The sequence below is a fragment of the Coloeus monedula genome (genome assembly GCF_965178545.1).
Source record: "Coloeus monedula genome assembly, chromosome: 10".
Lineage (NCBI taxonomy): Eukaryota > Metazoa > Chordata > Aves > Passeriformes > Corvidae > Coloeus > Coloeus monedula.
Window position 1 is genome coordinate 2,270,916 of NC_138790.1, and position 118,202 is coordinate 2,389,117.

A 118,202-nucleotide genomic window follows, 5' to 3' on the forward strand; every position below is an offset into this window, starting at 1 on the left:
TGCACATGACAGCCATCCCCCCACTGGAAGGCTCTGGCTGAGAGCTGAACCTGTCCCTGTCTGGCTCTTCACTGCTTTTCCAGCTGCCAGATGTCTCCTGATTCATGGAGCACCAGACCCTGGTCCTGGTCCAGCTGGGTCTCCACCAGCCACCTCAGCAACCTCACCCTGAAGACCTCAGTGCACAGAGCCACACGAGGCACTGAAGGCAGGTTGGAGCTCTCACCATCTGGAGGAACCTGAATGAGTTGCAGATTAGATACTGGGGAGAAATTGTTCTCTGTGATGGAGGTGAGGCCCTGGCACAGGGTGCTCAGAGCAGCTGTGGCTGCCCCTGGATCCTTGGAAGTGTCCCAGGCCAGGTTGGATGGGGCTTGGAGCAGCCTGGGACAGTGGGAGGTGTCCCTCCCCTAGAAGAGGGTGGAAATGGGATGGTTTTTAAGGTCCCTTCCAACCCAAACCATTCTGGGTTTCTATCAATCTCAAAGAGGAAACTGCCAAATGGTGAATATCTGCAAAGAATGAAATCCTCCCAGCCCTCTGTCCCTGTCCCAGCACCTTCCATTTGTCCTGGGCTCCAACCCCACAACCATTTTATTGGTTTCCACTGGTCTTGCTCCAGTTTGGCAGCATCTTTTGTACTGGGGTCCCCAAACTGCCCACAGTATTCCAGATGTGGAATACTCACACTGTTGAAGAAATATCCCTTCTCTTGACCTGCTGACCATGGCAACGTCCTGGGACCAACAGCTTTTGTGCCTTACAAACTAAATTATGGCCAAGGGCCAGATTGGCCTCCAGACAAGGCTAGAATACAACTCTATCCTGCTCAGGTTCCTAATTTTACCACTACATCAGTGTTAAAAAACAAACAAAACAAAACAAAACAAAAACAAAACAGAAACAAAACAAAAACAAAACAGAAACAAAACCAAAAACAATAACAATAACAAACCAAAACAAAACAAAAAAAACCACAAAGAGAAAGTCTTTGATAACTGTAAAAACATTCATAACTAACTCACATTCAGAACACAGTGAGAAGGAAAGACTATGCTTTGAAAATCTACTTTTTGAGATTACAAAATAGCTCCTCTATGCCTTCCCTGGTTAGAAACCAGCCAGGCAATAACAAAGTTTTTCCATGGTTAACAATTCCCTGTTCAAAACGGAGCTTTTCCTTTCAAAAGTATCCTATTCTCACTTGAATTTGGCTTTTCCCTTGAGGCACGAGGATTCATATTCTTTCCAAAGGGTATTTATGCTGGGATTTAATCCTGTCCCTTGCCATTTGAGTGGCTCTTATAATTTAGACTAACACCCAGCACCCTGCCCTCCCAGCTCTGGGATGGCCCTGGCACAAGGGAATGTGTTATGAGATGTCTGAAATCAAGTTATTATCTCTTCCATGAATTGAAACCTTCTCAGAGACAATGTTTTACAGATAAACCTTATTTCTAGGTTTCAGCTAATATCCTAATACTATTTTAAACCCAAACATTCTTAATTCTCCCTTTTCTTGTAGATATTAGCAACTCCTTTGTCCTTAATGCCACTTTAATAACACCCTTGTTTTAGAATTTCCATGGGGTTTAAATATTGTCTTTAGCATTTTAAGCCAGTCTCCAACACTTGCCAGTGTTTCACAGCTCCTGGCAAACCTCCTGGGAATCTTGTAGAGTCAGAAAAGAGGGTGTGATTGTCACTCCCTCACCCTCCCCATCCATCCCTACTGGACACAGGTGTCCCATTGCTCAGTCCAGGCAAGTTTGTGGCACCACTTACAGAGGGTTTTTTGGCCAAGGCAGGAACCGGTATGATTTGGGTACAAATTGGCCAAGCCAACCTGCAACTGCCTGTCCTGCTCATTTGGACCTGGATGCCCCCAGAACTGCCCACCTCAGGAGTTGGCAAAGGCAGCTCAGCTTCTCTGCCCATAGGCAGGACTGAGGGGTGGTGTCCTTTTTGGGAGACTGGACCAGGATGTGGGAGGGCAAAGGAGGTGTCCAAAGGATAGAATCCTTTAGGTTGGAAAAGACTTCCAGGATCAGAGTCCAACCATTCCCCCAGCACTGCCAAGGCCCCACTGACCAATGTCCCCAAGTGCCACATCCACACGGCTTTTCAATCCCTCCAGGGACGGGGGACTCCACCAAGGCCTTGGACAATGTTCCCAGGGGAGGTGTCATGGGATGCCCAGGAGAGCTCAGCACATGGACACAGCGTGTCTTTTCTTCTTCCTGGGAAGGGTGTGAGCAGTTCTCCCCACCCATGAACCTGCAGGAGACCCAGAGGTGCCCTTTGATGCTCAGGTGAAGCCACAGTCACTGCAACTCAATTTCTTCATCTCTAATTAAGGGCCTCGAAGCTTCCAACCCCCCTCCCACCATCCTGGTGCCTGGTGATGTATCAGAGGTGTCAGAGCAGGACAAAGCTCTCTGGAGCCTCCTGAGCCTGCAATGCAGGCTCCTTGTCAGCCTGGTCCCATTTTGCATGATGCTGTGATATGTAAATCAAACAAAAGCAGCCCTGGTTTGCAGGCGCACTTTAAATTTAGTATCTCAAGAGCATTGCATTTAGGCTTAATAAAAGTTATGATACGTTGATTAAATACCAGCTGAGGGCTGAAAGAGCACTTCCTGAGCTTTAGAGGGCTGCAGGCAATAAATTGAGTTGCCACCTAATTATTCTGGCTGACTGGGATCTCCACAATGGATCACAAGGCATATTTGTCACAATGCTGGGGAAGGAGGGCGCCGGCCCTTTTAAACTTTAAATTTTTGGGGCCTGGGCTCAATCCTACTTCTGCCCAGGCCATAAAGCACAGAGACCTGCCTGCTCTGCCAGGTTTCCAGCATATGCACTGCAGAGCCACCACATCTTGCATGAGTTCCCTGGGAGATTTATGCAGCCCATGAATTTCCCACCCTGAGCCAAAAACAGGACAAATTTTGTCCGTAACAGGACAAATTTGAGCCCTGTGTGTGACAGAGACCAGTGAGATGTGTGTATCATCCACCAGCTTCCTGAGAGGAGACAATAAACCTTCTCCACTGCAGAGAAGGGGTGGAGCAAACATCTCCCAAAGCCCTAACTCAGGGGTGGGCAAGGACGAGCATCCCCACACACTGACATCACACAACACAACCAGGAGCTCTCTTGGGAACAGGGAAGTTCTGCAGAAGGAAAAGCCTATAATCCATCTGGCTTATCCAAACAGCTTTCTGTGATCACTCACAATCCAAATCCATCTGCCTCAGACTCCGAGGAGAACATTTCTTTGTGGGATGGACCATGTTCAGCAGGGATAGGAAAGCATCTTGGAATAAAAGTTTAAGACGTTGGAAACAGATTCCAGGCACAACTCAGACTCACTTTTGCCCTTGGGAAGTCATTTATTCTTCTGAGTCCAAACTTTCCCCAATAAACCTGGTTTTATTCCTTAATATATTCACGGGATAGAATTCCTCAATATATTCAATGTCAGAGTTGGAGTTTTTCCGCATGTGCAGCCCCTGGGACAACAGGGACCCAACCTGTTATCCTTGTCATCGGGGAAACAATTTATCCTGGGCATGCAAGATGATAGAAAGAGCTCTTTAAACAGGGATACAAAGGGTTGATTCATCCTGAATGAACCAATCCTTTCTTTATTTGGATACAGCTGTGAGCCACTCGTTCCATGTAAGAAATCTGCAGCACACAGGTGAGTGCCAGCATCAGCTCTCAAAGTACTCGACACTTTTAGACTCTCCATGGGGAATGTGCCTCCAGATACATGGATCCAGCCTCTTTTCCACACAGAGCAACCCATTAATGCCCAGCAAGAGACGACTCAGCATCCTGCTTGGGAAGCTTTTGGGATTAGCCCATGACCAATGAGCCAACAGTTACGATGGATCTTCTTCCCTTCTCATTTATTCAGGGCTGGGAGCAGCCAGAGGGAAGAAGGGAATTGGTTTGGGTTTTTAACACCCTGCAATAACTTCCACATTCCATGTGTCATTTCCAGGTTCAGGTAAGTGGGAGTCTTTTTCCATCGACTGGCAAATCATTCAATCCCTGAAATGCTGAATTAAAACAATGCCACAAAATACCATGCTGGAATCACACATAACATTATCCTGGATTTTCAAGTGCACTCTAGCAAGGGTGAAAAGTGTAAGGTGATCCAGAGCTGGGTGTCAAGCTCTGCCACAATAGAATTCAAAATAATTGTGCTGTTGTTTGACAGGCAGTAAAATTCATGGTGGTCTATTAAATCAATGGCAATGTAATGTGGAACACTGCAGATTAAAAAGAAAAAAAAGGCAGAGTTCACAAAGGGAGGCCATTGGAAAGAATCCCTTTGGAGCTTCTAATGGGGTTGATTTGTAGCAGGAAAGGCTGATACATGCGAGACAGAATAGAGAGAAGGGAAAACAAGACTGGGAGAGAGAAGCAGGAAGAGAAAAAGCAAAATAAATGTAAAAGAGGAGACGAGAGAGGGCGAAATGGGAATGAAATAATTGTAAAGAAAGTACTAACAAGTAGTTATCGTATATAGACACCTCGTTCTTAGCACCTTTCACACCTTGTGCCTGTTTTGTTCTGCCAGCTCCTGGATACAGCCTGCTCCAGCTGCCAGGAAGAGACCGATGGATTAAGGTCAGAAAGTGGCATCTGCTTTTATTATCTTCAGCAGAATTCATCCCAAAGGCAGGAAACCCCTCCAATTTTAGAAAAGGAACTTAAAACACTTGTCTCAAAGCCAGGCTGGGGCACAGTGAGTGTAGAAGTGGTGTTGGAAGAGTATGATTTCCCATGGCTGGATGTATCTTCTCCTGGCTGGAGATAAGTTTCCAATCCTGATAAGAAACCCAGAGTGTTCACACTCCCAGGGCCAGTCAGGCATTACAGCCCACTTGTGTCATAACCTATTCTAAAATGCAACAGGGGCATCTTGCACCCAGGAATTCTGGTGGCTCTAGGACCTGGGAAACCCCTTTGCATTAAACCACAGTGGCATCATGAGGTTTTCCTTCCCGGTTCCAGGCAAGCAGCTGTGCCAAAGGCATTTGTGAAGAGGAGCGTGGGTTTGTGCCTGGATGCATTCATTACCTGGAGTGAGTGGGAGCCAAGCCTGGAGAAGGCTGTGCTGGCCATGAGGAGTTCCAACTCCCAAGCGTAGCAGTAGAAGGATTTCCATTTCCTTCAGACACTTGGAGCCTGTTCCACAGCAGTGGCTGAACAGGAGGGAAGCTTTCAGAGAGCCCTTTCGTTGTGAATTAAGAGGCAAACAGTCGTGAGGGATTCAGGAGAGGCCGCTCCAGCAGTTAATTGCTCTCACTGTCAGCATCTTATTTTCCTTGGGAATTTATCACACTTCAGCCCAATCAAGAGCTCCCGTTAGGAGCTCTCAGTTCTAAGAGTTCAGTGGGAAGTGCTGGGTCTATTAGAGCAAAGATCCCTCTAGTACCTGGTGCGGGTGCTTAGAACATCCCACTCCGTCATTCCTGCTTAGAATATCCCACCCCATCATTCCTGCTTAGAATATCCCACCTCATCATTCCTGCTTAGAATATCCCACCCCATCATTCCTGCTTAGAACATCCCACCCCATCATTCCTGCTCAGAACATCCCACCCCATCATTCCTGCTTAGAATATCCCACCCCATCATTCCTGCTCAGAACATCCCACCCTATCATTCCTGCTCAGAACATCCCACCCCATCATTCCTGCTTAGAATATCCCACCCCATCATTCCTGCTCAGAACTTTCCAAACCATCATTCCTGCTTAGAACATCCCACCCCATCATTCCTGCTCAGAACATCCCACCCCATCATTCCTGCTCAGAACATCCCACTCCATCATTCCTGCTTAGAATATCCCACCCCATCATTCCTGCTCAGAACTTCCCAAACCATCATTCCTGCTTAGAACATCCCACCCCATCATTCCTGCTCAGAACATCCCACCCCATCATAGCTGCACAGAACATCCCAAACCATCATTCCTGCTTAGAATATCCCACCCCATCATTCCTGCTCAGAACTTCCCAAACCATCATTCCTGCTCAGAGCATCCCACCCCATCATTCCTGCTCAGAACATCCCACTCCATTGTTCCCGCTTAGAACATCCCACCCCATCATTGCTGCTTAGAACATCCCACCCCATCATTGCTGCTTAGAACATCCCACTCCATCGTTCCTGCATAGAACATCCCACCCCATCATTCCCACTTATCCAAGACTCTTCATCTCAAGGGTGTTTTAGTCTCTGAGTTCATCCACTTGACACAAACTGTGCCAGCTCTCACATTTCCCTTGGTCAGAGAGAATCCAGAACATGACGACATAAAAGAGTCACTTTCCCAAAGGAATAAGCCTCACCATGGGGTAATTACAGCATCATTTAGGAATTAGTGAATTCTACCATGGTTCCTGATGGGACACAGCACCGTTGCTGGGAGCACTGGGAGACAAGAGGGAGAAGAGATGGAGAGAAAAATCCCACTCCTGACACAGCAGAGCCAAGACCAACCAACACTTCGGGTCATGTCCCCAGTGTAAAAACTGAGCAATAATTATAAATCCCACCCAGTTTTAATAATCCCAGCAAAATGCAAATCCTTCCTTTCTCACCACAGGATCACTGAGGTTGGAAAAGACCTCCAAGATCATCGAGTCCAACCTGTGTCCGATCCCCACCTTCCCACCAGCCCAGAGCACTGAGTGCCGTGTGCAGGCATTCCTTGGACACTTCCAGGATTGGGGACTCCCTGAGCAGCCTCTTCCAATGCCTGATAAGTTTTTCCACACAGAAACTCCTTCTGAAGTGGGGGCCTAACCCAGAAGACTGGGACAACCATGGTTTGTCCCCTTTTCTGGGACAAACAGTCAAGGCAACAAAAATGAGATTTCTACAGCCTCTCTCAAAGTCTTAAAACCCTGAGCTGAAAGAGAAAGGCACCAGCTGGAGCTGCACAATGGTGTGAGCAAACCCTTCTTTGAACAGACCCCACTGCGCTCTCATCTCCAGTCTTGAAATAAAACCAGGTGAAAGGCTGCGAGAGCTGGGATTGTTCCGCCTGGAGAAGAGAAGCTTCAGGATGACCGAATTGTGGCCTTCCAGTGCCTGAAGGAGCTGACAAGAAGTAAGGAGAGAGATTATTTCCAAGGGCCTGGAGTGGTAGGACAAGGGGGAATGGCTCTCCACTGCCAGAGGGCAGGGATAGATGGGATATTGGGAAGGAATCCTTCCCTGTGAGGGAGGTGAGGCTCTGGCACAGGGTGCCCAGAGAAGCTGTGGCTGCTCCTGGATCCCTGGCAGTGTCCAAGGCCAGGTTGGACGGGGCTTGGAGCAACCTGGGCTAGTGGGAGGTGTCCCTGCCCATGGCAGGGGGTGGAATGGGATGGGCTTAAGAGCCCTTCCAACCCAAACCCGTAATTCTATGACTCATTAGACTTTCAGCACAGGACCTCCGAAGAAACAGTTTGCTTTTGATTGTTACATCCCATGATTTCTGAGAAAATTTGGTTTGCAAGACTTTCTTTTCGACTTCCGTTTAGACCTCTGCTGAAAGCAACCACCATGCTTCAAATCTGTATGGCCCTTTTACTGAATTCCCTACAGATGAACCTTAAATCCTCCCAAAACTGTCATTAACTTACCTGTGGGGACACATCCAAAGAGGTCTCAACACAGAAGATGCTTTGTCCTTCCACAAACCTCCAACTCATAGGTTCCAAACAATCAGGATTCCTATCAAATCCACATTCTGCCTCTGCCTAAAGGCTCTCAGGATCTGATGGTTCATTCAACTACTAATTCACTTCTTCACCTCTTATTTCTTCTCACTCTGAAGGACACAGCTCAAAGTTGTTCAGGCGAGTTTCCTCATTTTTACAGATGTGTTACATAAAAATTTATGTAAGACTCAACATTACTCCCAAATAGACATATTTGGAATAAATACACTTGAAATACATTATCTGACTGCTGCTATTTCCTTTGACCACCAATGAAAATGGAAATCTGGAGCTTCCAACTTGTCAAAAAAAAAAAAATTTAGGAGCAGTTCAAGGAAGGATTTTTTTTCTTCTGCAATTGTTCAATTAGGACATCATGGACAAGGAAATACAGCTGGGTAGAAAAAAAAAAAGACGTCAAACACTTTTAGGATTAATAAATAGGTGTAGAATGAGGATTTGCCTATTTTGTAGACTTGAAAATCAGTGGAATAACCCACCTGGCAAAGCTTACAGGATATGTATGGATCAAGGTATTAAAGATAACCAGATAGGAACCAAACAGCTCTGGTAACTGTGTGAGTCACTGTGTGAAGAGTCACTTGGGATTATGTATTAGGACTGTGCTGTGTCACCCCCGAGTAAAGCAGCAGTGTAACTATCCAAGGAATGTTGAAGAGACTTAACACTGTGGATTATAAAGTACTCCTACTTTTGTCTCTCTGGGTTTTTTTTAAATGCATTTTCAGGCGTGCTTAATTATATCATGTTTAAAAGTCAGCCAAGTCTTGAAGTTACATTCCACAACAAAAAAAATTAGGAGTTTAGCAAATGAATGTGCTGTCCTTTGGATCCCACTGTAAAGAATTCCTTTGGTTTGAACAGCGCTGTTGTCAGCTGAGAATCTGTCACTCGCTGGCGGTGTGCTTTCACCACCTATAAAACACAATTCATACAATAAACCCAGGTATTGCAGTGGTAATTAAAATCCAAAAGCAATTAGCCTTTTGTTTATTTCACTTGGGAATCTGACTAAAACCTAAATGAGAAAACCAAAATAAAAAAATCTCCAGCTTAGGCATAGTCCCAGATGCCTGAGTGATGTCCTAATTAAGCTGTATTACAGCATCACAACATAAGCCTGCCCACGTATGAATGTATAGATGTACGTGTGTGCACTTCATTATGTGCTGCGCAGCCCTGACAGCCTCAACAACTCATTCTCACCATCCCAGCAAGTGGCAATTGAGGATTGAAGCACCAGAGGGGAAAAAAAACCAACCAAGTAACCTGCCTAAGGCTTTCCTAGAAGGACTTGGGAATGTGCACGTTCATCTGTGAGGATGCAAAGGCTCTGGAAGCTCCTCTTGAGGGAGATTCCTGTAGGATTGCAGGTGTTGATGTTAGAGGCACCCAGGTTGTGCAGAATGAGGGGATGATGTGTCCGAGCTTGAGCAGGGAATTGCCCACACAACCTTCATCGATTCAGAAGGGTCTCTCGTGGCCTGAGATTTGCCCCTCCTGACCCACAAAGGGAGGTGGAAAATCCTTTCTTCAGACCCTCAGAGGCGACCCCTTCAAAGAAATTTCCATCCTAGAATGGTTTGGGTTGGAAGGGACCTTAAAGCTCATCTCACGCCACCCCCTGCCATGGGCAGGGACACCTTCCACTAGCCCAGGTTGCTCCAAGCCCTGTCCAGCCCAGTCTTGGACACTTCCAGGGATGGGGCAACACCAGCTTCTGTGGGCACCCTGTGCCAGGGCCTCCCCACCTTCTCAGGGAAGTGGGTTCAAAAGTCCTTGGACATCATCATATGAATGAACTCCAGTATTGTGGAGTCAACTCCCACAGATTGCTGGTTTCACCCTTCCAGAACCTTTTAAAGTTGGAGCAGACCAGGCTCTCGGCAGGAGTTGGAGACATCCAGGATGAGGTTCTGGCCATGGGTGCAACGCCTAAATGGAATCAAGATAGGAGAAGGACTGTTTTCCAACTGCAGCTGTGCAGAAGTACAGGCCTGGGAGCAGAAAAAAAGGGAAATTAATTATTTCTGAAGGACACCAGGCCCAAAAACCCCTCTGGAAATGCTGTACCCAGCCTCAGACTAAATAATACATCGATGACATCAACTGCTTGACTGTGGATTTCAAAGTCACACACAGGAATATTCCTATGCATAAAAATAACACCCAACCTCTTCCTTGTGCATTATTAATATCAACCCCCTTGATTTGCATAACTGCATCGTCCACATGTGTGCGTCCACAAATTCACCTGCAAATGTCTCCGGGAAAAATGGCAGGATCAGTGTTTGCTGTCAGTCTGGAGTGAGGAGCAGCACCCAACTCCAGCAGTCAAAGGAGGAATAAAACTCGGGACTGTTAAACCCAAACAGAAGCATTCAGGGTTTGTATTTGTTTGTACACTGTTTAAATAGTTAAACTGCAGTTTATAAGGCACAAGTAAAGGGAACACCTTCACCTTTACATCATTCTTTCATGACTTTCACAGATGCCAAGCAAGGAAGGCACCAGTGATAAACCATGGGAGAAGTGGGAAGTTCTCGGTCTGTCGTGTTATGGCTGGAAAATAAAGGGACAGGGATGAAGTGTTGGATGTGGGCAGCTGGGAAGAGTTGGACTCGCCTGATTAACCCCCCAAATAGCCACTAAGGACCCTTTTTAAGGAGCTGCCTCCCCACATAGCAGTTTGGTGACAGATTTTTTGTGTGCTGGATCTACCCAACCCCACGGGAGAACGCCCCCAGCCCAGTGCCACGTGTGGCACACTGGTGACACCTCCAACACTCCACTTGGGTGCCACTTTGCAGAGCAGACACTGCTGGCAAAAGCACATTGTGTTATCAGCTCGAAGCCACTCTCAGACCCCCCAGCCAGGAGTTTGGCCCTCGTGCTCCAGCCTTTCCATTCCCCACCACCCTCTACCTGTGGCAGGCATCCAAAACTGGCAGCAGCATTCCAGAGGGGGAGCGTCCGCCTGGCTTTTCTGAGGGGTTTAATCTGTTCAGATGCTTTCCAAGAAGTCTTTAGCAGCCCAGACAAGCTTGACTCTCTGGTTTTTCTAGATGTGCCCCAGCTACAATTCCCACTTCCAGCCATTTTTCCCTCTCTGGGGGTACTGAAGGAGCCTTCTTCATAACTCGATTCTCATACGGTTACGTTGATGCTCATAATTTGTGTTGAAACCAATCGATTCTTTGTCCTATTTGTTATAATCCCTCCTGACACATCCTTCCACCTCTTTCCCTGTCTTCTTCCTGAGTTGCCCTTGAGCTGAGAGGTTTGGGATGCAGAAGCCTGCCCAGCTCTGAGCATGGACCCACGTACAGCCCCACAGAAGTCCCTTGCACCCTGAATTATTTTATGACTGGTATTAAATAAATCTCAATCTCCGTGTAGCACCATCCAATGAGAAAAAATAAAGTCATTTTCCCTGCAAGGCCAGAGACTCTGTGTTTTCCCTTCCTCTCCTGGATGATCAATCCCACTTTTTTAATGCTGGGAGCATTTCAAGGCACAGGAGAAGCCACCAGCTATAACAAGAACATGCCTGGTGAAGCCTCCCCACCTCCCAGCCAGCTGGGAGCCCATGCAGCAGCTAAGCCCTATCCAGGGGTTTATGTGGAGCCTTTGTGCTCCATTTAGCTCACAGTGAACCTCCCAAAGGACATTTTCAGGGAGTAAATGCACCGAGAGGTTCGTGTTTGCAATTCCATGAAGCCCAGGCTCAGGGATCTCACAGCACTACCTGCTACTCCCCATCCAGAGCTTTATTTTCACGCCCTCTAAAATGTCAAAAAATTAGCATGAGCTTCCACTGCCCATGAAAGAGTTAATCCAAATCACCTGGATGTGAGCAAAAAAATCCCCCAAACTCCAAAAAGATCCCAGACATTACTGCAGCTTTTCCCTTTTCTGTTTCTTCCATCTTCCTCCACCTCCAAAACATTCATTTTGCTCTTCTCTTTGATGGAAGAACGAGCTCAAGCTGAGAAAGGGATAAAATAAACCCAAATAAAAAAAAAATAAAGAAAATAAAAATAAATCCATAACAAACCCCTCTCAAATACTCACCCTTCAAAAGGATAAAATGGTTTCAATTTTGGGCTGTCTCATTCACTTCCCTCCCCCCTCCCTCCCTAGGTGTGTATCCATATCTGCAGATTTAGAGAGGGGTTTTTTTTTAGTATTATTATTTAGTTAATATGAATTACAGGCCTCAAGCTGCCTCCCCTCTAAACCCAAAATGAAGCAGCTCTCTTTTTTCTTTTTTTTTTTTCCCCCTCTTCTTTCCCCCTCACCAACACGATTTACATTCTCAATGTAATGTATTAAAAAGTTGACAGGGCCGAAAGGATTCACATGATGTCGGCTAAGAAACCCAATTTCCATGATGAATTGCCCGGAGCCCCTGAATCACAAACCATTTTTTCCGCTGCTCAGAAGTTGATTTTTTTTTTTTTTAAATCTTCTTAAAGCTTCTCTCCTAATCTTCGGCTAGAAGAGATGGGTGAAAGGATTTTTTTTTCTAAACTAAGGAAAGTATTAGCATCTTGGTTGTTGTGCATCAAATTTGAAAATGCAAGGTTAGTAATATTTCAAATCGGCTACGGTCCAAGCCACTTGATAAGTGTGCTTGCTGTCTCTGCCTGGCTCTCCCCCCTTCCCAAGTTTCTCTTGGCAGGAGCACGGCGCTACGGCAGCGGCCGCGTGTGCGAGTGTGCGCCGGGCGTGGGGTGGGGTGCTGGGAAAGGACGGTCACCCCCCACTCCACCTCTCCCTCCTCTTGTTTTCCACGATTTCCAGCACAGGAGACCCATCCCCCATGATTTGAGACACGGCAAATCAAGCGGCACCCAAAAAACAGCCAAATGCGCCTAATGAGGTTTTCCTTTCGGAAACGAGCGCTGAGCTCTTCCCTGGGTGCTGGGATTGAATCCCGTGCTGGAGCAGCGTGTCCTGCAGGCACGCTGCTGTGAATATTTGTTTTTAAATGAACTCCTTCCCTCCATGGAGTTCCTGGGAAAAAAAAACCTGCAGAGAGGAAACGAGTCATTTTGCCCACTCTAATGAGCTATCCAGCCATTCCCAACAGCAAGGTCTTTAATGAGATTTCCCTCCCTGCTCCCTGCCTTCCCCAGCATATGAAAAACAGGAGGTGATCAAGGATTGACTCTGTGGATGAAGGGAAGGACAGTTTCTTCCCTCAGTGCTGCCGCTTCCAAACTGCAGCGTTCCTGTCTCCGTCATTTCTAGAGTGCTCCTGCTGCTCCCCCAGGCAGGAGGAAAACCTTGGCAGCCAGAAGATGGAAATGCTGCCCAAATGCTTGAGGGTCTCAGGAAATGGCTCACGCCCCTCGTGCCAGATCCAAACCCCGGGAAGATGAAGCAGCACAAACATTAAGGACTCCCAGCAGCAAGTTCTGCATACAAAGAGCAGGGTCAGGGACAGGGCTGGCACAGCAAGGCTTTCCCAGGGAATGCATTGCTCTTTCCCCTTTATGGTCCAAGACAAAAGGGGTTTGAGGGACACTAAGAATACTTTTGGGATCTAGTAAAGGCCATCCCCTCACGCCTGGCTTAGCAGAACAGTAGCTCACAAAGGTAGCCCAGGAAATTATCCAGAAGACCCAGCACAGACCTGGGCTGACCATCCAGGGCCATCAGAACCAGCAGCTTAAATACACACAAAGGAACATGTCCTGCTCTCCATTGTCAACCTGCTCCCTTCCTAGAGTCTTCTTGCATCAGAAGAGACCCCAAATTCCCCTACCTTTGGGATACAAAGGTGGTGCAAACCTGCTCCTGCAGTGCTGTCTCACTTTGGCCACAGCTCTCCGCACCTTCCTCCCGCTGCATTCTCAACCTCTTTTAGCTCTTCCCCTACATGCCTAAAGGCAAGGAGTCAATTGTAATCCATCATTTTGCATATAAATTTCTCCCCCTGTGGAATAAACAACACCTCTGCTGTGCCAGAAAAGCAGCTGCCTCAAATGCCAGGTTTTTCTTACTGGGAGTGGTTCTGTTATGGTGTTATTGGCAGGGAGGTGCTGGAATGGGGTGAGGCTCATGACCTTGGTAGAGCTGCCACACGAGCCTCCCCTACCTCTGGGTCACAATTAGTCTTTCTCAGAACTGATTGCACCAGCCTATTTAATTTTTACTCATAAAATCCCTCCCTGGTCACCTCCAAGTCGGGATCAGCTCTGGGAGCAAAGCCAGAATCTCAGGCGGTCGCCATCCATGCACAGAGACCTCAGGGCATCACAGATTTGCTGCAGGTATTGGAAACAAGTCTGAGGACATGAGAGAGGCCACGGTGGCCTCTGGGATCCATCTGCAGTTGAGCAGGAGGGATCGGAATCGATGACCTTGGACACCTCTGCTCATCACATGGGACCTGTGAGTTGAGGAGCTGGAGAAGGAATGTGCAGCCATTCCTGTGTGCTGAGAGCACGGCCTCAGACCCTGCAGCTCCTTATCAGCTGTTCTCCCACTTGCCCTGTGGATTCCAAGACGCTCCTCTCCCTTCAAATACCAGCCTTCCTCATGAGGAAAAACATCTCCTTTTCTCCCAAATCCAGCCTCTGTATTTCAGCACCCATTTCGCCCTTCAGCACCCGAATGCCCGAGTTTTGGAGGTTGATTCCTAGAGTATGTTGACAAGATTCTGGACTGAGGCACCCTGGAGCTTCAAGCAAGCCTGGTTTTCTTTGCCAGAGCCAATGGTTGGACTCGGCGATCTTAGAGGGGGTTTCCAGTCTCTGTCTGCTGGTCTCATGCAGAGCTGCAGGATCTGTGCCCAGCAATTGACTCAGCTTCTTTCCCTGGTGCCATCATTACAGGGAGGTGATCCTGAGGATTAGGTCCCAAACATAACCCTGATATTCCTTTCTTGCAGGGTCAGAAGCTGGTTTTAATGCACAGCTGCCCAGATATTGGGCAGGTCTTCAACTCAGGAGTGTCACGAACAATTCCAGCCCTTACAGGTTTAGGAAAACACAGGAATTCAGCAACCAGGCTTAGGAACTGATCAAGCTGAGCTCCACTCCTGCAATCATGACACTTCCCTGGATTTAGCACCAGGAACATGTTTATGAAGCAGCAGCAGGAGAGCTATGACCCCCTAAGCATCTCCAGGAGCTAATCCAGTCTCCTCGGGCTGATGAAGACTCCCTCCTGTGCCCTGAGCTCTCAATCCTGCATGGTTCTGCCTCACAGAGGGTTTGGGTGACACTCCATATCCCACTGCCCCCTCCTGCTCACAGCCACCCCCACACCCAGACAAGGGCATGAAAGAGCTGATGCACATCACGCCAAGACGATGCAGAGGCTGAGCTTGAGAGGACTGTCAGGACACCTAGAGAAGGTGAGAAAATTCACCTGTGATTGCTGGAGCACGGCAGACCCCACACATTGAAAGCATTTTATTGGGAGCCATGAGACCTGTGTAACTTAAGGAGTTTTCCTGTGTATTCCAAGGGCTTGAGCAAATTATAACAGGCAAAAAAAGCCCAGAGAACTGATTCAAATGAAGTCACCAAAACTCCAGTTATAGCAGGGAGAAGTATGGAAGCATTTTTCTTAAATGTAGTGTGTGCTGCCATCTTTCAGGGAAGCTGTGCCTCCCACTATCCCAAGAGCCAAGCAGGTAAATGCACATTCCCAGCACCCTGACAAGCTACAGAACCTTCTCAGGACATTTTTTCCTCTATGGCTGAAACATGTTCTGGGATTTTTATCATTTGCCTGCTCTGCATTCACCAAATCCATGGAAGCTCTTAAAAAACAGCACATCATTCCCTTCCTCCTTCTCCAGACAACACCACAGAACTCAAATGGCCTCTGCTCCCTGTGGGATGTCACCAGAAGCATCACACTTCGCAGCCAAAAAGCAGCCACATCATGAAAGCACCAGTGAAGCCATGTCCATGGGAGAAGTCAGGTCTCTCCATGTTTTAAACTAAATAAGAGATATTTGGATTGGATATTAGGAAGGAATTCCTCCCTGTGAGGGTGGGGAGGCCCTGGCACAGGGTGTCCAGAGAAACTGTGGCTGCCCCTGGATCCCTGGCAGTGTCCAAGGCCAGGTTGGATGGGGCTTGGAGCAGCCTGGGCTACTGGAAGGTGTCCCTGCCCATGGCAGGGGGGGTGGAACGGGATGGGATGATTTTTAAGGTCCCTTCCAACCCAAACCATTCCATGATTTTATGGCTGGATGTCCAGCTCAGAATTTGCTTCACACCCAAGCTTTAAATTTAGTTGCTTTCAGAGCATGCTCCATCTGGATTATGTTTTTCATCCATGAATTTCAAAGTAGCAGAAAGGCTGACGACCAGCAAGTCACACACAGCAGGGTCATTGCAGTGAGGTTGCCTCTGTACCACACAGCAGGAAGCTCCACTGCTGTCCAAGGTGGGATGAGCTGAGAGCCAAGGACAATACCAGCACAAGCAGTGCCCTCACCAACCATGGCACAGCCCCTCAGCACCACAGAGCCCACCCAGTGCTGGCACGGGCTCCACCAGCAGCCCCTGATGCGAGGAGCTGGACCAGCCCAAGGCCCATCCTAAGAGACCCCTCAAAAGATGGGGCAAAGACAAGCTAAACACAACAGATGTTCCAGGCCTACCCAGGAGAAAGGCAAGACTGGAGACAAACAAGGCTGCAGCAGGGCCTATGCCAGGAGCAAATACCCAGATTTGGGCTTCAGTGGAGCTCCTGAGCCCATGGGCATCTGGGTGTGTGTGGGGCGGGTTCCCAGGTGAACCTGCTCAGGGCAGTCCAGAGGCATCAGCACACTCAGGGCTCTGCCTTTATGCCAGGGCTGTCCACAATACCAGCGCTGACTCCCTTTTAAACAGTTTCTAAATCTATAAAAATGCACAGAGAGCATTGAAAAGTCTGTATTTCTTATAAAAAACACGTCTGGGCACTGAGAAGTTGGAAGACCCTCCTGCTTCAAAGTGTGGCACAGAAATGCCTCTTCCTCCCCAGGAGACCAGGATCCCTCCCCAGCTTCTTGCCCTCCTTTCTATGAAGGACAGAAAGACAAGGCAGGAGGATGTTTCCCAGCTCAGCCTCGGGCTGCTGGAGGAGAAGCAGGAGCCTCAGCCTCCTGTCCAGCCATGCTGGCCAGGCAGAGCTCCCTGGCTGCTCTGGGTCCGCAGGCAGCTGCCAGTGACTACAAAGACAGCAGCAGCCTCCAGTGGCCAGCTGGCAAACGACACCAGCGTGGCCAGTGTTCCACACAAATGCCAGTGTGGCCTGGTGGTCAGTGTCCCATGGTCAGCACCAGTGTGGTTTCATCCCCAGTGTCCCATGGCCACCACTGTGGCCTGGTGGCCAATGTCCCATGGTCAGCACCAGTGTGGTTTCATCCCCAGTGTCCCATGGCCACCACTGTGGCCTGGTGGCCAATGTCCCATGGTCAGCACCAGTGTGGTTTCATCCCCAGTGTCCCATGGCCGCCACTGTGGCCTTGTGTCCAGTGTCCCACAGCCAGCACCAGTGTGGCCTTATGGCCAGTGTGGTTTCATCCTCAGCGCCCCACAGCCAACACCAATGTGGTCTTGTGTCCAGTTGTCTCACAGCAAACACCGCTGTGGCCTCACACCCAACTCTCGAGTCCAAGGTCCCATGGCCAACACCGATGTGGCCTTGTGTCCAATGTGCTATGGCCAGCGTCAGCGTGCTTTCATCCTCAATGTCCCACTGCCAGCACCACTGTGCCTTCATGTCCAATGTCCCGTGGCCAACACCAGCGTGGTCTCATGTCCAGCATCCCATGAAAATGCCAGTGTGGCCTCATGTCTGATCACCCACAGCCAGCATCAGTGTGGCCTCACACATGGCATCACACAACACCAGTGTGGTTTCATGCCCAGGGTCCCACGGTGAATTGCAGTTTGGCCTCATATCCAATGCCCCAAGGCCACTCTCAGTGTGGCCTCATGTCCAACATTCCCTGGTGAACACCAGCGTGGCCCCATTCCTGACATCCCACAGCAAACACCGACACGGCCTCACACCCCAAGTCCCACGGCGAACACAAGTGTGGCTGTGCACCCCGTGTCCTCCATGCGGCACGTCCCCACCATCCCCTCCTCTAGATCCAAGCCCACAGGGGGTCACAGCTGGCCCAAAGCCAGGAAGATATCAATCATTGAATCATGGAATCACTAAAGTTGGAAAAGCCCTCTGAGATCATCGTTTCCAACTGTTCCTTCAGCGCTGCCAAAGCCACCGCTGACCCCTGTCCCCAAGTGCCACATCCACACGGCTTTTAAATCCCTCCAGGACTGGTGGGAAGTCCACCACTGCCCTGGGCTAGTATGCCAGGGCTGGACAACACTTCTGGTGACGAGTTTTTCCCAACTAACCTATCCAAACCTCCCCTGGTGCAACCTGAGGCCTATTCCTCTTGTCGTGTCACTTTTCTCTGGGAGAAGAGACCAACACCCTGATGAAACCTTTTCTACCAAAAAGGCAGCTTTTTATGATGAAAGATGACTCCCAGTCCTCAGTGCCACCGTGTCACCAAGGCCCTCAGTGATCTCATGACACTGCTGTCCCTGCTCTGGGTCCCCAGGTCCTCATCCTGGTTTTCCTTCTCTGCTGCACAGGGAACATCTTGCAGAGGAGGAGCCCACCCAGGTGCCTGGACAAGCTGCAAAAGAGGAGTGGATGAGCTGTTTTCTTGTTGTCTGCTTTCCCTGAGTCCTTTGAAATAATCACAAACACAGCAATTATTGCAAAGATAAAATGCCAAGGATTACAGAATCCTCACAGGCAAAGCTCCCCATCAATTAACTAAACCAAGACTTGCTGTAAAATATAATCCGCTACAGGAAGCCAGAGCAAGAGACAATTAAAAATTTTTTTAAAAGGCACAACAAATAAATATTTGTGGAAGAAACAGATGGGAAGGAGAGAGGAGAGATTGTTTTCAGAGATCAGTATCATTTTGGGTGGTTGTATGTCACATGCAAGCACCAAAAATATCTCACCGTGGGGCAAGCCGAGTCACAGCGTGAGGTTTCAGATGTGGGACTTGGGGGTGCTGTGAGTTTTGGGGTAGCACACACAAAAAAGATGGGTCAGGGTTTTTAAAAGTAGTGTATAGAATTGGGGTACTCAGTCCAGTTTAGGGACTCATCCTGGGGTTTTATCCTCTCCTCAGTCCCCATGCCAGCGCAAACTGTGCTCCTCTCCAGGGAGGGCTGAGTCTGGGGCATGGTGGAGGGGCTCTTCCCCAGCCCCCCTGTTCTGCCATCATGAACTGATTACTGCAGCCAGCTGAAGTTTCTCCCAGTTCAGCCCCATTTCTCTCAGTGTCATCATCCCCTTGGAACCAAATGAGCTGCCAACCTCTCCAGTGCACTCCGTCTGGGAGCAGAGGAAGCACCACCCAAGCCTCCTGCAGCAACCACAGGTTGAGTGATTAATTCCTATTTTAATTAAAGTTTTGCCTTGTGACTCTAGCCAGGAATCAAACATCGATATCATGGAATCAGAGAATCACGGAATGGTTTGGGTTGGAAGGGACATCAAAGCCCACCTCACCCCCTCCTGCCATGGGCAGGGACACCTCCCACTATCCCAGGTTGCTCCAAGCCCAGTCCAACCTGGCCTTGGACACTTCCAGGGGGAGATGCCGACATGAAGTGAACACGTGTCCTTCTGGGGAGCCCAAAACCAACACACCTGGCAGTGGTGGGCACTAGTGAACACCATGAGGCTTTGGAGACACGTCCATCAAAAGCTGTGGGCTCCCGTGACTTTTGGGATTGCACCTGGATAGAAGCCAGCTCGGGTGGATGTGCCACACAGCCTCAGCACCAGGTTGGCACCTGGAACAAGGATAACTGGCCCATGTGTGACCAGATTTGGGGTTATGGCTCAGATGAGCCTCTCGTTTCTCTTTCTCCTCCATTCCTCTGTCCTCTGCCAGGTGTTGCACCACGCCTGCATTCTTCCTACACCCACGTACAACGCCGAGCACAAAAACCCTCAGTGCTGGGAGAACCAGGAGAGCCCTGGACTCTCCAGCCAGTTACAGCCACATCCCAAACCTCCTCCTCTTCTTTGCCTTCCTTTGGAAACCCCAAGCTCTGCTGCTGCAGCAGAGACAAACCATAAGGGACCATGAAAAAGGTGAACAAAAAAGTTGGAAACGCTCTTAAATGACGGCTCAGGCTGGAAATGGGAGTCTTCTGTTTGTTTTTCTTTGTAGCCCACCCTGAATATCCCTGCTAATTTTCTGACTATTGCTGGAGTGTACAGAAGAATTGCTGAAGACACATTTTCCTAACACACGCATTACACAAAAGGAGATTATATTTTAGCCTCTTTCAGAGACTATCAAATCAGATTCATCCTAACGAAAGAGCAAATAAAAAGGGGTTTCCCTTTTCTTCCTCAATCTCTTGGCATTTCTCCTCCTGTGGTTTTATTCCTCTCCTTCCCCCCCCCTTCTTTCTCCCCGTTATCTGTGTTTCTTGCTCATTCCAACTTGATGACATGTTGCAGGGACAACTAAGTCTTGTAACCTTCTTAACTTTGCCATTGTTACTGCCTGGAGTGTATTTAGGAGGAGTGTTTTAATTTCTTTTCGAATGCGCAGCTCCTGCCCCGTTGGAAGATATTAGAAATGGGAAAAGGGGGGGTCGGGGGGGGTGGAAAAGCTTTTCTTCTCTAAATGTCTGCTATTCAAATCACCTCTTTTTTTATTTCCTTTAAACCCATCATTTGTATGCTGTAGGTCGCTGCTTTAAAACCCGGCTCGCTGTTGCTGAAAGGATCACCCGTATAATGATGTCATCCATATTCAGCTGGAATCTTGGCGCCGCTGGAGCCCAGCGCTTCCCTCCTCTCCCGCTGGAAGCTCAGCCGCGGGCTCCCCACCGCTCCTCGCTCTCCCAAAATTTCGCCGTGGGAATGAGCGGGCTTGGATGGGGATCGGGGAGGAAGGGGGTCCTGGCGGGAGGTGCACAGGGAAAGATGCCGTGATGGACAGATTATAGAGCAGCAAACAGCACAAACTCCTGGTTTGGAGACTGCTCTGGTGGAAGGTCCTTCCTTGGGGTCCTGGAGGGTCCATCCCACGCTGTCACTGACACTGCAGGAGAGAAAGCTGGGGGGGTTCACCTGGAGAAGACAAGGCTCCAGGGAGACCTCAGAGTCCCTTCCAGGGCCTGAAGGGGCTCCAGGGGAGCTGGAGAGGGACTTTGGAGAAGGGCCTGGAGTGACAGGACACAGGGAATGGCTTCCTACTGCCAGAGGGTAGGGATGGATGGGATTTTGGGAAGGAATTCCTGGCTGTTAGGGTGGAGAGGACCTGGAAATAGTTTCCCAGAGCAGCGGTGGCTGCCCCATCCCTGGAAGTGTTCCAGGCCAGGTTGGACAGGGCTTGGTGCAACCTGGGTTAGTGGAAGATGTCCCTGCCCATGGGAGGGCGTGGAATGGGATGAGTTTTAAGGTCCCAACCCAAATCATTCTGAGATTCTACGATTCTGGGTCTGTCCTGGCTGTCCCAGCCCTGCCAGCCTGGGAAGAGCCAGGTGTCACACATGGAGCAATATCCCAAACCCACCTGGATGCCCCCTGCCCACTCCAGCTTGTCTTTATTAAAATCCTAATTGTACACATGTCATGCACAAAATCCCCCAGCCCCTTCCATGTCAGCCCTGATGTTTCCCTGACACACTCATTGTACCTGGATCAATGCTCTGTTAGCAACTAATTGATCTTTTATTAACATATAATAACTTACTTATTAAATAGAAATTAAAGACTTAATTGCGACACTTAATCTAGAGCGGCTCGGTACATCACCCTCATAAGCATAATGTATAATTTAATTAATTGGCAGAGCTGATAATAGCATGTCATCTGTCACCAGCTCTCCTGACCTGGGAGCTCTTTGCAGCCCGAGGTGTTTGCCACGGACGCAAATACGGGACTCTCGCAGGAATGGTGCCGTGGGATTTGGGATATTCTGGCACAGACACCTGCAGGTGATCCCCATCCTGCCAAAATGCACTCAGAGAATGTGGCCACTGGCCAGGATTGATCACAAATCCATTCTGAAGTTTATCTGTGGAGAAGGAGAAGGCTGATGGGATGGACCAGCTCATCCCAGTGCTCTCCAGTGCTGGCGGAGGAGGATGCAGGGACGTGGTTGTGCTGCCTCTCTCCTCCCTCCTAGCAGAGATTTCTCTCCAAAACCAGGATTCAGGCAGCATCCCCCAGGTGGGGAGGTGGCCCCACATTCCTTGGACCAACCAAACAGGGATTGATTTTCCCACTGGTCACTGTTCCTTCTGTGCCTGCTCAAATTTGGGTCCATGCACCATTTTTCACAGCCAGGCACTCACATCCTGCCCCCCCTTCCCTATCACCGTCTCCCAGCAATAAAGAATTTCATTTTAAAAACTGAAAGATTTAATTTAAAAATACAAAATGGCAAAGGGAGGGTTTTTTAAATAAAAAAATAAAGGTAAAGAGATGATGGTTGGAACAAAATGTTCTAGAAGAAAGCTGTTCCCTTGGGGTTTCTTTTCTTTAAGCTTTGCATATTACAATTTGAAATTTTTGTAAAGAGATCCCCATTTTATATTCACACTGGTAGCCTGAATTTAAATATCTCTCTCACCTGAGATTAATACAGGCTTCACCCTGAATTACTTCCCAGCTCTGAAGTACAGCTCTGGAGAGCTCAACTCTCCACAAATTCACTTCTCTTTTAGAAGCATAAAAGCTTATGAAATATATGAAATATTAAAATAACATGTGTGCCAGGGCAGAGAGGGGGAAGGGAAGGCTGGGTCAGTGCAGGGGGGCTCCTTTGATATGAAAACACACTTTTCCCTCAAATGAAACCACGGATCTGTGAGCGCAGGACAAGAGCCCCATGAAACACTGGAGGCGAAGATTCCAGCCCACAGGATGATGCTTCTCTTTATTTTATTTAATTATAAAGCCCTGCAATCCACGTTGTGTGGGGCAGAAATCATCATTCCCCTCTGCAATAGAAAATATCAGGTTTCTCTGGAGCCAAACAAAATATTCCCTGCGAACCAGTTTATAAACAAAGATGTAAATGCTGGCTCCTTGTCAGGCCAACTCGATAATAACCAAATCCACCTGATGGGGGGGAAATGCCTTGTTTAGATGCTGAGCACCCATTAGCTGATTGCCACAGAAATCCAGCAGTTTGTAGAAGGATTTAACCCCTGAGGAGCTGTCAGGCTGCTGGGAGAGGCTGGCTGGCACAGCAGCAGGGTGGGCAGGGCAGGGGGACATCCCAGTCTGCCCACATGGATCCCCTCTCCTCCTGGGCTGCGGCATTCCCTGTCTGCTGTCCTGGTTTTACTGACTGGAGGATGTTGGTGCTGTGAAAACCAGCACCCTGCTCACCCCGGGTTTGTTTTCATCCTCTGCATCACAAAGAAATCAACTCCATCAAATTCGGAGTGAGATGATCTCTAAAGTCCCTTCTAACCCAAATCATTGCACGAAAATTAAGCTGTTTTCTTCTCAAACACCTGCTGGTCCCTGGTAGTCCCTCGCCCTGTCCCCATGTCTCTTTTTCCCCTCCTTGGTGTTTTTCCATGTCCTTTCCTCCCTGGCTGCCACCACCAGCCTGCACAGCCCAAAGCAGGAGCCCTGTCCCCAGCTGGCAGGGAGAACAGGAGCCGAGACAGGTGAGGTGATGCAAGGTGGGACCTCGTGGAGACCCAGCGCTGCTCAAATAAATTCCCAGGAGCTGGAAGTCCTGCAAATCCCTGTTTGCTCATGAGCCGTGAGTGAAAGATTGTGGAATCACAGTCATGGAATGGTTTGGGTTGGGAGGGATTGCAATTTCATCCAGTGCCACCCCCTGCCATGGACAGGGACACCTTCCACCAAACCAGGCTGCTCCAAGCCCTGTCCAACCTGGCCTTGGACACTTCCAGGGATCCAAGGGCAGCCACAGCTTCCCTGGCAGCTTCTCTGCACATCTGCAGTGAGCACCAAGCCCAGGAAATGGTGGCCCATCTCCAGCCTGGGGCATCCTGGATGTCCCCAAGGCAAACGTGGTGTCTGCCAAAGTCAACTGGACAGGCACACCTTGGGAGAAGTCATGATGACAACACAAGGTTTGTTCTTGATAGGACGAGAAGAAATAGTTTCAAGTTGAATCAGGGGAGGTTCAGGTTGGATATTGGGAAAGGTTCTCTGTGGAAAGGGCTGTCCAGCCCTGGCACAGCTGCCCAGGGCAGTGGTGGAGTCCCCATCCTGGGAGGGATTTAACAGCCGTGTGGATGTGGCACTTGGGGACATGGGTTAAAGGTGGCCTGGGCAGTGCTGGGGGAGCAGCTGGACTCAGTGATCTCACTGGCCTTTTCCAAACTAAACCTTTCCACGATTCCATGATTCTACAGCAGTTTCTCCTCGCTGCAGCATTTCCCAGGCGCCCGAAGATCCGTGTGCGCTGCTCCTTGGGAAGGTCCCCAGTGCTGCAGCAGAACGACTTCAGTGCAGCTGCTCCATTCTGCCAGCTGCAATAAATTCCTTTGCTGGCGCTGCTCGTCTGAATCGAATATAGTTTATTTCATTTTAAGAAGTCCTTTTTCTTCTTTTTTTTTTTTTTTCATTTCAGGAAAATGAATGTTAGAGCCAGATAAGAAACTATAGTCTGCTTTCAAGAAGGTTACAAGAAAACTGCATCTTGCATTACTAATCCTTTATCTTTCATGTTAACAAAAAGATTACTGACATATTTTTGAATGAAAGAAAATAAAATAGCAAACGCATCTAAAGAACTGTGTAACTTTCATGCAACACACAAATCGGTTGTTAAACGGGGCAAAAAAAAAGGAGGAGAATGAAGGGGAAATTCATAATACATTTCCCTTTGTAAAGTGAGCAAATCAACTTTCTGTAATAAGAGAAAACTAGTGGAGGACTAGAAGATGCTCCTTTCATGAGCAGAAAACCACGCTATTTTTGCCAGAGGCTGGATGCAGGCAGCAGAGGAGGAAATCTCCCTTGCCCAGGTTTTCCAGGGAGGGGACCAGGAGATGCCAGCTCTGGCACAGCTGTCCTGCTGCATCCCACAGCCCCTTCCAGCAGCTCTGGCTCCAAGGAGCTGTGGATGTGGCCAAACTCAGAGGGAGGGCGAACATGTCCCACCACAGGGACATGTCCAGGACAGACGGCCATCAAAGAGGGCCGGGATGGTGGCAGATGGAGCTCGCTGCAACCCAGCCTAGTGGAAGGTGCCCCTGCCCACGGCACGTTGGAATGAGATGAGTTTTAAAGTCCCTTCCAACCCAGACCATTCTGGGCTTCCATGACTCCATGATCTCCGTCCCCCCGCGCCAAATCCACCCGGGAGGAGCTCTCTGGTGCTTCTCTCCCAAACCTCCCTGGAAATCCTAGCCCTGATCCTCAGCCCTGCTTTGCCAGAAGAAAACATCCCCCTGCCTTGGCACAGAGTGGTTCATTAGGAAACCCATAATTGAATTCCCTGACCATTCAGTTCTAAAACCCCTTTGATCGAGAATTAGTTAATTACATTGGGCCCGGTCTATTCCTTGTCACAAATTTCGCCCATGTCCCCCAGATATGCGGCGGCAGGATCCGCTCCGCATTGTGTCCTTTGAAATGCATTTAGGAGCCTTTGAAGCTCTCCCCCCTTAATGACGCATTGTTCGTTAATAAGTTGCCTGTAACGTTTCCCCATTAGGAAATAGCTGTCTGCGGCTCACTCGGGCTTCAGTGAGGAATAATAATCCAAATGTAATTGATAATGTTGGAGAGTACATGGGGAGAGGCGCTACCCGGGGAATGGGCTCGAGAGGGGCGCACGGGGAGAGCGGGGTCCCCGCAGCCTCCCCGCCACCGCCCGACCTTGGGCGCGCTCGCCCCGCCACAAAATCCGTTTGACTTTGAGACAGGGGCTCGATCAGGACTCACGGAGCCTGATAAGAGCCGGGGAGACCGCAGGTGGGGAGTGTGGGCAGCCGGCCCTGCCCCCAGCATGCTGGCTCTCTGGGAAGGTGAGAGGAGATAAGGAGCATCTGGAAGCGTGGCAGGAGAGGAGGCAGATCGGGAGATAACGCTGAGATGGGGAGATCGCGCCGCGCTCGTCTCGGCAAGGACGGGTTTAATGAGGCGGCTGGGGGGCTCCGCAGAGGAAGGTGGGGACGACACTTCTCCTCCTCTAAGACCAGAGCCCAGTTGTGCTCTCTCCAAGCAGCAGCAGCTCAACAAAAAGCCTACGCCAGACTCCCAAAAAACCTCCTTTTTTCCTAAGGTCGCGCCCCGCGGCAGCAGCAGCACCGTGGCGGGGCTCTGCCCAAAGAACCGCCCCCAGCTGCTTCCTGGGGTGTCCGGGCCTCCCAGGCATCCTGCATCCAGGCAGGATCCTGCCTGTTCCCTGCCGCCTGCAGCTCCCAGCCACAGGGATTTCACCCTTCCTTTTGAAATAACTGTTGTTCCCCCACCCCCAAAAAAGACCAGGTCTCCAGCGGGAATGTGCCAGGAGAGACTTCCCCGCTGTGTCTCTGCAGATGCCCTGTCCCGGCTGTGAGGGCAGCTGTAGGATCACGCTCCTGCCATGGAAAGCTTTCCTTGTTAAACATCCCTGGGCGACTCCAAAGAGTTCAGACAACAAAAAAAAGCTAAGAAACCATAGGGAGGTGACCTGGATATGTAGGGAATGCACCTGGATATGTAGGAAATGCACCTGGATATGTAGGAAATGCACCTGGATATGTAGGAAATGCCAGGCAGGAGCATGCAGGGAGCAGTAACAGAGAGCAGGAGAGGACGCTCCTGCCTAAGCTCTGGCCCAGCAGCAGGACGGTGGAAGGGGATGCTGTTCCCAACTCTTCCCTGCTGCTTCCCCCCACAGCCTGCTGTGGTTTTGCCTCTGCAGGGAGGAAGGGATCCCGTGGGGAGTGCCAGCCCCAGCCCATCCCTCCTGCCGTCCCTCCAGGTGGAACATAATCGGGGCTGGGAATTCTCAGAGCCTTTCCTCGCAGCATCATCCACTGGAGGTGCTCAGGCATGCAGCGCTTTTCGTAAAAACGGACCTAAAATCCAGAAAGTTTAAACAAAAGGGTTAAATATTTCCCTTTCCTTCTCCGTCCAACCCCAAAGCGATGAATTTAGGAGTTAGGAAAGCGTCGGTTTGCTTTAACGCCTACCAAAATAACCTTGAATTGCTCTGTTTTGCTCCGACCTCCTTCAGCATCCCCCCAGCCCTGCTCCCTTGCACAGCGCTCCGGGCGCACATTCCCCGCACATCCCTCTCTGCCCGTACATCCTCTTGCGCATCCCTCCGCTTCCAGGTCGCTCTGCCTTGGAATCTGCTCCTGTCGCGCATCCCTCGCAAGGTCTCGTCTCTTCCGTTTGCTTCTATTGCCCTCTGCTGGGCTCTGGCAAAGGCAGGGATGGCGCCCTGGGAAGTGCCCTCTCCCTCTTCCTCTGCTCTCCTGCCCTCTCCTCTCCTTTCCCTCTGCAATTCTAGGGGATCTCAGAGCCCCATTCGGGTGCCACCATCCCTCAAGCCCCTACACGCATCCTGGAGAGGCAGCTCCCTCCCACGGCACTGCTCACGGGCACGGCCAGCCCGGCACATCTGGGTGACAGGACGTGTGTGACAGTGGCCAGACACTGATGGAGTCTCCAGAACATCTGTGTGTGAGACATACAAACCAGCTCCAAAGATCCCCGCCCAGATTTGGGCCAGACTTTCCCCACAAGCTCAGATCAGGATGGAAGGAGCATCCCGGAGCCACAGCTCAGCTGGGGCCAGCAGGGGACGCACAGGGTGGGTCGCATATGAAACAGAGGAAAAAACAACACCTGGGAAGAGTTTTTGCCAAAACCAAAGCAAGCGGGGGCTGCAGTCACTGGGGAGGACCTCCAGACTGCCCAGGCAGGGGTTGAGGTGGAGCCTGAATCCCTGCTGATTCAGGGACTTGGGATTCAGTGAGGAGACGGTGGGAAATGCAGTATCTGAAGTGGCAGGGCTCCGAGGGAACCAGATGGCAACGAAGTGCTGCCCTGAGTCACAGAATCACGGAAGAACAGAATCATAAACCATAGAATCCTGGAATCATAGAATCACCAAATTGCAGAATCATGGAATCATGAAATCACAGAATCGTAGAATTGTTTAGGCTGGAAAAGTCCCCTGAGTTCCCCCAGCACTGCCAAGCCCACCCCTAAACCGAAAATCAAGACCTAAAAATCAAGACAGTTCAAACAAAAAGATTAAACACCTCCTCTTCTTTCTCCATCCAACCCCAAAACCATTAATTTTTGAGTTTTGAAAACATTGTTTGTCTTTAACTCCTACCAAAGTGGCCTTGAATTGCTCTGGCTTGCCACATGTCCCCAAGTGCCACATCCACACACCTTTCGAGCCCTCCCAGGGATGGGAGGGGAGGGACAGTGGCTCTCATTCAGGAGTGATCTTTGTGGCAGAACAAAGGTGCATCAAGGTGCTGATACCTCGAGACCAAGGAGCATCAGCAGGGCCTTGAGGAGCAATTTGAGGGAGGTCAGAGCTGAGTTTGAGTGCCCCACTGGGGCTGTGCAGCAAATTCCAGGCCAGATCCCACAGATGTGCTGCTCCATCGCAGCGACATCCATGACCCACACTGGGCCACCACCAGCCAGCTCAGGAAAGGAACAAATTGGCAGCATTCAGAGGAATATTCTTCATTTCCAAGCATATAATATCTGCCCTCTGGCAAAATAACCCCCCCTCAGCTTTTTGGCAGCTTTTGCTTTTCATCAGGCTGACGTCAAGGTGGAAAAGGGAAGAAACAGGAGATAATTTCCCTCAGAGAACTGGGGAGATTTCAGCAGATTGAGGCTCCCCTGTCTGCCCCCACAGCTTGGAAGGGCCAAGGAGCAGGACAAAGAACCAGGATGTCCTGGAATCCACTGGGGATGACCAGCTCCGAAGGGGATGTTCTTTCCTCCTTCAACACAGAGCCACCTCCCACCATTGCCCCATCCCATCCAGACCTACTTTACCCGGCAGCTGGGGAAAAATTTTGGGGGAGAGTGGCACAGGAAGGAAAAGAGGGAAAAATTACAGCAGGTCCTTGGGCACCAAGGGGATGGAAATGAAGGTGACTTCAAGATTTCCAAGCCAGCCAGTGCCCCTCAGTCACGGCCGGCACTGGGCAGGCTGAGGGGGGACAGACAGACACCTCCCTGCAGGTCTCTGCTTCCAGAAGTCCTCACACACCCACCGGATTACAGACGATGGAGGAGAGGAATGCCTTATACCAATTAATTCCCAAAGTGTAATTAACATCCCGGCCTGCTCCGTGTGATCCCCAACTGCTAATGAAGCATGGCACCGCTTTAATTCCTGCTACGCCGCACCATCTTCTCATTAAATCCAGGAGCAGGTTCCATCACATTTCCCTTAGAGGGAAAAAGAGAAAGAGAGAGAAATGGAGCAGGATTTGTCTCAATGAAATGTGATAGATTAGAGTTTGCTGGATAAAGAAAGTAGGGATGGGGGGAGGGCATGGAATGGGAAATTTCGTAGGTGTGTGCACGCGGGCATCTGGATATTCTCTCTCCCCATGACCTCCTTACACCCCATCCATCAGCCTGGGGTTGGCTTATTCCAAGCAGCAGAGCCTCTGCTCGTGTCTAACGGGCCCACCAGACACAATCTGCATGCCAATTACTGGAGCAGACCCCCTGATACTGGGAAATGGAAATTAGCTGTCAAGGAAAAACCGGCATCAGCACGGCTGGGCTTGGATTGCTGCGCTCCCCGCTCATCTCCACGGGCGCCCTGCTCCGTGTGCTGCCATGGCCAGGGAGCCCCCAATGGAAAAAGTCATCTGGAACAACAATAAAATAAAAACTAATGATAAAAAACCCACCCAAGTAGCAGTTTATTGTTATTTGTGTCGGTTGCAAACGTTGAGGACACAACGTTCACCCAAGGGCAAGAGCCTGGAGGACGAGGAGAAGGGGGCAAGACTTGGGATAATTGGGTTTTAAAAGTGGGGAGATCAGCAGCGAAAGGGAAAGACATGGGAGAGCACCACCTTGAGGGCAAACAAGATCCAGGTCTGGCTTCTCCAATGCTCCAGGGTGGATGCACACCAGCAGCAACAGAGCTGGAGCATCCCAAACCCACCCAGTGCAGGGCATGCGGGATGGGGACAGGGGGACATTCCCCAAGATCAGGGTGGGAGATGGCTGGAAATGCACTGGGTGGAGATTTTCCATCCACAGCATGGACAGCAACAGGCTCGCTGTCAGAAAAAGCAGGAGCCAGGCTGTGCTCAAGCTGCTGCCCTCAGAGAGCTTGGCCAGGAGCCAGGGGGGAAAGGGGAGCTGGAGCTGGGGGCAGGTTGGTCCTGGAGAAATATTATGGGGGAAAATGCAGTGAAACCCAAGCGTGTTGCTGGATCATCTGCATCCTGCTGATCCGTGATGGAGAGGAGCGGAGGAGGGATGGAAGTGGGTGAAGATGCATCACCCTTTGCAGGGAAGGGCTGGAATGGGGCACGGGGCTAAGGGAGAGGGGCAACAGCAGGAGGAGGAAGAGGGGGAAGGAGAAGAAGGAAGAGGAAGAAGAGGAAGGTGACTTCAGCTCAGCTTTGTGCTGGGGGACGTCCAGGGGGCTGGAGCTGCCCCTCTTGGCAGCTCCTTCCCACTCCCCACCAGCAGCAGCGTTCCCGGGAGGTGGCAGCTCTGTGGCCTGACGAGCACCACTTACCCTGCTCCGTAATAAGCTCATACATCAACGGGCAGAGACTGCGGAGCGTGGCTGGGAGGGCTCTGCTTCCACATCCCAAAGCCCCTCGGCTCCAAGTGCAAACAGGCTGCAGGTCCCTGGGCTTCCCAGGGGAAGAGTGCCCAGCCATCAGTTATTCCTGAGTGCCTGGGACCTGCCTGACATCTGGCAGCATCGGGCAAAATGGGATGTTCCTGGTGGCAAACTGGGCTAACTGGGAGTCCCCTCTGCTCCCTGCACACCTCCGGTGTCCAGGGAGCTCTTCCTGCCCTTCAGGATCACTCAGCAGCCACCTCCCATGGCAGGGCAGCTCCCAGGGGCACTTGCTGCCTCTGTCCCACATCCAGCCTGCTCTCCTGCTTCCAGCAGCCTGGCTCCATGTGGTGCCCAGCCCCAGTTTAGGCAGCTGAATCCCCTGGCTCACAGCTACAGGGGACATCCTGTACCTGACACACTGGGCTGCCAGGGCCCCCAGCATTCCCCATGGATATTATGGCTGTCCGCCTCCTGCTCCATCTGGGATCTTCACTTTTTCCCAGTCCTGTTGCCCCGTGCGTCACGAGAAGGACAAACTCCTCCAGTACAGGGCACCTGCTGCCTGCTCAGTGTCTCCAGGAGGATGCGTGGCACTGATGGAAACCTCAACCCCTTCCCCCAAGCCACCACGGAGCAGCAACAGAGCAGGCAGGGACTTCTCAGGGACATGACAGAGCCACCCACAGCCACCCCCCAAGACTGGAATCCAGGGATATTTGGTCCCGCTGCTCCACCGGAATGGCCAAGCTCCAGCTTCGGGATAGCCTTTTCCTAAAGGAACAGTGCGACAGCGGGCAGGGCATGGGGAAGGGGGTGCCAACGAGCCCCTTGGGGCTGGCGGGGGGTGTTTTGCTCCGAGAAGGCTCCGCTCCACCCCAGCTCCCCCGAGACAGGACAACCCGCACGCAAATCCCGGGAATAAAGCAGGACGAGGCGGAGCTGAGCGACTCAGTTGCTTTATTGGGGGGGTGTGGCAGGCCCGCTCACGGGGCTGGCTCACTCGGAGATGCTGCGGAAGGACTGGACGGCGGGGCTGGCCGCGCCCCACTCCACGGGCTTGCGGTACTCCCCCTTGGGCAGCACGTACTGCCGGCCCCGGTAGTTGGGGTGCTCGTAGAACACCCAGACGCCCTCCAGCACCCTGCAGGCGTGCACCTCACGCATGTGCCACTCCTCCATGATGGAGGGGCAGTCTTCGGTGGCTTCGAACATCTGCCCGCCAAAATCTCCCTTCTCGAACACCTGGATGTGGCCTCGGCCTCCGCTTGGCTAGAAGGAAAAAAAAAAAAAAAAAAAAAAAAAAAGGGAGAGAAAAATCACAGAGTCGTGGAATGGTTTGGGTTGGAAGGGATTTAAAGATCATCCGGTTCTACCTCTCTGCCGTGGGCAGGGACACCTCCCACTGTCCCAGGGTGCTCCAAGCCCCGTCCAACCTGGCCTTGGGCATTGCCAGGGGTGGGGCAGCCACAGCTGCTCTGGGTGACTTCACTGGCAACCAGAGCATCGGATGGAGGCACTGACATGTCCCAGCTCTGACATGGGGGCAGAGTCTGGGCACAGCCAGACTCAAATCAGGTACCAACCACCCCCAGCACACCAGGACAGGGCTGAAATCTCACGTCAGCCCCCAAAAGCACAGGGAGAAGCAGCTGGGGTAAATTTTAACAGAGCATCACGTGCGAAGAGGGTACAAAAGAACCGAGCTGGAGCAGAGCAGCTCCGTGGGGAGGAAGGCAGGGATAAGGCTGAGGCAGCAGTGCCAGGCTCGCTATCCCGGGCGGGCTTGAACCCCTCAGCTGCTCCACATGAGCATCAGAGAGCCAGACTCCCTCCAGTCCCCGCTCCTCCGGGCGGAGAGGAGTTTAATGAGCTGCTGACCCCGGCGGGGCCGTGTTGCTGCAGAGGCAGCGCTGCTTCCCACCGGGGTTGGAAGCGCTCCTTGCCCGAAGGCACCGCGGCAGCGTTTAATCGGCAGCTGCCTGGACACCTCTTCCCCTTCCTTCCCAGCCCGCTCCCTCCTTGCCAGCTCCAGCCGAGCTCTGCGAGGTCTTGGGGTCTCCCCAGGGCAGGAGGGAAAGCCAGGTACCAGGTGGATATGCAGGATAAGGCTCCCACATTTCATCCTGGCGGAGGAAGCTGTGCTGCTCTTACATGCCGCACGTGTTCTGGCTCCATGTCTTAAGCCAGATCAGTGCTCTGAACGCGCTGGAAACTTTCCCTGCCCTGTGCCAAGGGATTTAGACGCAGCTCAAAGCCAGAACAGGCTGAGAGGGGCGTTAGACTCCCAGCTGGAAAGGCAAAACGCGTTGTCAGCTGTGAGATCTGCTCCATGCAGTGGGAATTCATGGCCGTGCTCCAAGTCAGCAACCCACGGATCACCAGTGTCTGCCCCACTGCTGGCAAAACCTCAGCAGCAGCTCTTCATCCACAATCCCAGTTTTAAAGGATGCTGCTCCCCACAGGCTTCCCAAAAGGATCCTTCTCTCTGTTCCTGTCTCCCCATCATCAGTTAGGAGGGGATGAGCACACCTCCTGTGCTCTCCTAATACCAGGAGGCACCAGGCTCCAAGCATGGCCAAGGAGGGCTCCAGGCATCCCTCCCGTTTCTGGGCACTCCAGGGCTGCTCTGGGGTTGGTGTCTCCATGCCCAGAGGGGTTTGGTGACACAGATTCAGTTCCCTGTGTCAGAAGGGAGTCCGGGCTTGCTAGAGAGGAAACTGCCCCTCATTCCAAATGTTCCTGCAAAGTCTACATCCCACAGTTACAGGCCTTGAGCGTGTTGGATCAGTCGGTTACACACCAGGGAAAAGGCAGGAGGCAAACTTTGGAGCAACCTGCCTGGACACCGAAATCCCTAAAGGAACACGCCGATGAAATGACACTGCTGTTCCTATGGAAACCCACCCACACTCAGAGGGATCGGCCTTTTCCCACCACAATCCAGAGCGGGAGAGATTCACCTTGTCCTCTCACCAAACACCTTGCTATTCCCAGAGCGGGACTGTGGGAGCAGCCACCCCCTCTGTGGTTCCCCAGGAAGACAGGCACTGTGTTTGCCTGGGGGAAACCCTCCCACGATGGGTGGAAGTGCAAGCATGCCCCGGGGAGGGGTGACACCTACGATCTGGATGTACTTGCAGGAGCCCAGGCGGTCGTTGAGGCCCATCCAGTGGTGGTAGTCGGGATACTCCCCGTGGGTCAGCACATACATGTTCCCAGCATAGTTGGGCCTCTCGTAGGCCACCCAGGTGCCTCCATCCACACGGATGGAGTTGCAGCGGCTCAGGTAGGTGTGGAAATCGGGGCAGTCGTTGTCGCACTCGTAGTAACGGCCGAGGAAGTTCTTGTCTTCGTAGAAGGTGACCTGAAATGAGCAGAGGGGGAAGAGTGGGGAGGTTCCTCATCCAGCACATGTCTCTGTATTCCAGCCACACCACAGCAGGAAATACCTGAAAGCAGAGCCCTCGAGATATCAGAAGTCGTCAAGCCCAGCCATGGAACGGCACCAGCTGCAGTCAGTTCACCAGTCTGGCCCCAATGCCTCCAGCTGCCACCAGTGTTCTGCCCTTCCCAGACCCTTGTTCTGTCCCAGTCCAACCCAACAAGCCCTTGGAGAAGTCCCTGTCCTCTTTCCAGCAAAACACTATCAAAACAATTCCCTCCCACCTTCTCTAGATCAGGAGTTACTAAATTACAGCCGGGGAGCTGCGAGAAGTCAATGGAATGTACAAAGCTGATTTCTGGGCACATGGGTGGGTCTAGCAGCGCTGGCTTAGCAGTTGGACTTGACCACCTTTAGAGGGTTTTTCCAGCCTTAAACATTCCATGATTCCCTTTATATTGGCTTACCAAGTGTTTGCAGCGAGATCTTTACTGATAAAGGGGTGGAGAAGTCTCTTTCTTCCCGGCTCATGTCTTCCAGCTCATCCTTGTTCCCGTTTGAACAACTCAAAACTCCCTGTCTCGAAACCCACTGCCCAAAGCTGGACATCACACAAGATTTGCCCATGCCAGGAGAAACTAAGAGAGCATTCCACGTGTGTGGTGGGTACCAGTTTTATGGATATCCAAGGACTGTATCTGTGGCTTGGTTGCTGCAAGTTCATGAAACCTCTGACAAATCCACAATCATTTCTTTCCCAAGAGCTGCTCTATAGCCGGGCTGCTGACCCCAAAGCACTTTACCCTGCTTGATCACAACCTGCCTTGAAACGATCTTGGGAGCTGATGAGCAAATCCCATTCCTCCCACCCAGCCAGCCCGGGAGAAGAGACCCAGTTTCCCTCAAAAATCCCTTCATGGAAATATTGCCAAGCCCTAGACCAGACCAGTCCTTTCTTTTTAGCTCCTCCCAGGTGACAATTACTCATCAAGAGTTGCTCTTGTCAAGAGGATTCCCAAACCATTGTGTCTATCTTGATTACAACACCAGAAGCTCTAGAGAGAATCTTTCTGGCCACACCCAACATGCAGTGTTCCACAATCCATTTTTTCCCATGTTTTTTCCATAGTTGGGCTATTAATATCCACCACCACCACCATCTGCTGTACTTCACCCACAGCGCTGTGGCTACTGGTATCGACGTAACCTCCCTGTTCTTAAAAAATCATCCATTGTCAGTGTTTCAACCCAAATCCAGGACAAGTCACTCACTTTTTATTTTTAATCATTTGTTTGGTGCTAAAAATTGAATGAGTTGGACTTTTGCTGGAGCTGGTTGGTCAGTGTGTCCCACCAGCCTGACCAAGGGATCTGGGGAGTCGGACTGATCGTGCCAGAGGATTCATGCTCTTGATTTTGCAGCCTGCTACTGGACATTTATTAGGATAATTCTATTTTCCCCTTAATTTCAAGGACTGATCTGCCATCACGAAGCAATCGGTGCACACAAAATAACCTGTCCCCCAAAATCCTGACCAAGCTCTTCCCACCTTCACACAGTGGAGAGCTGGGAATCGCTCCAACCTTTCCAGCAGTGAATAAAGGCTGTGAAAGGAGAGCACTGAAGTGCCCAGTCCCTGTTTTCCCACTCTTGGGCAGTTAACCACGGTGGCCAGGTCTTCCCGGCCACAACCCACTGCCTTTTCCAGATCCTGCTTCTGGATCATTGTGCCTAAAGGTATCACCCAAAAAATCTGCTGGCCTGACCCAAAGGCAACACCGAAAGCTCAGCTCGCTGGGTTTGGCAGTCACACACCACCAGTCACCCTCTTCTTGAAGCCCTTGGTCAAGGAAGCCAAAGCATCCCTGGAAAACCCTCTGCAGGGATTCATCTCTTCCCAGCTCAGCATTATCCTCTGCTGGGATGGCTGATCCCTCTCTCCAACCTCTGTCCCCAAGCTCTGATCCTGTCCCGCTCCTGTCCACGCAGCGAGTGTCCAACATGGTTGATAATGAACTCTGCCCAATGTGGATCTGCTTTCTGGGCAGAGGGATCCTTGGAGGAGTTCAAGGCCAGATTAGATGGGGCTTGGAGCAACCTGGGATAGTGGAAGGTGTCCCTGCCCATGGAAGGGGGTGGAACTGGATGAGCTTTAAGATCCTTTCCAACCCAAACCATTCTGGGATTCAGTGATGTTCCTTCCCCACCCAGCCTAACACAACCAAACCAGAGCCTGGCAAAGCTACCTGATGTTTCCAGGGAGGCATTTCCCCTTGTACTTACAAAACCACAAAGCCAAAGAAATCCAAAGGCACGTTAAGGATATGGCTGTTCCTACAGACCTGTGTCCAACCAAAGTGCTGCTCCCTGGTTTAATCCCAGAATTTAAGGGATCCTGCCCACCCACTGTCCAGCACGGCCCTTCAGACACACCCTCAGCTCATTTCAGACCTTCGCTTCCCAGTTTTCCTGCATGGATTCAGGCACCAACAGAGCAGGTTGATGTTTTCACCCCAGAATAACTACAAGTGAATTACAGATTCCAAATCCAGATTTGCAGCCTTGTTTCTGTCCCCTCTCACTTGCAGGGAAACCACCTGCCTTCAGCCATACCCTCCAGGAGCTCTGCTCCCAGCACTCACCTGCTAACCTCTCCCTGCCCAAACCTTGCCTTTTGGGGATTTCCAGGCACATACCACATTTGCCAGAGCAGATCTTCCTTGCAGGACTGAAAAACTCTTGCTTTGGTCACCTCACCTGAGTTATCACACATTTCTTTTCAACAGCAGCTTAGTTAGAAGAAAACCCATAAAAAATATCCAGTAGTGCTTCCTCTGTCAGCAGTGATCCCTTTCCAGAGCAGATCGCTTGCTGGGGTTGTGAGAAATGGTGTTTAATTCCCTACTTTGCCCTTTTCTTCTCCCTGGAATGTGCTAAACATAAGAGAAATAGGAGATAACTCCTCCTGGCCATCCTGCTGCCCCTCAGCAGCACATACTCTGTGAATTCCCCGTGGCACACTCCAAGGGCACACGGCTTTCAGCAGGGGGAAGGCAGAATGTGCTCAAGGCTTTCCAAGCTGAGAGGAGACTCGAGGATGGAGTAGTTGCAATTCCCCAGCACCTTTTTTAGGCACAGGTACAGAAAGCGTGCACCCCTGGGATCCAGGAGCCACCAGCACACCCTCCTCAGCTTCCCAGACCAACAGCCCAACCACTGAGAGCCACAGAGCCAAAGGACATGGAAAAGCCAAGAGCAGATCGTCCACAGCATTGCCCAGTGCCTCCAAACCCACTGGGCTTCCAAACCCCCTCGGGTCTTACAGTCTCCATAGGCAAAAGGGAATCCAGCCCAAAAGCAAAGTTCAGATCAAGCTCTTCCCACAGCCTCCTAACAGGTGTTTGACCTTCCACAGGGGACACTGGCCCAAGTCCTCACCCTCCCTTCCTTCCCCAGCTGTTTCTCCCTGCCCAGTCCCGGTAGCAGTTCTGTGGCACCAGCCAGCTCAGCTCTGCTAAACCCAAGCCTGAGGAGCTGGATGCCCACCTGAGATGTCACTCCAGCTGAAGCTGAGCTTCCCGACCTACCTCCTCCTCCAATTTCAAGTTCATCCCTGCCGACTGCACTGAATCCCAAGGCCTGTGGGCATCCTGTATGCATCCCTCAGGGAACACCATTCCCTTCGGTGCTACTGCCATTGCCCAGGAGCCCTCGTGTCGCAGCACCCCCTCTGCTCCACCATGAACAGGCATGTGGCAGCTCTGCTGGTGCTGGGAGTCAGGCTCTCCCAAGGCTCCAAGAGAGCTTTCCGTGAGACTCCGCTCCAAAAGCGCAGTGATTCCCTGCTGGCACGGCCCCCTCCACCCTCTATTTCCAAGGCATCAGATCCTGCTGATTTAGAATCATTTCAAAATGCCCCCTCACCAGTCACTGCGCCTGACTCCATCCTCTGGCAGAGCCACACCTAGAGGAACCAGCCAAAATCTGGGAAAAGCCTTGGGAGGGCTCAGCTCCAGCTTCCCTCCATGTGAGGAGGGATTTCAAGCATCTCCCCCTGCCCACATGCTGACAGAGGGGGAAGCTGTCAGCAGAACAAAGAAAACAAAGTTTCTCCACAATTCATCCCTGCTAAATTCTGCACTTTTAGCCAAAATCATGAATACACTGCAAATAAACTTACCTTGGTTCCAGCTCTGGACATTTTCCGTTCCAGCCAAGCTCCCCTGTGCCGGAGGAACGTCAGCAGCTGTTACAAACAGCCAGGATCTGAGGTGCCCTTTTTATAACGGGCTTGTTTTAAACCAGACAGCCGCTTTGTCATGAGAATAGGATCCAAAAATTGAGTCAGTGATTCTGAGGCTATAGCCGATTTCCAGAAAAGCAAACAGGATTATGGAATAAAGGAAGGCTTCGCCATCCTCCCTTTGTTACCATTTGCTGAGTCAGAACACCAAAACTCTGCCAAATGCACTCAAAACACGCAGCCCCCTGCCAAGTCTGGGAGGACGGGGGGGTAATTTGGCTGCTCCCTGCCTTCCAAGCTTGTTAAACAAGAAGGAATCCTCGTTGGCCCTTAGAGACCCCACCCCATTTGTAAGGAGGTCACACAGTATTTATCAGGGAATGTTCTGGTGCAGTGAAGGATGCAGTTAAGTAATGATAAACAAGTGCTCAGGGCAGACACCAGAGGCTTGCAAAAACCAGCTCTGCATAGAAAGCTCTCAATGGAAACATCTGTGGAGCAAAGAGGCTGCAGATTTTCCTGGGACACCCTCAGCTGGAGCCACACTGCTCCAAACACCTCCTGACACAGAGGGAAAGAAGGATGTGTGGCCACCTCCCCACCCCCCACAAAGCGAATGATTCACACATCAAGCAATTCCCAGATTTCTGATTGTCTTTGCGAGTGTCACAAATTCAACTCCAAACTCTCAGCCCAGCACCTGAGGTTGGAGGAGTTTTCCCTTCGGCCGCTCTCCGGCCCTCGGAGCGGGGAGGCCGAGGATCGCTGGCTTCCACAGCCACCCCCCCGCCAGTGCATGATGAAAAACCACCTCTGCAGCTATTCAGTGCCCCAGCCCAAAGGCTTAGCGAGACAAAGGGACACGAATTTGGCACAGCAGCGCCCGAAACACGCAGCCCCTCTTTCAAATCTGTCAGGACAAGCACTCTCGCAACAGCAGCTCTGTAAATGCAGGCAGATGGGAGAGCCCGGGGCACACAAGCTCAGCAGCTACTCCTCTTCCCATTTTAGGAGCCTTGAATCACCCAGAGCTGTTGCTCTCACTGAGGCCACTTGATTTAGTTTTTAATTGCTGAAGATCAGAGTTCAAGCACGAGCTGGGTTCTGTCAGCAGGCTCAGGGCTCAGAGCTGTGGTCACTTCGCACATCCCTCTTTAGAGGTTGGTTAAATAGAATAAACTCACCTTATATCAATAGAATAAATGTAAGAAACTCACCTCACCTGCCTGCCCAGGAGCCAAGGGAAAGCTTCAGAGGAATTCTGAGGCTGTGCACTCCAGAGCACTGTGCCTTCCCCTCGCTCTCAGCTTGGATAGCTCTTCCCAAGGCACCACCAGCTGCTGCCTCCACTCATCCATGCAATGCCTTTGCCTATTTTCCAAGCTTATTTAGGTGCTCAGCTATGAGCACATCTCCCCAAAACACATCCCACCAGCACATGAGAATGGTGCTTATTCAAGCTGGTAATCTTTATGAAAATTATGAGATAGGAATAGGGCTTGTACCAAAACCTTGTGCCAGGACAGCCTTCAAAGCCTTCAGCTCCATGCCTGAAGCTTACAGGAGTTTGACTTCAGCCTGGCAGGACATACATTCTTTTTTTGCCCCACTTTCCTCAAAAATTAGCACTTTCTCCCTCTGACAGGTTCACATTCATTAAGATAAAAGATGCTGTGTCCCTCTGAGATCAGCTGTACAGGTAAAACCCCTTCCCTAGGACACATGGTAGGTTTATCCAACAACTCTGGTTTATTGACAGTTGTCAAAACAGTGCAACCATATACAAAAATTCATCTTCACAAAAGTGCTACATTCATATTAAAAAAAAAAAAAGCCTGTTGGATTTCATTCATAAAAAATTTAAACATTTCTTTTTCACATTTATAAAAACAGCACAGCTGGTTTGTACCATGAGGATGCAGGTGATGCCCAGGGCCTGCACCCAGCTTTGTCCCAGGAAACCTGGTGTGTTGGATACCTGCTCACCACAGGCACCAACTGTGGTGACAGCTCTGCAACAAGGCACACTTCATCTTCTTCCAGTGGCAGGCACCTCTCAGTCACCAACAGGATGGCTACAGCACATTCCTGGGAAGGCAGGAATGTGAGGGAATCCCAAGGCAGCCGGGTGTCGGATCCAGTGGGTGCAGGTGGGATGGCCACAAAGTCTTAATGAGAACTGGGCTGAGTGGGTCACTGCCTGTTCCCAGAGCTCTGGAATAGAATAAAAGGAGTCAATTTTACTTCTAACACCAGCAAAGAAAAAGGGAATTCAAAGGCTAAATCAAAAATAAAACAACTTTTTAATGGTTTGAAACATGCCACGGCAGAAGAGCACGAGAAGGGCAGGTCTCCAGCTCCTAAACCACTTCTGCTTGGGAAAAGGAAGTGAGAATTATCCAAAGTCTCACTGAAAGAACTACCCAAAGTCTCACTCAATCCTCATTAGCAAAAACTGAGATGGGTAGACATCAATACACAGGGTTTCTTTGGAAGAGCAGCTATTCCAATCAGTTTTATACCTTTTATCCTTTACAGATGCCTCCAACAAATCAAACTTGACAACAAGGCAGTGCTGAGGACACAGATTTCAGCTGAAAAGGGGTTTTGGCAGGAAAATAAGAACTAAACCCAAATGCCAGGCTCTTGGGAGAACATTCACTCAACAGACTCCTACTTGTCCTACCTCGGCCTCGGCTGTGCACACAAACATGGGACAGCTCTTGAGGAGAGAGAAGAAGCAAGAGAAGGAGGCCTTTTACTCACCTCCCCTTCCTTCTGCTGCCCAGGAATGTTCTCCTGCCCAGGAATGTTATCCTGCTGCCTGCTTGCAGCCCATGGCAGGAGGGACCAGGCTGTCCAGCTGCTGCCAGTTCCCCGTCTGAACCAGCCACTCATAGAATTTGTTTTCTACCAACGTCTGGAACTGTTTCCTCTGATCCCTGAAATGGAAACATCAGCAGGGAAATATGGAAAGATCACATTTCTTTACAGTGTTATACTTCTGCCACCTCTGCACTATCCGAACAAGCCTCCAGATGTATCAGGAAGAGCCAGGCTTGGTTCCTGAACCTTGCAGGGACAGCCAGAGAAGGTTTTTACCCCGTGAATGTGATGATAATGAACCCCAAAGGCAGAACCTGGTGGAGTTGGAGAAGTCATACAAAATTCCCCATCCCACGACCACAACCACCCTGCTCCAGGGCTGCCTCCACTTTCCCCTCAGAGCACAGCTGAAAAACTGTCTGAAAAAGGAGAAAACTAAGATTAGCAACCAGTGCTCAAGCACTAAAGACACGAAATTCTGTTCCCACAGCACCCGAGAGGATGGAGATCAGGGAAAACATGCACCTATAAACACTCCTCACATCATTCCCGTTGCTCATCATCAACTTTTGGGTGTTTTTGGCCAGCCCAGCAGTAACAGGGTGGGCCACTCAGCTCAGGCTAGCTGGCACTGGTCAGATGCCCAAAAGCATCTCCAGAACAGCATCCCAGCCCTCTGGGTTCAGCTCACATCTGGAATTTCTTAAGCCAAAGGTGGCACAGGTGTTGAGTAGTTTACACAATTCATTTCTGAACACCAATAAAACATGAACATTTTTCAGTATTCTGGAGATTTTATGTGGGTTTGCTTTGAACCCATTCCTAATTTGATGTGCTGACCCCATTCTGTACTGGGAAAAGCAGGAAACCAGCTCCAGAGGAGACCATGAAGGTGATCAGAGGGATGGAGCACCCCTCCTCTAAGAAAAAGCTGGGATATTTGGGATTGTTCAGCCTGGAGAAGAGAAGCTTTGGGGTGACCTAATTGTGGCCTTCCAGTGCCTGAAGGAGCTACAAGAAAGATGGAGAGAGAATATTTCCAAGAGTCTGAAGTGACAGCACAAGGGGAAATGGCTTCCCACTGCCAGAGGGCAGGGTTAGATGGGATATTGGGAAGAAATTCTTCCCTGTGAGGGAGGTGAGGCCCTGGCACAGGGTGCCCCATCCCTGGAACTGTCCCAGGCCAGGCTGGACAGGGCTTGAAGCAACCTGGGATAGTGGAAGGTGTCCCTGCCCATGGCAGGGGGTGGAATCTGGTTGGGTTTTTAAGGTCCCTTCCAATCCAGGCTGTTCCATTCAGTTCTGTCCCATGTGTCCACATCCTTTTTTTAAGTTAAGGCTGCTGTCTGTATGTTCTCTTCCATTTGAGCCATTCCCCAGGGTTCTGGGACACAAACTAACCCAAATTCCTCCCCAGTGAACACAAAAGCAGCCACTTCTTTCTTCCCTTGTGGATTTATCTTCTCCAAGAGCTTTTTCTCTACCTTGATCTGCTACTGACCCTGAAAGACTTTCTGTCTGATATGCTCAGAAAATGAATAAACAGGATTTTATGCTTTTGCAAGTTGCTCCTCAAGCTGTCTTCTTGGTCCTGTCTTATGGGGGTTTTACTTTCAGCCTGGCAGGATTTACATTCTTTTTCTGCCCCACTTTCCTCAATCAGACAACTTCAACTTCTTGAAAGATGTCTTCTTATTTCTAACACTCTCTTTCACCTCCCCGCTTGAGCACAGCAGCTTCTTTCTTCCTACAAGCCTGATATCCTGTTTGCTCTAAGCTTCCTACTTGTCTCCCTTCTTGTTTCCCTGCCTGCAGGAGACAACAGACTTTTCCCACTGCCAGCTGCCCAGTTTGTTTTCAACAAGCTTCTGAACTTGCCAGAGTTTTCCCCCTTTTATGGAATAAGCAGCGAGCTCTTGCCTCCTGTGACTGCGGCAGACGATGGCAAATCTAAGCACATCATCCCTATTTCCTCACACTTCTTTCACAGGGAGGGTCTGACGGGCCAAACACCTTCCCAAAACTGTGGTGGGAAGCAGCAGCCCTGGGAGAACAAGAGCTGGAGCAGGAAGCACCATGGGTGAGGCTGACAGACACAACGACTCCAGCACAAGGGCTGAATTCTCTTCCCTCTCTGCTGCACCTTAAGATTCAGGGCTGGGAGTTGGGAAGGTTTTCTGTCCCCACTTCTGGGTCATGACTGCTCTGCCACCCTCCTCCTGTAGCAAAATCCCACCCTGGAATCCTTTCCCTCTCCCAAAGTGCTTTTTCAAACAGCACTTTCTCTGCTCAGCACAGAGGCACCTGGATTCCAGGAAGGAACAAGGGAAGCCCAGGGAGCTCCTCCAAAACAAGGAGCCATCATATGAGCCAGAACTCCTCAGCCTGGTACAATGGGAAGTCTTGACAGGAATGCTTTCCTATTCCATGTTTCCCACAGGATAAACTCCTCCAAGATCACTGTTATCAGCACCCAGTCACACACCCCTCGCCAGCCATCAACTGACATGGAACAGAAAATCTCCCCAGTTTAGGCATGGTTTAGGGAAGAAAACTTGTTCTCATCAAGTCTTTACAGAGGGATGTTGGAAAAGGGGCTTTATCCCCATTCTGTGCTTGCCAAGGAAGCTGGGCAGAGGATTCCACGTGATCTGCTCCAGAGGAATTTAAAAGCTACTGCCCACAGGTGATCTGCTGCAGTGATCCATGTGCACACTCCCAGCTCACCTCAGCAAGGGCTGGGATGGTCATTCACAGCTTCAATCCCAGGGTGAAGGCTGGGCTAAGAGGGACCCCAGGCAGCTCGGGGTGCACACTCAGCCCTGGCCCAATCCACTGCCAGGGTGGATCCTTCCCCTCAGCAGTATCTGGGAATGCCTTTCCTGGAATCCCACAAGCTGGGAAAATGCAACCATGAGACAGCACCTCCTTCAGAGCAGCGTGGGCAAGGGAGGGGATCCTCCCCCTTCACTCCACCTGGTGAGGCCCCACCTGCAGAGCTGCCTCCAGCTCTGGGATACCCAGCACGACAAGGATGTGGGGCTGCCAGAATCCAGAGGAGGCCACGGAGGTGTTCCAGGGCCTGGAGCCCCTCAGCTCTGGAGCCAGGCTGGGAGAAAGCTGGGGGGGGGGGTTCACCTGGAGAAGAGAAGGCTCCAGGGAGACCTTAGAGCCCCTTCCAGGGCCTAAAGGGGCTCCAGGAGATCTGGATAGGGACTTTGGAGAAGGGACTGGAGCGACAGGACACAGGAAACAGTTTCCCAATGCCAGAGGGCAGGGTTAGATGGGATATTGGGAAGAAATTCCTCCCTGTGAGGGTGGGGAGGCCCTGGCACAGGGTGCCCAGAGCAGCTGGGGCTGCCCCATCCCTGGCAGTGTCCAAGGCCAGGTTGGACGGGGCTTGGAGCAGCCTGGGATAGTGGAAGGTGTTCCATGTCAGGGGGTGGAACAGGATGAGCTTTAAGGTCCCTTCTGACCCAAAGCATTTTGGGATTCTACAACTCTGAGCTATGCTTGTGAGCATTACTCTTCCCACTTTATCAAGCAGAATCCCAGGATAGCTAATTCCTGATGCTCTAGGACTGCCCTGCAAGACATGGCTCACACAACCCAACCCACCCTTCAAGGATTTCTGTAGAACCCCATCCAACAACCCCCTCTGTCCACGTGGCCGAGCTCTGCCCTTCCTGGGGGTCACTCACCTGCTCAGCCCTGCCTCCTTCACCATGCGCTGCCACACCTGGACCTTCTGCTCCCGCTGCCTCAGCGCCTCCTGGTACTCCTGGGGAAGCCCCCCTGGTGTCTCCATGGTGTCTCCTTCCATCTCAAAGGGGATCACAAAGGTGTAGAAGTCCGAGGGGGGCAGGAGCCGGAAAACGCTCGTGTCACCGCTGTCCCCGCACACCAGCATGGGGCTGTCCCAGTAGTTTGGCAGAGTGGCCAAGCCCACCTGAGCCATGTGGTCTTCCAGCATGGGATAATGGGTGTGGAAAGGGGCAAAGCTGACTGCCTGGTTCCCCGAGAGGATGAGGGGCTGCGTGGGTGTGAGAGTGTGGAAAGTACAGCCGGTGGTGGACGAAAGGGACAAGCGATGGCAAACCACGACGACCTTGACGTTGTCACAGCTCTGGACGTGGACTGATGTCTCCACAGGGCCCAGGACAAAGGTGCTATTCCGGCACTTCTCGATGGTCACGGATCTGCCAAAGAACCACAGAACCAACAGGGTTGGGAGGAACCTCCATCCAGTCCAAGGCAGGGTCACCTGCAGCAGGTGATGCAGGAACATGTCCAGGTGGGTTTGGAATGTGTCCAGAGAGGGAGACTCCACATCCTCCCTCAGCAGCTGTTGCAGTGCTCTGCCACCCTCCAGGGAAAGAAGTTCTTCCTCATACTGAGGTGAAGCTTGTTGTGTTTTAGTTTATAGCCATTGCTCCTTATCCTGTCGCTGGCACCTCTGAACAAAGCCTGGCACCACCCTCTGGCACCCCCTGGACATCTCTGTATGGATTGATGGGATCCCCTCTCAGTCCTGTCTTCTCCAGACTAAACAGCCCCAGCTCCCTCAGCCTTTCCTTGCCAGGGAGATGCTCCAGTCCCTTCCTCATCTCCACACCCTCCACTGGAGCCTCTCAGGAGCTCCTTGTCTCTCCTGAGGAGCCCAGAACTGGACACAGCACCCCAGATGTGCCTCACAGGGCTGAGCAGAGGGGCAGGATCACTCCCTGACCTACTGAGAACGCTCCTCCTAATGCCCCCCAGGGATCCCATTGGCCTCCTGGCCCCCAGGACACGCTCATGGTCAGCTGGGAGTCCAGCTGTGTGCCAGGAGAACCCAAACTCACCGCAGAGGGGACAGCAGGTAAATGAAGGACTCGTTGCAGCGATGGATTCTGACGTGAGCCCCCACCAGAGTGTCCGAGCTCTTGGCCAGGGTCTGCCTGTACACCTGGCTCATGATCACCATGGGGGACACCTCGGGCACCACCCGGGCACTGCAGGCAATCTTGGCTCTCCTGGTTGTTCCTTCCACTTGCAAAACAAAGCCCACAAAAGTTCAGGGTCCAGCAATCCCCCGGGAAAATAATCAGTCCCAAAGTTCAAGGATGGTACTTGTCACACCAGTTACACCACCCCCGATGCCTCCTGGGCAGGTCAACAGCATGAGGCACCAGAAATTTCAGGAACTCAGAGACACTGAAGGATCAAAACCACTCCAAGATTACTTAGGAGCAGCCAAAGCCTCCCACAAGCTCCAGCCAGTCCCGAGCAAGGAACCTCTACTTCCACAAGCCTGTTCCTGAACACAAGACTCAGCTTAGCAGGAAGATCCTCAGGGCAAGCTTTAAGCAGGAATTGTGGGTTTTAAAAAGGGAAATGCTCACTCTAGGACACAATCCTTAAGCCCTTCCCCATGCTCCCTAACCCACTGCCTCTCTTGGGATCCTGCACCAGGGAGACAAAACATGGAGTTAAATTCCTTATCCTAAGGGGGAAAGGGCCTTGGCTCCACTGCCATGTCCCTGAAGGAGAGGGGCTGGATTGGAGACAAGGAAACCTAGACCAGGTCCCCACTGCCAGATCCCTGATCAGCAACAGCAGCCGAGTTCCCATTTCTGGGTTTTGGGGTTTTTTTCCTAAATTTTATTTATACTATTCACCTGTATTTCTTTTTCTGTATTCCTGAGTTCATTTCTGTAGTTCTAACTTTCTACATTTCTATCTTCTGATTTCTCTGTGTTTCTGTATTTCTATTTCTGTATCTTTCTATATATTTCTACATTTCCGTATACTTCTCTTTCTATTTTTCCGTATTTCCATTTGCCATATTTCTGTGTATTTCTACATATTTCTATTTTGCCCACGTATTCCTATTTCCCCCACCCCCATTTCCTCCACATCCCCATTCCCTCCCCCACATTCCCGTTCCCCCCCACATCTCTCCCATTTTCCCCCACATCCCCATTTCCTTCCCACATCCCCATTTCCTTCCCACATCCCCATTTCCTTCCCACATCCCCATTTATCCCCCACATCCCCATTCCCCCCGCCACATCCCCATTCCCCCCCCACATCCCCATTCCCCCCAACCCCCATTTCCCTCCACATCCCCATTCCCCCCTCACTTCCCCATTCCCCCCCCACATCCCCATTCCCCCCCCATCCCCATTCCCTTCCCACATCCCCATTCCCTTCCCACATCCCCATTACCCCCATATTCCTCCCCATTCCTCCCCCACACCCCCACTTCCCCCATCCCCATTCCCCCCCACACTCCTGTTTCCCCTCCCCATCCCCTTCCCCCATCCCAGTTCCCTCCATTTCCCCCCATCCCCATTCCCTTCCCACATCCCCGTTTCCCCCCCACACCTCCATTTCCCCCCCACATCCCCATTTCCTTCCCCATCCCCGTTTCCCCCCACATCCCCATTCCTCCCCACATCCCCATTCCTCCCCACACTCCTGTCCTTCTAAGACCAACTTCCCAGCAGTTCTTCCCACCTTGCTGTGCCCACGCCAGCTTCTTCCCAGCCTTGAGGCAGACAGTCATTCCCAAGGGATTAGCGGTGAGGGAGGAGCGCAGCCAGCTCTCCAGCTTGGGCAGGGAGAAGGCTTGGGCCACTTTGGAATACCCATTGTGGCTCTGGCAGGGCTGCCTGAGGGCCAGCTCGTGGAGGGGCCAGACCGTGCGGGAATTGCTGTGGGTGCCCTCGAGCAGGAAGCTGAGGGCACACACGGCTTCGTAGGACACCAGGCTGCTGCAGCTGGAATGGGAAGAGGCTGAGAGCTGCTCCGGCTCCAGCAGCAGCTCCAACATATCCAACAGGTGACTCTGCACAAAGGCAAGGTGCTCCTGGTCGTTCCAGTTCTGGAAAACATACAAAGGGGGTGAGTTCTGGGAGCTGAGAAGCTCCCTGGACATCATATACACAAGTCCTTGCTTAGAATGCTGCTAAAAGAAGGAAATCCAGTCAGACACAGTGCTCATTCCTGCTCGGCTCTTCCGAAGATGGAGAGACACCTCCCCCCAGAAACTCAAAATAAAACATTTCATTCCAGCTCCAACACCACGTATTTCCTTCTAGACAGCAGCACCAGGCTCTGCTACAATCCCAGACAAATCCAGGCCACTCCTGCTGGCACTGGAAGGCAGGAAACAAATCAATAACTGACACTCCAGGTCTTGGAGCTGCTCCATTGGAAAATCCCTGCGGCTGGGCCAGACCTGCGGCCAGGATTCAGTGCTGCCTTCCAGGATAAGAAGCAGAGGGTCATCTCTCCCCAGCGAGTGCACCAATAAACCAAACCCTCTGAAAGAACCCTTATTTCAAATTCTAAAGGGCTCCAGCCCCCTCCCCCGCCCCCCCCCAAAAAAAAAAACCAGGAGACTGGAATTCTGGCAGAGCTTAACAAAGCCGAGTTTTGCTGAAGGAACACACGGCTGTGATTACACCTTCTCCTCACCACCTTTGTTCAATGGCTCAGCATCAAGTTATCCAGCTCCTATGTTTCATGATTCCAGCTTGCCCCAAGCTGCATTTCACCAGCTCATCCTGCTCCGTGCCAGAATTCCAGAGGGCTGCAAATTGTGTAATCCATTCTCCCACACAGGGACACATCCAGCTGCCTCCTTCTTAATTACCTGGCAGTATTTTAAAAGGAAACAGCGTTTCCACGTGGCTGATCTACAGCTGAACAACCAACTCCCCTCTCAGAAACAGAGGGTGATGGCAGGGGACACCCTGGGATCCAAAACCCCACACTGGACCATGGGAAACACACTGTAAGCATGAGGAAAGCTTCCTGCTTGACTAATAAAGCAAAGAGGCTGTTGCTTCTTAAAGGGAGACTTGCCAAGACTCTCAGGGAATTTTCGGTCGGCTTTGGACTCCAGGAAAGTCTCACGGAAAACTTCAGAAAACCTTTTTATAAGCTGCAGAGAACACGCCAACTTCACTTCGTTTACTACGGAACAGGAATTCGGCAACCGCACCCTTGCTCACACTTTGCCACGGGTGAAACCCTGCCTAGAACAAAGCTGCCCCTTTCCAAGCCGCCTCAAGGCAGCTCCCCACAGCAAAGAAGCCCCTGCAGGCGGAGAATCCCACAGGCACGAGTACCTTATTCCCGCCCGCCGATTTCCCGGTCAGGCTGGGAGACTTGGTCCTGGGGCTGGGCCACTCGTCCCCGAGCAGAGACCTCCGCAGGGAAACCTTGTGCAGCTGCTGGACGTACAGGAAGAGCAGGAACTGCAGAGTGTCCACGGAGAGCTGGAGAGCACGGGAGAGACACAGAAGAGTCAGGTTGGGCCGGGCTCCCCTTTAGGCAGGGGCCGGGCTCCCCGTGCCTTAGGCCGGCTCAGGGCTCTTGCCTTGCTCCGCTCCCGCTCCAGCTCCTCGGCGCTGGCGCAGGCCGCCTCAGCCTCGGCCCAGCGCAGGCGGAGGGGCGGGGCAGGCCCGAGGAGGCCGCGGAAGAGCTCGAAGTAGAGCCAGGCGATCTCGCGGCTCAGCTGCAGCTTCCCGCAGGCGATGTGCCGCCAGCAGGGCCAGCGCAGCCGCGGGAAGCAGCCCTGGTCCGCCCGCGCGCGGGCGTAGGCGGCCGCCTTGCGTAGGTAATGCGGGGTGAGGCGGGCGGGCGGCGGGGCCGGCAGCGCTCCCACCAGGAACGGCTCCGTGCGCACCCACAGCCGCACCGGCCCCGCCGCCGCCATCGCCGCCGCCGCCACTTCCGGCTTCCGCCGCGGGCACCATAGAGACGGCCCTTCCCTCCCTCCGGGAGCCGCTGCCCATTGGCTGCGGCTACGAGCGCGGGGGCGGGAATAAGCAATGAGCTCGCTGATTGGCTGTTGGGAAGGAAGTCACTCTGCAGGGATGGCGGGGCGCGGCCGGCGCTCACGGCGGCGACGCTCCGGCAGGCGATTGGCCGGCGGCGGTGAAGTGTGAGCAGCCCATTGGCTGGCGGCGCGCGGCGGCGCGCTCCCATTGGCTGGCGGGGAACACCCCGCGCTCCCATTGGCTGGCGGCGGCCGCCGGGGCCGGGGCGCTGCGGAGCTGCCCGGACGCGCCGCTCCCGCCGCTCCCCCTCAGCCGGCAGGGCCGGGCCCGCCATGGCCCCCGCCTGGATCGGCCGCCTCTGCCTCCTCCTGCTCTGCCTCTGCGGGGAGGCCGCCGCGGGGTGAGTGCACCCGGGCCTGGGGCGTTCCGCCTCAGCACCGGGCCTTCCCCCTACTCAGGGTCGGCGGCCGCGGCGCTGAGGGGACCCCGCTCCCTTCCCCTCATCGCTTTCCTCTCTCCTCTTTCCCCTCGCCCCTTTCCCTTCCCGTCTCCCTCCCATTGTCCTCACCCTCTCATTCCCCTCTCTCTCTCCTTCTCCCTCGTCCCCGCTCTCCTTCACCATCTCCCCATTCCCCTCTGCCTTCCCTCACCTTCTCTCTCCCCCCACGGCAGGAGAGACTTCTACAAAATCCTGGGAGTGTCCCGCGGCGCCTCCATCAAGGACATCAAGAAGGCCTATCGCAAACTGGCGCTGCAGCTCCATCCCGACAGGAACCCCGACGACCCCCGGGCACAGGAGAAGTTCCAGGACCTGGGCGCTGCCTACGAGGTGAGGCCGGGAGCTGGGAATGTCCTGCCCGGGCTGGGAAGGGTGGATGGGGCTCGTGATAAAACAGGCTGGAGCTTGGCCATTGAGACTCGTGAGGATTCATCCTGTAACGTTCAGGGCATGGGGAAAGGAGGTTTGTAGGGAACGTGGAGGCTCTTCCATAAGGTGCAGCTGGAATCCAGCCTTCTCCTGTTACCATGTCAAATTCCATCTTCCCCCGTTAATATATTGAATTCTATCCTACACCTTATATTATCACAGAATCCCAGGCTGGTTTAGGTTGGAAGGGACTTAAAGATGATCACATTCCATCCCCTTGCCGTGGGCAGGGACACCTTCCACATCCAATTCCCTTTGTTCCTTCTCATCAATCTCCATCCTCCCCCTATTACTGCACCAAATTCCATCCTGCCCCTGTTAGTACATCCAGTTCCAGACCCTCTCCCAGAGGAAAAACAAAGACAGAGGGGATACCAGGTTGCTTGGAGAGCTCCTCCTGCCAGAGGACAATGCAAACCTCAGCTCTCTCAGCCAGGAGGAAGCCAAGGCACCAGCTTAAAGTTGTTTGGAGTTTATTAGCAGTTCCTCAAGGGACAAGTGCAGGTGCAGCAGCTCCAAGTGTGCGTAGGGCCTGGCTGGGATTGAGCTGATGGGAAGTGGAAGGTGCTGGCCTTGGGCTTAGAGGATATTAAGAGAGGAAAGTAATTGTGGGTCACAGGAGGATTCCTGTTATTCCATGATAATGTTGTGGCATGCAAATGATGCCTCACACTAATAGCAGGGTGCATTAAATAAATCAAATCTAGATTATTGTCTTGGCCAAAGGTTGGAAGCCAAAGCCTGCTTTCCTTGGCTGTACATAACGCAGTGATGGAATGCAGGGTGTTTCTTCCATGATTCCTGTCCTCCTTCTGTCACTGTTGGACTCCATCTGCTCCTGCTCTCCCCTGTGCAGCAGAGAGGCCCTGAGGTGCTGAAAAATTCCATTAGCAAAACTTCCTAGCGGTGACTTGCTCTTTGTGGGGGAGGTTGGGGTCCTTTGGGAAGAATCCAGCTGCAGGGGAAAGGGTTTGTAGCCTGGCTCCTGCTTCCATCCCTGGTGCTCCTCAGGTATGCAAACATTCCTCAAATGAGGAAGTGAGAGAACCAGCTGGAGTTTATTTCTCTGTGTGGAGAAAGAAAGCTGTTGACTTCAGTTGTGTCTCAGAGCTGGGACCCTTTTTTAGGTCCGACTTAAATAAACTGGCTTAATTATTACAGGGAAAACGAATGTAAAGAAATTTTCTGTGGATAAAAATAATTCCCTGTCATTTGCAGCACCTCAGGATTGATGCATGTGGGGCTGTGAGCTTGGTGGTGCTTCTGTGAGCTGGCATCTTGTTGGCACTTCGTGCTGGGAAAGGATTTCTCTTCCTCTTCCTCAAGTTCCAGTTGATTTAAATCTTTGCCAGCAGTTGAGATTATTCTTTCTGTTTAAAAGCTGGGTGAAAAAATGGTTGTAAAATCAATCCAGAAATCCAGTATTGATGGGGGGGGGGGGGTGGGGTTTGGAGGAAGTTTTTGATGCCCTGTGTTTAGCCAGGACAGCTTGGGAATACTTCTGCTGAATTAGCTGTGGGTACAGCGAGTTGATTTGATTGTTTTGGGCAAAATGGAGCCAGAATTGGGTGTTCCTTATAACCTAAACCAGAATTTTCCTCACCATAAAGCCTCCTTTAACAGCACTGCTGCTCAGGGTCTGGGTAGCTGATTATGGCAAAGCTTTCTCCAAAAAATTGAGGGGAAAGTAGGTTAATGAACCTGCTCAGTCTCTTCATTTTCATGGGCTCTGTGATTCCAGCCCGGAGCAGCGTGGTCTGAATTCAGCTGTTTCAATTAGGAAGGAGATTGATCCCAGGGGAGGGAGCTGAGACTCTTCTGCAAGGATGGATTTGGGAGGAGTTTCCATGGGAATCTCAGGTGGCAAAGGGAGAGCTGAACCCTTAGCTTCTGGGTGAAAGTAGTGAAGTCAGTGCTGATTTTTTCCCTGTTGCTGGCATTTATCAGTGTTATAATTCCACAGAACCTCAGGATGGTCTGAGCTGGGAGGGACCTTAAAGCTCATCCAGTCCTCTGCCATGGGCAGGGACACCTTCCACTATCCCAGGAGGCTCCAAGCCCCATCCAGCCTTGCCTTGGACACTTCCAGGGATAGGGCAGCCACAGCTGCTCCAAACACCCCAAATTCGGCTTGTTTTCATCTTTTAGCTGCTTTTCCACCTGTTGAGTCACATCTCCACCTGTTCCCACTCCTGTCCAGCCTTCTGAAAGCCAACCTGGCAACTCTGGCCTTCCCAAATATGATCAATGGGAGAGGAAGGACAAGGGAAACTAAATGTGACCAGAGACTTCTGCATCTCTGAGGCAGGAAAGAGCAAAGATCAAAACTCAGGAAATAGAATCGATGCTTTACAGTCTTAGAAGTCATGGCTGAGACACAGGGGTGGTGGTATGTGATTATTTGTTCCAGCATGTCCTGCTTTGTAGGATTTGAGTTATTCCTTCTGTTTCTTTTTTAATATTTAAGATAAACTCAATGTTTACGTTTTCTGTGTTGCTCCTGCTTTTTTAATGACCGAAACGTGCTTATTTCAGGCTTCACTTTTCTAGACAGCACAGCAAGCAGGCTCCTGGAGTGTCCCCAGTGAAAAGTGCTGGGGGCCTTCAGAGCCTTGTCCAACACCTCCCCTCAGCTCCAGGTGAAAGCCTTTCCCACATCCCTGCCTTTTCCAGGTGCTGTCAGACGAGGAGAAGAGGAAGCAGTACGATGCCTACGGAGAAGAGGGCCTGAAGGATGGGCACCAGAGCTCCCACGGAGACATCTTCTCCCAGTAAGGAGGTTTAACCCCTTTGGGCTGTCCTACAGCTGCTGCTCTGATTCTGTGATGCTCAAGCACCCCTTTGACAGAGTTTTTACCTGGCCCAGAGTCGCTGATGTGCGAGTTGAGAATTTGAAGGAATACGTTTCCAGTGGGTATCCCACATGCAATTTCCAGTTTTGGTGTGCACCACTCCTTGCTGCAAGCAGGAGCCAGTGGAGACTTCCCACGTGGGCACCTCTGGGCACTGTGGGTGATTTTTCAGGTGCAGCACCTGCTTCAAACATGTGGAAACTTTCTCAGGTTAGCTGTGTGTGATTGGGCTTTAACCTGTTGTCACACATCACTTTGGGGACACTTCTCCTTCTGTGTTAACTTGCACAGCACCTGTAGAATTTGGAGCATTAAAAACCAAAGGCACTTGTACATTGCTTGGACAGAACCTGATTTTCTGCCCCTTTGGATAAATTTCCTAAAATAATTCCAGAAGTTGCTCAGCTCCTGTAATGCTGGGTGAGGACTTGCATTGCTGCTCTGCTCTGTTCTGAGGGACGATATGCAAGATTCCTAGAGTGTTTTCCTCATCCTTGTTGTCCTCAAACTACTGATAACCAGCTTGCTAGCAGTGACTTGCAGTGCTACTCAGAGTTTACACCTTTTGGTGGTGGCAGCTGAGCAGCAGTGCAGTGTGGAGAGGTCAGATTTCGAGTGTTCTGCTCCAAATCTCACTTTCCTTAGTGCAGAAAACTCTTCCAAAGTGGCTGCTTTGTTTGAAGGCTTTAGTTGTGTTCTGCAGGAGCAAAATGAGGTTCCTGGGTTTACTCTGGAGCTCTGAGGAGGCTGTTCTTTAGTGGAGTAGAAGCATTTGCCTAGAATTCCTTCCTGACCTAATCAATGTGCTTAACTCCAGCTTCTTTGGGGACTTTGGCTTCATGTTTGGAGGAAACCCTCGCCAGCAAGACAGGAATATTCCCCGAGGAAGTGACATCATCGTGGACCTGGAGGTCACCCTGGAGGAGGTGTATTCAGGAAACTTTGTAGAAGTAAGTTCACTTATCTCAGTGTTTCCAAGTGTTCCCAGGTTTGAGGTGCCTGACCAAAGCTCAGAATATCCTCTCCCCAAAAATGGAGCTGAAATAAATGCTCTTTTTCTGTGTCTGGCGGTGCAGGACGTTGTGGTGCTGTTTCCTGTAGTTTACTGAAGAAACCACACATTTATTCACCTTTTGCATCTGGCAGTGTCTCCATAAAGTGTGATAACACTGATTTATTGGCTGTCAGTCACCAGCTCAGCTTGATTAGTGCATCAGCCCAGTTGGAAGAGGTGGAAATTGTCCCTCTGTAGAATTTAGGGATATTTGAGGGGCTGTTCATAAGCTTCAAATTCACTTTGCAATTCTTGCAAAACCACGCTGAGGATTTTTCAGTCTCCTATGGCCAAACGTGTCACTGCAGGTTTCCAGATGATATAACTGAGAAGAGTATGTGGAAAATTATTATCTTCTTTTAAGCAAGCTCCATCTCTGGTGCTGACAATTCCTCCTGTCTGCACGTTGGCTTTCCACTGCCTGGTTTCATGTTGTGGCTGTTGGGGGAAGTCCACATAATTTCCCCCTTGTGTGGGACAAAGAAGTGTCATGACCAAAGCATGGGGTGTTCCATCCTGGTGTTACCTTTCCTGTGTGGAAAAGTGTGGAAAAGGAAAGAGAATGGCAAATAGTGGTGTCAGAAAGAGCTTTTCTGGTGTTTAATGTGTGGTCACAAGGTGAACACTTGTCAGTGTTTTGCTGAGGCCACATTTGGAGCTACTGTGGCAGCACCACACAACAACACGTCCCTGCCTGTAGCATGGGGCTGGAATGAGATGATCTTGAAGGTCCCTTCCAACCCAAACCATTCTCTGCTCAGAGGAATCCAGACCCTTGTAGAGACCCAGGAACGCTGGCATCAACCTGTCCCTCTTCCCTGCAGGTTGTCAGGAACAAGCCAGTGGCAAGACAGGCACCTGGCAAACGGAAATGCAACTGCAGGCAGGAGATGAGAACCACCCAGCTGGGGCCTGGGCGCTTCCAGATGACTCAGGAAGTTGTTTGTGACGAATGTCCCAATGTCAAGTGAGTTTGGTGCTCTTTTCCTGCTCCACAGAACCATAAATCCCGTGATTTTATGTAGTAATACAGGCGTGTTTATTCCAAAACCCACCTCTAGGTGGGGGAACGAGCCTGTATTCCCAGGGAGAACTGGGGACTTCGGGAAGGCTTAACCCCGGCTTCTCATTTCCAGGGAGCCACTCTTTATTCTTCCAGCAGAGACGGTCACCTCTGTTGGGTGTAGAGCTCCCCAATTTCCTCTGCCAGCCTTTTATTCTTTGCGCAGTCACACTGCAGTGGAAGTTCCCCAGCTAAATCTGAACGGGAAGCAAACAGCTGGGAGCAGCTGGATGTGGAATGCCATGCTGTAGTCACACACCCTGATGCTGACTGTCCATTTGGGAGCTTTTAACTTCACCTTCTCTACTCCCTGAGTCTCAGCTCACCCAAAAGGCAGCTCTGACCCACTAGGTTTGGATGTGAGCAAGGAGAGCACAGGTGTGAGCTTGTGGGGGTGTTCTCACCCCGGTAACACAAATGAAAAGTTGAGGTGAAGTTGGAATAAATAAATAAAGTTGAAAACTGAGTGCTGAGTTGCTCTTCCCACTTTCAGGCTGGTGAATGAGGAGCGGACGCTGGAGGTGGAGATAGAGCCAGGGGTGAGGGATGGCATGGAGTATCCCTTCATCGGGGAAGGTGAGTGTGCTCAGCTGTGAGCTGCTCCTCTTCCGTGGTTCTCTGGCACTGGCAGTGCCCAAGCCCCCCGTGTGGTTGGAAGTGCTGTGTCCTCTGCACGTGCTGAAATCCAGGAGTGTGTTCCTGAGTCGGGGTAACACAGTTCCTTAGCTGGGAGTGGGGACGTGCACAAAACCAGCTCGAAATCTGATGTTTCACATAACACTTGAGCAGGAGCATTTGTTCCAGGCTTGAGCACGTGAAGGCATCCCCTCTGCCCAAGGAGATGAAGCCCTTCAGTGACTGAAGGACATCATTAACATGCAGACAGCTCTTCCAGAACAGCAGAGGTGTGACCTTGCTGAGGCAACACTCAGAAAGTCCTAAGCTCTTGAAGCAGAATTTCGGTCATCCAAAGATCACTTAGTCGCTTTTTTTCCCTTTGGCTTGTGAGCTGCAAGTCTGTCACAGCCTGCTTGTCTCTCCTCTTGTTCCTAACTGTTTCCTTTAAATGAAGCTTTCCTTTCTCCCCCACAGGTGAGCCCCACGTGGATGGGGAGCCAGGAGATTTACGCTTCCGAATAAAAGTCCTTAAGTAAGTCTCTGGCCTAGTTAGGCTCTTGCTGGGCTAGGTGAAGCTTGCCCTTCAGCAGGGCAGGTGCAGGCCTGGCACTCAGGGCTGTGCAGGATGCTCAACCCTCATGGTGCTGGAGGAGCTGGATTTGATGCTGTTGAAAGTGGAATTATGAAAGTATCTTAATTTTTTTGGCTTGAATTCACCATGTGTGATTCAGATGAAATATCCCGTTTTTCCTAGCACACAATCTCCCTGTTGTAAGGAAATGCACTACTAAAAAGATTGCTGTGTGAGTCAGGGCTTCTTGCCACACCTCACCACTCAGTGTCCTAGAAATAGAAAAGGCGTTTATCAGTGCATATCTTACACAGGAAAATGAGGCTAAATTGGATTCATTCCTCACTTCCCTTCCTATTTATGATTTCTTCAAACTCCCAAACAGAAGGAAAGAAGCTCGAGGACCTGTTTCCCCTCTGGGGAAGGAGAAAAGTTCAATGGCTCTTCTTTCCCCAGGCACCCAGTGTTTGAAAGGAGAGGAGATGACTTGTACACAAACGTGACAATCTCGCTGGTCGAGGCACTGACAGGCTTTGAGATGGATATTGCCCACCTGGATGGGCACAAGGTGAGGCCCAGGGTGTTGTGTGTATCCCACATTCACCTGCAGCTCTGTGCTGAGGCTTGGCTTGCTCAGGGTCTGCTTATCTACAGAATTCCCTCTGCTGGAGCATTCCAGGCCAATTCCCAAGGAGCCAAAATGGGCTCTCTACGAGGGTTGCACAGTGTGTGTCTCACTTCCAGGCTGTCCCAGCAGTGGGTGGTGTTAGTCCTGGCACAAGTCCACTAAAAGTGCCTGGAGCCATGGGATATCGCTGGTTTTGGCAAGGAATCAATGCCAGGTTGAGCATTCCAGTGGGTTGGAAAGAGTGTTGGAGTGCTGGGGTGCACACACAGAACATGGACTGTCCAGGGAGGTGGTGGAGTCCCTATCCCTGGAGGTGTCCAAGGAACATCTGGATGTGGCCCTCAGTGTTCTGTTGTGGTTGATAAGGTGGGGATCAGTCATGGCTTGGACTCTGATCTTGGAAATCTTTCCCGACCCCAACGATCCTGGCATCCTGATCCTGTAACACTAATAATGTTCTCAAATTCCTTTTCTCCCCAGGTTCACATTGCCCGGGATAAAACCACAAAACCCGGTGCCAAACTGTGGAAGAAGGGAGAAGGTCTTCCAAACTTTGATAACAATAACATCAAAGGCTCCCTAATAATCACCTTCGACGTGGAGTTCCCCAAGGAGCAGCTGACGCCCGAGCAGCGGGAAGGTGCGTGTCCAGAGCCCACCTGAACCTGGCACAGCTCATCCAGGGGCTGGAGCAGTCAGGAGGGGCTGTGCTGTCCCTGTTCCCTTTGTCCAACATAACACAGTTGGCTGATGGCCTGTGATTAACTCCCACTTCCCTTGGAAGCAAGGAGGCTTGGCTGCCATGGTTGTGGCTGAGGTTGGGATGTGCTGCTGCTGGAATGTAGCTCTTGGCAAGTTTGCAGGTGCTTTGTTTCGGAGCTGCCCATCTGTTTGACCCCACAGCCTTGCTGGGCTTAGCCTCTGTCTGCTTTGCCTCGGCTGGAATGGGATCACAAAGAGTTTCCCAGCCCCTGCTGCTACTTTCTTGGAGGCAAGACTTGTGGAAATCCCTCTGCTGCCGAGGGTAAGGAATGTCACGCTGCGTCAGGAGGAGGGTTGTTCCTCCCCACAGCTCCTTCCACCCTCTAGGAGAGATCTGCTGCTCATCTTCAGTGCTCAGATGGAAACCTGATGAACCATGTAGGAATCCTGAAATGGCCAGGAGGGTAAATCCTGTACTCCTAGCTGGGAAATTCCTTGCTCCAGCAGCCTCTGCTGTGCCTCACAGCAGCTCCAGCTGCTCTGTGTCAGAGTAGGAATCAAGGGCCTCATCCTCTGTCACGGGACAAAGATATTGCTGGCATGTACAGTACAGCTCTTCAGGAAATCCCCATCCCCAGAGCTTCTCCCAGGGCTTCTTCTGAAGCCTGAATTCACTTCTTTTAGTGGATTTCCTGGACTCCTCAAGTTTGTAGTGGGAAGCCAAGCCCTGAGTGGGTTTTATTTCACCCTTGGCACTTGCCGCTGCCTTGGCCACACTGTGCCAGCTGCCGTGTGCAGTCCAGTTGGTGGCTGCAGCTCCAGACATCCTGTGGCTCTTCCTGCAGCTCTTTGGGCTGAGAGGTCTGCTCCTCTAGGCTGGGCTTAGAGTGAGGCTGGTTTGTGGGTTTATCTGGGCTTTCCCCCTTGTTCCACGAGTGTTGTGCAGGGCACAATGACCACGTCACTGTGAGCTCTCAGTCCAGGCTCTGCTTCCCTTCCAGAAGCTCCATCAGGCAACATCAGCTCTGAAACAGGTGTGAGGTTATTCCAGCTGTTGCTCTTGGCAGTTTAGAGGACACTGGGCAAGGAGCAGTGACAGAAACCTCCATGTTTTTGACAGAATTGCTCACACAGCCCTACGGATATCCGGGAACAAAAAGATGATGGCACTGGCATGAGTGTGTCCAGGCACAGGGCCTTGGGTGTTCCTCTCCCTCCTAAAGCAATTCCACATTTCCCAGGGGAAGGTGACTGGGTAGGCAGTCAGATGCCTTTCTGTGTGCTGGGTGTCTCCAAACATCCGTGATTTCAGGAGTTTTATGAGGGAATAGGTCTATCTCTGTGTGAGGCAGCAGTTCAGTGTACACATTGAATGGAAAACTGTAGGCTTCAGAATTCAAAACATCCCTTTTTCCCTTGTTGTTGGCAGTGGCCCTCATTTCTTATCTCCTGGCCACATGTCCATCTCCTGGGGCTGTCAGAAGATACTCTGGCTCTGAGTGCACCAGCCTGAGCTTTGGAGTCACAGAAATAATATCCCTTCTTTCCTGCACTGGGAATTGATTGCTGTTGGTCAGAGCTGCCTCTCCCTCTGTGCTGTAACCTGTCACTTTTTGTTGGTAGCAGCAGCATTTCAAAGGAAAAATTGACTTCAGGCTCCAGTAAAAGGTGCCTGAAGTGCAGTAGCACCAATTGTTAGGATTCCTGGTTGGAATTCCTGATTAAACCTCGGATTCGTGTTGAAATATCCTGTGCACTACTGAGGGTGTCCTTCAGGCAGCTGCCAGAGGTGTGGGAGCTGCCAGGAAATGAGGTGTGGGATGGTGCTAATCCCACTTTCTCCAGGGTTCCTGGAGCACACCTTTCTCCAGCTCCAGCCTTCCTTTCTAAGAACCACACATCCAGGAGCCACATCCTCTCACCCACCAGCTGGGAAGTGACTTGGAGCCTCCTCTGGGATGCAGGAGAGGAAGTGAATTTGCCTTGGAAAATGACCTGTTCCCAATAATGAGCAGTTCCTGGACAGGGGTTCATTTTGTCCTGGTGTTCCTGAAAAGAGTTCAGGAATCTCTGGCCATCAGGCAAGGAGCATGAGAAGTTCTTGCCTGGCAGAGAGACGTCCTGCTTCCAGTTACTACTTCCAAGACTGTTTTCCAGTATTTTAACACAGCTACTGTGACCCTTGTGCATCCCATCACTGGTTTTCAAGGACAGTAGAATGTGTAGCCAGAAAGGTTTAAGGATAGACAAGCAGGACAAGGGTTGCAGGGAGACAGACTGGGTTTTAGCAGGATTTCCTGAAGGGTTTGCATGCCTGAAAGGTTGGAATTTTCTTCTGTACAAGTAAATTGGTTGGTTTCATTACTGATAGTCGATCTAAACCTCCCCTGGAGCAACTTGAGGCCATTTCCTCTCCTGTCCCTGTTCCCTGGGAGCAGAGCCCGATCCCCCCGGCTGCCCCCTCCTGTCAGGGACTTGTGCAGAGCCACAAGGTCCCCCCTGAGCCTCCTTTGCTCCAGGCTGAGCCCCTTTCCCAGCTCCCTCAGCCTCTCCTGGGGCTCCAGCCCCTTCCCCAGCTCTGTTCCCTTCCCTGGACACACTCCAGCCCCTCCATGTCCTTCTTTTAGTGAAGCTTATTTGAAAGTTACCCACAGTGTTGGGAGTTTCCCTCTGGTTTGGGTCTTGTTTTGGGCTCAGTGGTTTCTGAGGCTGCTCTGAGCCGTATCCTGAGGGGTCCCAGGGCAGTGAGGAGTGACCAGGCTGAGTTCATCAGAGGGGACTCCCTCTCTAATCTCTGGAAAAACAGTGACACATCCATCCTTGCCACTCTGCTTCCTCTGCTCCTTGTGGACTTGCCCTTTAAGCAGCAGTGGAGACCTGCCAGCCCTGCCCTGTCGTGCTGACCCCAGGAGATGAGCTATTATGGATTTAAGGGCTGACTCACCCTTTTAGCCTGTTTGGTAAGAACTTGATACCGACAGATCCTTGAACTGCCAGTTCCTGGGAAGGCTCAGGATTTCAGGAATGGGGAAGAAGCGTTGGAAAAGTCATCCTGACATCTTTGCTGTGCTCTGCATGTGACATTCTCCCTTCCCTTGCAGGTCTCAAGCAGCTGTTGAAGCAAGGATCAGTGCAGAAGGTCTACAATGGATTGCAGGGATATTGATGTGAGGAAAACTTGGACTTCCCTGGAAATGCAAAGTCAGATTTGTTCACGGTCTTTTCTCCTGCCCACTGTAGAAGGGGGAAGAGGGAGGGGGGAGATGGTTGAAGTTTAGCTCATTTTTGGTTTGTAAATTATGGAAGTGCTCAGAGTTTGGGGAAATACTTTTTCAGGACATAACTGGTGCTGCCTATCATGTTCCACGTCCTGGAACAACAGAGATTCCTTGAGCAGGAAAACATAGATGGGGAAAAGGAGTTTTAAATTCCACACAGATTGGAATTTCTGGTTTTTAAATATATTTTGATGTGACTTTTCTTGGCCATCTCAACCTATTTTCATAGCTGCTCCTGCTTTTTACGTCCTTCGTGTAAATTTCTTCCAAATTCCTGTTGTTTTGGGGTGATATTTTTAATCCCAGCCCTTCCTCCCCTTTCTTCCCCTCTGAGTTCAGAGTCTGGTTTTGGGGCAGGAATATTGATGCTGTTGGGAGTGCACTGGGCTGTGTTAGGCCCCACAACTGGTTGGGAAAAGAGTCTCTCAAGGCCTCTGTGGGCTCTCTTAACTACCAAGTCCCAAAAGTCAACGCTTGGTTTGAAATTTGAAGTTGCACCAGCTTAGCAAAGACTCCTTGGTCATGGTGGAATTTGGGAATGGCTCCTCATGGCCTTGGTTGTCCCTCGTTGCCCCCACATGGAACCAGTCTGGAAAAGCTCCCTCCCCTCCTGCGCTCTGTCCTCCGTGAGGACGGGTGAGGCTGATGGGAATAAAGTGTTTGTTGGAGTTGGAATGGCAAAACCTCCCTGGTGATGTGTTTCTGGGACAGACCTGGGCTTCCCTGTGCCAGGCAGCAACAGAAATCATGGCATCAGTAAGGTTGGAAAAGCCCTCTGAGGTTGAGTCCAACCATTCCCCCAGCACTGCCAAGGCCACCACTGCCCCCCATCCCCAGGTGCCACATCCACATGTCTGTCAAACCCCTCTGGGAATGGGGACTCCAGTGCTGCCCTGGGCAGCTGTGCCAGGGCTGGACAGCCCTTTTAGGGAAGGAATTTTCTGTCAGATCCAGTCTAAACCTCCCGTGGAGCAACTCGAGGCCATTTCCTCTTGTCCTGTCGCTTGTTTCCCTGCAAGAAGAGGCCAACCCCACCTGGCTCCACTCTCCTTCCAGTTCCTTCAGGGATCTTGGGGGCTGTAAAGTGGGATCCTTGCAGCTTCTCCCTACCCCATTCCCTATTTGGGAAGTGGATGGGCTCTGGTTTGCCTACAGGGAAGTGTTTGCTGGGGAGCAGCAGATGCAGCCTCAAGGTGGTTTTGTTTTCAGTTTATTCCCTGTTTTCCTTCCTTGGGAGCTGGAAGCAGCTCAAGGTGGGCACAGCCCCTGTGTCCGTGGTGCCCTCAGTCCAGCAAGTCCCACCCACCCCTGCAGCTCCAGTGGGAGTGACGCAGGGGAAGCAGCAGCCCCGGGAAGATTTCCTGTTGGATCCTGTGTACATTTGCCTTGGCAGAGCACAGCAGGGGCTTGGGGAGCAGCTGAAACAAACCTGCAATGCCAAACCCTTGCTCTCTGCTGCTCCTCAGGATCCCTAAGGATAACGTGGTAATCCCAGCTGAGGCTGCTCCCTCTGCCTACCATGCCCAGTCTTTGCTGGGTGCTGCAGGCAACTCTGCCTCTGCTCCCTCTTAGTTCAAGTTCCTAGGAAACCTCAGATTCCAAAGAAATTCCTTCCCGTATCCCTGTGCGTGGGGCTGTTTCCTCTTACTCCAGCTCCTTGCAACCCTGCTCACCTGTAGCAATAAACCCAAAAAGCCAGGATTTCACCCCTAAATTCCAAGTTCTGCAGGGGAAGGTGTAACCCCCAGCAGCAGCCAACAGGTTTATTTTGGGCCCGAGTCCTTGTTCCCACTGCTGCTTTTCCTTTCTCTGCTAATTCCTTTCCTTCCTGTGGTTTGTTTTTCTTGAATTGTGGGACTGGACTCTTTGGAGAACACAACAATGGCTGCAGAGCCCCGGCTTGCACAGCAGCAGGGAGATAAACAGGAAAAAAGCCCCAAATTCCAACCAAGTCTCCCTGCTTCCTTCCACCCTTTTCCCCCTGCTGTGGGGTGTGTTTTGGAGCCAGCACCCAACGCCTTTCCCACCTCCACACAAAGCTTCCAGGGCTTCCATGCTTTTGCCCAGCAGCAACAGCAGTGTTTGCTCAAACATTCCCACTGGTTTTGCTTCTGGCCCACTCACGCTGTGCTTTTTCTACAGTCATGGGGAAATATTTGTCCCCCAAGAGCTGGGGGTGTGGAGGATGCTCGGTGTCCTTCTCTGGTGACACAGAGCTGGTGGGAGCCAGTCATGGCACACATGGACTCCTCTATCCATAGAAATGCTTCCCACAAGGTTTAGGTGTTCGCATCTTGGTCTGGCACCAAAATGTAATCCTGACCGTGAACCTCCAGACTGGGAATTCTGTAATGCACAGCTTGAATTTCCAGTCCTTTCTAAGCAGCACCATTCCCAAACTGGAACAAATAAACCCAAATTTCCTGTGCCTCTTTTAACCTAAATCCTTGGAACAGAGGGGATTGTGAGGGTTCAGATGTAGGCATGCTGTTCAGTTCTTCTAGGAAAACACTCCTCCTCGGAATGCACTTCCAGATGTCCATGCTGCTTTGGGAAGGCCTGGAAATGGGGTCCTGGTTTATTCCTGAAGGGAAATGGTTTCCAGCACCTGCAGGAGCTGCCTGTGTTCCTTCAGGGCCTCAGCACAGGCTGGCTTTTAGATGTCATCACCTCCACCAGCGCTGCGTTCCCACCCTTTGGCTGGATCCCTCCCGTCCCAGGGGAGGGGAAGGAGCAGATGGGATGAGGATTCCATAGCAGGTTGATGACAGGAGGGAGTACAGGGCTCAGATCCACGTTTCCATCGTGCCCTGCAGCCTTGTCTGTGTCTTCTGTCCCTCCACAGCCTGGGCTGGCTGCGCCCAGAGCCACATTCCCCATCCCAGACTGGAGGGTGACGTTTTGGGGCTGCTCCAAGGAGTTTCAGCCCTTGGTATGGGGGTCTTGGGAAGGAGGGCTTTGCTCCCAATGGCTTCAGTCACACCAAAGGCTGCTCCCAACTCTGGGAAGTGGGTGGAAGTGTTCCCAAAGAGCCATTTTTCCAGGGAAACTTCTCTGCAAGCGCAGTGTAAGCAAGCATAGGTTTTTCCACAGAAAAATCATGTTTTTTCATGTCCTTATCTCTGTCGAACCTTTCTGCCTCGGGGCTGAGCAGTGGAGGAAGGAGGGGGAAGGGGCTGGTGCCAGGAGAAGGCTGCTCTGAGCACACGTGGGTTTGGAGTGGGCCTCCAGCTGGGAAGGGAAGGTGAGGGGATGATTCCTCGCTGGAATCCTTCCTGTGATTCCCAGCCAGCAGCCCCCATCGCTGCTTGCCTGCACTGCAGGAGCTCCGGAGGGGTCCCCAGGGAGAGGGCAGCCCTCTGGGGCAGGGCAGAGGTGTGGGATGGGTGGTACCTGCTGCCTTCATCCTGCCTGCCCTGTATCCCTGCTCCTGGCCTGCAGCCAGCTCTCTCCTCCCGTTTCCTGCAGCTGACCTGGAAGGTGAGCAGGAAGGGAAGAGGGCAGCGCTGAGCACCGACCACCCTGCGAGGAGGGAGTGGCCAGCACGGCCCTTCTCTGTGCTGGGAGGCTTTTCCAGGGAGCTGCTTGCTTCCATGTGGGAGCAGGAGGCTGCTAGGAAGCAGATCCCAGCCTCCATCTCGAAAAAAAGCGGATCCCCTCAGCCCAGTGTAGCCCCTGGGGTTAACAAGTGTGTCCCAAAGGCAGGAATTAAAACATCTGGGGCTGTGACCTCCGGGAATTTGGAAGGACGGGGTTTGTTTAGTCCTGAAAAGCCACAATGACACCAGTGCAGGCTCCGAGTGCGTAAGAGGTGTTTACAGGGATAATTCCACTTCCTTCCAGATGGATCCCATCAGCCCCACTTTTTTTTCCCCCTCCCACCCCAGCAGGCACCAGAGCCCATCACTGGTTTTGGGCAGCTCCTGGAGCCATCCAGCCCTTTGTCCTGGGGCACAGCAGCTCCCAAAGGACATGGATGGAGATGTCAACCTTCCAGAGGGAGATGATGTCCAAAAGGGAACAGGGTGACCTGCCCACCCCATCCAAGTTCCCCATGGCATGGGGGCGAAGGGCTGGTTCCTGGCACACGGGCATTGCCTCACTGGAATGAGGATTGAGGCTTGGGCATCTTATCTCAGCCCCCTTACCCAAGACAGCGATAGGGGAGTGGGCTGAGGGAAACCATGCGTGGAGAACAAAGCCTTGCCCGGCAATCCCTGCAGATAACCGGGATGGGAGTTGGTTGAAGCTGCCAGAGGTTTCCTGCAGAACCCAAAAATCCTCTGAGGAGAAAATGAAAACCACCCCTCACTGATGGGATATGCACTGGCTCCTGTCCCGAGCTGTGATCCGGGGTGGAAGAGTGGCCAAACTTGGGAAGGGATGAGCCACGAGTGTGGCTGCCGGCTGCCAGGAAGCTGCTCCGTGTCAGAGCAGTGGTGGAACGGGAGCCCAGCTCCCAGTTCTGGGGCAGCCGGGCCACGTGTCCCCACCTGCCACACCCAGCCAGGCCTCGGTGGCCCCGCCATGAGGCACTTGAGGATTTTGGGGTGAGAAGAGAAATGTTGGGGCAACAAATGGTGATGTTTGGGATGAGGAAGAGAAATTTTGAGGCTACGACCTGCTGGAGGTGGATGTTGCCACCAGAACCCTTCTGCTGTTGGCCAGCACGTCCAGGTCAGAGTTGGTCACTGCCAGGGATGTGCCTTGGGATGGAGGTGCCAGGTTTGGGGGTGTTGCCTATGGACACCGATGGAGATGAGGCTATTCCTCGGGGTCCTGCACTTTTGGGAGATCTTCACTGCCCCAGCCCCTCGTGGAAACTCGAGAGCAGCAGCAGAGTCAGCTCCGTTCTGGAGCGTTCTCCAGACACAGGGGGGCTTGAGGGTAGGAAAAGGGCTTTTCCAGAGCTGCTTGAGGTGGAGAAGCTCAGACTTGCTCCTCTGTCCAAAAGATGACACATTTCTGCAGCAAAAAGCAAAACAAGCTCCGCTGTTCCAGGCCTCCCCCCAGTGTCTCCCGCCTGGCTCTGTCCTGGGTGCCATCCCCGCTCCATCGCGGCCTTGGGGATCCCACAGCATCCACGCTCACCCATCCCAGCCGGAGCAAGGGGCTGCACCCCAGGGAAGGGGGACTGGCAATGGGAATCACTCCAGGTCTTGGGGAGCACGGTGCAACATCTGCAGGTAGCAGAGATGCCCCAAGTCCGAAAGCCAAAGCAGAGCCGGGAATGCAGCGGTTTCTCCCGGCTGGAAGGGATTGAATCCCTTTGTGGGGAGCAAATGCAGCACATGGGACCTTCAGCACTGCCCTGGTGTCCCCAGCACTGCCCTGGTGTCCCTGGGTGCCGGCAGCAGGGACACTGAGCACTCGGCCCACAGCACAGCTCCTGCCAAGGGCGCTGCTTCGAGGGCCGAGCGATGACGTTCCCGTGCCTCATCCGTGTTGTTTTGGATTCTCCGGCCTCTCAGAGCCCGCCAAGGGTGGGGAGCGCCCCGGCCCCTGCCCCAGGAGCCCGGGGGTGGCTGGGGGCCAGGGTGATGAGATGTGGGCTTTGGAGACCTCCTCCTCCATCCCTCCAAGAGGACAACCCCTAAGGTCATCTTCCCATCCCTTCTGTCCCTCGTCTCTTTTCCCATCTTCCCTCATCCCACCCTGTCTTGCTCGCAGGGTGTTTAGAAAGGAAAGAGCTGGAAGCTAATCCAGGAAAACCTCTCTCCTGTGCTGTCCCCCACCAGCTCCTGGCTCATCCCCAGCCCTTCCTGCCGCCACAGGAGTGGAGATGAGCGGGAGAGCTCAAAATGCCCTTCTGGGTGAGAGGGAAACGTGGCCAAGAGTTTCTATCAATGCAATCAAAGTTTAAACAGTCAAAGAGTTTTTAGCTCAGATTTGGACTGTGGAAAAGTGAAACTGTCCCCTCACAGCTGTGTGTGCTTGACCTCAGCGTCTCACACCAAGCGAGGAAATGAAAAATGTTGGGAAAATGACTTAACTGAGCCAAAGCAAAGCTGGGAGAAGGTTGGAGTGAGCTCAGGAGGTGCAAAACCCTCCCAAAAACATCACCAGTGTCTTTCCAGAGGCCTGGAAAACTTAGCACACAACCCAAGGTCTGGCACAGGGGCTGGCAACACCAACGAGCCCACCCAGCACCAGCAGCCGTGATCCAGGATGGATCCACAGCCCCACATCGGTGCTGCCGAGGGGAATGAGAGCAGCCAGAGGTGTGGTGGGAGCTGATGGGTGGTTTTATTACACAAGGTGTGACATCCTCCCTCCATCCCCACTGGAACAGGGATAAATGAGGGTTTAACAGCATCCTTTTAACCATTCCATGGCTGTTTCTCCGGCTGCTTTCCCCCCCATGTCCCTCCCCACCATTTTTCCATCCGTGCCCAGTGTTTCTGTGTGGTCTCAGTGCATTGCCCGGCGTGGGGACCATCCACAGGGCTGGGGGCTGCTGGAGGGGTCAGTGCAGCTGGGACAGGACTGGGAAGCCACTGGTGTCCTTGGAGAGCAAAGCCTGTGGCACTGGGAACGTGCATCCCTCAGGAGGGATGGCCTTGGTCCCTGCCTCCACGGGGGATGATGGATCCATCCTCTGTCTCTATGCAGGAATGATGGATCCAGGCCCTGCCTCCCCAGGAGGCTGGTGATGGTGGATCCACGGAGAGTTGCTGGATCCTTGGGAAGATGATGGATCCATCCCCTGACTCCACGGGGAGATGATGGGTCTGTCCCCCGCCTCCGCAGGGTGCTGATGGATGCACAGGAAGATGACGGGTCCGTCCCCTCTGTCCATGGGGTGACATGGGCCAGCTGCCCACGCTAGCAGCTCCCTCCTGTGCACAGGAAGATGCCCAGGGCCATGCCCAGCAGGCCGAGGCTCCCCAGGATCAGCCCCAGCACCAGTGGAGCGCGCGATCGGCCGCTGACTTTTCCTGCAAGAGGCGAGAGGGACGCAGGTGACGACTGGGCCACGCCACCGCGTCCCTGTCCCCCGCCCCGGCCCCACCACGGACCTGTCCTGGCGCTCTGAGCCTGCAGGATGCTGACACAGGTGGTGTTGAGGAAATACTGCAGGTCCTGGGTGGTTATGGGGTATTTCATCAGCTGTGCCTGGGCGAAGGCGGCCACCGGGAGCTCGCCGGGCCAGCGCCGCTCCCAGGTGGCGTTGGGGACGTGGAAGCTGAGGAACGCTGTCCTGTTGAGGGTCACCTCGTAGAAGCTCTGGGCTGTGCCGTTGGGGAAGAGGCGGCAGCCGAGGTGGCAGCACAGGTGCTGGGTGACTGCGGGGACAGAGGGAGGGGACAGGGTCACCACACTCCCACCCTCAGCGCCCCGTGGCCCTCACTGGGCACTGAGTTCGCACAGCCTCAGCCTCGCACCACCCAACCCTCCCGCAGCTTTGCTTCTCCTCGGTTTGGTCATGGCAGTGACTTTTCCAGAGGCCGGGATTATTTTCCCTCCTTTATCTCGGCACAGCACAGCTCCGGTTTTACAGAGAGGGAGGGTTTGGGCACAGAGCTGCTCGTGGCTCTCGCGGATGGAGCACAGGGACACCAGCAGGGGTGGGGTGGGTCATGCCAGAGACCCTGTGGTGACACTGGGCTCCCCAAGGGTATAGGAATGTGGGGCTGGGGCAAATCTGAGGAAAGGAAAGGAAAGGAAAGGAAAGGAAAGGAAAGGAAAGGAAAGGAAAGGAAAGGAAAGGAAAGGAAAGGAAAGGAAAGGAAAGGAAAGGAAAGGAAAGGAAAGGAAAGGAAAGGAAAGGAAAGGAAAGGAAAGGAAAGGAAAGGAAAGGAAAGGAAAGGAAAGGAAAGGAAAGGAAAGGAAAGGAAAGGAAAGGAAAGGAAAGGAAAGGAAAGGAAAGGAAAGGAAAGGAAAGGGGAAAGAGGAAAGAGGAAAGAGGAAAGAGGAAAGAGGAAAGGACACCCCGGGCAGGAGCAGCAGAGGTGACAGGGTTAATGGAGCGGAGCAGGCAGGAGCATGAAGCCGTCGCCAGCAGCGTCCCACAGCTCCCACAAGCTGCGGGATGCAGGCAGGGAGCAGCCAGAAAGTGAGCAGGATGCAGGCAGGGTGCAAGTGGGGTCCAGGTGGGATGCAGGCAGAGCACAGGCAGGGAGCAGGCAGGGTGCGGGTGGGATACAGGCAGGGAGCAGACAGGGTTCCTCCCCAGCCCTTTTCCTGAGGAGCAGCAACAGGTTGAGCATCATCCCGTTCCCAGGGTAAGAAATTCCCGGCTCCACAGAAGGGCTCCCTTTGCCACAGAGTGGTTTTGCACATGCCCATGTGCCCATCCCTTCACCCATCTGTCCCTGGAGAGCCACCCCCGTGCCCCGGCAGCGCGGGAGAGGCTCCCCTTCCCCGGGGGCCCGCCCCTGTCCCCCGGGTACCACTCACAGTTGGTCGGTCTCTCCATGTGGAAAAGCTTCACCAGCTGCCTGAAGTTCTTCAGGTAGGTGATCACATCGTTCCGCCGCCGGGCCCAGGCGTCCGGAGGCTCCAGCGGGAGCACCTGGGTGACATTCTGCTCGTCCAGGAGGTGGCTGAGCTCCCCGTTCAGGCTGGCGTTCCCCCGGAACATGGCATTGCCCCTGTAGACGCGGGTCAGCTGGAGCATGGTGAAGGCGAGCGGGGCTGCGGGAGACGCGGGACATCACCGACCGCCCGTCACCCGCCGTGAGCCCCGTGTGCCCCCAGGCCGCCCCCAGCATCCCCGACCACCGCCGTGTCCCTGCCTCACCCGCCTCCTCCGCCCCGCAGCCCAGGGCCCCGCAGAGCAGCAGCAGCAGCAGCATCGTGGGGACGGGCACCGCGCTGGCGACGCGCTGGTGGCCCCACGGCTGGCCCGGCACGGAGTTCAGCGTGGGCACCGCGCTGGCGACGCGCTGGTAGCCCCACGGTTGGTCCATGGGATGTTAAAGAGGGCCGGGTAGGTGGGGCTGTGGGAGGAGGAGAGCGGGACTCCGGCCAGGTCTCTCCCATTTCCTTAACCCGAGCCACCCGCACCCCTTCCCTGCCGGATATGCCGGGCCCCGCGGCGCCTGAGGATGCAGGATGAGGCTCCGAGCTCCCCCGGCACAGATGGAACTGGGCGAGCAGCCAGCACCTGACTCAGTTACCCCATGCCATGGCTGGGCAGAGCCCCGTGCCACTCCCCTGGGGGATGTGGGAGACCAGGGGGACACTGTGATGGGGACCATTCCCAGGGAATGGGGAGGATTGGAGGGAGCAGCCTCGCAGCACCGCGCTGCACCCACCTGGTGTGGAGAGGGCACCCAGCAGCAACAGGACCTCCCTCCCTGGAAAGGGGTGACACTCTGGGTAGCTGAGCTGGGCAGTGGGGGTGAGAAATCCATGGCAGGGCTTCCTCCACAGGTTTGTTTTTTAATTACACCTAAAATAATTATAAATTAAAAATCTTAAAATGCGAAATTTCTAATAAAAGCTCCAGCTCATCTCATTGGCAGAGCATGGCACAGCCTGGGGTGGCACATAATGGCATCCCACAGCCTGCTATGGCATGGAATACTGTCATGGAATGGTTTTGAGTGGGAAGGGACCTGAAAGCCCATCTCATTCCACCCCTCCCATGGGCAGGGACACCTTCCACTGTACCAGGCTGCTCCAAGCCCTGTCCAACCTGGCCTTGGATACTTCCAGGGATGGGGCAGCCACAGCTTCTCTGGGCACCCTGTGCCAGGGCCTCCACACCCCCACAGGGAAGAATTCCTTCCCAATATCCCATCTAACCCTGCCCTCTGTCACTTTGAAGCCATTCCCCTCTGTCCAAGCCCTTGTAAATAGTCTCTTCTCCAGCTTCCTGGTGATCCCTTCAGGCCCTGCAAAGCCACAGTGAGGTCACCCCAGAGCTTCTCCTCTCCAGGCTGAACAATCCCAGCTCTCCCAGCCTTTCCTCCCAGCAGAGCTGCTCCATCCCTCTGCTCATCCTGGAGCCTCCTCTGGGCTCTCTCCAGCAGCTCCACGTCCTCCCTGTGCTGGGCCCCAGGGCTGGGGCAGCTCTGCAGGTGGGGTCTCACCTGAGGGAGCAGAGGGGCAGAATCCCAATCCCTTTCCTGCTGCCCTCACTGGGGTTCAGCCCAGCACAGGGGGGTTTCTGGGATGGGCCATGGCCAGCCCTCACCAGCTGCACCCCCAAGTCCTTCTCCAGGGGCTGCTCCATCTGCTCATCCCCAGCCTGGATTGATCCCGGGAGTTGCCTCGACCCAGGGGCAGCAGCAGCACTTGGTGCTCTTAAACCTCATGAGATTCCCATGGGTCACTTCTGGAGCTCTGGGTGGCCCCTCCAGGGAGTGCCACTCCCCCTCAGCCTGGTGGCACCTGCAAACCTGCTGAGGGTGCCTCGAGCCCTCTGGCTGTGGCACTGATGCCGATATTGAATATCACTGGTCCCACTGCGGACCCCTGGGACACCACTGGGCACTGATGGCCATCGGGAGTGGCCCTGAGCCACTGCCCCTCTGGATGTGACCATCCAGCCAATTCCTTATCCATCTAACAGTCCATCCACGGAATCCAGCTCTCTCCAATGCAGAGAGAAGGATGTTGGGTGGGATTGTGTCCAGGCTTGACAGAAATCCGGATAACTGACATCCATAATCCCTCCCTTGTGCACTGAGGGAGTCACCCCAGCAGAGGCGGCCAGCGGGCTGGTCAGGGGGACTTGCCCTTGGTGCAGCCGTGCTGGCTGTCCCGAATCACCTCCTGTCCTCAGCAGAGCTTCCAGGAGGGTCTGCCCGCTGATCTTCCCAGGCACAGAGGGGAGGCTGACGGGCCGGTAGGTCCGGTTCCCAGGCTCCTCCTTTCCTCCCTTTTTAAAGATGGGGACAAGGACTCCTTTTTTTCCCAGTCACCTGGGACTTGACCGGACAGCCAGGACCTTTCAAATATCCTTGCGAGCGGCTGTCCAGCTCCATCAGCCAATTCCTCCAGGACTCTGGGATGGACACCACGCAGGATGGCGCGCTCCGGGATGGCGGGGCATGTGCCCACTGGCCGGCACGATATGGCACACCATGGCGCGACATGGCGCGACGTGTCACCCTGTCTGTCGCGCCGCCGCGGCGGTCGGGGCGTGTCCCGGGGCGTGTCCCCGCGGTCCGTGCGTGTCCCGGGGCGTGTCCCGGGGCGTGTTCCGGGGCGTGTCCGCGGTCCGTGCGTGTCCCGGGGCGTGTCCGCGGCGCCGGTGCCGGGAGCGCAGCGATGGCGGCGGCGGAGCTGGAGCGGCTGCGGATGGCGGGGGCCGGGATGGCCATCGCCGTCCTCACCAGCGGCGGCGACGCGCAAGGTGCGCCCGGCGGGGCGGGGCGGGGGCTCGGCCGGGCCCGCGGTCTCCCCGCGTGTCCGTGCCCGCGACCGCGACCCCCGGGGCCGGACTCCGCGGCCCGCGCTCGTCCCCGGGGCGGGCGGATGGGGACCCCCCTCCCGTGTGCCCCACACCCGCGCCGCTGCCCCGTCCCCGCCACCCTCGGGCCGTCGCCGTGGGAGGGCAGGGGCCCCACGGGGGGAGCCCCACGGAGGGGGTGTGTCCGTCCCTGTCCCCGTCGCGGTCCCCCCCCCCCCTCCGCCCGGGATAAGCAACTCGCTCCCGGGCAGTTTCTCGTCCCCAGGCCCAGCTGTGCGCTGAGTTTCCTCCGTCTCAGCCCACGTGGCTCCCCGCCCACTCAAGGGGACACCTCAGGGTCACCTATAGGATCCCATCCCATGTGGGGCTCAGGATCCCATGGGAATACTCCAGCTCACATATCACTTTTCCAGGCATGAACGCCGCCGTCCGTGCCGTCACCCGCATGGGGATATACGTGGGAGCCAAGGTCTTCCTCATCTATGAGGTTGGAGTACCCCCTGCTCCCCATCACGGTTGGGGGGATCCACCCCCCTGTGCCGGGGTACCCCTCACCTCCACCCTCTGCTTCTCCGCAGGGCTACGAGGGGCTGGTGGAGGGGGGTGACAACATCAAGCAAGCCAACTGGCTCAGCGTCTCCAACATCATCCAGCTGGTGAGGATCACCACGGGGCCGTGGCACCCCACATCCCAGCCCCCCAAACATGTGTGACGAGCCGCATGCCCCGTTCTGTCCCCAGGGTGGGACGGTGATCGGCAGCGCCCGCTGCAAGGCCTTCACCACACGTGCGGGCCGGCTCCGGGCCGCCCGCAACCTGGTGGAGCACGGCATCACCAACCTGTGCGTCATCGGCGGCGACGGCAGCCTCACCGGCGCTGACATCTTCCGCTCCGAATGGGCTGGGCTGCTGGAGGAGCTGGTCCGAGATGGTGGGTGAGCCCCTCCCAGCCCCAGGGGTGTTTGAGGGTGGTGAGGTCCGGAGGGTCACCCCGGTGCTATGACCCCAAGGAGGGCTGGGCTCCGGCCCCGTGATGGTGGGGATGTGAGTGCTCTGAAATAACCGGTGTGGTGGCGGTGACCCCCCCAGGGCAGATCAGCGAGGAGGTGGCGCGGGAGAACTGCCGCCTGAACATCGTGGGGCTGGTGGGCTCCATCGACAACGACTTCTGCGGCACCGACATGACCATCGGCACCGACTCGGCGCTGCACCGCATCATGGAGGTCATCGACGCCATCACCACCACGGCGCAGAGGTGAGCGGGACGGGGCTGGGGGCTGGGGGCTGGGGGCTGCACCGCCCCGGCCATCGCACCCACCCACCTCCTTCTCTTCCCACCCGTGTCCTTGCAGCCACCAGCGGACGTTCGTGCTGGAGGTGATGGGTCGCCACTGCGGGTAAGCTCCCGTGGGTGGGGAAGTCCATGGGTGGGACGGGATGCCGCGTTTCAGGGTCAGCGCTCCCACCGCCGTGTCCCCCCAGGTACCTGGCGCTGGTGTCCGGCTTGGCCTCGGGCGCTGACTGGCTCTTCATCCCTGAATCCCCTCCGGAGGACGGCTGGGAGGACCTCATGTGCGAGAGGCTCGGGGAGGTGAGGAGAGGTTCCTAGCATCCCATCTGCTGTTCCCCCCCGAGGTGTCCCCGCAGGGGCCCGGGCTGAGCCCTGCAGCCGGTGCCCGGCCCCTGCGAAGCTTCGGGAGCTGCCGCCATTGTCCCTGTGAACCGGGGCACTCAGCCGAGCGCAAATCCAGCCCTCGCGTGCCAGGGGCAGCGCTGGCTCGGGGGCTCGGCTGCCCGTGACCTGAGCCACCCCTGGGGCAGCACGGATGGCAGGGAGGGCAGGGTGCTCACACGTGGCCCACGGTGAGCTCTGCCTGAGCCGTGGTGGCCCTTTGTCCTCCCCTCGTGCCAGACACGCAGCCGGGGCTCGCGGCTCAACATCATCATCATCGCCGAGGGTGCCATCGACCGCAGCGGCAAACCCATCTCCTCCAACTACGTGAAGGACGTGAGTGACCGCCCCGGCACCGCCCTGGCACCCACAGACACTGGCCAGTCCCCAGCGTGATGTCCCCTCTTCCCCACAGCTGGTGGTGCAACGCCTGGGCTTCGACACGCGGGTCACCGTCCTTGGCCACGTGCAGCGCGGAGGGACCCCGTCCGCCTTCGACCGCGTGCTGGTAGGTCCAGGGGAGGACACGGAGAGGGGGAAGCCTGCTCCTGCCATCCCTCTGCCCAAAGGAAAGGATTTGCCAGCCAGGGTGAGGCTCGGATGGGCTTGGCCTCGCTGCGCTGGGCAGAGCTGTGCACCTGTTTCTCCTCATTTACTCCAAATTTAATGGATTTTTAAATAAAGCCATCAGCTTTCCAGCAGTGAATCAGCAGCCACGTGGTTTCCAAGCCTGTGGGAGGGAGCATCCCTGAGCATCCCACCCAGCTGGCACTGGTGGCCCCAGTGTCACAGGTGCCCCTGTCCCTTTGCAGAGCAGCAAGATGGGGATGGAGGCGGTGATGGCGCTGCTGGAGGCCACGCCGGACACCCCGGCCTGCGTGGTCAGCCTCTCTGGGAACCAGTCAGTGCGGCTGCCGCTCATGGAGTGTGTCCAGGTGGTGAGTACCGGGGAATTTGGGTGGGGGTGCCCCTCCTCTCCCTGTGAATGTGGGTGTCACGGTGCTGCATCTTTCTCCTGGCCCAAGACAAAGGATGTGCAGAAGGCCATGGATGAGAAGAGGTTTGAGGAGGCCATCCAGCTCCGTGGAAGGTGAGGAGCAGGGACCAGGACTTGGGGAGACATCCCTCTTGGATGGGGGCTTCTCCTTGTGGGGAAGCTGTTGGCTCCTGCAGCCAGAAGGATGTCCCCAGTCACACCCCAGGGGCACTGGGGAGACTCCCCCTTCTCCCAGACGTGCCTTGGGGACATGTCACCATGTCCTTGCAGGAGCTTTGAGAACAACTGGAACATCTACAAGCTGCTGGCACACCAGAAGCCAGCTCAGGAGAAGGTGAGGGGTGATGGGGAGCAGCAGGGCACACCATGGCCACCTTGGGGACACGCAGGGATGTGCTGTTCCCATCCCTGTCCCCGTAGAGCCCCTTCAGCATGGCCATCCTGAACGTGGGAGCGCCGGCCGCCGGCATGAACGCTGCCGTGCGCTCGGCCGTGCGTATCGGCATCTGCCAGGGACACACCATCTACGTGGTGAGCGACGGCTTCGAGGGCCTGGCCAAGGGGCAGGTAAGGGGACAGTGAGCCTGGCATTGTCCCAGGGGATGGGGTTGGGCTTGGAGGGTGGCGGGGGGGGCTCTTCCCACCCCTAACCCGGTGCTGGTGCCCGCAGGTCCGCGAGGTGGGCTGGCACGACGTGGCGGGATGGCTGGGCCGCGGCGGCTCCATGCTGGGCACCAAGCGGTGAGTGCGGCCCTGGGGAGAGGGGCATAGGGGAGAGGTGTTCCCACCATGCTCACCCCACCGTCTGCACCCCCTTCCCCACCACAGGACGCTGCCCAAGACCTGCATGGAGAAGATTGTGGAGAACGTGCGCAAATTCAACATCCAGGGGCTGCTGGTCATCGGGGGCTTTGAGGTGCGGCGGAATCCTCGGTTCAGTGGGGGCTGGGGTGGCTGTGGGCGTCCCAAAGGAATCTCTCTGGGATGTGGATCCGGCTGCAGGGCCAGCATTTCCCAATCCCTCGGCCGCTTGCAGGCGTACGAGGGGGTGCTGCAGCTGGTGGAGGCGCGCGGGCAGTACGAGGAGCTCTGCATCGTCATGTGCGTCATCCCTGCCACCATCAGCAACAACGTGCCCGGCACCGACTTCAGCCTGGGCTCCGACACGGCCGTCAACGCCGCTATGGAGGTGAGGGACACGGATGGGGACAGCTCACGGGGCCGCCCCACTCCACCACCTTCCATCATGGCCTGGAGTGGCCGATGGCCCGTGCTGGGGATGCAAAGGTGGCTTGCCCTGGTGTGACCTCCCCTGCTTTGGGCACAGAGCTGCGACCGCATCAAGCAGTCGGCGTCGGGCACCAAGCGTCGCGTGTTCATCGTGGAGACCATGGGGGGCTACTGCGGGTACCTGTCCACGGTCACCGGCATCGCCGTGGGCGCCGACGCCGCCTACGTCTATGAAGACCCCTTCACTATCCACGACTTAAAGGTGAGTGGGCAGGAGCGGCTCTCTGGCTGAAATGAGAAGGAAAATTGGGGAAGGGAGGGCTCCAGAGCAGGGCAGGAGCTGTGGGAGCACGGCCATGCCGTGCAGACGCTGGGTGGATGTCAGGACCGGAGGGCTGCGGGATGGCTGCTGGCATCCTGGTGTTCATCTTGCAGGCCAACGTGGAGCACTTGACCGACAAAATGAAGACAGATATCCAGAGAGGGCTGGTGCTGCGGTGAGTTGGGGGCCCTTGGGGACAGTCACTGCAAACCCCAGCCCCGTGGCAGGGAGCAAGGCCAGAGCTGAGCCCTTCCCATGGCCAGGGAGGGTTCCTGGGCACGGTGAGGTTTGGCACAGTGGGCACACGCTTGGCCGTGGGGCCGCTGGATGCCTCCGCTGCTGTCCCCACCTCTGGGGGACACAGGCTGGGGCTCTGGGCCTCAGGGAGAACAAAACAGCACAAAAAAGGCATTATGGGAAACAAAGGAGGACAATGCCCTGGGGATGCTGGAGGAAGGAGCAGCCCCCCAAGCCCTTCCCTCTGCCCCCCAGCAACGAGAAGTGCCACGAGCACTACACCACCGAGTTCCTCTACAACCTGTACTCCTCTGAGGGCAAAGGCATCTTCGACTGCAGGATCAATGTCCTGGGCCACCTCCAGCAGGTACAGGGGACGGGGTGACATGGGCCACACTGGCCCTGAGAGCTGGGCAGGCCTGACATCCCCATTTCTTTGTCCCCAGGGGGGAGCCCCAACCCCCTTTGACCGGAACTACGGGACCAAGCTGGGAGTGAAGGCGGTGCTGTGGATGTCGGAGAAGCTGCAGCAAGTCTACAGCAAGGGTGAGCCCAGGGCTGGGGTTCCCACGGAGGGTGGGGGAGGCTGGTGGCTGCTGCTCCAGGCTTCCAGGCTTGGCCCCCAGTGAGGTGGGGTGTCCCCCTCCCAGGGCGTGTGTTTGCCAACTCTGGAGACACTGCCTGTGTGATTGGGCTGCGGAAGAAGGTGGTGGCCTTCAGCCCCGTGACGGAGCTCAAGAAAGTCACGGATTTTGAGTAAGTCCCCATGCCCCAGCGGTTCACCATCTCCCAGGGGACCCTTCCCGGGGTGTCCCCTCTAGAGCTGTGTCCCCCTGCACAGGCACAGGCTGCCCCAGGAGCAGTGGTGGCTGAACCTGCGGCTGATGCTGAAGATGCTCGCCAACTACCAGATCAGCCTCACCGAGTACATCTCGGGGCAGATGGAGCACGTCACCCGCCGCACCCTCAGCATCGAGAAGGGCTTCTAGTCCCACCAGCCTGACCCATAGCCCCTGCCGTGTCCTCTCCGTGCCCACATGCTGCTGGGGGAGCACTGTGTCCCCTCTGTTCTCAGTAGCCCTGTAGCTTTGCCATCAACCCCTTACAGCAGGCAGAGCCTGGTGCTGGCTCCCAGAACGGCACAATCCTGCCCCGAATCACTGCTGCGGGGTCTGGTCCCTGTGCGGATGCAGAAAAGTTGCTTGAGCCAGCCGCGCAGCCCAGACCCTTAATCTTCCCTTAATAGTTTATTATTATTTAATGATGGGGTATTTTGAGTCCTTATTTAGCGGCTTGACCGCCTGAGCCAACTGCTGCTGCTTGTAGTCGCCTGCCCCACGTGCGGGAGGGGAGTGAGAAGGATGCGGAGCCATCCCGGAGCGGGTCGGAGCTGGTCCTGGGGGCTTCTGGGTGCCCCTGAGCCCCGGTGAAGCTCCATCCCCCGTGGGAGTCTCGAGGGCTGAGCACGGGGGTCCTGGCGAGCCCCTGTCCCCTTGCATGACGCTTGGCTGCGACCGTGGCCGCGGGCGCCGTGTCCGTCACCTCACCGCTGCTCCGTGACCCCCGGATCCCGCACCGCCCGCGGCGCTGCTCCTCTCCTCTAGAGATAAAACCTGCTGGAGCCAAACCTGCCTCCTGGAGTGGTCATTGCAGGGGGGATGGGCGGCAGGATGAGGGCGGGGTGGGGGGACAAGTAAAGCCTGATGGTTTTCCCAAGCTGGGTTAATGCTGGGCCAAGAAGTTTCCTGGTTTTGTACATCCTCAAAGCCTGGGAGAGTGGGACCACAGGCAGCTTCTGCTCCCTGTGCGGGTCGTGGTGAGTGCAAGGTCAGCATCCTTTTGCAATTGCTTCACAATTCCAGAGAAATATCACTCGGTTCCCACCTTCAAGGGAAGCACCCAAGTGCTTTAGGGTGGTGCTGTGCTTGTTTGTGAGGCAGTTTCTCAGGGCGCTGGCCGAGCTCTGCGCGCTCGGGCTGCGCCAGACGGTCACAGGGAGCCCCTTTCCCAGGCCATGTCCCTCCTGGGGCTGTCGGCTGACGGCTTCAGCCTCCAGGCCAGTGCCAGCACCAGGATGCATCAGAGTCTTTGGGGTCAAATATGCCGTTATTTTGTCCTCCCCATGGAGCTGTCCCCAAGTGAAAGCTCCCCCTGACCAGCCCGCTGGCCGCCTCTGCTGGGGTGACTCCCTCAGTGCACAAGGGAGGGATTATGGATGTCAGTTATCCGGATTTCTGTCAAGCCTGGACACAATCCCACCCAACATCCTTCTCTCTGCATTGGAGAGAGCTGGATTCCGTGGATGGACTGTTAGATGGATAAGGAATTGGCTGGATGGTCACATCCAGAGGGGCAGTGGCTCAGGGCCACTCCCGATGGCCATCAGTGCCCAGTGGTGTCCCAGGGGTCCGCAGTGGGACCAGTGATATTCAATATCGGCATCAGTGCCACAGCCAGAGGGCTCGAGGCACCCTCAGCAGGTTTGCAGGTGCCACCAGGCTGAAGGGGAGTGGCACTGCTTGGAGGGGCCACCCAGAGCTCCAGAAGTGACCCATGGGAATCTCATGAGGTTTAAGAGCACCAAGTGCTGCTGCTGCCCCTGGGTCGGGGCAACTCCCGGGATCAATCCAGGCTGGGGATGAGCAGATGGAGCAGCCCCTGGAGAAGGACTTGGGGGTGCAGCTGGTGAGGGCTGGCCATGGCCCATCCCAGAAACCCCCCTGTGCTGGGCTGAGCCCCAGCGTGGGCAGCAGGAAAGGGGTTGGGATTCTGCCCCTCTGCCCCCTCAGGTGAGACCCCACCTGCAGAGCTGCCCCAGCCCTGGGGCCCAGCACAGGGAGGACGTGGAGCTGCTGGAGAGAGCCCAGAGGAGGCTCCAGGATGAGCAGAGGGATGGAGCAGCTCTGCTGGGAGGAAAGGCTGCGAGAGCTGGGATTGTTCAGCCTGGAGAGGAGAAGCTCTGGGGTGACCTCAGTGTGGCCTTGCAGGGCCTGAAGGAATCACCAGGAAGCTGGAGAAGGACTTTGGACAAGGGTGTGGAGTGACAAGCCAAGGGGAAATTACTTCCACTGCTGCAGGGTTAGATGGGATATTGGGAAGAAATTCTCAGCTGTGAGGGCAGAGAGACCCTGGCACAGGGTGCCCAGAGCAGCTGTGGCTGCCCCTGGATCCCTGGCAGTGTCCAAGGCCAGGCTGGATGGGACTTGGAGCACCCTGGGACAGTGGAAGTTGTCCCTACCCATAGGAGGGGTGGAATGAGATGAGCTTTCAGGTCCCTTCCCACCCAAAACCATTCCACGATCCCATGATTTCAGTGCTTTTCCCCTAACTGGACACATTTTAGGCTCTGGAGGAAGATGGTAACTATTGTTTCTTCCCTGGACCCCTGAAATAGCAGACCTTGGTGATGGAGGCAGCATTGCTGCTCTTGAATGAGTCTCTGCTCTGGAGACCCCAGGCAGAGACTTGGGGTGGAATTCCTGGGTGGAATTGGGCTCTTCCACTATCCCATGTGCCACTCCACTTTGGGGGAGCCCCAGCCCACTCCTTCCCTCCCTCCCTCCCTGAGCCACGGGCCTCACACCTGCCTCACCACCAGCTCTCAGAGTCCCTGAGGATGGTTTGAAGGGAAGTGGCTCTGCAGGGCCGCTGGCATTTTCCACAGCTGGGAATCATCTGCGTTCACCACTCAATATTCCCGGCTGAGGCAGGGCAGGGTGAGAGCAGGTCACGTGGAAAATCTGTCGGCAGCACAGCTCTGCAGCAGCCAGGTTTAGGATGTGAATGGGGACAGGGGTGCCCCCAGGCTCAGACCAGCTGCACATTGAGGGACAGGAGTCACTGCAGCCCTCATACCTCATTTCCACCAAAAAAAGTACGTGGAGGGCCAAATTCCTGGGAGAAAATGGACAGGCACTTGCATTCCCAGAATGAGCAGGAGGGGATATGACTCTGCTCCCAGACTTCCCGGCACATCCAGCCCACCCTGAAAAGAGGGCAGAGCAAACCTCCAAGGAGCATCCTGCAACGCAAGGCAGGCTGTCAGGGCCTGGAGGGGCCGGGCTCCCACCAGGGTTTGCTGGGATGCTGCAAGGAGCAGTTGGGAGCTCCAAGGGCAACACCAGCAGCAGCCAAGGATGACGAGCACAGCACGTAGGCAGCGAGCAGCCCAGTTTCTCCAGAAATTGAGTAAGTGTGGCCTCAAGGGCACAGTGATTGCTCCACCAGCCCCATGACCAACAAGTCCCGATGGACGCTTCTTTTGATCACTTGCATCCCAGAAAAGCTGGGGGGGTCCAGCTCACCCCAACAACAGCTCCCCTGCTCCTTGACAAGGACAGGCCAGGGGCCTGGGAGAAGACTTGCACTCAGCAGGGTGAGTCTCCCAGGCCCTGGCTGTCAAAGGAAGTGTGGGACATCATAAATCACACAACTGCAGCTGGGTTTAACACACAAGGCAAGAACGAAGGTCATTCGAGGAGTTAAAGGCATCAGCAAATCTCCCTCCAAGTGACGAGGTTCAAACTGTGTCCCTTCCCACCAAGGTCAGGCAAACAGGCTTGTGGACACAGGGCTGTCAGCATCTCTGAGGAGCATTCCTTCCTGGCAGCACGGACACTGCACAAACAGGGCCAGGGGGGCCATGGAAAGGCCACATCACCCATGCAGCGCTCGGAGGCACGGAGGGCTCGTGTCCCGTATCTCGGGGCCATCGTCCTGCCCATCTGCACTGAGCTCTCCTCAGCACCTCTTTTGCTCCTCGCCTTTGCTGCAGTTGCCAGAAGGTTCCCAGACAGCCCAGTGCCCCTGCAAAGCAGCGCTGAGAGCAGGCTCACCGTTCCAGAGGCGCAGTGAAGCGGGAAGGCGCAGGGCTCCCAGCCCTCCTCCTGCTCCGAAGGGCTCACAATGCACTCCCTGAACCAGAGGTAATGGAGCAGTGCCCCCAGCCAGGCCTTTGCTGAACTCCAGCCACCACTTACACGGCCTTGAGGGATAATTGGGTTTATTTGGTATGTCACAACAGTTTAGTTTGTATTTAACAGCTCTGTAAAACTTGGTAAATGCAGTTTTATCAGTTAAAGAGCAACAGCCACCCCTGATGCCTGTGCAAATCAAGCAGCAACGCTCAGGGCATTTTAACTGGGATGTTTCCTTAAGCTGCTCTAATGCCTGCAGGGAACGTGTGGGTGAGAGGACAGCTGAGCATTCAGCACCTGGGAGTCATTTCTGGTTCACCTAGGCTGCTCCGAGCTTTCCTTTGGGCTGCTCCGAGCTTTCCTTGGGCTGCCTGACCACCACAGCAGGTGCTATGTGCACCGGCAAGGACCTGAGGAAGTCAGCCAGGAGCTGGAAGATAAATTAATAACTGGCCATTGACCTTCACCACCTGCACCAGACAGTTCTTGGTGACGATCTCAGGAAATGCCTCCCTGTCAGACTTCACCAAATCTCTGTGGTACAGAGTGCCCTCAGAGGTGCTGTGCTGAGGGTCAGAGACCTACCTTCCCAGCCATCAGCAGGCTCTGCTCCCCCACGGATCACACAGCACCTCTGGCTGCAGCCTTGTTCCCTTCTGCTCTGCTGATCTGCCTGCAGCTCCCATCCAAGAGCCCCAGCCACACAGGATACAGTGACAGAGCCTGCTGCACAAGCAGGAGATCTCCAGAGAAGGAGCATCCCATCCCAGCCCCTCGCACGGGAAGCAGAGCAGGGAGCACCGAGGCTTTGGCTGCAGCCAGGGATGTGCGGGCAGGACAGCGCTGGGGGCTGGGGCTCCAGGGAGGCTGGAATGGGGGTGGGCGTTGTCACTCCTCCTGCAACTCCTTCTGGAAGGCCTGGAGCCTCCTCGCCACGGTCTGCTGGATGATCTCCAGCCCCTCTGCGTCCAGTTCCTTCATGAGAAGCAGGATGGCATTCAGGACATTGTTCTGTCGGGACAAGACAGACACTGCTTTGTTCCAGCCAGCCAGGACAAGAACACTCGATTTTCCCTGCTCTTTCTAGGAACTCCTCCATCACCACCACCACGACCACCGCTGGCAGCAGTTTGGAACAGCCACCTGCAGCCACGGGAGCGGGACCAACAGCCGAGCCCTCGGGGCAAACACAGGCAGAGGCTGCATGTGGCACGTGACGAGGCTGGAATGCTGGACAAACCCATCCGCCCGGCCCTGCGCGGGCTGGCCACACGCCTCTGGCTGCCGGCCACGCTCCAGCCTGGCTTCTGTAAGGAAAGGCACATTCAGGAGCTGCCGCCCTCGCTCCCCAGCGTGTGTAGGATGGGAAAGGACAGAAGCTCTCTGCTCTGAGGATCTGAGGAATGAGCAGAGCTGGTGCTCTGTGCAAGGGACCCTTGAAGGTCCCCAGCCCTGCTACCACCACAGGACCACTGCCAACACCGGGCCGTGGTTCTGTCAAACCATGTCTTGAAGAACTCCAGGGAGAGATTCCACAGCCTATATAACTGTCCTTCTAGGGAGAATCTTTTGCCCAACATCCAACCTGAACCGCTCCAGCTGCAATGGGGGACCATTTCCCCCTTTTTTAATGGTCAGAGCCTGTGGTGCTGCTGTAGGCAGCTAAGGCAGAGTGAGGCATTGTGGGTTAGATCTTGCTCTGCTGATTGATGTGATGGCACCAAGTCCAGCATTCAGCAATTCCCAGCTAATCACCAAAATCCAGGTTCATCCAAGGCTACACGATAGAGGGGGCTGAGCAACCACCTAAGCTTCCTGTTCAGCAGATCCTTCCCAAGGTTTTACCCTCCTCCTGCTAAAGAAACACTTCCTAATGTCCAGTCTGAACCTCCCCTGGCACAACTTTGGACCTTTCCCATGTCTCCTATTGCTGGATTCCAGGTAGAAGAGCTCAGCACCTCCCTCCCCACATCCCCTCCTCAGGAAGTTGCAGAGGGAGATCAAGTCACCCCTCAGCCCCCTTCTCTCCAAACCAGACAAACTCAGAGCCCTCAGCTGCTCCTGGACATTTCTTCCAGCCCAAGCATCAGCTCTGTTCCCCTCCTCTGGGAGTCATCCAAGGTTCTTCACATCCTTCAATGCTGGGGCTCAGCCCCACATACAAGGAAAAGCAATTTGTCTTTAAAAGATACTCACTCTCTTCTTGTGGCTGCAATCTGTCTCTTGAGGGGAAAAGGAGGAATATTTATCCCTGGGAACAGGCTTCATATCAAGCTCCTCCTGAGTTTTGCTAAAAAAAGGGAGGAAAAGCAAATGTTATTATGACCGGCTGGGAGAACCTTCCTCTGCCAGGCCAATCCTTCCTCATCATAGGCAACCATGCAAGGAATAAATATCCAGCTAGAGGACTCCAGGAAATGGACTGGAGCTCCCAGATGAGAGAGGATCCATCCCTGACTGCACATGCAGCTGGTGAGCTCGAGTCACCCCCCCACAGCACAACCTGTTTGGCAGACACAGCAGCAGCCCCAGCAGCGCCACTGAACCAGCACAGCTCCACTGCAGTAACCAGAGCAGGCCTGCACCGGCCTGCAATGCACCCTGCAATGTCAGGGTCCTTTCCTGCTACACGAGCTCAGCCCAGAAACACAGAAACAGAAACACTGGCAGCTCCCCAGCCCTCACTTTGTCTCCTCCAGGCTGCAGCTGAACAGCTCGCTCCGGGGCTCCGTCGTGGCTCCGGCAGTGCTGGATGTGGAGGATTCAGACCAGCCGTTCTCCACGCTCCTCCGGGCTGGGGGGGCCGTGATCTCCACACCATCCACCAGGGCCTGCGACAGCTCTTCCTCTGTCACAGCTGCAAAGGCCACAACAAACACCTGCTGCTATGAACTGCAGCAGCCCAGGGGAAGAGCATCTCTAACAGGGCAGGTTCTGCTGCTGCAGAGCTGTTCCCAGCAGGTTTGGTCCAAAAATTGTCTGGCATTTTGCTTTCACCCTCCTCCTGCAGTGAAACCTGTGCAGGAGAATGCTGGAAGCAATCACCAGCCTCTCAAAGTGAGAAGGGTATCAGGGAGGGATGCAAACATGCTTTGCTGGTTTTTGTCTCTGGAGAAGGCTCTGAAAGCCACCAAATTGCTGCTACCAGATGGGAAAAAAAAACCAGAGCAGCTTTTCTACAGCAGCAGATGCAGTTCTAGAACCTTTGTCTGGCCACAGCAAAGAGAGAGCGCTAAAAACCACTAATTAGTGGTACGGTCTGAGCTATAATGAGGCACTCATTCCTGCTACAGTGGGGAAGGGATTGGGAAGGGAAGGGAAGGGAAGGGAAGGGAAGGGAAGGGAAGGGAAGGGAAGGGAAGGGAAGGGAAGGGAAGGGAAGGGAAGGGAAGGGAAGGGAAGGGAAGGGAAGGGAAGGGAAGGGAAGGGAAGGGAAGGGAAGGGAAGGGAAGGGAAGGGAAGGGAAGGGAAGGGAAGGTGTAGGAGATACAGATGTGGATGGGGATAGGGATGGAGAAGGAAAAAGGGGAAGAAGGAAGCAGATGGGAAAGGGGAAGAGAAAGGAGAAGACAAAGAGAGAAAACAGCTTAGAAGCACTTAATCTAACCAACCCCTAACACCTCCCGACTCTAGGAAAACTCAAAGGATGCCTTTGAGAGCAGCCAACACATCCCTATTTTCCTGCTGCAGGTGACCAAAGCCCACCCTGGTTGTCGAGCTTCTGCAGGCTGGGCAGGTTGCGCAGCACAGTCATGCGGTAGCGGTGGGGGTCGGGCCCGCAGCAGGGGTTCTCTGCCAGCCACAGCACCCGCAGCCGTGGCAGCGCCTTCAGGTAGAACAGCTCATCCAGGCTCGTGATGTTGTTCTTCCTCAGGTACAGCTCGCTCAGGTTCTGGCACCGGTGCAGCGGCTCGAGGTCCGAGATGCCGTTCACGCTGCGGAGACACGGTCAGAGCCCATCGCGCCCTCGCTGCCCCAGCCAGCAGGGAGCACAGCACTTCCCTCTCCTGCAACTGCCTCACCCCAGCCTCACCCCAGCCCGTGGCTTGTGGCATTTCATCTTTGTCAACAGAGCGAAGAATTGGAAGGGCCATCGCTGCGCTCTGCTGAGGATGACAAAGAGCCTCTGCTCCCCCCAAACCTGCCCCCTTTTCTCCTCAGACCCACCCAAGGAGAACCCATGTAAGATTCCCAAGTTAAAAGGCTCGGATTTGCAGGGCATTGGCTCCATGGGATCCCCAGGATAAGTGAAAGTTGGGTGTATTATGGAAAGGAGAAGCTCAAAGAAATGCATGAAATATTTCAACAAGCATTTTGGAAACAGGCCACATACAGAGGCCAAGAAGATCCCTGTCCAAACTGTGGAATAGAACTTCAGGAGCAACAATCCTAAGGGGTTTTATCATTTGTCAAAACAGGGAGTATTTTCTCAAGGAGCACAGGGAATGGTGCAGAGGAGCTACTGAGGAATAATCATTTCTGTATCCCTGCTGCTTGAGAAGTGGGGCATGAAGAGCCAGGCAGCTCACACACACAACCCCAGCAATGTGGGAAGAAACCATCCCCAGGAAAAGGTGAATTCCTTGCCCTCTCCAAAGCTGGCAAACTGGCATTCACCTGAACGTGATCACCTCGATGTTGGGCAAATCCCGGCATATGGATATCTGGGCAGGAAGAGACAGAAACAAGTTGGCACTCGTGGGGGAAAATACAAATAAACCCAATTGAAATCACAAAAAGCACCACCAGGAATTTGGGTTTGCTTCAGTCTAACCCAAGCTTAACAGCACCAGAGATTTTCTGACACAGCAAGTGCAGCGTCAGCAGCTCCTCCGGCCTCTGCTCAGGAGTGGAAGTGCAGATACCAGCCAGCGTCCCATTGTTCTTCTGCTCCAGCAACTCTGCAGCCTCCACACGCAGGAAAGGCTCCCTCCCACCCCTGCCAGCCCTCCCTTAGCAACAGAACCTCATCCAAAATCACCACAGAGGTAGGACTCGGGGTCCTGCTCTCCGGGGCTTCATGCTGGGCCTTGGAGAGAAATTTTCCAATGTGGAAACAGAAGCAATCCCTTTTTTTTTATAGTGTGAGACACTAATCAACCCTGAAAAGCCCTGCAGCTCACAGGCAATGGGCCAGCCCAAAGCCAGGCCCTCCCCAGTGCCCTGCCAACCCCATCGCCTCCATGGTGTCCCCACTCCGGCTGCGGGCCCAGGCTCCTCTGGCTCCTCCAGTACTTACATCTGTCAGGTGGCTGCCCCTGCGAGAGGAGAGGGGGGTCAGGGAGAGCACAGCAGGGCTGAGCCTCCCCCTGCACCCCCCCCAGCCGGGGTCACAGCCCCAGCTCCCAGCCTGGCCCCACCAAACAGCTCCGGCACAGTCTGTCACAGGCCTTGTTGTGCCTCCCCTTCTCCAGCCCTGCCCGTTCTCCCTCACCCGGCCCTACCTGACCCCCCTCACCCAGCGCTGCCTGCTCCCCACTCCTGCCTGTCTGCCCTTCCCCAGCCCTGTCCCGCCTCTCCATCCCTGCCTGACACCCAGCCCCAGCCCTTCCTGCCCTCCCTCCATCCTTGTCTCCCCTTCCCAGCCCCGTCTGAACCCCCCTCTCCATCTCTGCCTGTGTCCCCAGCCTCAGCCCTGCCTGCCACCCCTCATCCATCCCTGCCCGTCCTCTCTCCTGATCCCTGCCTGTGCCCCCACCCCCAGCCCTGCCTGTCCCCTCTCCATCCCCGCCCTCCCTCCATCACTGTCCTCTCAGCCTCATCCGAGCCTGTCCTCCTTCGTCACCCCTGCCTGTACCCCCCTCAGTCCCTGTCCCCCGGCCCGTCCCTGCTTGTCCCCGCGCCCACCAGCAGTTGAGGCGGCGGACGCCGTCGAGCGCGGCCGCCTTGGCCTGTGCCAGCACGGCCGCCCGGCTCAGCCTCATGCCGGGCCGGGCCGGGCCGCGCCGCGGCTGCAGGGGCGGGACCCGCGGCCTCAGCCCCGCCCGGCCGGGGCGGCTCCGCAGCTCCGGGGCTGGATTCGCCTTCTCCCCTCCCCTCCGCGGGCCGGGCCCCGCCGCAGCCCCCGGGCCTCGCCGCAGCCCCCGCGCCCCGCCCGCCCGAGCGCCGCTGCGCAACGGGCGCGGGTTGAGGTGGTTATTCGTATTTACGGATAAATCTTATTAGTCGTTTAATTATATCTTATTAGAGAATGGTTTGTACACAGAGCTACGCCTTTGTGGGTGTATATTTATGTGAAGGGATCATCATGGAATCGTGGAGTGGTTTGGGTTGGATGGGACCTTAAAGCCCATCCCATCCCACACCTGCCTCGGGCAGGGACGCCTTCCACTGTCCCAGGCTGCTCCAAGCCCCAATGTCCAACCTGGCCTTGGACACTGCCAGGGATCCAGGGGCAGCCGCAGCTTCTCTGGGCACCCTGTGCCAGGGCCTGCCCACCCTCACAGGGAAGATTTTTTTTTTCCCCCTAACATCTAATCTAAACCGACTCCTTCAGTTTGAACCCATTTCCCCTTGGAACAACACATAATGAGTGTGTAATTTTATATCTGACTTCACACATATACTCCCATATACCCCTGTATCTATATATGTATGAAGTGTGCATAAATAAAATATGTCTAAATTTTCTGTAATAAATGTATCATTTGTGGCCTCTCACCCACCCCTGCCTGCTCCCCATCCACATCCCTGGCCCCCTCTCTCCTCAGTTAGTTCCTAAACATTCCAAGAGGTGATAGTTCAGCCCTTGAAAAATATGTTTCGTACAAATAAGAGTTAATGACTCTCTCAAGAGTGACTAATACAGCACTACAGTTTCTTACTCCTCTTATCCCATGGGGCAATAAGAAAATTAACACTCACCTTTGAACCAGCCTTTGGAGTCAAGTGGTGTAGGACTCGTTTTTACAGAGCCTAAGTCCTTCAGGAATCCTCTCCTGGACTGCTGGGCTTCTACACCACCGTCTGATGTGGTGTAGGAAAACCTCCAGTTTGTATCTTCAGGGGTGTAACAGCAGCAGGTGGTTGAATGGGAGAGCTGGAATAAAAAGGTCTGGAGAAGCGGTGTGTCCAAAAAAAAGGATTAATGCAGTGCTTCCCAGCAGTTTTCTGAATGTTTCCACCTTATTCAGCAACAGAAACAACTGCAGGGTGGGGGTTGGGTGTTCCGTGTTTGGTTGTGTGGGTCTTTGGGTGCTGCTGCAAAAGGAAGGGTTCAGGTGTGTGGATGGGACACTTAGGGACATAGTTTACAAAATCACAGAATCATTACAGCTGGAAAACACCTCCAAGATCATCAGGTCCAACCTGTGACCGATCCCCACCTTGTCACCCACCCCAGGTCACTGAGTGCTATGTCCAGGCATTCCTTGGACACCTGCAGGGATGAGGACTCCAAACCTCCCTGGGCAGCCCCTTCCAAGGCCTGCCCACCCTTTCTGTGAAGAAATTCCTCCTTGATATCCCACCTGAACCTCCCCTGGCACATCTTGAGGCCATTTCCCCTTGTCCTGTCCCTGTTCCCTGGGAGCAGAGCCCGACCCCCCCGGCTGCCCCCTCCTGTCAGGGACTTGTGCAGAGCCACAAGGTCCCCCCTGAGCCTCCTTTGCTCCCTCAGCTGCTCCTGGCACTTCAGACACATCTTCAGTTCTGTTCCCTTCTCTGGACTCACTCCAGCCCCTCAATGTCATTCCTGGACTGAGGGGCCCAGAACTGGACACAGCTCTTGAGGAGCCTCAGCAGTGCCAGCACAGGGGACAGGCACAACCCTGGGCCTGCTGGACACACTCTTCCTGCTACAAGCCAGTGGCGAACATGGTGATGCCAGGTTAATGATTGGACTCGATGTTAGAGGGCTTTTCCAGCCTCAATGCTTCCATGATTCTGTGAAATATGTGGAAGTGAACCCTTGTTTGTGGTGATGGTGATGGCCTTGTGTGGGAGGAGAGGGGTGGCACTGAACTGCCTTCCCTCCTGATTGCCACACTTCTGGATAAGGGAAGGGCTGAGGGATGCGTTTATTGGGATCAATGGGCGTGCACTTTTCATGAAAAGTGTGGGATAAGCGGGTTAGGCAGATAATCCCACTGCACTTCCCTCTCTGTCTCAGCACTTAGCTGCCATCACTCCCACAGACAGCCAGGACGCAGGTGGTGCATGAGGATTTTAGAGCTGGATTCGCAAGCACTTGGAGGCAGATGGAGCAATTCTTGGAATTCTTGGGTTTTCTGCATGCAGCTGTCCACAGGCCGGCTGGCATGAGGAAACTCGGATCTGGGCACTTGGGCCACGTGTCGCTGAGGGCACCAGCAGGACCCAAGGAACAGCAATATCCATGCCTTTGTGGTACTTTTGTTCACCGAATCCCGCGCTGCTTTCACTTCCACTGGAACATGGAAACACCCAAGTATGATTCCAACCACTCAGCTCTGCAATCCCAGCCCCAGACCTGCATTGCTGCGCTGTTGGCAGCCAAGTGTGTCCCTGAGACAGGTTAAGGAGATTAAGCAATCATCTCTAGATTCCACAGAGAGATTTTTGTGCTCATCCCACTGGAAAAAGCACAGGTCAGTCAGTTTTACCGGCACTGTCTGCTCTGACACCTCTCCTGAGACTGAATCAGACACAAACATTTATTTCATTCAGGTTAATTAAATAAAATCTATTTTAATCCCCAGTTTAATTCTGCAAGTAGTAGCAATAATCATCTCAGGCAAACCTCTGCCCCAGTCTTTTAAAAAGAGAGCAGTTAAATAATGCATTTAGGCTTGTGAAGTGCATGGAGAGAAGAACAGGAGAGCCTCTGAGGCCTGGGACCACGTGGCCTCTCCAGGCTGCACAGGATCACCTACAATCACATCCACATCCTGCTCACAGCCCTGCAGTGTCACTAACAGATCTTTCAATGTTCCAGAGCAGGGGTCAGATCTCCCCACAGCCCTGATGAGGCCTCTCCTCACCCCCTAATTCCTGGTGGTGGGTTGTGGTCACTTTTTGAGTCTGTGGGAGGCAGAGAGCAAAAAGCTCCTAGCACACTTGGGCTCATATCTGAAGTACCTTCAGTTAGGTCTGTACTACGCAGCATCCTCACATTTCCTTTCCAGCTCCATATCAGTGTTTTAAAAAATGAGCCAATTAGAACCTGTTTAACAGATTGTGGAGGGCCCAGGAGAGCCATTTCCTGCACGTAATCCTTGTATGTATTTTTCCCTCTCATTTCCAACCAGGACATTTGCTGTGATCTGTGATTCCTTTATGCAAGGTCTCACAGCTCACTTGTGATTCCCACAACAGCCTCAGAAGGAGAAGTTGGGACCCCCAGACTGTCCTGGCTACTGAACTGAACCACCTGAATGTGGTGTGGGATTGCTGTTGGAGTGTGAGTCACACACAGGGAATTTGAAAGAGCTGGGAGCTGCCAGGGATAGTGATGACTGCCCTTGCTGCCAGTAGCAGCCACACCTCCACACTGCTCTCCAGGCTTGTCACTGTCACCGATGGGTGTCTGCCCTGCCAGCTATCATGGAATCGTAGAATCACACAATATCCCAAGCTGGAAGGAACCCACAAGGATCATGGAGTCCAACTCCTGGCCTTGCACAGGACACCCCAACAATCCCACCCTGTGCCTGAGAGAGTTGTCCAAACTCTCCTTGAGCTCTGGCAGCCTTGGGGCCATCTGTGTTTCCTGGGGAGCCTGTTCAGTGCCCCAGCACCCTCTGGGGGAAGAACCTTTTCCTATTATCTAACCTAAATCTCCCCCCAGCGCAGCTTCCTGACATTCCTTCAGGTCCTGCATGGAGTGGTTTTGTCTTCCATTGGCCACATCAGATCTCACTAACACTTTGGGGAGATGAAGATTGGCAGGGCCTGTATGGACACGACCTCTTGAGTCCTGGCAGCTGGGAGGGCAACCAGAGCCACCTCTCCTGGTCCAACCCCACTCTGCCGACAGCAGGGTTATGTGTTCCAGAAGATAATCCCTATCAAGCACCATCCTGGTTAAGAAAAGCTGTTAAACACCATAGAAGGAGCAACATAGCTTTGGGAGAGGCATTCAGAGAGTTTTACCTTCCTGCTGTCCCAGAGAGGTGGTCAGCCCTCCTGGAGATGGGCTCTGCTCCCTGCCCTTTCGTTTTCCTCAGAAAAGCCCCATGTGTTTGAGAATGTCTCATTTCTGAGGAACAAGTTGTTCCTGTAACTGCTGCAGTGTGGGGTCACGGCAGGCGTGGCCATGCTGGAGTTCCGAGGATGCTCATGGCAGCTCTCCAGCAGTTCTTCCACCCACGGGACATTCCCTGTGTGCAGCTGCCACTGCTCTGGGTCCAGAACACCGTGAGGGATCACTATTTAGATGTTGCCAGGAAATGCCAGGGTTTGGCAAGAGCCAACAGAATAATCATGTCGTCATGATGGATGGAGACAGGCACGTCACACTGGCTCTGTCAGTTTTCAGTTTGGGAAACATCCCCTTTTTAGTCCCTCTGAAGAGCCAGCCAAGAGGAACACCTGTGTCTACAAAACACTTCCAGAGCCAGGGAGGCAGATGAGCACTCCAGGGCCAAATTAACAGAGGAGCTTCTGCAGAAGTTTTGGGAAAAAAGCTTTGGAGAAGATTTCCAGGAAAGCTCCTGTTTCCTCTGGTATCCCCTATGACCACACCAGCACTAGCCCTGTATCACCAGAGAGCAGCTGTACAGACACCACAGCCACACCTGAAGCCACCTGGGGACACTGCACAGCTCCAGTGGCCTGACCAGGATGAAGAATTTCCCAACAGACAAGATCTGTCTCACCCAACAAATATGAATTCCCAAGACAGACATCCACATTAAAGGGAATTCACAGCCAAGTGTACAGAGTGAGTATTGAGGGGCTAAGGTGGGTCCAGAGAAGGGAACGGAGCTGGGGAAGGGGCTGGAGCCCCAGGAGCAGCTGAGGGAGCTGGGAAAGGGGCTCAGGCTGGAGCAAAGGAGGCTCAGGGGGGGCCTTGTGGCTCTGCACAAGTCCCTGACAGGAAGGAGCAGCTGGTGAGGGTCAGACTCTGTTCCCAGGGAACAAGTTGTGGACTCAGCAGTGTAAGGTTTATGGGTGGGCTTGATTTTTCCAGCCTAAATGATTCTGTTCTGCTCTGCTCATTTCCATCTGCTCTTTCAGCAGGAAGGTGAGCTGGCACTTGGGGATAAAGGTTATTCCTAGCAGGATCTCTGCTCCCCTTCCAGCAAAGAGCTGCACAGGTGCTGGGCATGGCAGAGCTCTGGGCAGCACAGAGCCAGGAAGGGCTGCAGCGGGATGGCAGTGGGAGCTCACACGGAAAAGGAGCCACACACACTCCAGGGAAAAGCTGTTTGAGAGCCTGGTCCATCCCCCTTGGCAGCAGAGCCGCCAACGCTCACTAATGATTCCCAAGTAATGTGGTTCCTGTTGCTCTGGAAGCGTGTCCATGTGCTGTGTGGGTGGTGTGGGGGGCAGAGAGGCGGAGGGGAGCGGGAGCTGCCAGGCTGGCTCTGCAGCCACACGTGTGCTGCTGGAAAAAACAAACTCCTTTCCATAACTTCCAGAAGTGTGGCTTTTTCAGCCTGCAGGTCAGTAGGCAAATGCCACAACCCCCACCTGAGCATCCCTGTTTGCCTTTTACATGGCAAACATGGCAAATATAGCAGGTGACTCATTCCATCGGTCCTGAAAAGAAACTGTGCAGGTTGGTTTATGAAACTTCCATGATGCACTTGGAATCAGGAATTTAAGTAGTTCCCACTTTTGTTTTTATGGGTTTTTTTTTTCTTTGGTTGGTTATCTGTTGAAAAAAAAACCATGAAAAGATTAACATCAAAACTCAATCTCAGGTAGCACAGATTAGCAGGACCTATGGATTGGCTTCAGCATTTGCTCAGCTGAGGAGCAGCTGGAAGGTTTCCACCAGGAGTCGATTTGGATGTAGTCAGAGCAGCCCAGAGACCTCAGCAGTGTAGGCACGAGCCACTCTTCTCCACTTGGGATCAATTTTGGGGATTACACATAACTGGATAGAGGGAAATTGCTGTTTTGGGAGCTGTTACAGCAGCTCCTTGCCACAAATGTTTTCTACTCATGATTTTTCACTCACTCTTTGTTCTTAATCTTTAATCTTCACTTAAATGTTCTTAATCGTCACTTAATCTTTGTTCTTGCATGACACTGACCTCCTAAGGGGGGATGTGAGGAAGGAACAGGATTAAGAGGTGAAACAACTTGGCTGCAAAGCAGCATTGTCCTTGGCAGATCGGGGTGGAGAAAAGTGCTGGTTCAACTCCCTGTGCCTCTTTGTGCCCTTCTCCAAACCCTTGTTAAATTCCCTATAACTCCCACTCCGTTTGGGCTCCCTTCACTAAATCCTCAGAAAGGAGGAAGGCAAGAGGGAGCTTCCTGGCCCACCTTGACTCTAATGTTCTGCCCTTTTCCCATGTTTTTTGGTCTCTTCATAAGGGAGGGACATATCATCTTGATTCCTTCAGGCTCCTTCCTGTGCATCTTGCAGCATCACACGCTCTGCATAAAGAAACATCATATTTTACTTTGATTTGCAAATCAGCAGGATCCCAATTCCCATGTAAATGTATTCACAGGATGCGTGTAATTGGCAAAAGGAACTGATAACAGCTGTCTCTACAGAGCACTGGGCACAGTGGAACTTGCTCCTTATTTTACCATTTCAGCCATAATCATGAGGCTGTTCCTTCTCATCCTGTTCCCTGGGAGCAGAGCCCGACCCCCCCGGCTGCCCCCTCCTGTCAGGGACTTGTGCAGAGCCACAAGGTCCCCCCTGAGCCTCCTTTGCTCCAGCCTGAGCCCCTTTCCCAGCTCCCTCAGCCGCTCCTGGGGCTCCAGCCCCTTCCCAGCTCTGTTCCTTTCCCCAGACATGCTCCAGCTCTCAATGTTTCTCTTGCTGTGAGGGCCCAGAACTGGACACAGCACTCAAGGTGCCTCACAGGTCCCAGCACAGAGGGACAGTCACTGCTCTGGGCCTGCTGGACACACCATGGCTGGGACAGCCCAGGGGCCATTGGCCTCTTGCCCACCTGGGCACACCTGGGCTCATGTCCAGCCACTGTCACCAGCACCTCCAGGGCGTTTTCCAGCTTTACAACCACTCTGTCCCCAACCTGGAGTTGCACAGGGCTAGTGTGACCCAAGGGCAGGACCTGGCACTTGGCCTTGTTGACCCTCACCCCATTATCCTTAGCCCATGGATCCAGCCTGTCCAGATCCCTCTGCAGAGCCTTCCTGCCCTCCACACTCCCACCCAGCTTGGTGTCACCTATGAACGTAATGAGGGTGCCCAATCCCCTCATCTGGATCATGGATAAAGATATTAAACAGGGCCCAACACCGAGCCCTGGGGTTCCCCAGTGGTGCCCAGCCCAATCTGGATGTAACTCCATCCCCACCACTCCCTGTACCCAGCCATCAGCCAGGTTTTTGCCCAGCACACAGTGCACCCATGGAAGCCATGAGCAGCCAGTTTCTCAGGGAGAATGCTGTAGGAAACAGTGTCCAAGGCACAGGTGGGACTGTTAATTGAGCTGCACAAGGGGTTTTACAAACTCTGGCAGGTGTATGTCTGTGGAGACATGGCCAGGAGGCCCCCAAATCCAGACTGATGTTGGAATACAAGCTGGAAGTGGCCTAAGCAAACAGAAGAATGTCTCTTCAATCCAGCTTCACTCCCTGCAAAAAAGGCTGCCTCTCTGGGTGCTGCTGGGAGCAGGGAGATAATCTCCTTGGGATCATCTCACACATCTGCGTCACTGCTGCAGAGGCCAAGCACTGCAGGCTCAGGTGTTCCCCAAAGGCAGGGAGGCTTCCCTAACTCATGGTTACCCAAATTTAGATGTGAAGGAAAGGATCAAAGCATGCTCAGACCAGCTGTTTCTTTTCCTCCATGCCCTGTTCTGCTCAGAGTATTTTCAGGAGCATTGGGGTGTCTGCCACCACTGGGACAGGGAACAGGCCCTCATTCCAGGAAATTCCAGATGCTTTATCCCTGCTGGTGTCTTCTTGTCCCACTGGTGAAGGGGAAGATCTTGAGGAGAGGTGGGCAATGCCTTGCTCTGCAGTGAGGGTTGTAGGCAGAGTTTTGGGGTTTACAGTCTCTGAGGGTCGAGTACTGCCTAGATTTGTAAATATAGACCAAGGGTTGGAAAACAAATGTCGATTAAACTTCCTGCAACAAAGGCAGGAGGAGCTGAGGTCACTTGGTCTGTTCAGCCTGGAAAAGAGGAGGCTGAGGGCAGAGCTCATCAGGGGCTGCAGCTTCCTCCCAAGGGCAGCTCCAACCTCTGCTCTCTGTGACCACAGACGGGACCTGAGCTGTGTCAGGTGAGGGTGAGGCTGGGTATCGGGAAAAGATTCTTCCTCCAGAGGGCGGTCGGGCACTGAACAGGCTCCCAGGGAATGGTCACGGCCCCAAGGCTGCCAGAGCTCCAGGAGCGTTTGGACAATGCTCCAGGGACAGGCTGGGATTGCTGGGCTGTCTGTGCAGGGTCAGGAGCTGGACAGGATCATCCCTGTGGGTCCCTTCGAGCTCAGGATCAGTGTGTCAGTAACTGTGCTGTAACACAAGCAAAGCATTGAGGTGAAACTATTGACATAAAAGCCCTCTGTGGTATTTTTATACCAGCAAAAGCTGCAAAAATACTGCTCACCTTCCTCTTTGGCTGATAAATTCACCTTTGGGTTCTGGCGCTGGCAGAGAGAGGGAAGGCAGCCAAACAACCTCTGGCTTGTCTCTTCTCACGAGTGATGGAAATGGAGCTGGGGTTCCCCCTGGGTGTCTCTGTAGTGATCACCTGGGAATGCATCAGCGATTTGCTCTCTTCCCTTTGCACTTTGCCTCCAGCCTGCTCTCCCGGCATTCTCAGCTGCTGCCACTTCTTCAATCTGTGTGGGGAATGGCACCAGGAATACCCCTGGCAGGCAAAAATCCCACCTAGAAGAGGTACCGACCTGTTCAGGTCTGGGCTTTGCTGCTTGTTAACAGCACAATGGGGCATGCAGGGCATTACCGAGCCCTCACTGCACAGGAAATGCATTTCAGTGGAGAAAAATAGTCGCTGCTGGGATGTCAGATGGTTACTTCTGGAGCAGGATTATGTCCTGAAGCAGCAGCTTGTGGGATAAGAGGTGCACTTTCAATTTGAAAAAGAGTTGGTTTAGATTAGATATTAGGGAAAAAATTGTTCCCTGTGAGGGTGGGGAGGCTCTGGCACAGGGTGCCCAGAGCAGCTGTGGCTGCCCTATTCCTGGCAGTGTCCAAGGCCAGGTTGGATGGGGCTTGGAGAAGCCTGGGACAGTGGAAGGTGTCCCTGCCCATGGCAGGGAATGGAAATGGAGGAGCTTTAAGGTCCCTTTCAAACCAGACAATTCTGGGATTCACTGGGATGAGCTGAGCAGGTGCAATGTCTCCTCCTGTCTCCCGACTCCAACCCCTGTGCAGTGTTGTGGTTTGAAAAGCACTGAAGAACTCGGTATTTTGGTTAAACCACAGGTGTGTATTTTAAGTCCGAGTGGTCCTCTCTGTGTGGGCGTCCTTTGCTAATCCCTGCACAGTCCTGGCTTTTTGGGGCTGCCGGTGCTTTACTGGTGCTGCTTGTGACATAAAACGGATACCAATGGAGAAGAGGTGTTTGAGACGCTCCTCGTTGCACGTTTTATGGAGAAACAATGCCAAGGACGGGGGAAAACCCGCCGTTTCAGCGACGCTCTGCTGCCCCCGAGCGGGTGACTAAGAAACACGCCGCTCTTCCCTCCCCACGTGCTCTGAACGAATGCTTTAACACTCAAAAAAAGCCCCTCGCAACCACATTTTTAAAGGGTTTCCGCGGCCTGGGGAGGGCGAGGGCCACGACCTCACCTGAGGGGCGGAGGGGGCGGGGCCTCACCTGGGGTGAGGGGCGGGGCCTCGTGGGGGCGGGGCCTCGTGGGTTCGCCTCACGGGTGCCCGCGCGGGGGCGTGGCCTCAACTGGGGGCGTGGCCGTGGTACCCGGGGCGGTAGATGCTGAGGGGGCGTGGCCTCTCCGGGGGCGTGGTCTCTCACCACAGGCAGCCTCAGCTCAGGGTGGGGGCGTGGCCTTTTCTTCGGGGCGGGGCCTTGTGGGCGTGGCTCTGGGTGTGGGCGTGGCCTTCCCCTCAGGGGCGTCCCGCTGGGGGCGTGTCCTGCCGAGCGCGCGCGCGCGCGGCCCCGCGGTCTCGTCACTTCCCGCGCGGACGGCGCTGTCGCCGGGGACGGTCGTGTCCGGTTCGGGCGGCGGCGGCGGCGGGAACGGTGGGACGGGACGATGAGCGACAGCGGGGAGCAAAACTACGGCGAGCGGGTAATACACGGAGCCCGAGCGCGCTGCGCGGCCGGGCCCCCTTTCCCTCCCTTCTTCACACACCCCCATCTCCTTCGGGGGGCGCCGGCGCCCCCGCGTTCCCCCGTGTCCCCCCGTGTTCCCCCTGTGTACCCTTATGTTCCCTTTCGCGGGCGGCGGAGGCTCCGCGGGAGCGGAGAGGAGGGTGAGGCGGCGCGGCGGGGGCAATGGCGGAGGGGCCGCTCCCGGCGTGAGGTGCCCGGCGCCATCTTGGGCCGGGACCGCGCGCGCCCGGGAGGGACAAAATGGCGGCCCCGAGCCCTCAGGGGCCCCTCGTCCTCCATCCCACCCCTGCGGAAGGGGAATCCTGTTATTATCCTCTCTCCAGAGCCGCCTTGCAATCCACTCTTGAGTTGCTCTCTAATTTAGGCTGCTGTTCACTGCCTCTCGCCTGTAACAATAAGTGCTCCTCGGGCCTGGCGTCCGGGTGGCTCGGGCTCTCCTCTAATTTAAACTTGATAGTTGGAGGCAACCCCTTCGCTTTGTGAAACCTGCAGCAGATACCTCTCAAGACTCGTAGTTTCGGCAAGATCTCACTGTCCGGATGGCCATTTTATTAAAGCTGAAATAGATGACTTGCTAAGCTTCACGTTTGTGATGCACATGTGCAGTTGCTTTTTATTTAGTGGATCAACCTTGTTTGCCTTTGATGCCTTTAATTAGGGTCAGTACTGTGTTTTGGGGTTTCTTTTCAGCATAATTCAAGTATCTTGCAGCAGCATCGGAGGGAGCTGTGGAGGTGATAAATTCCTAAGTTTTGAACTGGAGGGGGCGAGAAATAAGAGAACGTAGTAATTCTGAGCAATGTCTTAGAATACGATTTTATCTTATTAATCCGCGAGAAGAGGCCGTAGTAATTGGTGTTTCTACTTCAAGGTAGGTGAGATTAGAAAAATTTGGTCTCCAAGGGACTAAAAATGGGAATGAATGGTGAAAGACAAGGATTAAGAAATAGACTCGTGCAGCGCCAGTGTTATCTTTTCATTGATATCTTCATTCACTCTGGCGTGTTTTTAGTGAGGGGCTATTTTTTGCTCAAGGTAGATTTTTTTGTGTGTTAGTTTTTTTAAAGTTGCTTTAATTGTTGTGTAAGTCGGACTGGAAGCCAGTTTAGTCTTAATAAAGTTTGCCAGAATTACCTGCGTTGTGTTTTCAGTCAGAAAGAGTGGAAATAATAAAGCTTTTGTAGCAAAGTCTTTTTGCGTGGAACATAATCGTGCAGGGTATTGGGGCGCAGAAATTGTTGTCTGCTCCTTTTTCATTTTTTTTAATTGAAAAAATGTATTAAAGCATTTACAGGCAGTCTTTGCCAGTGCCTAAAATGAGTTATGTCTGAACTTTTGTGACTTTTAAGTAGGTAAGTTTGTAATGGACTTGTAAAGCTGAAATGAGAGAGCTACACACCTGCTATTCCAGACTGGAGCAGGGATTGGTTTTCTTTCTGCTCTTGCCAGTGTTATTTATGAGGGTTTTTTTGCTTACTTAAGGCTTATGTTTTACAGAGTCAATGGCTTTTCTGCTTTTCCAAGCTGGAATCTCTGCAGAGTAGAGTGTTTGGATAAATAATCTGGAGTATGACTACAACTGTCTTAAACTGTCCCAAGTGCAGGCTGCCAACAGGAATAGTGCTCCTGAAAACACGTTCCTGTTCTCTCCCTTAGTAGTGTTTGTTCTGTCGGTCAGATCTGGGAATTCAATCAGCTGGATCTTGTTTTACTCCCATTTCCAGCTGCATTGGTTTGCAGGCTTGACTTGATTGAGTCCTCATGGCAGTTTGTGGGATGAAGAAGAAATTCCAGGTGCTTTCACCAGGAATGGGACTTGGTTAAGCAGCAGCACGAATTTACACTGGCTTACGGCATTTTTGGGAGGGGGGCATAAGAAGATGAAAAAAATCTCCACTTGAATTCTCTTTTACAGCTTTATGCTCCATAATGGAATGAACTCTAGAAACTTTTTGACTGAAGAAACTATAAATTACGAAATGCTTCTAATAATTAAACACTGGAATATACTTAAGACACTGTTGTTACACTGCAATGCCATGGTTTTCCAACTTAATTTTGTTTTCATTGAAATTGTTCTCACTGAAGCACATGGGATTCAGGCATGGAGGGGTTGGAAGAAGACTAGTTAAAGGCCAAATTAATTAATCCTATCTGTGAATTAGTTAATTATGACAGCAGTGGCTTGTTATGTGGTCAGAAGCTGTTCAGTACCTGAGTCAGGGTGGGGGGGTTTGTTTGGGTTTGGTTTTTTTTTTTTTTTTAATGTATATATGCTCAATTTACAGATTGCTTACAAGGTATTTAATACCTGTATTTTCAAAAAGGAGTGATTTTTGTTACTAAATTGTGGGAGAAGGAGGTCTGAGGAAGCAGTTTGAGATTAGAGACAAGTTGATCACTCAGTGCCACCAAAGGGATGGACCATTCCCTGTGTTCCTCCCTCACCAGCTGGCACTTGATGGGACCTCTTGGGGAGCTATGCCCAAACCTGTCAGAAAATAATTTAGATTTTGCTGGTGGATTAATTTCCTGCCATCTTGGGGCACTGGAAGAGCCCACAGGGTCAGTGGCAGAGGTGGTGGGAGGAAGCTGTGGCCTGATTTTTCAAAACACGCTGTGTTCTTTCTGTGTGGAGTTTGGGAACCTGTAGAAAGGGATGGTTCTGCTCTCCCTCAGAGTGAATCCCCAGCTCCCCCAGCAGTGATCTCGTGTCCCTCAGGGAAAGAGAGGCAACTGTTCCCAAATGGAGAGGTTGGGGAATGTGGAGTCAGCACAGTGACACCTTGAATAAAGGGGCTGCAGATCTGATAATGTCCCGTGAGGCTGCACCTTTCCTTAGGAAAACAAGTGGAAATACAGAACTTCATAGGAGTTTATGATTATAAAACCTTAATACTTTTATTTCTCTGTATCTTACATTACTGGCTGAAATTTGTAACTTCCATTCCTGTGAGGAAAAACGTTTGGATCTCAGAAGTGCAAAGAACTGTGGCCATCACCTGCTTTTCAGCTGCTTCTGTCCATGGAAACCTTTCCTACCTACTGCCCCGCAAATAATCCTGCTTTGGGGCATTCCCTGCTCAGAGTACAAAGCTGTAGCACTCTTTGTGAATGTGCTTAGAGCTGTTAAAATCATCCCTGCAGTATTACACTTTGTGTGAACGTGCTCAAGGTCTGGAAAGAACCATTTGGAATCCACAAGCCTGGACTTCAGGGCTTCCACGTGAATTCCAGAAGCACCCAGTGAAGGGGAAGAGCTGTTGTTAAAGACCAAGGGATCTGGGGATGGGGGTTAAATTCACATTGGACAAACGTAACGATAGGGGGAAAAAATGGTTATTGTTTAGTGAATACCAGTCTGGATCTGCTGACCAGCAGTGCTGGAATATAGGCAAGGTAAAGAAGGTTGTTTCTTACCCCTTCCCCATGTCATGCCAGGAGCACACTTTGGCATTTTTAAATCACTTAAAATTTACAGAGTGAAAGAGCAAAGAGCAGGAAAAGAAAATGTAAAGAACAATGAAACCAGATGGGAGAAATGAGCTGTGGGAGTGACTGGTGTGAACCCTCAAGGGTGTAAATTAAATTTGCAGTGCTGCAGGCCCCTGGTTCTTGGAACTTTGGATAGGGAGGATTTCCTGGGGCTTGGGGTGGAAAAGGGGCAACTTGGTAATTTTGGGGGGTTATCACCAGTCCTGGTGATACCCAGAGCAGGTGAGGTGCACTGAATTCCTCTAAGGTTGGAATAAAGAAGTGCCATCATCCTGTAAAGTTTGGTGGGTTGAAGGATGATCTGGAAAAGAAAGTGGATGTTTAAAGACTGGGAAATGTGAAGTGCAGAGGAGTTGAATGAAAATAGGCCAGCTGTTTAATTGTTTTGATTTAGGTAGATAGTTGTCTTAAGGACTTCCTCTTCCCAAATTTCTGCTCAGTTCCTCAAGTGTCCAGATTCCACATCAACCTTAACATAATACAGCAAAGATTGCCCGAAAAATGTACCAAATATATGAAGACTTACGTGTTCTCTACTCATTTCTTCAAAGCTTTTTGACTTCTAAAAGCTCTGAAGAGGGTTTGGGGTCTGTTTGTGGGCAAAATCCTCCCAGCTGCTTCCCTCCAATCCTGCATTTCTCCTTTTCTTTCTGGTCTCAGACCACCTGTATTTGGACACAGCTCCTTCTGTTTAGCCCGATTATCTTTTGTGAATTGAAGTATATATTTCCTCAAGTGAAGAACAGCCTTAGTTTGGGTTTTAGTCCTTCTTCAGTCTTGCTTTGTCTAACTTTGTTAAAGAGCTAAGACTTCTTATGGCAAAATTAATATATTAACTCAAAACTCATCTCTGTGGAGTGTTTCCTTTGGAAGGTAGTAACGGGTTTAGGTTAAATTAGTTAATTGTAACTTAAATTGCTCCTTAATATTCCCTCTGCCCTTTGCAGTGTTAGTACATGGGGGAGCTGTAATTTAGAACAAGACCTTAAACATTCGTATTAAGAATATGGCCTTGATCAACTTTGTGCTATTTCTGTTGCTCTTGGAACGAATGGCAAACCTGCTTTATCCTGTAAGTCATGTTCCTTTCCCCTGTACGGTAGGGAATTGTAAACAGGTAAAATTCAGTTGAAGTTGAATGGATGTGGTTGAAGCATGATTAAATTTCGGGTTAGCAAATTAATTTCTGAATGCTTAGTGGATTCCCATTAAGTTGGTGTTCAGAGATGTTACAAAGATAAACCAGGGGATTTTTGAGAGAAATCTGGTATCCAGTGTCATTAGTGAGCTTTCTTCATCAGAATTTGCACTAAGTTTAGGATTGTTTTTAGAAAGAAGGATAATTCTGCTGAATTTAAATTTTTCTCTAATATCTTGAAGTTAAGAATACTTTCTAGTGTGTTCAGGTGTTTTAAGGTATATGACTAAAGCCAAGCATTATACTGACTTAAAAATAAAAATACATAAGTTGAAACTGCTAATTAGGTCATGTCACTGCCAGAGAAGATTGCCAGTAATTAACAGAGCAGGTGGGGTGTTACTCCAGAGCAGTTTGGAGTGTGGGGCCCACAAGTGCAGTTCTGGTCGGTGGGAAGTTCAGATTTCTGTAGAAGCACGAAGCCTGCACATGTAATCCCACTTGTGCAGGCAGCTGGGGGTGTGTGTTAAACCTTCACACCAGGGCTGCCAAACTGCAGGAGGGGCCCAAAATTCAGATAATTGTAGTTCATGGAAGGACCAACCACGCTGTGCTTTCTGCATTCAAAAGCACATCCATCAGTGACCCCAGCAGGACCTCACTGGAGTCACTCCTTGTTGATTCTGTCTCAGTGTGTGGCTGATAGTGCAAATTATTTTGAGTTTCCTGATGCTGCAATTCCTTAGTAGGTACTCAGTTGATCCAGTTGCACTTGCTATTAAATACAGGCATAAATAGCAAATTCAGCTACTTAGGGCTAAGTTAAACTGAGTTGACTGAACCTGTTGATAAAATTGTAGGGCTTTGGTAGATTCAATTCTTGAACTGCATTTATAGTAAAAGTCCACAACACTTTTTTTTTTCTAGTTTCAGTTTTGGCACTAGATTTTATCCTGGAGTTCTTAAATATTCTTCATCCTGTTCTTTTTCTATTAAGGTTAATGTTGAAGAAGGAAAATGCGGAAGTCGCCATTTGACAAGTTTTATAAATGAGAATTATTTGAAGCTCAGGAATAAGTGAAGCTGAAATTTGAAAAAAAAGAAAGTGAATGCATGCTAATTATCAGACCAGAAGTCCCACTTGTAGAATATTGAGCAATTTGTGTGAAGTGGGGAAGATGAAAGAAGTCAGAATTTGAAACGGAAGAATGAAGAAAAGGAATAAAAATGAAGTTAAGATAAGAAGTAATCTGGAATCTGAAAGCACTACGCTAAGTAATTACTAGTCTGTTTATGTGTCCCTGTATATTTTGCTAAACATGCATGCATTATCTGTTTAATAGCAAAAGTACATGCAGGGTAAAGAAGTGTCTACCAGGGAAAAAAAAAAAAACTCCTTAAAAATCTAGGCAGTGCTAATGCCGACTGCCCGGACACATAGCTATGAATATTTACCATTTATTTCACTGGAGCTTGTTTACAGCCCGTAGGTGAACAAGGAATTGTGTACAAATTAGGCTTTCAATATCTGCGTGCAGGAATCCCGTTCTGCTTCCAGAAGCGGAAGTGCTCATGGGTCTGGCAAGTCGGGGAGGCACACCCCTGCAAGATCTCGCTCTAAGGAGGATTCCAGGCGCTCCAGGTCAAAATCTAGATCCAGGTCTGAATCCAGGTGAGTTTGCTTCTTTTACCTCTTCCTCCTCCTCACAAGTCAGATGATTGTCAGAGGTGGCCCAGCTTAGCCAGTTCTGTTTCCAGAGTTAGTGGATCTTCTGTGGACATGGAATACAAAGGTTGTGTGTGGTTTCAGGATTGGGAAAGCCAAATTATATAAATTTAGATAATTTTGCTGCTTCTTCCAACAATTAAGTCAGCTATGTAGGCTTGTATCCTTGTTGATACACTTAGGAAGTGCTTGCCTTTTTACCTCTTGGAATGTCAACTTGTCTCTGAGCATGGAGTACTAGAAACTCTAGGTCTTAGTTTTTCTGTGCATTAACAGAGTTTGGTGCATGAGCACATTTCCCATTTTAAGTCACATTTGTGTATTATGTTTCCTCACTGGAAGCAGTGATGTTCCTGGAGTAGTGGAAAGAAGCAGTAGAGATAAATGTGACTTTCACAGTCTGACATTTTATATACACTGATTTAACTTGAAAATTAACAGGGTAGGAAGCTTTGAATATTAGACTGCTCTGCAAGCTCTCCAGAAAAGTTGTGGAGAACTTGCTTATTGTATTTATGTGGCAGCACAAACCTCCACATGCCTTTTGCACTGTCTTACCTCTCCTGATACTCACCTGCCAATCAAGCTGTGTGCAGGGTCAGAATTCATCTAAAGAGAGTAGATAGTTGACTCCTGACTACAGAAATTAATGTTTTGATCATTTCTTTACTCATTTGTAGGCATTCAGGCTGAAAAAAGTAAAGTTTCAGCAGTGGGGTTGCCAGGTGAGCTGTTCACAACACACTTTTGATGTGAACAAGCAATGAATTGCCAAAGCCTGGGGGGCAGGCTGGAGGAAGATACTGTGCTGTCAGCAATCAAAAACACTTTTCAAATAGTGTGTTAAATCTTGCAAAATCCAAGTAAAAGGCTTTTGTCGAAGGGAAGGTAGTTGGGAAGCTTTGACAGCAGGAGAATGGGGTTTTTTGTTTAATTCAGGCACAGTCACAAGTGTCATATCATGCACCTGGCAGTCCCTGTGGTGTAAGAAGAAACGTGTCAAATGATAAATACTTGTTAGAGTAGCACCATCAGAGTGTGGAATTGGAGTGACCTGTGCAAGTGCCAGCAGCCAGAGATGGTGGGGCAGCTCAGGAAAGGTCCAGTCCCAGATCCTGCTCAGGGCACTCAGCTCTGGGCTCAGACCTTGCTGTCAGGGCTTTATCCAGTTGGGGTTTGAAAACCTCAGGGGAAGGAGGCTGCAAACCACATCTGGGGAACCTTTTAATATTGAAACAACAAAGTCAGGACGCCTTCCCAGCATATCCTTCTGCCCCTTAATCCATATGACTCCAGGGATTCCATACTCTTTAAAGCACCGTGTTTCCCACTTGCAGAATAACCACAATGCTGAGTAAAAATGCAGTCACAGAATGTGTACAATTCTGAAGAAGCAAATACAGTATGTGGAATTTATGAGAGACCTGGCAAATCTTACTTTTGCAATAAACTGTCCTTAAATAGTATCCTGGCAACTGATTTTCTACTTCTAGATGACTAAAAAGTAGAAGTTTATAACTACCACGACTTCCTGAGCATTTAACAGCTGTCTAGAAGATGCCTATGGCTGGAAATAATGGAATTACATCCCAGAGTTAGTGTTGATTATTAGATTTGGACAGAATTGTGTCAAGGCACATATTTAGAAACAACACACTTTAATCTCTGTTCAGTGCTGTCACACATCGGGATGTGGTCACGGGCAGATCATTTAACTCTGGCTTTCCCCAGAGAAATAACCCTGTGATAACTTCTATATTTCTTGGTAGTTTCTGTTGCAAATGTATTTTTGAGTTACCAGCTTTATAAATTAAACTTTGATTTGGGAACCAACCTGTGTCCTGGTGTTTTTATCAGTTGGGGTGTGGGTATACTTGATTTTAAAATCTACTTTTACTGAAGTTTGTAGCTCCTATCTTTGGCTGATACCATTCTGGTACCTGAAATGTCAGTTCTGTGTTTGCCGTAATTATTTTTTTTCCTGTATCAGTGGCTGAAATGTGGCTGTGTGCATGTGTAGAGGTTCTTTTTTTATTGATATTATAACTTCTGTCCTTTTTTTACTGCTTTCCCAGCTTCAGGGAAGTTATCTTTTTGTTGTTGTTGTTGCCAAAAATAATCTTTTCTTTATAAATACATAGTAAGAAGTGCTGTAATGGGAATTAATTTCTCCTGGACATGAATATGCATTTTAAGTTGAGCTGCTCTGGCTCACTCCTGATGAGCTTGAAGGTGTTTTTTGAGGAGATAAACTGTACAGTTTGGCTGTCTGGTAACACTTGGTGAGAAATCCTGGAAGAAGCTGTTAAATGCTCAGGAGTAAAAGCAGTTAAGGTTCACAGCTTCCTTCATGCCAGTGTGGTGGTGCTGCTGTGGAATTAGAGGAAAGGGACATTTAAGACACAAGAGCCTGAAAATCAGCAATTTCTGACTCAAGATCCATTGACTGTTACCCTGTTTATTGCTCTTCTTAGCCTTGCAGGGGTTTTTCTTTGGAGTGGTGTGAAATGCAGGTTATTCAGTGCAGACCAAGGTCAGGTGTAGCCAGTGCCCAGCTTCTCTGCTAGGATTGGCTGTCATGGGAAGCCTGAGGCTTTGGGAGAAGGAATTGAAGAGTTTCAGACCCTCATGTCCACAGAGCTCATGATGTAAGAAAACATTTGGGGGGAAAAAGGATTAGTGAGCAGTTGCACCTTTGCATAAATGCACTTAAGAGTGTGAACATGTAAATATTCATGAACAAGCAGTGCTAAATAACTGCTGAAATACCAGCAGGTTAAATGAGCCAGCTCAGGCTTGATTTCTTCAGATTGTGTTCAGCTCTGTTTTGGGGGCGTTTGCCAGACTTTAAAGAGTGCATTTGTTTTTCAGTGTCACCCAAGGCAGCACTAAGAGAGTGCCCCCTTCAGTGGTGCATGCTTTGTGTTAAGGCATATTTACTGTACCCCTTGTCTGATACAAGTGGAAAGAAAGCCCCCCCACTTGTTTTTACCTAAACACTGTGAATATTCTAAGCACTAGTGTGTCACACCAAGGTAGCTTTGTTGAAGGAAGAGCTCACTGTGATCAAGTGGAAGTTCCTGGGCTGCAGCAGGAATGCCCTGAGAGCATCTGCAGTAATCTGATAGTAAAGATTTAGCACACAGTCCTTGAGAGTAGTGAGTAAATGGATTGTAGCTGAGGTATGTGGTACTGCAGGATTTTGGAAAACAATTATCTGAGCTTTTTGTGACTATCTGATGGATTTTTGAAATGGTAAACACCCAAACAAGCCCAGCGCTGTACTTTCTCGTCTTTCGCTCAGGTCTAGATCGAGGAGGAGTTCCCGCAGACACTACACCAGGTCCCGCTCCCGGTCCCGCTCCCACAGGAGATCCAGAAGCAGGTCGTACAGTCGGGACTACAGGCGACGGCACAGTCACAGCCATTCCCCCATGTCTACTCGGAGACGTCACATTGGAAACAGGGTACGTGTGTGAGGGATGAGTCACGGTCCTGGATGCATCCTGGAATCAGTCTCTGTTTTGTGAGAAACACAAAGGGGTTTTGTGAAAGGCTTATGTTCTGTAGGTTGAATTTATTACTGTCTGTTAGTGCGTGACCCAAATCTCAGCCCCACCTTTGTTGTTGTTCATCTTGAAGCTCTGACAGTCACAACTTGAGAAATACCTTGCACTGCAAATAAACCCAATTTCATTCTAACATCTGCCCGTGTCCCTTCCTTTAGGCAAATCCTGACCCAAACTGTTGTCTAGGAGTGTTTGGGCTGAGCCTGTACACTACAGAACGAGACCTGCGAGAGGTTTTCTCCAAGTATGGGCCCATTGCCGACGTTTCCATCGTGTACGATCAGCAGTCGCGGCGTTCCCGAGGGTTCGCGTTCGTCTACTTCGAGAACGTCGAGGATGCCAAGGAAGTAGGTTGGGGTGCACAGTGCATGCCATGTTTGCTGGGCTCTGAGATCCTGGGGTGTATGTTTTGTCACAGGGTATGGCCAGGGGAAACTCACAGCCTGAAAAATACTTGGAATCTCATAATCATGGAATTTGGGCTTAGAAGTGCTGCAGAATGAATGGGGAATTGTGTAGTCACCCAGCAGAGAATCCTACACTCATGCCAGTCCTTGTAGAGCTGCCCTTTATGGGCTGGAACAAGGCTTATATTCTGCATAAACTCCACTCCTGAAAGTCCAGTCTTTTTCACATCTGGCATGAAGGCTTCCCCATTGGGTTGGAGCTTGGGGTGTAGGTCCTGCTACTTGGCAGACAAAAATACCCCAAAACACAACTGTTCTGGGTTTTTTACTTTTTATTTATGACTGATATTATATTCAAGGTAGCTTGAAGGATGTATTTGAATACCTTAGTGGTGTTCTTATAACTTGTAAATGCTTTATGTTCTGTGGTGGAGTAGTTATATCTCCCTGTGTCAGCATATTCAAAGGTTGCTCTTAATCACGTCAGAGCTGGAAAAATTGCTCAGTGATGTTCCTTCCAGGATTTTAGTGCCACAGAAGTCACGTTTTTCAGTGGTTACTGGCACTTAAGTCCAGCTGACGTAGAGTATCTTAAAAATTAGATTCGCTGCCTCCAAACTGAGCCATTTTAGGACATTTTAACACTTAAAGCAGTGGTTAGAAGTTTGTGTTGTTGCTTAAGTTCATAGCTACAGCTAATGCTCTTCTATCACTCCTTAGGCAAAGGAACGTGCCAATGGAATGGAGTTGGATGGAAGAAGGATTCGGGTAGACTTTTCCATAACAAAAAGACCTCACACACCTACCCCTGGAATCTATATGGGACGACCCACCTAGTAAGTTTTATCTGCGGTTTTGGTTGTGTTTTCCCCTCCCCAAACCAGTACAGAATAGGATTCACTGTTCAGTAAAAACTCCTGTGTCCCCTCTGAGAGACCTGATTTTGGGTGGTTTTCCTGGTTTCTTGGGCTTTTGCATTAATGCACAAGTTGTGTTTCCTTGTTTATGGCTGCTGTGCTGGACACTGAGAACACTACCCATGAGCATCAGTAGTAATGCATACGTCACCAAGAAGATACTTTGACAATTTATAAATTAGTTTAAGTAATTTTCCTATGTACCTTCAAATATTCATGTCCTTTGCAAGCTCAGGTTTTCAAGAATGAGTGAACAAACACTGGTGTGTGGCTCAGTTAATATTTGGGATTAGCAGTTTACTGTGTTCACACACTACACTTCTGACTCCCAGTTACCAGTGTGTAAATTGTTTTCCCAAGTCATTCCCCAGTTCATTTCCCAAGACTTTAAGCTTACTGGTGGTTATGGTGATGTTACGTTGCGATGACAGGTTTCTGATTTTTTTAATCAGAAAGTTGATTGAAGGGGGAAGCATTTTCAAAGTGAATGAAGACTTGTCTCAGAAGGGAATTCCTCATGTGCCTGTAATACCAAAAGGTGGAGGTTTATAGAGGTTGAGGAAAATAACTGAGAGTTCAAGCATTTAAAAAGCAATTATTTAAGTATTTCTGTTCCCACCTGAACTGGTGGGAAAACAGGAGTGCTCAGTCGTCCAGCTGTGAGGATGGGAAGTAATAGTATAACCCAGCTTAAATAGTGTGAATTTAACAGACTGCAGACAAAGTTAATGTTTTGTATCTTAGCAAGTGCAATTCTCTTCACTCCTTGCAGCGGCAGCTCACGGCGACGAGATTACTATGACAGAGGGTATGACAGAGGCTACGATGACCGTGACTATTACAGCAGGTCATACAGGTGAGCATCTTTGGAATATTTGATTGCTTTTTAAACTCTGCTCTCTCACCTACCTCTGCAAGTTCATCCTACGGAACTATTCCAGAATATTTTTGCACTCGCTGTCATTCTGGAATCTTCCTGTGAAATGTTCACCAAAATGACTGCTCAGTACAAATCAAATTGGTTGGATTGGGTTAACCTGTGACCTGTCTTAGTCCAAAATGTTTTCTGAATCTGCACTAAGTTTTGAAAAACAAAGTGTTCTTTGTATTCTCATTTTAGAATCTTCGGTTGGTTCATCCTTTAGTACTGAAATGGTGCAGATTAATATTTGAGTTGGTATGTTTTGTGCACAGTGTAGTAGACAAAAAGTGGGACATTTCAGTGGTCCCCAGTATCTCCTGCTGATAATTATGGCACCTCAAATGTTGCCAAAAATAAGGAATTGGGGATTGGAGCATGACCTGTTCTGTATTGGACGTCTGCTTTAAAAGGCTTTTTTAACACCCCTTGTCAGGTTGGTTGTGTGTGTAAACACGGTTGGGGGTGCAGTTGGTTTTGGTGATAGAGAAATTTGTTTCCTGCATTTTCCAGCAAATCCTTGTCCCCTGCAAAATCCTCACAATTTCTGGGACACTGTTAAATTGAACACAAAGATAAGAGTTGATCTTTTTCTGTCTTCACTACCAAGTGTTCCTGCAATTGCAGAATTCTGTGTTAAAGTTATGGGCCCAAGTCTTCAGTGCTTAAGTGGTGCCTTTTCATTCTGACAGGGGTTTGTGGATTGGGTGATTGGGTCAGGAGAGAGCCTGTGAGAGTGTCCTGCTCTAGTGGGAGGTGTCCCTGCCTGTGCAGGGGTGCCCCTGGCTGGTGTTTAAGGTCCCTTCCAACCCAAACCGTTCTGGGATTCTGTGAATAATTATGGAGCCACAAATGACTTGTGTGTGGCTACTTGAAAAATGTCATGGTCTGCTACTTTCCCCTCCTGCAGACACTGGTTGGTTGAGGGAGAGGGAAGTGTTGGTATGTTGTGAGTGCTTCCCTGAGGAAGGAAAAGTTGGAATTGTTCAAGATGCAGTGGAGCATTGCATACTCCGCCCTAAAAATTCCATTGGTAACAATTCCTTTGCATTCCCAACCCTCTGTGAAAATAAAGCCTTAAGGGAAATGCAGTGTCAGATGGGAATTGTCCTGGTAAAACTTCAATTTCTCCTTGTTGCTGTGGGAGGCTTAATTTTGCCTGAAAAAGTGTCTGTAAATGAAGCAGTCCCCCAAAAACAACTGCACAAGACTTTTAAACTTGATTTAGTCTCCTGGTAAAGCTTTGCTGATCTGAATCTGAGGATTCAGTCCAACCAGTCAATTGTAATGCTGTAAGATGTTGTTTCTGTTCTCTGTAAGAAGTTACATCACAGTTCTTGTTTAAATGTGACTCTAAAGTGTTAAAATGTCAGGGTGGGAGGGTTTTCCCTGCTTCCACCTTGGAATCAATATTTTTCCTCATGACAGTGAGTTGATTTTGCTACTTGAAAATATTAAGTCAGAAGGTTCTCCTTGAGTAGATAAGTGTTTAAAAATCAATATTAAATGAAGTAATTCAGCATCATCCAGTGTAGGAACTAATGTTGTCTTATCTTCCCATCATTTTCTTACTCTGATGATGGGGTTTTTTTGTACAGTGAACTTTTTGTTTCTTTTTTAAATTCCTAAAAGTCGTTCTGCTTTTGTTTTGTTTTCACAGAGGAGGAGGTGGTGGCGGCGGAGGAGGCTGGAGAGCTGTTCAGGACAGGGATCAGTTTTACAGGTGTGTACTCAGTGGAACAAGGAAAGGAAACACAAAACTTGGGGGTACCTGGATTGGAGGGCTTTGGGGGTACCTGGCTGTAGCACTGACTGCAAGTCAAGGGAATCTTCACCTTGGACAAATAATTCAGTTTAAAAGTGAAGGTGGATTTGGTTTACCCTGCTTGTGTGGGATGCTCCTGGCTTCAGACTAAATTCACATGAGAGCAGATTGTGAGTGCAAGAGCTTGTATTAGTCAAAAATAATACTGGTAACAAAAAAGAGAATTCAGATCTTTGCTTTGTTACCCGGTAGAAATGTTGATCAGGTCTTCCATGCTTGTTCGCTTCTCCAAGTGCATTCCTGAGAGCAGGATGGGGTTAGAGGGAGCCACATAAAGCTGCTGCCACTCACCTGTGCAGGTTTTAACAAAGGGATTGTTTGTGTCACCCCTGTCACAGGAGGAGGTCACCATCGCCATACTACAGCCGAGGGGGCTACAGATCCCGGTCCAGATCCCGATCCTACTCACCTCGTAAGTAGTCATGGACTTACAGAATGGTTTGGGTTGGGGGGGACCTTAAAGCTCATCCCATTCCACCCTGTGCCCTGGGCAGGGACACCTTCCATAGACCAGCTTGCTCCAAGCCCCATCCAACCTGGCCTTAACTGGGCCTGCCCCAATCACAGAGTTCACCTCTCCAAAGTAAAGTTTCCCATTCCCTGAACTTCTTTTGAGCTTCTTTGTCCACTAAGATTGACTTTGGTGTGGATATTTTATTGAGCCACAGTTCCTTCAGTGCTTCATTAAACAACTGGCAGCCTTGAGGACAGAGCAGATACTTAGTTTGGAAAAAACAAGTGAGATAACAGCCCTTGTTTTGAGTCTCAGATCCTGTCTCTTCCTCCAGAACTCTGTTAACAAAGGAGTTTGGGAGTTTGGTTACCTCTAAGACATCAGGCTCAGATTTGGTGCAGGTTTGAAGATAGGCAGTGGGTTTAGTCAGGAATCTCTCAATCCTTGAAGTCTGACTGTTGGGTTTTTGTCTTTCAGGTCGCTATTAAAGCATGACACATAGAGGAATTTCTATCTACAGCCTTTGAGTTGAAATTGCAAGTTTGTGGACAATATTTTTTTATTGTCTCTTCTGTTTAACCAAGTGACAGTGCCTAGTGAATTAGGTGACTTTTACACCTTTTATGAAGACAACTTCTGTGGTGTTCAATGCTGTTTCATTCTGCATATTTGTGTAGTTTGGTGCTTTGTTTCCAGTTGTGTTTTGAAAGGAGTATGTTTTGCATGTATTTTTTTAGTCTCCATTTTGACTCCTGAAAGGTTTCTATTGTAAAGACAAAAACTGTTGAGTTAGTTTTTTCTACTGATTCCAAGTTATTCCCAAGATCCAAACCTGTGTAAAATGCTTTCCGAAAGTGAGAAAATAAAATAAAAAGAAGTTTGTTTTTTTTCTTTTCCTACTTTTTTTGCCAAGAAAACAAAAACACTGAAGTAATCCCAGGGCAAGTGCTGTCCATTCCTTCCAGGAAGAACCAGTCTTTGGGTGTCCCACAAGTAAATTGCACTTGAGGTGCTTCTTAAGTCCATTTCTCACTTGTGAAATCAGCACTGAATCCCTCATTTGGGTGTTCAGCTGTTGCCTCTTGTATTTAAAAGATTTTGGGCCAACGCTTCATGGTGTATCTGTCATACCACGTAGTAAATTTGTGCTCTTGGATCCGTGAGCCAGTTATTTTTTAATCTTGTGTTGGAGGAGCTTGCCACATTGGTTTGTGGTGAGAATGTGGGGTTTTGTGGAAATAATGGAAATTTCTAGACTCAAAACTGTTGATTTCTGTGGATGTAGGGAACAAAGTTTGAGGAATGGTGTCGTCATGCAAAGGAAGGGACTGAGACAACAGGGCTTCAGCTTTCTGGAGAGGAGGTAGCCAATAGCAGCACACCAGGTGTCTCAGGGATTTACGAATTATCCAGGTGTTTGTTAAAACTTCCCTGTTTCTACTGTCCAGAGTGGTCAACAGCACCATGGCAGTAATTATTTTTAATTGTCTGAGCAGTAACAGCCCATTCAGGGCTGAGTTGGTTGCTCGTGGTGACACGTTTTTTGGAATGTGTCACATGGCTCCTGTGCTGAGAGTGTCCCAAATCCCTGTGCCAGGTCCGTGCTCAGTGTGAGCATTGCAGGCCATGGTGCATCACGGAATCATTTCGTTTGGGAAAGCCCTCTAAGATGGAGTCCAGGCATTCCCCAGCACTGCCAAGGCCACCACTGACCCGTGTCCCCAAGAGCCACATTCACAGGGCTTTTAAATCCCTGCAGGAATGGGGACTCCACCACCTCCCTCAGCAGCTCCTTCCAATGCCTGACCCCCCTGTCCATGAAGAAATCCTTCCTGATGTCCCACCTGAACCTCCCCTGGCCCAGCCTGGGGCCATTCCCTCTCCTCCTGTCCCTGTTCCCTGGGAGCAGAGCCCGATCCCCCCGGCTGCCCCCTCCTGTCAGGGACTTGTGCAGAGCCACAAGGTCCCCCCTGAGCCTCCTTTGCTCCAGGCTGAGCCCCTTTCCCAGCTCCCTCAGCTGCTCCTGGTACCCCAGCCCCTTCCCCAGCTCCATTCCATTCCCTGGATGTGCTCCAGCCCCTCAATGTCGTTGTGAGGACCAGGGGTGCTGGTAGGACTCAGATGCAGGTGAAAATTCCGCCAAGGGTCCCAGAGGCAATGGGTGTTGGCCATGAGAGGCAGCTTGCTGAGGTGCACCCCACAATCCCAATTAAAGCTGCTCCTGGGGTTTGTGGAAGCAGCTGCTGGAGCTCTGCTGTGGGGAGAGCCTGTTGTCCAGCATTTCCTGCTGCTGAATCATTCCAAGGGCGCTCAGTCCAGGAACAGGCCGGGCTCTGATGCTCCCAGGGTGTAGTGTTGCCCTGTGGCACGGCTGACTGGCTGCTGTGGGGTGTGGTGTGCTGGAAGCCCCAGCTGCCTGGCCTGGTGCTGGGGCAGCAGCGAGGCAGGAATTATCCATGGGAGTGGGGAGCATACCCTGACCCCCAGCATGGATCCCACCAGGGCAGTGAGGAATTCTCCACCAAAGCAGCATCTGCTGGCTGGATGTGGCAGGCTGTGCCCTTTCCTGACCTGCTTTCCTGTCAGCAGAGGACAAATAAAAACTTTGGAAACTCATGGAGGGGAAAAAGGAAACCGGGAGCTGTTTGTGCCGCTGGTCTCTCCCCACATGTGCAGGTGCAATTTCCTCTGGGGCAGTTTGAGTCTCTCTCTGTATAGGAGATGCTCCTGTCCCTGCAGCATCTCCTGGGTTTCCCTGGGCACGAGGAGGGGCCCTAGAGGGATTGTGGAGCTCGGATCTGCACAGTATCGGGGCAATATCAGTTCAGTACATCCAGGCACCCCTTGCACAGTAGCTCTCTGCTCTTCATGGAATTCCATGAGCTGCTTTGGAGCGGGGAGAAGCTGATCCTTTCAATTTCCTGCTTGGACCCTCCTTAGTGCCCATCTCTTGCAGCTGCCCTTTGCTCCACACTTTGTTCCCAGAGATCCATAGCATTGATGTCACCTTGGGAGAGTCAGCAAAACTTGGAGCCTGTTGGGAAGGAGCTACTGGTGCCTGTCCACCGTTCCCATCGTTAGTGTCTCGCTCATGCTCGGCCCCAGTGCAGGTGTAATTAACACAGACACTAATTTAATTATCCAGCCATGCCAGTGCCTCCACCTTGGCATTTCCAACTGTTACAGGCTTGGAAGCTTCCGAAACCTAATTTTCACTCGTCCCAGCAAAGGGTGAGCAAAATGATTGAAACGCATGGATTCATTTTCCAACCAAATGGTGAATTATTTTCTCAGCTCTGCTCTTCCTGAGGGATAATCCCACCTCCCAAGGTGGGCTGCTTCCATGCCAGCTCTTCCCTCACCTCCTTAGTAGCTGCACCATTCTCTGTCTGGGAGGTTTCTAAAAGCCAAAACCCACATTTCAGACGGTTCATCACCACCATATGAGGGAAATTTGGGATCTGCCCAGCCTGGAGCTGCCTCGTGCCTTGCTCAGTGGTGAGGGGCAGGTGGGATCTGCTCCAGCAGCATGTCCCAATCCCACTCTGCTGCATCGTGGCACAGAGTCACCTCTGCCACACACTCGGGAGAACAAAGGAGAACAAGCAGAGTCCTTTCATGAAGGAGATGGGTTCATTTTTAGGACAGGGTTTGTTTTGGCACCGCCTCCCCTGTGCAGTCTCTGCACCCAGAGGTGGGTCCCCATGGAGCAAGGAGCAGCTGCGTTCCCACCTTGTTCCCAATCCCGACAGTGCAGGGGTGGGATGAAGCTCTGCTGAGATTCTCTGCATGGTGAATAGTGAAAAATATCCTTAAGGATTCAGGGAAAACTTGCAGGGCAGAGAGGTGAGGCGGGTTCCTCCTTTTCCCACTGGATTACTGCAACTTCCTGGGGTAACTTCTGGAGCCTCCACACCCATGCTGGCTCAAGGCAGGATCCTCCCTCCCCCTGCTGTCCCTTCTCTGTCCTGTTCCCGACACCCTCTGGGGATGTGGGATCCAAGGAGAGATCCCAACACAGGTGCTCCAGCCTGCTCCATTAGCAGGAGCCCAACCAGTGCCCTGAGTGCAAGTCCCAGTAACACCAGTCTGCCAGAACAGGGTGATGAAACCTCGTGGATCCCAACTGCTTGCTCCAAGACAGGCTTAACCGAAGGCTTGGAACAAAACGGAGTTGTGGGCCAGACTGTTTGTCCTGAGCTTGCAGGAGACTCAGGAACCTCCCCCAGGCCGGCACCAACGTGGATTTGGTAGTCCCAGATGTTTGCCCAACCTCCTCCCAAAACCTCCAGCTGAGGAGCAGCATCTCCTCCTCTATCCAATCAACCAAACACTCCGTTTTTTTTCCTAGTTCGTCCTGTTTTTTCAAGGCAGCCCTTCGCACACAGCAGGTTATCCTGTCCTTTTCCAGACTAAACAAACTCTCCTTCAACCTCTCATGGCCTTTTGCTCATTTTATCACCCCTGCTGCCGCATTCCAGACTCATTCCATGCCAGCATCTCTTTCCAGGGAGGAATGATCTTGCCTACAAGGCTGCCCTTGGAAGATGTTTTCCCTTTCCTGCTGGATCGTGCACCAGTTTTAGGACCATTTTTTCCGTGTGGTTGCTGCCTCTCCAGCTGTTTTGTACCAGTGCTCTGAAATCTTCCTCCCCAAAGCACAGGCTTCCCTTGAGCATCACATCTGGACCAAGACAGATCCACCAAAACTGGGAAACAGTATCAGCTCTGTAGGGTTGGGAAAGCTTCTGCAGAAGTTTGTTGAGCACTTTCTGCAAAGCCAAAAATCAGGGGCAGGAGGGATGAGCTCATGCAGGTAACTGCAGGAGACTCCTCTGTTACATCCAGCTCTGTCAGAAGACTGGATTGAGGAGCAGTAAATGAGTATTGCATCTCATGGGCACTAATTAATCCCAAAATCTCGTGTTTCTCCCACTGCTTCCCAGTTGCAGCGACCTCACACAATGAACCAGCAGCTCCCTGCCCCATTCCTGTCGATAGCTCATCCCTGAGGAGGCAGGAATGACCTGAACAAGGGGAAGATCTTTTAAAAAGACTTTATCAACCCATTTCAGCCTAAAATCACCCCAAAAAATGTTCTGGGGATGGAGGAGTTGTGAGCACTG

The 118,202-nt window shown here is 52.3% G+C and overlaps 7 protein-coding genes across 8 annotated transcripts; 3 read left to right on the forward strand and 4 right to left on the reverse strand.

The window, feature by feature from the left end:
• Window positions 1–31,566: 31,566 nt before the first annotated feature.
• Window positions 31,567–38,154, reverse strand: CRYGS (crystallin gamma S; the record flags this gene model as incomplete). The annotated part of the gene is made up of 3 exons (XM_082288353.1): window positions 31,567–31,839; window positions 33,692–33,934; window positions 38,134–38,154. 3 exons carry the CDS (start codon window positions 38,152–38,154, stop codon window positions 31,567–31,569), a joined length of 537 nt encoding a protein of 178 aa, XP_082144479.1.
• Window positions 38,155–39,974: 1,820 nt separating this feature from the next.
• Window positions 39,975–49,732, reverse strand: TBCCD1 (TBCC domain containing 1; the record flags this gene model as incomplete). Its single annotated transcript, XM_082288450.1, has 7 exons — window positions 39,975–40,410; window positions 40,963–41,138; window positions 44,724–45,221; window positions 45,867–46,053; window positions 47,524–47,890; window positions 49,143–49,292; window positions 49,394–49,732. 6 exons carry the CDS (start codon window positions 49,730–49,732, stop codon window positions 41,009–41,011), a joined length of 1,671 nt encoding a protein of 556 aa, XP_082144576.1. The 3' UTR covers window positions 39,975–40,410; window positions 40,963–41,008.
• Window positions 49,733–50,060: 328 nt separating this feature from the next.
• Window positions 50,061–61,706, forward strand: DNAJB11 (DnaJ heat shock protein family (Hsp40) member B11). Its single transcript, XM_082287802.1, has 10 exons — window positions 50,061–50,196; window positions 50,469–50,625; window positions 53,398–53,495; window positions 54,394–54,526; window positions 55,455–55,597; window positions 56,187–56,269; window positions 56,786–56,843; window positions 57,339–57,450; window positions 57,991–58,150; window positions 61,314–61,706. The coding sequence occupies exons 1-10, from the start codon at window positions 50,129–50,131 to the stop codon at window positions 61,376–61,378; spliced, it is 1,077 nt and encodes a 358-aa protein (XP_082143928.1). The 5' UTR covers window positions 50,061–50,128; the 3' UTR covers window positions 61,379–61,706.
• A 6,134-nt stretch (window positions 61,707–67,840) lies between these two features.
• PROCR (protein C receptor) lies at window positions 67,841–70,366 on the reverse strand. Its single transcript, XM_082288348.1, has 4 exons — window positions 70,234–70,366; window positions 69,891–70,127; window positions 68,510–68,776; window positions 67,841–68,428 (listed from the first exon to the last, which is right to left on the reverse strand). Exons 1-4 carry the CDS (start codon window positions 70,286–70,288, stop codon window positions 68,316–68,318), a joined length of 672 nt encoding a protein of 223 aa, XP_082144474.1. The 5' UTR covers window positions 70,289–70,366; the 3' UTR covers window positions 67,841–68,315.
• A 2,335-nt stretch (window positions 70,367–72,701) lies between these two features.
• PFKL (phosphofructokinase, liver type) lies at window positions 72,702–78,888 on the forward strand. Of its 2 annotated transcripts, XM_082288290.1 has the most exons (22): window positions 72,702–72,798; window positions 73,269–73,342; window positions 73,434–73,511; window positions 73,597–73,786; window positions 73,945–74,110; window positions 74,208–74,252; window positions 74,338–74,446; window positions 74,768–74,863; window positions 74,943–75,035; window positions 75,340–75,465; window positions 75,553–75,617; window positions 75,795–75,858; window positions 75,945–76,091; window positions 76,195–76,265; window positions 76,353–76,440; window positions 76,561–76,713; window positions 76,852–77,016; window positions 77,190–77,251; window positions 77,569–77,680; window positions 77,760–77,859; window positions 77,964–78,069; window positions 78,155–78,888. In XM_082288290.1, the coding sequence occupies exons 1-22, from the start codon at window positions 72,714–72,716 to the stop codon at window positions 78,300–78,302; spliced, it is 2,343 nt and encodes a 780-aa protein (XP_082144416.1). In that variant the 5' UTR covers window positions 72,702–72,713; the 3' UTR covers window positions 78,303–78,888. The 2 variants fall into 2 exon arrangements, with proteins under 2 accessions (XP_082144416.1, XP_082144415.1); XM_082288289.1 differs by having other exon boundaries at window positions 76,353–76,713.
• A 3,452-nt stretch (window positions 78,889–82,340) lies between these two features.
• On the reverse strand, window positions 82,341–88,187 carry CFAP410 (cilia and flagella associated protein 410). The gene is made up of 7 exons (XM_082287824.1): window positions 88,077–88,187; window positions 87,469–87,487; window positions 86,847–86,893; window positions 85,935–86,164; window positions 84,915–85,086; window positions 84,426–84,519; window positions 82,341–83,240 (listed from the first exon to the last, which is right to left on the reverse strand). The coding sequence occupies exons 1-7, from the start codon at window positions 88,151–88,153 to the stop codon at window positions 83,118–83,120; spliced, it is 762 nt and encodes a 253-aa protein (XP_082143950.1). The 5' UTR covers window positions 88,154–88,187; the 3' UTR covers window positions 82,341–83,117.
• A 10,278-nt stretch (window positions 88,188–98,465) lies between these two features.
• On the forward strand, window positions 98,466–113,958 carry TRA2B (transformer 2 beta homolog). Its single transcript, XM_082288246.1, has 9 exons — window positions 98,466–98,582; window positions 104,798–104,931; window positions 108,290–108,452; window positions 108,713–108,901; window positions 109,682–109,797; window positions 110,651–110,734; window positions 112,458–112,520; window positions 112,961–113,034; window positions 113,554–113,958. The coding sequence occupies exons 1-9, from the start codon at window positions 98,547–98,549 to the stop codon at window positions 113,562–113,564; spliced, it is 870 nt and encodes a 289-aa protein (XP_082144372.1). The 5' UTR covers window positions 98,466–98,546; the 3' UTR covers window positions 113,565–113,958.
• The last annotated feature ends 4,244 nt before the right edge of the window (window positions 113,959–118,202 follow it).

Coding starts and splice junctions, on each gene's coding strand:
- DNAJB11 (XM_082287802.1), top strand. CDS start 50,129: ATGGCCCCCGCCTGGATCGGCCGCCTCTGCCTCCTCCTGCTCTGCCTC. Junction 53,496..54,393: donor CACGGAGACATCTTCTCCCA/GTAAGGAGGTTT, acceptor GCTTAACTCCAG/CTTCTTTGGGGACTTTGGCT. Junction 58,151..61,313: donor GACGCCCGAGCAGCGGGAAG/GTGCGTGTCCAG, acceptor CTTCCCTTGCAG/GTCTCAAGCAGCTGTTGAAG.
- PROCR (XM_082288348.1), bottom strand. CDS start 70,288: ATGCTGCTGCTGCTGCTGCTCTGCGGGGCCCTGGGCTGCGGGGCGGAG. Junction 70,128..70,233: donor CTGCGGGGCGGAGGAGGCGG/GTGAGGCAGGGA, acceptor CGTCTCCCGCAG/CCCCGCTCGCCTTCACCATG. Junction 68,777..69,890: donor CATGGAGAGACCGACCAACT/GTGAGTGGTACC, acceptor CTGTCCCCGCAG/TCACCCAGCACCTGTGCTGC.
- PFKL (XM_082288289.1), top strand. CDS start 72,714: ATGGCGGCGGCGGAGCTGGAGCGGCTGCGGATGGCGGGGGCCGGGATG. Junction 75,618..75,794: donor GCCATCCAGCTCCGTGGAAG/GTGAGGAGCAGG, acceptor ATGTCCTTGCAG/GAGCTTTGAGAACAACTGGA. Junction 77,252..77,568: donor CAGAGAGGGCTGGTGCTGCG/GTGAGTTGGGGG, acceptor TCTGCCCCCCAG/CAACGAGAAGTGCCACGAGC.
- CFAP410 (XM_082287824.1), bottom strand. CDS start 88,153: ATGAGGCTGAGCCGGGCGGCCGTGCTGGCACAGGCCAAGGCGGCCGCG. Junction 85,087..85,934: donor GCAGAAGCTCGACAACCAGG/GTGGGCTTTGGT, acceptor TGGCCTTTGCAG/CTGTGACAGAGGAAGAGCTG. Junction 84,520..84,914: donor TGCAGCCTGGAGGAGACAAA/GTGAGGGCTGGG, acceptor CCCTTTTTTTAG/CAAAACTCAGGAGGAGCTTG.
- TRA2B (XM_082288246.1), top strand. CDS start 98,547: ATGAGCGACAGCGGGGAGCAAAACTACGGCGAGCGG. Junction 110,735..112,457: donor TATTACAGCAGGTCATACAG/GTGAGCATCTTT, acceptor TTGTTTTCACAG/AGGAGGAGGTGGTGGCGGCG. Junction 112,521..112,960: donor GACAGGGATCAGTTTTACAG/GTGTGTACTCAG, acceptor CCCCTGTCACAG/GAGGAGGTCACCATCGCCAT.